Source organism: Aphelocoma coerulescens, chromosome 3 (genome assembly GCF_041296385.1).
Source record: "Aphelocoma coerulescens isolate FSJ_1873_10779 chromosome 3, UR_Acoe_1.0, whole genome shotgun sequence".
Lineage (NCBI taxonomy): Eukaryota > Metazoa > Chordata > Aves > Passeriformes > Corvidae > Aphelocoma > Aphelocoma coerulescens.
The window spans coordinates 93,043,765-93,165,660 of NC_091016.1; the positions used below are offsets into that span (position 1 = coordinate 93,043,765).

General features: G+C 37.1%; 1 protein-coding gene and 1 long non-coding RNA gene across 4 annotated transcripts; one reads left to right on the forward strand and one right to left on the reverse strand.

The window, feature by feature from the left end:
• Nucleotides 1-59,365: 59,365 nt before the first annotated feature.
• On the reverse strand, nt 59,366-86,192 carry LOC138107362 (uncharacterized). Of its 3 annotated transcripts, XR_011149444.1 has the most exons (5): nt 86,112-86,192; nt 65,162-65,279; nt 64,476-65,087; nt 62,778-62,837; nt 59,366-59,998 (listed from the first exon to the last, which is right to left on the reverse strand). It is a non-coding gene; the product is annotated as an uncharacterized lncRNA (long non-coding RNA). The 3 variants fall into 3 exon arrangements; XR_011149443.1 differs by having other exon boundaries at nt 64,476-65,279; XR_011149445.1 differs by lacking the exon at nt 59,366-59,998 and adding an exon at nt 60,872-60,922 and having other exon boundaries at nt 64,476-65,279.
• On the forward strand, nt 65,409-120,165 carry IMPG1 (interphotoreceptor matrix proteoglycan 1). Its single transcript, XM_069008608.1, has 19 exons — nt 65,409-65,475; nt 78,757-78,990; nt 81,838-82,004; nt 82,213-82,241; nt 84,604-84,671; nt 85,711-85,787; nt 86,836-86,982; nt 88,252-88,310; nt 90,046-90,066; nt 91,483-91,736; nt 93,195-93,271; nt 94,105-94,606; nt 110,378-110,943; nt 111,722-111,941; nt 115,080-115,290; nt 117,095-117,271; nt 117,371-117,552; nt 117,869-117,952; nt 120,084-120,165. The coding sequence occupies exons 1-18, from the start codon at nt 65,409-65,411 to the stop codon at nt 117,898-117,900; spliced, it is 3,090 nt and encodes a 1,029-aa protein (XP_068864709.1). The 3' UTR covers nt 117,901-117,952; nt 120,084-120,165.
• Nucleotides 120,166-121,896: the final 1,731 nt, after the last annotated feature.

Below are 121,896 nucleotides of genomic sequence, written 5' to 3' on the forward strand. Positions count from 1 at the left end.
TGGTAGTTTCAGCACTACTTCCCACTACATGAACAACTAAAAGCACTACACTGCTCCAAAAGACATGCTTAGATATCCTTTGTGAGGATATTAGAAGGCAAAATAAAAACCCAAACCAAGGAGCACACTGACACCTCATCTTTTTGGAGACTTTAAATATTTACCTTGTTGTCTTAATATAAACACGAGTAAAAATTCCCAACCAGCATTTGGTTTGCTGAATAGTCTGTATTTTTAATATTGTGGTCTCTTTTCTAATGCAAGAGCCAGCTTTCCTCCATCAGGCATCAGGTGAAGTTCTCAGCAGTTACTCCCCAAAGACACTTGTACTTTAAATGACAGGAGTAACTTGGGGTAATCAACAGTGGTCTGGATGCTTCAAGACATGTGTTTTTTGAAGCACAGCCTTGGTTTCAGGAAGCCTTTCCAAATGTATTACTCCCAAAGGAGTTCTCAGGAATAATTTCCAGAGCAAAAAAAGGGCAAGCAAAAATTTTCCACTATGACATGGCTCCTTCTCAAAGAGCATAATAAAAGTAACTACAAGAGTGCACATTGGTTACGATTTGTTAGCCGAATGTAGCAATGTCTAACACAACCTCTCCGTGCACAAACATGACACCACACAATATTGGCCCAGCAAAGGTCCTGCTAGATAGGTGTCTCTGTACCACTTTCCATTTCATGACGTAGATTTTCCCTGGAGGTGGCAACATTAGTAAGTTCTGCTTCCTTGTGGGCACTGGCAGAGGTACAGGGAGAAAAAAAGACCTCTTAAGTCATTGACATTTACAGTATTTTTCCACCTATGTAGAAGGCAATTTCAGCAATTGCTGATTGATTTTCAGGCAATTGCAGCAAGTAGCTTTGACCACTGAAATCAGGAGGGCAAGGACACAGGAGTAAGGACAAGCATTGCAGAGAAAGTGGAAAAAGACTTTGCATGGAAACGATAATGCAGTCCCCTGCTGGGTAAGCTTCTTTACTCCCTTATCTAAGTTCAACTGCAATGTGACTGAAAGCAGGCCTCTTCTCTGCAGGCAAGGTTTTAGCTCCAGCCTGCCTCTTGTGTGATCTGCACTGTATCTGTGAGACCACTTGATTCTCCAGCACTATCCATGCTTACCCATTTTGCCATAGATTCCTATTTTGAAAATCTTGCCAGTAGCATTGCCCTCCATGAAAAATCTCTAAGGAGTATTTTTGTCATTTACTAGTTTTAACAAATGCTTAAAGAACATTGTTTATACATGGTTTCCTGATAAAGCTGTTACAGGTTGGAGGAAACAGCTTCCAGTCTTTATATTCAAGCTATATAAAGAAAAATGAGAGTTAACTGTTACATGCTAGCATACATTTTATTGTGAAAAACAGCTATTCCACCTTTTTCACAAAGTCTGTCTTGTCTGTTTGAAAAGAAAACACAGAATGTGTTAGGTAACTTTCAGGTTTCTTATTTGCCTCTAACTCATCTCCAGTTCTCACACAGTTGGTGAGAAATTTTATCTTTGGAACTGCAGAAGTATCAGCTTAAGAGGTTTTGGTCTGTTTTTCCACTACTCTTCAGTAAGATATTCACAGAAGGAAACCAAATTTTTACTCTCATTTAATTCAACAGGCAGGATCCACGGTGAGCATTGATACAGTGTTAACAATGCTTTGAAACCAATTTTGGAAGTGCTTTTCCTTATTTTCTGATATCTGTAATAAAGATCTAAGATATTTTCTAGCAATTTGTCTCTCACCATTTAAGAAAAGGGATGCTATGGGGAGCAGACAAAAACTATGTCCTTTAAATATATATTGACCTGTTGTAGGCAAAATCCATTGCTATTTATTTGAGATATTTACTTTTCATTTATTTTGTTCTTTTCCACTCTCTCCACTTATCCTTCATGCTTCAGAGAATAATCTATGAAACAATACTTCGATGTTACCCGAAGGAATTCATATACAACTCTGCAGAAGTTGTTCAGCAAACATACCCCCTATATGTGAAAATTTTCAAACTGGAAGTCCTCCAAGAGAACATAATAAAACTGTTAAAGATTGCTAAGAAACAAAATAATTGTGAAATTCAGTTCAAAGCATGAGAAAATTTGCTAAAACTTGAAAAATGTGAATATACACTATTGTCCAATTAGACATTCCCAGGAAGTAAAAAACCCCACTGCTTTAGCCGTCTTCTACAACCTCTCATCATAGCCTGTAGGTTTCCTCCTAAAACTTCACAGTAAACTAAAAAAACAAATCTGTTCTACCAGAAAGAAACACGTTTGAGATGTATCTAAGAGTGCTTGACAATGGCATATTTACACTTTATTAGGATATGGATTTGGAGAAATTTAGTGTCTTCAGTAGATCATAATATTACAAGCATTCAAATTTATATTTAGTACAAGGTTAATAGCTAAATTAAAGTTGGTAGTACAAATTAAGCCATGTATTTACACGTTTTTGTGAGGCTGCTGCCTAAACTGCAGTCCATGGTGTTTATTATGTTATGATATAACCAATGAAGAGCTGCAACTCAGATGAAGACTTTAGGAAGGTAAAAGTAATACCAGCCTTCAAGAGAGATTGAAGAGAAAGCATCATATAATATACATATATTTCTCTTAATATAACAGTTTAGAGTATATTGAGTTGAATTATGAGTAAGCAAGCAAAAACTAATTGATTTGTGTTTCTTAAACTGTGCAAAATGATGACAGATAAATCCTTCCAGGCAACTATGATTAGTTCTTATGATAAAATTAAATATACACTTACTGCTATGTGGAGCATTTGTCTACTGATCAAAGTAGACAGTGATTAGGGAGCAAATATTGATAGAATAGATATAAGGGATTTGATTGTTAAGTAAAGTACTGATACTGGAGGAAAACATTTTTTCCCCCTATTAGATCATCTTAGCTGAAACTTTCATTTCAGTATTGCTTCAATAGTAAAAAAAGGTAAACTTCAAACTTGCAAAAGGCTAAGATTTATTGGAAAGTAGTTGTGGATCTGAGTAGTCACAATGTGCACAGAAATTTGCCGTAATCAGATGTTGAACCTATTGAAGATTTGTTTACTAATGATATAGCAACATGATGAAATTGTGCCTTCTTTTATGAAAACAAATGTAGAGTAGCTTGTCAACACAAACAAATGGTACATGGAGTTGAAATTATCTTGGTAGAAAATGCCCAAAAAAAGCTACAACAACTAATTTCTTTCCCATTTTTCTGTTTGAATTCTTTTTCCAAATCATTTGGCATATTGCTTTCTGCTCTGTGAAGTTTGACCTTTAAAGCTCCAAGCATGAACGTTGCTTGTTTGTAATTTTTTTAAAATACATTTAATCAAGTCTTGATCATTTGCACTTAAATAATCATTTATTATTAGTTCTGTGAAAATGAATGGTTTAATCTGAACAGAAATTGAGGGCAAAGGTCTTGTCTGTAGATCTTGTCTTTTAAATTTTTTTTTTAACTTTCTAGAAAACTCTGAATACTCACAACATAAAGCCTCCTGAATATTTTGGCCAGATTAATGTCCTCCCTAATACCAGATATTTTTCCCTGCTTCTTGTAGTTGGGTATTTAAATTATTAATCTTTCTGTTTTCCAGTCTGTGCTTAATATATTGATCTATGCACTTCTGAGATTATTTGCTTTAGAGTTGCCTGCAATTCTGAAAAAGACAATGCTGTTTTGTCATTAAGTGCCTTTCCGCTCTTCTCTCTTGCCTGTTTGTCTATGAATTCCTAGCCAGAAAAGTTTTAGAAATTTCAAGTAATATTCCAGCCATGTTCAAAGGTCTAGTGATAGTTAATAGGATCCATTTTATGCTAACACAATATGAACTCCGTCTCTGTTTAATGATTTTTTAATATTTGTAAGCAAGGAAATAGAAAATTTCTTAACTTCAGGACCATCAGAACCCTGACTTTCCTGTGACACCTTGATTTTATTCTTTATGACTCATAGGACATCGACAATAGCTCCATTAAATCCTCAACTTCATGTCATGTACCATTAAGCTACTTACTGGCAGAATCTTCTTTTTCCATACTCTTGCTCCTAACATAATGCAAGTACTAGAGTAAAGCTGTTTAGTTTTGTGGTAATAATTGTTTCTAACTGCTTATCCATAGGTTTAATTTTCCCCTTCACTAGATGGGTATATTCCAGTGAATGCACTAGTGTCAAACAAGAACCTGAGAAGAATAAAGTCATTTTTTTTTTAATCCTAAATGGAGACACGTTTGTATGCATATCATAGGCACAGACAGAAGCAGAGGTGAGCTAAATTTGATTAGAAAAAATCTAGTCTGTCATGATTGGGTCCAGGCAATGATAATATTCAAAACAAGAGTATAATGAAAATAATCAAATTTGTATTCCTTCTCTGCAGCAGTGTCACTGGTTTTGGATTCCAGAAGCGTAGTAAATCTGTGGTCTCCAAGGTGAACCACAATGCAGCTGCAGAGTCACCTGACAGACAGCTTGCATTGTAGCATCATCAGTTGCTAGTCTGTTAAATGAGATGTTGCTTTACAGTAATGAAAAGGGGCTCAAAGTAAAATAAAACAGCAGTACAGAGAAGAATAAAGACACTTTTTAAAGAGTTTCTTTGAATACACAATGGTTGTGGCCATCTCATAATAAACAAAAAAATCTTCCAACCACAAAATAGAAATTGGTGGGTTTTGGTAGAACACTGATTGGCAGAGAGGAAAAATCTTACCATTACAGCAACACATTTCCTAACACTGCATTACATATTAATTAAAACTAATATTGCTTGCATTAAGGACTTCAACTCATCACTAAGTTTCCTGGCAGAAAGTCTCTCTTGGTTTCAGAAAGGCATGTTCACATCTTTCCTGACAATGTGCAATAAACATAGGCTGAGGCTGATAAAGATCTTTTTGTTTTGTTTTTTCTCCACCATGCAGTCTATCCTTTTGCAAGACATAATTGCAAGACATAATTCAATTTATCTAGAGATCCAAAGATTGAAGCTTCATTTAAATGATACAAAGGCAGAATGTCTTTTGAATCCAGGTGCTTATGATGTGACCATCCTGGATCTGGGTTTCCCCTGCCTTGTCAGCAGCATTTCGAGGCAGGCTCACATTCAGCACCCTCTCTGGCTTCAGCAGGTTGTATCCTCTATATCCGGAAAGCCTGGCTCAGTTGGTAGACCTGTGGCTCTTCAGGAGAGGCTGCATTTTGTGGCTTGGCTCTACTCTTCTATAAACAGGGAAGCCATTAATAAGACAAACCAGCTTCTTGAGGAAAACAAATTGTGGCACCCAAGGTAAGAAAAGAAATTTAGACATATGATAGAAGAGGACAGGCAATAGGGAGGAAATCTCCCAGGAACAGCAAGTAGCAAGTAATGTTGAAAATAAGAGTGATCTACCATTTTTTATTATTATTTTTAAACTTCAATAAGAAGGTAATGCACAACTATCATGGACTGAGAAAGGGAGATCAGTAGTTATAGTAAGACACTATTTTTGAGAGTATCTTGGAGCTGAAAAGCAAAACAAGAGCAACAAAATGTTTATTGCCAGTAAAAATTTCTTGACTAAGGATTTTATGTCAGAAGAATTATCAGATTCTTTCATTACAGTCATCATATTCATTGCTTTCAAATATCAAATATTTTTTATAATGAACATTTGAAAAGCTTCTCACCTTTTGCTGATGATTTTTGCTGCTCATGAGTACTTCTGGATGTGTCCTTGCCCCTCAGACATCTTTTCTGTTTTTTATGACAGGCAGGTATCTGTCTTCCTTTTGATCTGACATAGCCTTTTTCTTCCACAATGTTACCCGATATTTATTATTTCCTATATCTATATTTAATATAATGATTTACTTTTCTGCTAGAATAAAGAATATTTTGTGAAGATCAATCAGGAAGATATAAATTTTGCTTCTAGTTTGCTCATTTATACTTTAATTTGGTAGTACAAGCTTGCTTTATGTAAGCAAGAAAGAACAAAGGCATAGAAAAGGAAGGTTCTTGTAGCACCTAGGAGTACCTGCTAATTGGTTTGCTTCTTAGGATCCTATTTCTTAATCAGAACATTTACACTCACTCTACCCATCCTATGTGTGTTGGGGGGGGGGGGTGTCTCTTTTATTTTTTAAGCAACATTTTTACTATGCAGAGAGAATGCCAAAATTGTCTCTCTTTGTCAAGCTTCCCATTGGCAAGTGATGTCTGGCTACTTCCCAGGAAGCAGGGCCTCAGCACGTGTAGCAGTTTCACCAGAAGGCAAACGCTGGGATTAATGAATGCTCCCCCTTCATCCTCCTTCCCTTATCTTTTATATTCGAGCTGATATTGTATGGTTTGGAATATCCCTTTGGTCAATTTTGGTCAGCTGGCCTGGTTGTGACCCCACCCAGAATCTTGCCCACCCCCAGCCCCTTGATGATGGAGAAGGTTGGAGAAAGAACATTGATGCTGTACCAGCACAGCTCAGCAGTAGCCAAAACACTGGTGGGTTATCAACACCTTTCCAGTTATCTATGCAGAGTACAGCCCAGGGAGGGCTGTTGTGGAAAAATGAACTTCAGCTTGCCCAGATCCGGTACAGTCAACTTTGAAGCCCTCTGGTGGACCCACACCAGGAGCTCCATGTCTCTCTTGTACTGAGGAGCATACAGTACGCTACGCTTGAAAAAAATTATAATACAAACTTTTGTATAATCACAGAATGCAAGATTCAAATATATTGTTTGTATGTAAAGCATTCAAACCCATTAAAAAAGGGTAGATTTTTTTTATTTGTGTTTATTTGATTTTGCAATCTGAACAGCACATTGCTATATGGTAATACAGAAATTTATCTACTAGGTTTGAAGAATAAGTGCAGTAACTACATGAGATAACTGTAGCAGTCACCTGACATATAACCATGGTAGTATTTGCATTTGCAATTAATACAAACTGAGCTTTTGCTTCCATCTGAATTCATTTTTTGAGCACAGAAGTATCTGAAAGCATGACTTGAATATTCTAAAAGTACAGTAAAATTGTATGTTAATTTTGAAGGATAATGGTAAATAGTTAAGCCATTGGGTAATCATTTGAGAAAATGTTCTAAATCATTTTGTCCATCCCAGCAGTGCAGCTTTTCAGTTCCTCCAACTCCTGCAATTAACCTGTCCCTGCTCACCTTCCACTGGTGAGTTTCTGGACACTGCAAGGTATCATAATCCAGCATGTGAAATTTCTTTTATTTATGAGTTTCATATACTCATCCAAAAAAGCACAAGTATGTAGTTTTCCCTCAGTACCTTTGCTGCCATTTGGAATGAAGAATGGCTGTGTATAGTTGTTAGCAGTTATTTCAGATAATTCAATTTGTGAAAATGAATATAATTTTCTTTCTGGCTCATGTTCTTTTTCACTGTGTCTCTTTCTTACAGGACTGTTCATTTCTCTAAAGGCAGTTCATTTCTATAACTGAGAGACTTTATAAACAGTCACAGACATAATTTTAATTATTTTAACAACATAAGAACAAGATCAATACATCACAGTAGGCAGAAATGCTATCTAACCTTTGAGCTTGTCTTGACAACATTTAATGTCAGCATGCAGCTGGAGAAGGACCAAGCTCTGGTGCTTTTATTCACTCTTGGCAAATGCTGGAAGAGTCTTAATGAAGGTGAAAGACGTATGTCCTCTAATGCACAGGGCTGAATGCACACCACGATGCCTCGCCTTCATAAGCAAACTTTGATGGTTTGTTACGTGATTAATGGTGGTTTTTTCTCAGAAAAACACTAGTCAAAGAATCCCAGTCACCAGCAACAACAGCACACCAGATCACAGACACTACTCTGCTGAAAAGACAAGATTGGTACTTACGGCAATACCTGCTTTTGTGAATCCAAAAGTCAATTCCAAGCCCTTCAGGTCAGGTGTATACTCCACAGATGAGAGCTGGCAGAGACTCAACCTATGCCTAGGAAGGAAATGGCACTCTCCTATCCCCATGGCTGGAAGATTAGCTACCAGAGTCCAAAACGACTGAAAAAGCTCTGTCCGCCCAGTCTTGCAGCTAAGCTGAGAGTTTGGAAGGAGGGAAAGGATAAGAACAAGCAGCACTTTGACAACAAGGAATTGGCCATCTGAACTGAGACAAGGTACAAAGAAAAGATAGCACAACTTCTTCTCTAGGAACCACAGGGATGCAGCATTTCATGGATATTTGGCCTAAGTCCACCACTCTTTTAGGGGAGCACATAACTCCCATATCCATTTCCATTTCTTAGCAGAAAAACAGTGCAATGAAACTCCTATTTGCAGATGAATATTTGCTTAAGTATTAAAAAAACCCCACACTCCAAGGTTCAGAATGATATAAAACTACAGGAGGCTTATTTTGTCCCTTTAACAAAATTAATATAATTTGCAGCTCTTGTTGCTCTATGCCAATTTCCAGTTTTTCTATTGCTCAAATAATTTTCCAAATCAAAACTAGGGCACACATTGTTACGATGCTAAACATGTCAACGTATTTCTGCAAAATTTACATTTCTAAGGCAAAATGAAGCCTCATAATATCTAAGTTTTTTGCAGAGCAAAAAATGCACTCCAAATCTTTGCAATTATGTACAATATTCCTGAAATACAAATTAATAATTTTTGCAGGTGAGATTTTCTTAAAATTAATTACCAAAATACTTAGAAAAAAGAAATATGGATACAGTTTTTACCAAGAGGATTTTAATTCCTAGGATTTTTTGAGTTCAGAAAGGATCCTTGCTAACTTGCAAGCCATTATGTGGAAACCTCAGAGGTACTCTGATGTGATGCTGTGCACACTCTCAACCACCTCCCAGATGAAAGAAAGGTCCGTATTTTCTTGTGTATATTCAACTGAGTAATTTGGTCCTGTAATTAGTCAGGGTTTATTTGAATGACAAAAGTAGCCAAAAGGACTGACATTTCCTTGATACTTTATTCTAGCCATTTGGTTTTCACCTCTAACCAGTGACACAGCATGACTCTGATTCCAGGAGAGAAGAGAAGAAAAAAAGCACTTGTCAGTCATTTTGTTAATAATAACCCTGAGCTTTTATACACATTTTTCTACATAAAATTTACCACAACATCTTTATTAGATTATGATTGCTTCCACTGCAGACACTTTTAGCTCTTTTGTGACACTACAGCAAGCTGTGCTGTGTTAGGCTCTTGTTTTAGCAGGGTCATCACCTGAAATCACTTCAGACAGAAATTATTCACTATCTGTTCTCAGTGATTCCAGGTTTTCAAATGTATTTTACTGGCATCATGTTTGTAGTATTCCGAGCAAGTCAAATATGGAAGTGTTTGTTTCTGCTTTTGTAATGCAGAAATATCAGGTTTCATTCACCCTTGCCCAATGCATGTTCAAAGTTTTATACAATTAACAGACAGAAAACTGGTTGTGTATTTGTCAAAAGCTTTGATGGTTAAAGGTAAAATATGTCTTGCAGTCATATAAATCTCCATGTACTCAGTTTTCACAAGTAATAATTATATACAAAATTACCTGCCACCTTCAACATCTGGCTGGAACAAGGATAAAATACTTTACTGAGTGATATCAATTACCCTTAGTTTCTTGCTTAACATGACTTAGCTCTTCCTTAACTCAATAGGGTGGAGACTTGATGCTTCCGTTAAATAATGTAAAATCCATTCAGGGAGACATTCTGGTTTGTTGACCCATCTTAAACCATATGCCTTCTTTGTTAGACCAGACTTTGAGTGCAGAACTTGGCAGCTTGGAAAACAAGACAGTGAAGAACCATGTCTACATTAGTTATTAAATACCCGATGTAGTGCAAAGAAGCATTTGCCCAGTGGCTTCAAGACAGGAACTGGGAGAGAAAAAACTACTTAAAAAACACCTACTGGAATGAGAGTTATTTGTCTTCTGCTTTTCATCAACATTTTGTTCTTTCAGGCAATTTTTTAAAAGATGCTGTAAGCTCAAGTGACCTATTGAAAAGTTCTAAACTGCCTTAAGTAGGAAGATTTATTAGGCTCATGATTGACAGATGGTTAACAAGTCTCAAAAGGATTTATGGAGCACAAGAGCCTTTGGTCTCCAAGAACTCCTTATATTAGATCTAACATGTCAAGGGTACAAACTGCAAAGAAGGAAAATCTTTGAAGATTTTAATAAAAAGAAAAAAAGGTCCTAAATTGGAGCACTGAAGGAATGAGTCTGGACAACACTGCAAAACAATGGGGAAAGAAAGACACAGTACACAAAAAGAACTTCTGTACATTGTGCAGTGTTCATTGCTCCAATGTCCAACATGCAACATTTTGCCTGTGGAGATGAATCTGGAGACGTGTTGAAGATACACTCCAAACTTTATCACAGGAAGAGAGATACAGAGACTTTAACATAAGAGGGTGTGTTCCTGGTGTTCCTGGCTCTCTCCAGGAAGTAAATACTTGAGGTTTCCCAGACCTGAAATAGGACATCTAAGTATCCTCTTCACAAAGCAAGTCAGGTCTTTAATTCAAAGACTTCTCCCTTTACCCACCTTTTTTTTTTTCATCTCCTGTGTATGAAAGCTTCCTAGTTTTCTAGTTATCTCAAGCAGATGTTTTCAAGCATTTCATCTTTATGGAGGATACAATAATTTCAGAGTATGGGGAATACCTATTTGTTGACTCATGGAAACTATTTCCACCCTCACAGTAAGGAAATTATTAAATGCTGCTACTCCACAATTCATGCATAAGGCTCTCTTCATGTCAGTAATTCTGGTAGAAATCAAACACATTGTAGGTGGACATCTCACCTAACTTCAGTGTTCTAGAAATTATGCTTTTATTTGAAAAAATCTTGAATATGACATGGTACAACTTAGCAGCAGTACAGTGTTCTGCAGTCCTCACTAAGTGATTCAAACAAGAAAGGCAAATTTCTTTGGTCTTCTATCAGCAACTGAATACCAAACATGACAATGTGAATCATCCTTTCTCTCTCTTCCTCCACTCTTATCAATGATATATCTTTAGCATTTTGATGCACTTTCACACAGCAATTTCCTATGGGCCACAAATGAGAGGTAGTAAGTGGTCATCAGCTGTTTGCATCTGCAGCCAATGGATCCTAGCCAACCTCCTGGTACAAAAACCATTAATTCTCAACAAAGAGTAAATTCTAAAATGCCTAGAGAATTACAGAGAGGTGTTACCACTACTACATTTTCTGCAAGCATTCCACTGATTTCTGTCTTTTTCCTAGCTCTCTCTAGCCAAGTAGCATGGAAACTCTTTGACCATGAGTAAACAAAATACATAAACTGAGAACAGGTGGGTTTTTTTAAATGAAAGAGGCAAAATCCCTGCAGATTTTATTTTTTTCTCTGTGTGCTGGTATCAAAGCATAAATATACAGGCAGAAAAGCTTAATTATGTATGACTGTTTCAATCCCCTTAAACGTCTTTGTTGCTTCCAAGGCAGTGATTTTTGTTAAAAGCTAGTGACTGAACTAGAAGCCAAAGGCCATGTAAACTGCTTATCTATTGATTAGTTAGTAGAAAGTGCACAATTGCAAAGACTGAATCGGTTTTGTAAGGAGGCACCTTGAGTTTAACAATAAATGTCAAGTGTAATTTGGGACTAAAAACAAAGAATTGAGTGGCTGCCTTTAGACACAATCTGACAGCTCAAACACATTTGTCAAACCAGAGGGAGCCTAATAAGTTATTCAGGCAAATGTGACATTATCCAGCACAGAAATATGCTGGAAATGGTTCACTTTGTTTTTACATACAAATGTTTTCTGTACTTCACTGATAGTCACTGGCAAATAATGTGGCAAACCTCTCTTTTATTCATATCTCTAATTTTTTTTATTCTTGAAATTACATTCCATGCTTGGTATGATGAAATCATTCTTTGCAATTGAAATATGCAGAATATTGCAGTACATCTTACTATACAGACAGTTATTGTGTAAAATTACAGCAGCCAAAAGTTAAGGCTTCAATGTGTATCTTACCATCTTTTTTCTTCTAAAGACTTCATTTTTCTTACATGTGTTTCAGTTTAATGGCTGATCAAAATAATGATGCTGGTAATTAATTTCAGAGTGCATCACCTCCTGCCACATACTGTTAATTCACGTGTCTTTCCAGTCACCCCTGTCAAAATAGACAAACATTTACTTCTATTGATAAGTATTATGATACCATATGTGCTATCCCTGTGGTGCTTCTATTCCACAAATCATGTTGGAGCTGTACAACGGGTCTTATCAACTCTAAGTTAATATGTCTGTTGCTGGGGGGGTATGGAAATTGTGACAGCTACAAGGCTAATACCACTTATTACTCAATAGAGTACATAATATGTGTTTTGATATGTCATTCTGCACCATTATGTTACAACAAAACCATTGAAAATTTAGGTGATCAGCTTTTGCTTGACCTTGTGCAAACCTCAAACATACATGCCTCGATTTTGTCTCATTAATAAGCACTGCTTATGGCAGTAATTTGGATGGAAATTATGGCTGTTGCATGGCTGCACTAATTCAGGTTTCTATTGTGAGAAAGAAATGCTTGGGTTTGTAAGATATTTTACAAATACAAAGCATCATTTTAGATACCTAGAAACCTCCTTGCGATTATTACATGCTCAAGTACCTAATTTTTAATTTCAGCTCTGTTCAGTCTTGCTGTATTTCCCTCCATTATGAACTGAGGGATAGCCAACTCAAACTTCCTATTTATCAGCCTGAGGCAAAGCAAGAGAACTTTCACTTCCACAGCAGAGATTCACGCCTCAAGTTACTTTCAGGTCCTGTGTAGTCCTTTGCTGTTTGCCCTGGTGACCCTTCACTTCTCCCTTCCTCCTACCAGGTGCATCTGGAACTGCCTGTTCTCCTACTGAAAGGTCCAGGCCTGCATCTGCTGGAGGAGATGGCTAATAGGGTGATGGGAAATAAAGGGACTGTGGTTGGGCCAAGGCAGTCAGAAGGCAAAGTGACAGTTTTCTTACATCTGCTACCAAAGCAGCATCCTGCTGCATTGCTTTACAGCTACAAGGTTGAAGTTGAGAAACTGGAACTATGGCCTCATCCTGCTCCCATGACCAGGACTGCAGAGTGCCTTACAGCTCCAGGCATTTTTCTCTTCTTGTGCTCAGGGGCCTGAAATTCCAGCATCCGTGAACGTGGTTTGGAAGACATCAAGCACCTCTAGTCCTACCACGTCATTAAGAGCTGTGACCATTGTCCTACCACTCCTCAGATGGCCTAGTTACTACAGATGGGCAAAATAAAAAGTTGGTCTTAAGAGCAAGCATGTTAGGAAGCAGGATTCAGTTCATGTGCTATGACTCCCCATCTCATGCCTCTTTTGCAAGGTAATACTCTCTTATTTCTTTCTGATCTTGAGGCTAAAGGCAGAGATTTCAGTAGCAGCAGTAGAAGAAAATGATCTCATGGAGGATTCCAGTTACTAGATTTGTGCAGGCTCAAATCAAGAATTGCTGTGGAAAGGCAATACAGCAGCAAGGATTGGTGTAATAAAAGACGTTTTCTAGGCTGATATTGATCAACATCATCATTCCTTCTTGCTTTTGTTTCTATTCAAATGAATTCTAGCCATTTCAAGCATATAGACTTGATTTCTCACTGGATTCGTTTTTTCTCCTTCCACTCAGATGGGTTTATTATGCAATACCAGTGCAATGAGTGCTAGGTGGGAAGTAATGATTCATTTAATTATTTGTTTGGCTTTGATAAAATAGCTTTCTAGAATTTGCTTTGGAACACAACATTTCTCAAGAGTCTTAGCAATTATTTTAAGAATGCAATCCAGTGGGTACTCAGATGGGCTGGACTAGTAAAATATGAACAAAAGCTCAGAAATAGTGAACAACCATTTGCTTGTTTAAATATTAAAAAAAGTAAGCAGCTCTTTTTGTCCTTCTCTCCCCATGGAAAAAGAAAAATAATGACCATTATTTATCTAAATTAAAAGCAAAAAAATTCCCAAGTACCTCACTCAGTACATACAATTTTAAAATCATAGAATCATAGAATAATTTGAGTTAGAAGTGACCTTTAAAGGTCATCTAGTTCAATCCCCCTGCAAGGAGCAGGGACAAAACAAAAAAGGTGCCTATTCATATGTTTCAATGATTGATTTCAATGTTAGGGCTGACTTTACATAGGAAGTTTCAATTGCAGTCTCTCTGAGGCAGCAGCAGAAAAGCAGTGTGCCACTCCTATGCAATTCTAACTAGAACTTCTAGCAGCCTCATAGAAAAGCTAGCAGAAAGGTGATAAAGCCCACTATGTTGGAATCATGAACAAAATGAAAAGCAGAATCTCTCTTACATGTATTTCTAGTCCTTCCAGCAAGAAGCAGACAACCTCTCAAAATACAAAATGACAGCACTGCTCCTTGCAGAGACAGCATTGCATCTTTATGGGGATTATCCCTGGTTACTGTACTCACTGGGGTGTGAGAAACCCACTTTGGACCCAACTTCTGATTGTTTGCCTGTTTGGCAAGGAGGTCCTGGTCCCACTGTGTCATATGTGAACACGTTAATATTCAGATGAATGGGTACAAAATGCCGAGACTGTTTTCAGAGACACTGACATATGGGGGGGGGGGGGGGTGTTGATAATTATTGTGACAGGAGAACATCACTCTAAAAATGCTCTTCTTAAAACATTTCACTTTGTTCATGATGATTAACACTTTATTTTCTCTGGAACAGGGGGAATGCCCTCAGATCTCCTCAGAAGGTCCTCACACTCTCTCTGCTCAAGACAGAAAGCATACCATGACCATATACAATAAGCATTATTCAAAATTTAATTGATAAAAAAAGATGAATGGGTGGGTTTAGAGACAAAGAAAACATTTTTTTTCCCCAATAAAATAGCATGGATGATGGAAGCTATAACAATTTAAAACTGGATTAAAAATCAATAAACTTGCAAAATTATGTGCCAGAGAATAGGTAATAAAAAATGGTAATTTTACTTGGTAATGTTTTTGTCCAAGTACTAAAGTTTTAGAGACATAAGTTTGAAATAGCTTAAAATGGCTTTTAATTTAGAATAAGTCAGAACTATATTCATTACATTTTCTTCAGTACAAGAGAACATTATTTTAAAAAGACTGCAATTGTTTTTCATTATGCGAAGAGAATAAGCTTCAGCAAGTGGAAAAGCTCTTGTGTAGCACAGGTAAAAGTCATGTCAGAAAATTTTTCATACAGGAACCATATAATTGGTATTTGAAAGTAATAAAATAAGAAAGTGAAATTGTAAGAGGGTAAAATCATTCCATTCTCATCTGAAGAAAATAAATGTGTATGGGAAAAACACATGCTGTATCTGTGAGGATAATCTACCGTATTATTCTAGGAGTCAGTTCTGTCAAGACCTTGTTATTCACAGTGTAGTACTTTTGTGAACATGAACATTTTTGCAGTTCCTGCTTGAAAATCAATGTGGACTTTTACTGCTTCAAGGACACTTCATGAAGCACTGGAAGCAGAGGATCAAATCGTTCCTGTTGTGAACAATTTAATGTCTGGCTTCAACAGCAGCAGAGATCCCCACACTGATTAATTTTTTTTTCTTTATTTAGTTTTGTTCCTTTCTGTGTGTAAACATATTCTGCCATGTAACACTTTTATATCTATGGTGATACCAGTTTAAGGTGATAGGAAAAACAAGGTTTGGAGATGGAAGTTGTTTTTTTTTACAACACCAACTGGCATATTTTTTAAATGTAAGGGTTTTTCAGCCTCACAGTCCCTCCCTAAGGTCTTCATCACATTACAGCTGTTGCTTGAGTATGTAGTTATTAGTAATTTTTAAAAAACCAAAACCCACAATACAGTCCTTTTAAAATTTCTTCACAGTTTACTAATAAAAAGTAAAATACAGAAGTTGGATAAGCAGTATTATCAATATATTGCTTTTTAATTAGTTCTTCTCCCAAAGGATCATCCACTAAAACAATTTTTAAAAGAAGAAAAAAATAGGTGAAGAAATTAAGTATAAACCTTCATAGTCCCTCTAGAGCATAAACTGTGATGTGAACTAAGCTGGACCTTCTCCATAACTATAACAACACATAAAAACTCCAAAATGAAAGTTGATGTAGTTGGTTCTCTTTGCATGATGATATATTTGTTAAAGATAAGGGTACCACTCAGATTTTTAAAGCTTTTTAAAAAAATCTTAATTCTAAATGATCAATTTTATTTTTCAAACCTCCTATAAAAATGTGTTAAAGAGAAACTGTTTTAATTAAATAATTTAAATTAAATTAATAATTTAATTTTCTCCAGGAAAAAAATTTAAATAAATGCCTAAACATTTTCATCAATAAAGAAACATATACTTAACATTTTAACAGTGATAAAATGGTTTCACAATGAAACAAATTACAAATTCCTGTCTGCACCTGTTCATTTAAATCATTTTCAGCTAGCAATAGTTTCAATAAGTTCCATGGATCGCACAAAGGCAATAACAGTGCTACATGAGACCTATAGACTTCACATGAATAAAACAGATAATATTGAAGAAAATCTGCAGTTGTTTTGCCTACACTTATTTACAAATTGTTCTAGAATTACTTTTAATATAAACAACCCCATTTCCAGACAGACTGAAATCACATCCATCCACAACTACTCTGGTGAGAGCAAAAGGCCACGAAAAGCCTTGGCCAGTCTCAGGCCAGAAACGACTTCTACTTTACACAGATTGGAATAGCATACAACATCTAGCACAGCACTTCTCACTGCAGAACTGCACAGAGCACTGCAACCTGCATGGCTGCCTCTTGAGATGTTACCTAATCAGCCTTCCTTTCTTTAGGCATGAATGTTAAATTATACTCTAGTTCTGAGAAGCAGCTCTGCAAGACACACACCACTTCCACTCTGGATCTCAAACCGAAAAAACTCCACAGTTAAATACATGCTTGAATGTCCTTATTTTAGGAAGATATTCTAGCAAGTATTTAAGTATGTGCTCAAGATGTTTACAGACAACTAAAGGTTTCAGTATTTTCAGTAGAACAGAGAATTCTTGGAGCTGTAATCAACAAGATCTAATCTGAAGTTAGAGGTCCTTCTCAGGACTAGTGGGTAAAATGATATGATAATGATATGACTTTGATATTGAAGACTACTCATCTTTCTTCATTAGACAGCAGGGTCTTCTCTTCCATGATATTCTGATTCAGGTGTGAAAAGTGGTGATGATGGAGTAAAACCATTCCATCCATTACCTACCTTTCCTCAGGCATAGGAGGTGCCTTGTCAAGAAGGGTCGATAAGACACTTAGCGTTCAGATGGCTAAACTAAGTGAAACTAATTTTTTCCTAAACAATGTGGGAATAATGTACTTTCTATTTTCAGGTTTATATGTTAAACTGTGAAAGCCAGAGTAGCCAATCAAAATTCAGAGATTATTCATTATAAACCTTAATTATGCAGCCATGGGGGAGTAAGTATACAAAAGACTTTAAAACACTAATTAACTCTCGGAAGTAAAAAATGAAATGTGACTGAATGCACATTATAATAAATGCAGGATAAATTATGCTGCAGTGACAGCTCAAACAAAGGACTCCTTTTTAAGTTAAAAAAAAAGGTGATTTCATATTTAAACTGAATTCTCACTTTTTGAATACTATGTTTGCAAAGGGAAATTAATATAGGATATGTAAGCTGCTCATGAAATGTCCCAAGCTTATCTATTATTTTCTCCAGTTCAACACCTGCAAAATATCATGAATCTTTCATCTGATGAAAGTTTACTCACCTCTCGTTATCAAGAGGGGAAATCTATCTGGAGAATTTCAGGGTTTTCAGCTGCAGTAGAATAGCTCACCCTTATTCCTATTTTCCCGTCTACCTACCCTGATTCCCACCCCCAACTGAACCCTAGTTTTCCTGGTACTGAAATAAAAGGCATTGCTCTGAACTCCACCTCCAACACTTTGAAAAATTTCCCTTTACAATACCTATCCCACCATTCATCATCTCCTACTTTCCTATCTCCTGGTTATGGAGGTTTAAGTTTTCATCGTAGCATTCCTGCTTCAATCCATGTACCTATGAACAGCATGCAGGGAAAGAAGCAAGATAAACTACAGCAATTTGGAAATGTTTGTGACTTGAATTGATTTTCAGCACAGGTTTTTAAAAATTCTTATGACTCACAGCAACATCTAAATTCACTGTAAAAAATTTAATTTAACCTACACCACCAAAATTCAAGTCCTAGGAACCACAAAGTGGGAGAAAAATTTAATAGAATGTAGTTTTTTGGATCACATCTTTCCCTATAAAATAGATATGTTCACTTTCTGGAGACCTGTCAATACAAATACTCATGAACACTCAGATTTTATATGATGAACTATAACGGCACTGGGAAAAAAGATTTTTTTTCATTTTACAGGAGAGTTTCATTAGCATACAGTAAATAATATATACATGCATTATCAATATGAAAATTCAAGCATATGGAAACGTGTCTCCAGTCATCATTTAGTCCCGAAAGCATTAAAAATACTTGTACTACAGTATTTTACATGTTTTGGTGGGGAGGTGAGGTAAACCTGTGCTCAAATGCTGGAATATTTTGGAGACAAAATGATTTATGAAAATTGTTAGGCTTTTCTAACTGGAAAGAGGTTTGAGGAAAAGAAAATTACAGACAATGTAGTTCTGATGTTTCTTACAAAAAAAAAAAAAAGGCATTCAACTGGTATTTTCCTATCAAAAACAATGCTGCTTATTTTTCCATCTTTCAGACAGTTAAAGAATAAGAAGCTGAGTTGTGTGGCCCTGCTGGATATCCAGGACATTATATTTTCAAGAGATATGAAGTCCACATATTTTGCCCTGCAGAGTTAGTAAATAGGTTTTAAACCATTCCCTGTGCATGACTGGACAATGTCCCCCTGTACTCAGACCAGCTTGTTTTAGAGGTAAAATTCCTTAGCAGAAGAACAATCTAGTTTCATTTTTGAAAGATAAGGCAGCTATTTAAAGCTGCTTAGAGGCTTGGAGCATTAAATTTTTTCTAACCAAGATAGGTTCATAGACAGAAGAATGATGAAGTAGATAGCATATTAGAGGCAAAAAAATTGCAGTTAATGATCTGATCCTGCAATTCATGATATATTTATTACTTTGCCAATAGTCACTGTCTCTGTGATAGACAGAAGTAGTCGATCAGGCCAGAATCATAACAAGCTGTTAATCTGCATTTAGGGATTATTTTAATGACCAGTCTTAAGATAAAAACACCAAAAATGTGGTTGAACCACGATGTAACAAACATAGTCTGACAAGTCTAAAAAGAACTAATGAGCTGATCTGTTAGCACAGGAAAAGTCAGTCTGGATATCTGATATTCCTATTTGTAGTTTTTAAAAAAACACGTATTAACCCTTGCTGGACACCAGGTGCCCAGCGGAGCAGCACTATGCCTCCCATCCTCAGCTGGTCAGAGGAGAGAAAATACAACAAAAGGCTTGTGGGTTGAAATAAGGACAGAGAGATCACTCCAGTTACTGTCACAGGTAAAACAGACTGGATTTGGGGAAAAATTAATTTATTGCCATTAAAATCAGAGTAGGATAATGAGAAATAAAACCAAACCTCAAAACACCATCTCCCCACCTCTCCCTTCTTCCCAGGCTCAACTTCACTCCTGATTTTTCTACCTCTTCCCCATCAGCAGCACAGGAAGTATGGGGAATGGGTGCTGTGGTCAGTTTATCAGATGGTCTCTTCCACTCCTCACACTCTTCTCCTGCTCCACTGTGGATCCCTTCCACAGGGTGCAGTCCTTGAGGAACAAACTGCTCCGGTGTGGGTCCCCCGTGGGCTCACAAGTCCTGCTAGCAAACCTGCTCCAGTTTGGGCTCCTCTCTCCATGAGTCCACAGGTCCTGCCAGGACCCTGCTCCAGTGCAGGCTTCCCACGTAGTCACAGCATTTTTGGGCATCCAGCTGCTCTAGGGTGAGACCCTCCAGGGGCTGCAGGTCAATCTCTGCTCCACTGTGGATGTCCATGGGCAGCAGGGGCACAGCTGCCTCACCATTATCTTCCTCATGGGCTGCCAAGGAATCTCTGCTCTGACACCTGAAGCATCTCCTTCCCTTCCTTCTTCACTGACTTGGGTGTCTGCAGGGCTGTTCCTCTCACATGGTCTCATTCCTCTGTCTTCTCCTTCTTAAATCTGTTATACCAGAGGCTCTACCACCTTGGCCAGCAGCTTGTCTTAGAGACAGCTGGCACTGGCTCTATCAAGCATGGGGGAAGCTTCTGGCAGGTTCTTCTCTACAGAGGAGCCATCCCTGTAGTGCCCCACTACCAAAAACATGCCACACAAACCCAATACACACACTGAGACTCATTTCTCCTGCTGAAATAAAGACCAGGAAAACCCTACAGTCTTAGTTGGTAACATATTCATTATTGGAAATCCTGATCAGGAAACTAAAAAGGGAATGAAGTCAGCATGTGAAAGAGAAGATAAGATATGGCAAATCATAAATAAAAGAGAAAAAAAAAAAAGAAAAACAAAACCATGTTGACAGGCTTTTTAAAATTTCCTTCAAACCTTCCTCCATCTTCTTTTGTATTGTTAATTTAAAATACAGTAAGCTTAATCCTATAATTCTGAAGTACTCCAAAAATCTCTTCCCATATATCTATGCCCATTTTTGCTTCATAAAAGATCAGTAAAGAAGAAAAACATGGGGGCCTTGGGAAAAGAAAAGCACAAGAGATGCCTCTCACAGTGCTAAAAAAGCTGCTAGGAATAAGGCAGTGAAGAGAGTAGACAGGAGTCAGCGGGGGAAAATAAAGGCCAGCTACAACCTGTAAGAGCAGAAAATAGAGGCTACAGACTTAGGGCAGATGCCATCTAAAAACATTGAAAATAAGCATTCTGTTGGCAAGAATTGAGCTTGAATTTCAGTTCCTTTCTGAGAGCTCCATTTTCCTTCCCTGACCCCTATTGTGGTACTGCAGGAACTATAAAAAAATGCTAATGTCTTTTGAGTAGTACGGCAAAATTCAAGCTTAAGTTTGTTCCGATGATTTTGTTTTATTTGCTTTATGTCTATATGCATGGTTTCTGCTGATGCACAACATCAATTGATATTTACCATGCATGTCTCTAAACAGATTTATATTTAACATTTCTTATTTAACAGAAACACAGGCAGTAACACAGTTCAGTTACAATACAGTAACACAGTTCACTTGAAATATGCCCCTGCTACAGAAATGATGTTATTTATGGGCCAACAACTTTTGCCAGCGTGTGTTCTGCACAAGGCAACCCTCCCTGTCTCATGCCATGCAGGAATGGAATGAAGCTGTTAGCATCCTGACAGCAAAACACAAGGCTGTCACACTACTTTAGGAGGTATTTGTCTGGGCGAACAGCAATCAACAAATTTCCATAAAGGCCTTCTTAAAGTTAAACATTATGTTAAGAACAATAACTTTTAATTTAAAAAAAAATTCAAAGAATATGCAGTCTATATGCATTTTTTAATTCCTTGAGGCTTACCAGCTCCTGCAGCACTTACCATCATTACCAACTGCATCAAGTCTCTGCAAGGGTGTATGAGAAACTTCCCTTTTTCTTCTTCTACAGAGAGTTTTCAACTATTTAGCTTTCTCAACCTCCAGACTCACAGATCAGTTTGGAAATATGCCACCTTCTGTTATTTGGCCTCTCACATATTGTTGCTTCTCTTTTCTCTTTCACTTCATAAAAGAAAATGTTATACCATGTTCAATAATTTCAGTTCATAGCCAATGCCATATGAAGTATTCATAAACCCAGTACAAAATTTTTTGCATTGCATGGCACATCACACCTTCATGACCTTCATGCTTCTCTCCTCTTGCAGAGCATAGTCATCTTTCCCACATAAGGAGGATGGTGGGTCAAAGCCTTGTATTCATTCAGTATGAAAATTTTTATTTGTCACCACAACTGCTGCAGTTTTAAACAAAGGGCACCACAAGACAAACATTCTCCAGAGGAAGAACTCTCAGCTTAGCTCTTTCCACTACTGAGCCACTGAGATATGCAATAATCAGCATGAAAATATCTGGCAAATGGGATTGTAAATAGGAGAATAAAGTACTACATGAAAAGCCCAACATAAATTTATCCTTGAAAGCTCAAGTGTGCTAGTACAGGAAGGGTATTGTTTTCCATTTAGTTTGAGATAGGTCATTTACAGAATGAATGGGTTTTAAAAGCTCATTCCTAAATAAGGGAATGTGAAAGTTTTTCCTCTGGGAAGAATGTGTATATGTCAGCGTTCTACCTGATCCATTTTAATACTCAGGGGAAAAAACTGTATCAGTGGGTAAGGCAAGTAGATGCTATAGCAGATAACAGCAGTTCAGTGAAAAATGATTTTTCCTGAAAGTTGATGCAACACATCACTAAGAGATGGAAGACCCATAAAAGTCTACATTGCTAGAATGTCTCATTAAAACAACCAACAAACCAACAAAACATTTCCCTAGCATCTTTTTAGCATCTTCTTTTATTTAGCTTTTATTATTGCAATTACTTTTTTCATAAATAACTTGTTTAATTGTTTACATTTTATTACTGAAAAGCAAATGGGATTGAAAAAAAAAAAATACCTCAGCCTGTTTACCAAGAATCCCCAGACAAGACTGTGATAATTTATTTACCAGTGCAAACAAAAATATTTTACTTTAAACTCAGATCTTATAAAAACAGTCATAAATAAACTGCCACATCAGATAGGTATTGCATTAAAAAGAACCTTTAAAATGTTTTGCAAATTAAATAGTGTCCTCTAAATTATAATAATGTTAGACATTATTTGGTCATTGTTGTTTTTTAAAGGGATATCTTTATCATGTCATGAAATCATAATGTACATGGCTATATGAATAATTTATTCTGAATTCACTGAAGACCTCCAGTTTTATATGCCACATTTCTTCTAATTCTAATATTTTTATCTATATATTTGCAATCAGTTATCACCACAGTTAGTTACCCGGGTTCTAAATTGGACTTTATCTGGCTGCACACTTTCAAAATATTATTTGTGAGCGGAAAACCTTCACTTTCTTATTTCGAAGTTCACTATTTAATATTCCAAATGCTGGTGCATAGAGGATCAAAAAATGCAGCCTATAGGTCACATGGGCTGTGGGAAGCATTTGCATGCAGACACACATTATCACGTAGCTTTTCTGGCCAGCCTTCCAAAGCCATGATTTTCTCATGCAACTCCATGTTACATCCTAGCAATTAAACAGTCTTTAATGAACAAAAACTTGAGGCCCACTCCATTAGCACCTGAATGACAACACATTCAAGCAGCAAAATCCTATATTTGCACCTGGTAGATAATGCATTATTTTTCAGGCACGCACACTCTTTGCCTCAAATGAAACAGAAAAAAGTCTTTTTGTATGCAGAGAGCATTCAAAGCCAGGTGCATTGACAGTAACACATTATTTTCAGCAACAGAGCTCAAACACAATCCCATGCCCTTAGCTCTTGTTCTATCACTGTACACCAGCTATCTCCTCACAGAAAGAGTTTTCTTTTCTGCAGCACAACTCAACAGCAAAATCCAGAACAAAAGCATATGAAACACTATTACTCTTCTGCAAATTTTCCAGATAGAGGGAGCATTTGTAGCAAAGGATGCACCTTAGATTATCATTCCTAAAATATGGTAACTACATTACCATATTTTGCAGGTTTGACTTGTGGATGTTGGTGTATTCAACTTAGTGGCTAAAGATGCTCCTGCCACAAGATATTCACCCATCTATGGTCCCTGATTGCTGTTGCTAGACAGGGAGGTAGAATAGCACCAAACCCACTGCAGCACTATGTACCCTGATAGTCATTTTCAGTTACTTTACTGTGCTTGACTGTAAATGCTTCAGCTCAGGAACTGGTTCATGTTTGCTTCAATTCAGCCTGCCATTTATTGCAGCAAGATCTGCTACAGAACAAACAAAGAAAGCCCCAGCTGCCTCAGCCATGCAACTTTAATCCATCTGATTTTGTCTGCATTTCATTGATATCTCAATAATTGTCTACAAATTCTCCCTTACTGCTGTAAACAGTGAAGATATCTAATAGATGAACAAATGGTAAATGCTATAAATATGCAGTCTGAAATAACATGAAAATCAGTGGAGTGCAAAGTTATAGTGTATAGAGATGCTATGCACAGTAATCTGATCGCTCCAGATGTATTTGTTTTGAAAACTATGAAATTTGCAAAGACAGAAACAAGATCTAAGAGCAAAATGGGATGTAAGGGTCTAGTAGAAGATATCCCTTATGGAAGGGGAGTTTGAAACCCTTCTTTAAGGTTCCTTCCAATCCAAACTATGCTACAATTCTGTGAAAATGTAGACCACATTCTGAAACACATTTACACTGAGAAAGATCCTGGGGTCATAGTAAATGAGCTAATTAAGCATGAACATTCAGCACAGTGCTATAGATAAGAAAATGACTGTGATTCCTGGATGCTTAAGCCAGCAAATGCTAAGATTACTGAAGAGCTGCTATTTATCTGTGTAAAGAGCATTAGTGAGACCATTACTGAAATATTATGTCATGCTATGCAATATGCAATTTAAAAATGACTGAGTCACAAGTTAGAAGGGATTAAAAATGTTTTCAAAATAACTTGTAACCTGGAAAATCCATCTGTGAAAGTGTTAATAAGCTCTAATTAGTTTATTAATTAGAAGGCTAAGATATTAGTTGTTCAGCTTCTGCAAATACATGTAAGTAAAACATTTGTGGCTTTTAGCTCTGTATGATAGCAATTTTAAAAATGTATAATGAGATTCAGAAACTAGAAAACAACGAAAGATAAAGTTCAGGCTCAGGTTTACATTAAAGCTGTGAGCCTAAGGAATCACTGCGAAAATACTAGGACAGATGTGTATTCAAGCATTTTTTGTATTTCTGAGTTATACCCTTTATTCAACATCCACCACGTCTCATGCAGAAATAATGCATAGCTTAGGGACTGTAACTAAAAGAACACAACAGTCACCTTTTATTTTAAAATTCATAGAACTTTGAGTATTCCTCAAATTACATGGTTAAAATGTTTTTTTTTTTAAAGGAAGGGAGTCCCCAGGAAAAATATATTTATTTTCCCATACATTTCTGAAGCAGATGTCATCTAGAACAGTATCTGATTGAATTTCAAGGTTTTTCAGTCTTTTCAGAACCTGTCATATTCAGTATTCAAATATTAGTTCCTAAAGACATCATAAGAGGCAAAAAACTGAGCATCAGGACTCACCAAAGAAAAGTGCAGACAACAGCAAGACCTGAAGCACATGGTGTAAGGTACTCACGGGGAGAGAGAGTTCTAGCAGACTGTTTCTAATTAAACAGTCTCTTATAATGCTGTAAAAAATGTATCTGCTTTGACCATCCAAGAATAAAATCTTCTGCTACGGTGCACGGTTTGATTTTCAAAGCTTGTTCTTGTAAATTCTTCCCTGTACAGTGCAGCAGCTCTCGACAGCCACTCTGGTGCCTTCTTTCAAATTGCACCTGCATGTCTGGGATGCTTACAAAAAGCTTGAGAACATTTAGGCTGCTAATGCTCTGTAAAAAATTTCCTTTCTTGGTGAGCAGTTTTGTCTTAATATACCATACTCTCCAATTCTGATTCCACCATTTTTTTACCCAAATGGTTAAACCATCACTTTTGAGGACAAGGACTGCCTTTTTCCCAAGCTCTATACAGGCCTGGGCTGATAGAGACCTACAACATATCTACGTTCACTGGCAACAAGTAAGAATTTAATACAGTTAATTGATAAAAGCCCTGCAGTTAAAAATAATCTGATATCTCCAAAACACTGAACTGCAGATAGAAACTACAACTCATTAGTTCATATTTACCATTGCTGCTGTCCCCAGCTACAAAGTGTCTGTCCTTTCACTCCTGGTGCACAGAGATGAATGTTTCAGGACTGAGAAATCTCACTTCGGTTCTGGAAAGTGAGTTCAGCTAACAGCAGCTACAACCTCGGTTTGCTTCAAAAATTACTTTTTCCCAATATTCAATTATTGTACATTGTTTTCAAGTACTGATGTTTCCAGCAAGCTGAGGAGTCTTTTCTTACAAAGAATATCATCCACTAACTATTACATATAATAATTCTAAGCAAACTTACATAATTTCTACTATTATTCTTCAATTTTTGTCCTGTATAGCATTGCATATACACTCTGTATAGCTGTATTACTGCCCATATTGTGCACACAGTGGGCCTTGGTTGAATATCTTCCTTTTAAGTCTTGTATTCAATTCCTCATTTTTTTTTGTCCTTTGTTCATTCTTACCCAAGAAATTTAGCTACAAATGCTAAAACAAATATCAACACACCCATGCTTTGTTTTAACATTTGATTCGGACAGATCTGATATTGGTAAGCATCCTTTTGAAACTGCAGTCTGCATAGGAGAGGTGCATTAATGAAGCATGGTTAAAGAGTGCTTTAACATCAGTCTTCTTTTGCAAAAATAGGGGGCACTTTAGACTCCCTGTTAATTTGCTCACGAGGAACATTCAGCAAGATGGCCTTGATGCAATGAAGGAAGGTTCTTCTCAGATAAACTGAAAGGATGCAGAAGTTTTCAAGGAGAAACAACACTCTACTCTTCATTCTGTAGCAAATAACTGTAAATGTGGTTTGATTAACTTGATAGTGCTACAAAAGCACAACATACAGAATAACAGAGGAACTTATTTATCCATGGTCATCTAGGAAGAGTAGGCAAAAAGCAATCTTTTTAAGTTCAGTTAAAATAAAATAAAAAAACATATTACTCATACATTGGTGTACATTTCAAATAAATATTGAATGTATAATTAAAATTATATCTCATGAGGTCTTCATCTTACTAATTCAATTCTGGTACAAGTTTTAGGACCAAATTTTGGGAACCAAGACCATCCAGGCCTTAAGTTTATGTCCAGAAGGATAATTTATGGTATCAAATGTGCCAGACACCACGTGTCTTTATCCATCTTTTCCCAGTATATTAAAAGCCAAAATCCTGTTATTTATACCCACATCTGTTCATCAGTAGATGGTGGCACAAAGTCAAGACTACTCTTAAAACTTCCTCAAAACTACTTTACATAAACTATTCTATGAAAAGAGAAAAAAAAGAGGCAAAAAAACAAAAAGCAAAGCAATTCTGCTACTTAGCACAGTCTAGATGAAATTACTTTCATAAATAATTCATTAAATCTCCCATATTAAACAGGTTAAATCATTTTTATTTGATGGGTTTTGGTGCTATTTATCCTTCAGAATAAGAATTAGAAATTGAATAATCTCGCATTATTTGTAACTGTGGTAGAGATACATGTTTTGTTTAATGCAGTCATAAAGGAACTTTCTGAGCTGCAAATGTACTTTATAAAATTTCCAATTATTACAATAGATGGATGTGCTGGGAAAACTGATTTTGCCCAGGCCATCCTAAGGACAATGCAAATTTCAATGAAAGAAGCAGCATGGTTCTTTTCAAGCTTCGTCTCCATATTTTTCATCCTGCTAATCCTGAAATCAGGCATAATCTGGGCTATCTTCCATGTTATCTGTTCTTCCTATTGAGAAATTAATTTCCCATATAAACTTGGAAAGCTATGATTCTCTCTATTCAAGAGAACTATTTTTAGTTTTAATGACAATTAAAAATCAGGTGGAAAAATTGTATATTTAAATCAGAAATGTAAATTGTCATGTTTTTCAATAAAGCAAAAAAAAAGTAGGGTTTTTTTTATTTCAGGATTAATTACTGGTCTCTCTTCTCCCCTTTTTTTTTTTTTTTTTTTGAGCACCTAAATATTTACAATTAATGGGATAAACTGAGAAGAAAATTATAAAATTGATTGGGAAGGTGTGGCATCTTCTGGCTTTTTTCCAAGCAGCTTAAAAGTAGGGCCTTTCTGTAAGACCTGTAAGACTGTTGTTCAAACACACATCTGCTCTTTTTTGATGGTATTCAGACATTTATATCCCAGAAGAGCAACTTTACCAACAGATTTCAGTATATTTCTCAGTAAATTTTTCTCAATCCCTCTTCTTGACACCAATACTTTTCATAGAAAGTGTTTTATATATTGCATTAGAAAGGGAGTAGTAACTATTATATAGCTGATAGAAAAAAAATGGGGCTTGGTTTGGGCTTTTTCTAAAAACCTTGTTTTTAGTCAGTGCCTCACCTACAATGCATTTTCTGCAAGTGGAATCACAGGTCAGACCATGAGAAATGACATGTTCACAATTTTCCTATGGAAAATTTGGTCAAAAATAGGCTACAGAAGAAGTTCTGGATAGCACTGTTTGTTTCTCATTTTTCTGAAATATTTCTTCCTCTAAACAATCAGAAAAATCCAGTTCAAAACTCACATAGTTTTTCATTACAATAATTTTTAATATCTTAAATAAAAACAATAACCTTAAAATATTTATATCATGGATCAAAAGACCACCAGGTATTTCTGAAAATGTTATTGACAGTTGGAGGAAAACTTTTGCAGAGCTGGATTTTGAGAAACGTCTGTTTCATGGTCTTCAAATAGCAAGTTGGCTCAGTACTGGCTAAGATATCTGAAAATATCACTGGGTTTTAGTTAAATTTTGCACTTGAAAAAACTTGTAAAGGTTTGCAGATGTCTGTCTTATGTTCTGCTATAATTTTTTCTTGCTTGTTTTTCCTAGTAGGTCCATATTAAACAAAACAAAAACAAACAAGAAAAATTCCCAAATCTTGGTCTACATACCAAACTAGGAAAAGACTGCAATGCACCTCCATCTCAATTGTATAACCACACAGACTACCAAAAATAATCACTTCTATTTTCCTGGTGAAGTGTTGAAAGAGCTACTATTTTGACCAGCATGAATTAGCAGACAATATTTTAACTATCAAAGTGAACCCTAATTCAATCACATGATAAACCTCAGATGTCAGAGTGTTTTCAAACTGCCAACGCAGGCCTGTGAAGGCAGAATAACCCAAGGCAGTGAAATCCCTGAAATAGCCCTAAGCCTCCCTGTATGGCAAAATGGCACAGGGCAGACACAGTGCCATGGTTTCATCTAGTGGTCCCAAAGAAGTACAGGTTTATCCCAGTGACACTTGGTTAAATGAATCAACTGCATTTCATTAACAAATGAACAATGCTTAGCTCACTTCTGCTGCATTGCCTCCAACTCCAGTTTGGTGGAAGGAGTCAGGTGAGTACTAGTTCAGGGATGTCTCTACTGGACTCCTCTGTCTGACATGGGCATCCCCTGATGAGCTGAGGGACACAGCTCCCAGCAACCTTCAACGGAGTGCCAAAGCCCACCCTCGCTTTCTAGGTGGGTGTGACTTAAAGGTAAATATTTTTGCATTGGTACCACGTCAGGTGGAACACGTAAGACATGCATACACTTTGTAATAAAGAATGCTTCCCAAAGAACAGAAGCAAGTATTAGAAAGCAAAATTTAAAGCAGTACCTGTTGAAATTATTTTAGGGAATCATTCAAGAGTGCCCAAAAAACCCACAGCAACTCATCAAGACCCTAGCAAGACAGCCATCTGGCAAGCCCACAGCACTTCCAAAGCAACAGCCAGACTGTAGCAGCTGCCAGCTGATCAGATGTTGTAGCTGTTGAGATACTATTTTCCATAGAATCATATATTTATATCTAAGTCCATTACTATCTAAAACCCACTTTTTGTTCTCAAAAATAGAGATTATGATGGAAAACTTATCAAGAAGAAATTCAGAGGCAAAATTAGACATTCAATGTTTAAATGGCAAAGTTACGTTCCATATTCCAAGAATGAACAGGGATCGGAATCACAGCTGACTACCTCTGCCTCAAATACTTCAAGGGATATAGTATATGAATAAACTTGAACCTTTAAAAAAACAAAACCCTTTGCTCTACAGAAAGGCCTTGTACAGTATCCACACAGAGCTCTGCAGAAGTGTTCTCAGGAACTGGTCATGGAAGCCCACTGGAGCAGATCAGATTATAAATTGAAAAGGAAACACTGACAAGATCAGCTCTGGGGCTTGAAACAGCATTATGGGACAGCCTGAGAATGGATACTTGAAGGGGAAGAGTCAGGAGTCTTGTGAAAGAAGAAGGTTCTACCCTATGTCCCAAGCCAAAATCCAAATTATTCCTTGTTCTAACAAAGCCACCACCACTGCTTGAAGGAAAGAGCATGAATGAAAGGTGACAACTCATGTTCTAAGAATGTTGTTCTAAAATCAGATCCCTCAACTCAGCACTGAGTCATGGCCAATGAGCTGCATGAACTTTTACAAGGGTAAAAATGGCATATTTGCACATTGTTAATTATATACAGTAAACTAACCTCTTTATACCAGATGCTGTATGTCACTTCAGTGGCTCAACTGGGCATTTATTTCTAAGGTTTTAGGAGGCATACTAATGGAAAACAATAGAAATACTGTAAAATACTTATCCTGTCTCTTGAGGCTATGAAATTCAAATGGCCACAGATTTTTTGATGTTGATTCTGTTTCATGGGCTATGATCAGGTACCAAGGAAGTTCGCTAAAACCGTGATGTCTTCAAAAAAATCATTACGTGACATCTTGATTGAAACACTAGATGAGAACACCTCTTTTCCAAAGCTTTCATTAAAAATCTCAGTGTTCAAATAATAACAAATTAAAAATGTTCCTCAAAGTAATTAAGACAATTCAGAGGATGTGTACTTAAGCCTCCCAAGCACTTGAGTGTGCAGCACCAGACAGGATACAAACTCTTCAGCATAGGGATCCAAAGAGGTGAAGAATATGAAAGAAAAATTCCATTTAATTGGACCAAAAGATTATTAGAATTTCCTTGAATAGCTGTTGTCCCAGAGAGTACTGGCTTTATTAGGCCCTAAGTAAACTCTGTCATGGACCACTACTAAGACAATTCCCTCCCAGCTTCAGCATTCCGTGTAACTCTGGGTTTGCCATCTCCAGTACCTTTGGGAATGGCTTAATCTAGCAACCTATTGATTCATCATTGTCTGTGATATTTTCAGCTCTTCAAGATCTCCATGTGTACAAAATTTAAAAAGACATTTCTGAATTCAAGAGGATTTTCATTTTTTTCAAGATTGAGTGCAACCCAATCTCCTTTTTTCTTGCCTTTCCACATGCAAGGGATGCTACCTTAAGGAAAGAGAGCAAGTTACATAAGGAAGAAGAAAAGAATCTGAGATATTCCTACCTGTATTTCTTGCAAGCCTTTGATCAAGTTTTATAAAGATGAATATGTTATTTTGGCTATCTGTATTGTCAGGGCCTGCTGTGGAAGAGATAGGGTTTGGAGAAAAGGGGAATTAATCCTACAGGATTAATTCTCACATTACAATATCTAGAAAGATAACAATGTATTGGAATGGGTGCAGAGAGAGAAACAAAGAATTGGGGCAAATTATACTCCTCACTGAATGAAGAAGACAGAAGGCACCACATTAATCACAAGCAGGTTCCCATCCTCTTGATGCAAACTAAATAAATACATGTCAAATTACAACTAGACTGCAAAATTACAAATTAATGACACACAGAAGAATTATGTTAAAAGAGCATTATTAAATCTACCATGCATCTGCTGGAATTCAGACTTAGGAAATGACAGAACTGTCTGTACAGGCATTATCACTCACCTCTCATCCTCTCCAGAAATATATAAACTATGGCAACATTTGGTTGCATAATCACACTGCATGCAGACTGAAAAAATATCAGAGTAACAAGTACACAAGGGGCTCACATCCCATTCTCTCCCACTGGACCTCTACACTTCTCAGCACGACCTGGGATCTTGCTCTTGTCCTGTGACTTCACACCAGGTTCCCGGAGTACATGGATCTGAGTCATTCTGTGTGCTGCCCACAGACGAAGCACTGGGATAGGAGTTTTACCTCATTGGTAATGTATCACCTGTGGTGATTCACCACTGTTGTCCACCTCATGTCGGAGTGTCCAGATTTATTGGATTAAGAACACCAAGACGGAAAAAAAAATGAGGCACACATCATTCCTTCAACCTGTCTCATTTGATGTGCAGAATGGACTAGGCTCAATTAGGGGGCTTGTCTCTTTTCTTCACATTCTTAAAACATTTTTACACAGGCAGTATGTGATTATGAGTACTCTCTCACAATTCTTTCTTCAGAGGTCCTCAATAGAATTTTTGAAAACTTCATGGGCCATCTTCCCGAAACACATCTGTAAAGAAGGTCAATGGCATCAGCTGTGTATGGTTGAATCTGAGGCAGATGATAAAATCATAGTTTTTCTCACACCATTCCCAGGCCTAGGATTCTGCCTCACTCAAGAGATGCCTACCTAACCTGTTCTGTAAATAGGTTACTGATGACCAGCCCAGCTCATTCTTTAACTCTTCAATTCTAATTCCTGTTCTCATCATTCTGCTTTTGAACAGTTAACTTCCAATTTCCCATTTATTCCCCCTACTCCAATCCAAACAACGCTGTATCTGTTCCTCACCAAATTGTCACAGCAAAATCCAATATGTTTTCTTGTCCTAATTCATTACCAAATGCTTTCACCAGTTCCTTCTCCAGTTTTTTGACTCTCACCCAGTCTCTGTCTAATCACACTTTGAATTTATTCCATTTCCCCCTTCTGCTTTTACTCCACTCCCCACAGCAAGAACAGATTACTTGTTCTTCTTCAAGAGACTAGGCTCACCAGAAATCAATTAAATGAAAGCTTCTCAAGCTTCTGTAGCCCTGACCTCAAGCATACTCAAGTAATTTGAGCAGCAACAGTTATTCAGTATGGATATTTCTGAGCTATGAGAACCACGTTTAATTATTCTATAGGGATGGTACAGGTATACCTTTAGCATAATTTTGGGATCTGTCTGAGGAAAACCAGTTTGAAGAAAAATGACATTTGAATTTGTTTGGCCATTTTAACTATGGAAATTAAACAAGTCTCTACCAAGTACTTGCCCATTTCAGTTTTCACAGAATTGAAAAAGGTTGCCCATGACAAAAAAAACAACCTAACAAAAACCCCAAACAAACAAAAAAACCCTCACAAGTTTTCAAACATCTGTGAAGACTAGAGAATTTTAAAGATATAATCTCAGAACATTATAGCATGGGCAAAACAAAATATATTTCCTCTGAGGATACTACTGTTTGCGGGGAGCAAAGGAGAGAGAAAGATGAAAGGAAGCAACTAAAAAAAAATTACTATATCACTTTGGCTGAAATTTTCCAAAAAATTTCAAATATGCAAAGTAAAAGTTTGAAAAGCTGCATACCCATTAAGGCATCCTATTCAGAAATGTTTCCAATTGATATTTATTATAAGGAAATGCTGCAAAAGGATTTATATAACTCTTCTTATGTATCTTTTAACTCTTGTGCTTCGGTGGAAATTAAACTATTTATTAGGAAAAAATAACATTTTTCATACTGTGTTTACAATTTAGATTGTACAATAAGAAACTCTAGGTCCTTCTAGGGTCCACAAATGCTGCCCAGGAATGGTTTGCATGCAATCATTCTTGAAATGGGACAGGAGGATGGATTCAAGCTTTCCTAACTTTTCTTTCAAACCTATTTTCTCAGGTTAACATAAGCCTTTTTACAAGTCCTACACCTACACACTCTTAGAACTACAATTATGGGCATTCACATCATCGGGAGCCTAAAAAATCCGTTTTACATCAGCAACATATAAAGAGAAGTGGTAACTGCTTATGTTAACTGCAGCTAAATTTATCAAACTGAGTATTTTGCCTCTAGCCATTTTAGTTACAACAGCTCACACAAAGCACAGAAATTAAAAAATCTGAGGACTGTTAAGGCTACATTTCTATTAGCAAGAGGTAAAGATGGCAATAGAAGCAAATTTATAGGTAAAACAATTAGTTCTGAGGGCCCACTCTTGGTAACAATACACAAGTATATATATTTTGGGTGTTTTACTATAGGGTAGCCCTTCTCTGGTGCCATGGACAGCCAGTGAACTGTTTGACTAGAGCAGGTGACTTCCTGAGTACAGTTTCTGACTTAATTTTATCAGAAGGAAGTCAATTCATCTCTGGTCTCTCCAAGAGACTCACTCCAAAAGAGCACTCCTGGCCCAAACCCAGACCCTAATGTAGCACATCTTGTCAATAAGGTTTATGAAGCCATAGTAAAAACCAAGACTGACCCTACTGAAGTTAGTGTTGCAAAGGAAAGGCAGTAAGATCCAAATCAGGACCCTGGAACAATATTACTGAGCTCTAAAACTGAATTACAAATGCTTGCATAAAGGTTTATATTTGCCTACAAGGGAAAGGGAGGCAAGCAGGCAGTGTGAGGTCTCAGCAGGTGAATTAGAGATGATGCTCATCAACAATTTAAATTGCCAGGAATTGTTACATTAGCTGGATAAGCTAGGTAGCCTGTAAATTCATTACTATCTTAGCTGAACATATAGACTACAGGAAGAGAAAATTTGCTTTACTTTTTGTTGGGGTCAGGCAGAGCTAGATGCAGAGAATCTGTGTGGACTCTGTGACATGAGGAATTTGCAGACTCTTACAGGGTAGGCAGAAGTTTCCAATTTCTAGATTCCCAGAAGTCCCTATTATAACTGAATTCTAAAATTTAAGAGGAAACTGTGATGAAAACATATGTATTGTTGTAGTTATAATGCCTGCAGGCCAAGTAAGTCTTATCCAAATAAGACTTATAAATAATTCTTCTGATGAGCAAGGGAGATTCTTTGCTTATTTATCCAGTGTGGGTAAAAGGACTTGTGTGTGCATAAAATGGTTTGGGGAGTTGTTTGCTTGATTTACAGCATAATTTCTGTATGGAATTTTCTAGCATACATTAAATATCAAGCAGATCATTAATTCTATGCAGAACCTCATTGAAGTATGCCCTTACAGACCTTAACAAAGAAAAGCACACTGTATGGCTTCAGAGAGTTCTTGTTTTTGCTTTTCCATAGAACAAAATAAAATAAATTAAAAATCCCATAGCCAAACCTCCAATTTTATAAAACAGTATTCAGAAAACATTTAAAAAGTATGGAGAAGAATCAGGCTCTTTCTCCATTACCAGACTCTACCTTCCATATTCAGCAATTGACCTAATATCAGTTTAGCAAAAAGAAATTGATCATTCATCCAGATCTCAGGCTCAATCTTATTTCTTTGGCACATTTCTGTCTCTGCCACAAAGGTTTGAAAGATTTGGAAAGTGAGCCCATGTGAACCTCATGAAGGTAAACAAGGCCAAGTGCAAGATCCTGCACCTGGGTCCAGGCAATATCAAGCAGAAGTACAAGCTGGGTGGAGAATGGATTGAAAGCAGCCCTGAGAAGAAGGACTTGGTACTGTTGACAGATGAGAAACTCAACATGACCTAGCAAGGAGCATTTGCAGCCCAAAAGCCATCTGTACCCTGGGCTGCATCACAAGTGTGACCAGCAGGTTGAAAGAAGTGATCCTATTACTTCACTCTCATGAGACCCCCACCTGGAGTCCTGCATCCAGATATGGAGCCCCCAGATGGCAAACCTGTTTCTCTGCTAAACAGTGCCCAGCTTCTCAACTCATTTTTAAGTATGAGATCCAAAGCTAGGCTTTAAACCAGGAATTTAAATTAAAGATTTCAGAAATGTTGAACACAGGCAAAATATTTTTATGTGAAGGCTGATCATCTAAATTGTCAAAATAGAAAAGAAAATCTGTTGCCACTTAGTGAACATGTTTATGAGTCAGCCAAAGCCCAAGTGAAACAGAATGGTACAAATTGTATGGTTTAAAAGCTCTCTGACAAAGGGGGCTCAGAAGCACCTGGTATGGTTCTAGGTCAGCATGACTGTAGTCTGAAGGATTCTATGAGCAAAAGGAGATGTTTAATATTGGGACCACTTACAAATACTTTTCATGTACATTCCTAATGGGTTGTGGCTGGTTATCCCTCCTGAAAGCAATCATAAAGCACACTCCTGTGTGCAAACACAGACTGGAATTTACTGGTAACTTCATCATCGTAGTTACCATAACCATTCTTTCTCTTCTCATTTTAGGCAAAATAATTTTCTTTTGTCTTTGGAACAGCCTTTCAGTCAAAAAGCAACAGAAAATAATGGGATTGTTTTCTTTGTAAGGTACCATTTCTTGTTTCACACAGAAACCTCAATAACTTTGAAGAACTCATCCTTTCTAGGGGAGGGGAACTTGTCAGTGTCTTACATCTACTGCAACAACTGCGTGGTGCACAAAACAGGCAAGCAAATTGTTACACAACATGACACAATATAAACTTGTGTTACATAACCATGGTTTAAGTAACTTTAAGATAGTCAGAAAGTGATGACCTCATCCAATACAGCAAAGAGAAGATAAATGGATAACAGTATTGTCCAAACGGAGACTTCTACCTGGGAATTTATTCAATAAGCACAATAGTGCTTAATGCCTATTAATCTGCTGGATCTCATCCCCATCCCATGGTGGATCCCACAGCTCCATTTTTCATTTCATTTTGTTGTAACCTCTATATTCCCCACTTCATTCCAAAACCTATCTTCTCCTAAACCTGTTGACTGACAGCCAACCTTTGCTCCCTCTTCCCTCCATGTGTTTAAGCTCAGCCATGTGCTTTCAGATATGATGATTGCACAATTGCTTGTGATTTCAGCTTGTTTTGCAGGAGAGGTCAGCCACATGCTACAAGCTCTCAGCAGAACTTTGAACCACTGAATCCACTATTTCCAGTCAGCAGAGAGTGCTGCCAGGGTGCTTCAAGATGTGTCAGCAAGGGGTAATGGTCTTCACTGTATGGTATATAGGGGAAGAAAACTCCTCTTTTTTAGAAGACTCCTTTAGCCCAGATGACACCAGCACAGCTGACAAAGCAATGGGGACCAAGTTAAGGCATAGGAATGGGACTGAAGCAGGACAAAAGGCAAGAACAAAGCCTCCTCAGCTGTTTTTGCTGCCAGAGACAGATGGAAATACCCACCCGTCTAGCTTGCCTGGGTGTTGTTCTGGAGAGCAGAGCAGGCACATCAGGGATGGGGTAGTGGCTGAAGAGGGCCAGAGCCTGGGCCTCCATGCACCCAGAGATGCACCCTTAGCTTTGTGAAGGGATTCCCAGGAAGGATGTTTGTCTCTCACGGCTGTGTGCCTCCTGTTCCAGGGAAAGGGCCTCACAGACACATAAGCATTTGGAAGTTTATGGAAAAACCAGCCCTGAGGACTGCCAGTTTCTGACACTGTGCAGCCTTGCCTTTTTATATATCCGAAGAGAAAGTCCTGTCAGAAAGATTTGTTATAACAGGAGTTGTTTTGTGAGGAAGAACACGGAAGTCCCATTTGAAGCACTCTTCTTTCTTTTATCTTTGTCTCAAGTACACTGACATGAAATTAATCTCATCTGAGAGTTTAAAGGGCTTAATTCCATATTCTTTTGTGACTGTTAAAAGAAAGAAGCAGGAGGCAAATTTAACTACAATGTGAAGTTCAATTATTTCAATTACCACCTCCTGCCTAAATGAAGTCTGTTCCTTCAAAGACATCAGCAATTTTACACTCATTTGCTCTTAAAATAGCATTAATTATAATAGCTTAACTGGAAATTCCAAAAGAATACATGAACAAATTAAATAATTACTTGCATATATTAAAAAGTTACATACATATTTAATTTATAAATTAGTTATTTACCTTACATAATTAATCATGCAGCTAAGAACAAGCCTTAAGAAGTATCTCATGAGTGTAACATGAAATTTTGGTCCCTTTTAAAAGTCATATTAATATTGGATCCCACTCTGCAGGCCATTTCACAAAACAGAATAAAGATATCTTAAGTAGTTGATACTTACAAAAAGCACAATAAAGTGATGTAACTTACAGGGGAAACTATCATATTATCACTTTGATGCTTTTTCTGGAATGGGGATGATAGGTGTTGGCGGGACTGTTTCTCTGTGTGGGAACTTGCTAGAGCATGGATCAATAAAATGAAAGAACAAAGAACAAACAAAAAAGACAGAAAAACCAGAGGCGAAGATAAGACAAGGAAAGATTGTTGCACAGTAGGAAAAGGCGTGAAGTGACTGTGCAGCTGACAGTGGTGCTCTAGGCAGCGTCCCAGGATGTCCGCTGCAAAAAGCCTGCAAGGGAAAAGGACGCATGGATAAAGACCCACAACAGAAGAAAGCAGGATTTAATAACATTTTCTGTAGTATTTGTCAGTCTCTATGCAAGCATTTTATTTCAGTTATGCCAAATGGTATGAATAGACACGTTACATGAAGAAAACTTCAGTGTTGCAGGTACACAGGAGTGAAGTGTGTTTAATCTTCTGGTTAAAGACTACCCTGTGTATGGTTGTCACTGAATTTAATCAGAATAGAAGGTGAACTAACACAAATGGGTACATTTCTGAGAGATCCATTTTAAGTTGCAATCATATTTTGTACCTAATCCTGGAAAACTTTTTCTGCTCCCAGAAAAGGCAGGTGTTATAATTTTGCAGTGAATAAGCAATAAAGTAATTTAAATTCTGCTTAGATTTCCAGGTTCCATTCCTCCTAACCTATGGCAATCACCCTCTACATATCCAGAGAGAAATGGAATGAAGGATGTATAATCCCACGCATGAACAATCTTTATATCAAAAATTTTATTACCAGACTTCAGCCAGAAAAACTACAGAGGGCATTGACAACAAAACTGTGCAAGAAATTTTTATTTCTCTGCTCTTTTTACTGGGCTACACAGCACAGATTGATAACGCTGTTTTGCTGGGATCAAAGACACCCCTGCTTATTTTCAGAGTCCTTCTGTGCAACATACTTAGTGAATTCCCAAGCCATATGCAGACCTAAGGACATACTGATTCTGCATTATTACCTTGCAAGACTGAGTCAGAAAGACAGGAAGAATCTGCTTTTTTTTTTTTTTTTAACCATACTAATTGTCTTATTTAGATCTAAGGATGGAGTTTGTCCTGATTCTGCAGTGGTGAACATAAGTGGCAACAGACACTGAAATTCTCTGTCCAACATCGAAGAACCTGCTATGTTAACATTTTACTAAGCACAGTGGCGTCCTTCAGAAAATAGTATTGCATCAGATCCCAGCTGACTGCTTATCACTAAATCAAAAAGGTATACACTGATTTTATTCATCATGTGTAGAAAAAATATCACAAGATTTTTTTTCTGGAGGCACAATGTCTATGTTTAGTTACAACTCAGTAATTCTCTGTAGGACATGTGTAAGCAGAGACTGGACTTTAAAGAGTAAGCCCTGAGTATTGTCAGAGATACCATGGGCAAAGAAATTGTACTCACATAACTGTGTGTACCTGACTTAAAACAACGAGCATCTCTTCCCTGTTGTTTCAAGAAGTTAACTGGTAAAGGAGGAAGAAAATCTTAACCTTGGAGATTCACTAAATGCATATTTTCTTATCAGGAACTTGTTGAAAGAGGAGATGTAGTGTACCAGGGCCAGGGACAGGAGATTACCCTTTCTGACTGAGAAGTGATTAATGAATGATATAAAAATTGAGTAGAAGCACTGTTGAAATTTTTGTTCCTCAGAGAAGTTCTATCTGAATAATGAGATTACTAGATTATAAAAACTGCTGGCTACTTGTTCCTTTCCAGCTCAAATTATTCCAGAAGTAAATCTGATAAACAGTAGTTCCCAATATCTGACCTTTGATCCTTCAATTCTTCTCTATCTCTGCATTTAACTTTGTCATTCCTTGATGCTTCTCCTTAGGCATACATGTCACAGTTGTTAAAATTCTCCAAGGGGGTGTCAGAGACTGAAAATAATTCATGCCTCAAACATTGATATAAAGTTTTGCTCATTATAAAGAAGCTACAACCAAAGAAGACTCCCTGAAGAGTGGGACTTTGGACTGAAAGTCAAACTGTTGATTAGATAAAGGGAAATGCATTGTTCTATCACCTCAGGCTGAGGGAAAGTTATGCATCCACAAAAAGCCAAAGCCACCTGCTGTGCTGAGAGTCATCCCCAGCTGAGTTTGGGGTGGGGGGAGAGCACAGCTCACAGAAGCCAGGTTTACACAGACTCCCTCCTGCCAAGGAGGGGGAGGAGGTTTCGGGTGCACGGCGTAATCTCTGGTCAGAGGCAAAAAACACCCATCCTCCATTACACAAACTGGCCCAGCTGTGGAATCCCCAACCCCACAGGCCACATCCACGGGACTTCCACGTGAGAGGCAGCTGAGGGGGTGTCACAATCCATCAAAGACTCCCTAAAGTTCCCCCCAGAGTCATTCATGAGGCCTTGCACCACAGGATTGCACGTGATGCAACAGATCCAGAGTCTGCTGCAAGACACTGCCCTCCTCCCCCAGAGGGACATGCCTGGACATTGCCACCTGGCTTGAGGGTATATTAACTCATGGGATTCTATGCTTTTTGGGGGGACCTTCACCACCAAGAAGATCAGCTGGAGAGGATCAATGGAATATCCTTGGAATCCAGAGAGTGGTGATATTTCCTTATTCTGTCCCAGCCACTCTCTTTCTGTCCCCCCCACTCTATTTTCTATTTCTTTCTTTCTCTCTCTCTCTCTCTCATATTTACTATCAAGTAAAACCCATATTATTGTCACGGGCATATGGTCTCATTTGCACCTTAATTCGGGCACAGGAATTTCTAAAGCATCTTAATAATCAGATCCTGACAGGGTGGCATTAAAAAATAGTTAAACAGCTACAGTATACTTAAACTTCAAACACTGCTACACTAAAAACATAATTCTTTTGTTCACTGGATATTTTATCTCTCTGCTTAATCAGACATTGGCAGAAAAAGAGAATGATTCCCAGAAAAAGAAAGAAAAGAATACTTTATGCAAAAATATGTCCTTTTTTTACACATATAAGGTAAAATCTTGGGGGAAAAAAACCCTCAAATGCTTTTCCCAAATCACCTTCATTCATTCTCCACAGTAACAAAAATAATTCCCTGTATGCCCTCAGTCATAGAATATAGTTTAAATAGGTTTAATGTTAAATAGGTTTAAAGGGAACTTGCTCAAGTGGGGAAAAAAAAAAAAAAAGTGGTGATAGTTTTATTTTCTGTTTTACTTTAAAGTTACAACCAGGATAGCTCATGATATCCTCAAGAATGGTCAAGGGGCTAGATATTTTGCACAGTCTGGACACAGGCCTCATGATCAGTTCTGGAGTGCCTGTGACATGAATCACAAAATCTGGAGATAGAGTAACTAATCACTAGAGTAGTCTAATATTTTGAGCATGTTATTATCATTCATAATACAAATAGAAAATATTGATATCACTCAGCACAACCAAAATAACTTAATAAATTTTTTTAAATGATTAAAAAATTGAACAGTCCTGCAGATGGACCAGCCATAATTCTGCATATTGAATCCATGTTTCTAAGTCCCCATACAAATGCTAGGCCTTCCTCAAGAAAAGAGAGTACAGAGTCTCATTTCCAGTTGTCTGGAAAAGTCCAACCTTAGACAGGTCTATAATAGGATAGGTACCACATCTGTGCTGTTAAAGAGTATTGACATAGAGTATGGTTATCATATTCATTCAAGAAGCACAATGGTGGCCCTGGCTCTCAACCAGGATTCCTACTCACTTCTAAGCTTTTGAAGAAAATGCGACATGAGGTTCAGAGACAAAGAACTCAAATCCAGTATTTTTATATGCCATTTTTGCATATTTTATATGAAGTATTTGCATTCATCTAGCTCAATTTGTGGCTCTTTGAGGTTGACCTAAATAACCATAATTTCTCAATTGCTCAAGTAGGGAACCTAGCCAACTGTGGATGCTGCTGGGCTCAAAACTTAGCTCTTAGGCACTATAATATTTAGGAGTAGCTTTAGCAGGCAGAAAAAATTTTAGTCGTAGCTCTTTTTTTTCTAGGTACTTTATCAACAAAATATTGTATTAATTTCAAAGGTGATCACTAGATAAGGAACAATCAGGTACTAGGAAAATGAGGCCAAAAAACCACTTTAAATAAATATGTACATTTTTAATGAAAGCTACAGGGACATGCACGTTTAATTGACTTGGCCTCATCTTCACTATTTTATAACCCTGCATCATTCAAATGGGATTTCATGAAAGTATCCAGGTCCCTGAAAATATCTGTAATGATACTTTTCCTGATTACTTTTCTGTCAAGAGAGATGCTGACATCTTTAAAAGAAGCAGTTGCCCCTCAAAACAGCATCTCTTATTATGTCATTATAAAGCATGTCGATTTGTTCCTTCACTCAATTTCCATCTTAGTAAAAGAAAGTAATTAATGTCCTTAATATCTAAGTGAGAAGCCTGGGGAAACACAGAAATTTTTTTTAATAATTGCTACTGAATACTTTTTGCAACCTAATAGCAGACACCTGATGAATGATTTATCACGGCATGTTGCAGGAAAGAGCATTACTTCATACAGGTCTGTATGATGTACAGGCATTATTATCTAAATGCAAATAATACACATAAACCACTATCTTTTGACGTGGCTTCATGCCTCCTAACCTAGTCCAGAACAGGAGAACAGGACCTAAGAAGGAAAAGGCATGCAGTCAGACATGTCACCTGAATGCATTACAGAAAAGAAGACTCCCTATATGTCTGTCTACTGCTGGGTAAAACAAGATGGGAAGCTGAGTAAAATCAACTTTCTTGCAATTGCATTTTCTGTACGATTAGCTGTTTCTGTATTTCTCTCTGTAGGAAAAAAACCCTAATTGTAGTGTTTTTCATTGACCCCTTTTTTATATCCATCCAGTTTTATAATTTCTTCCAGCTTCTTTTTGTCTTTGCTATCACAGGTGTTCAGCATCTCCTCCAAGGCAAAGGAAAACTATATTAAATTCTAATTAAAGGACAATACTGAACTACTGTTGGTAGACAGATTAGGAAAAGAAGAAACCAAAAAATCTTTAAAATATTCTGCAGGTAATTTCTCTTTCCATATGAAATTTCTCAGCTAAATGCAATTGTAAATACACTTCTGCAGAGTATAAGAAAACAATGTTAATATTCTACACTGTAACTATTTATAGATATTCTGTCTTTCTACCAATATTTAATCTTAGCTTTGTGTTTACTGCAGTGAGCTCTTTGAAAGAAGCAGCTGTATGGAGAAATCGTGCCAGCCAGAAAAGCCAGACAGGTTCCTGGCTAGGTAAAAACCACATGGTTGAACCCAGAATTAAGTGGAAGGCTCCTTAGCCCAACATGCTCTATCTGCCCGTGGGACAGTGACTATGCTTAAGAAAAGAATAGAAGGTGACTAAAGGTTGATCCTTTCCCTAGAGGATTCTCCAGCTTCCTGAAAAGAGCATGTTGAGGGACTGCTTCACTCAGAAGTTGTAAATAAATGATCAGATTTTAGAGTTATTCCATAAATTCATCTGTTATTGGAACCAGTATAGTATTTGGCCTGCACACCACCCCAATGCAGTAGATACCAAAGTTTAATTAATTTTGAACAGCAGCTCTTCTGTTTGTTTTGAGCATGGTGTCCAATGGTTTCACTGGATATCTCTTCCCGCTTGTGTGAAACAAAAGTATTATTTTTACAGGCTATGATATCTCCATGTCGAGTGTTTTCTCATATAACAACAATCCTGTACCTCTGACTAGTTCTTTATCCCTCATTGTTCCTTTTCTTTTACATGTGGGGTGAGCTTCACTCAGCACCTGCAGATGGAGTACACCCTGTTATAACAAGCCCTAAACAGCAAAATTGATGTCTCAGCCATTTTTCTAAGCATTAATTTTCCTAATTCTAGCCTTCACCACAATTGGGCTTAAGTATGAATTTCAAACATAAAGTGCGTAAATAACTTATTTTAAGGCAGAGAAATACCTTCATAATTAAATAATAGACACTGAAATTTACTTCTTTCCCTACCTCCAAGTTGTAGAAACATACTTATGATTTTCAAGGTTCTTGTTTTAACTATTAATTTCAGAATAGGGCTTTTGTGTATGCTTATTTTTCAGTCAGCATCTTTTTCTAACTAATCCTGCAATGTCCCTAGCCAATCCAAGGTTATTTGAGAAGATACATTCTTTCCTAGTAGAAAAGTGTAATATCATAAAAATAAGAATTTTCCTTTCAAGCAGCAGCAAAAGGACAGCAAAAGTTGTATTAAGTTGTATCTAGGAGGAAAGATTCCTCATTCAAATGCACATTTCTTCAATAAGCCCAGGTGGAACACAACAAAAAGTAAATTTCTTTTTCTGACAGTTTTTTCTTGCAGTGAAAGTACTTTAATGTGTAAATCCACCAAAAGAAAGAAAGGGAGGCAGTTAATCGTCAATAGCATGTTAACACTTGACCTTCAATACAAATGTGTAAATTAACTGTTAATGTCTCTACCACATATACGAAATATCTTCACAGATGAATAAATTTAACAAAACTTCAAAAGCAAGCCAGTGATCTAAATGAAATGGAAGATGTCTGGTCTTTCATGAGATGAGAGGGGTATGTGCCTCTGTGTCTTCTGGAGAAAGTTAAACATATTCAAGAGAAAGCTCTCAAACATTGTTCTATTAAATACCATGTTGAGCTCCTATTACTTGCAAGCAGGTCCATTTAAGTCCAGAATGTATTTGTATCTAGCAGATAACAACATCACTGCTTCTACTGTGAACCCTGACACAGAGCAGTTTACACATGAAAGGCAGAAAATCCTCCAGGCTGATCCTTATTATCTAGAGTAATTTGTAAGTGATTCTGAGTGTAAGGACTTAAAAATATGACAAAATGCCAGCATAAGAAACCACTGAAAACCTCCTCCCCTCAACATTTTTAAAAATCTATGGATAAAAATAACTGTTGGAAAGAAATAAAACTATGCTTTTACCATCTTGAGAGGATAACAGTGGGAATCTGACAATTTTCAGGTTGTAACTAAGTGATCAATAAATTTATTACTCTTTTTCAAAGACCTTCTATGATTATGCAAATGCCTGACATGTGGCTTCTGTCATGTTAACACACAGAATTTCAATATGAATGTCTTCCAAGATGCCCATGATTGCTGCAAAGTGAAATATATTTTATAGTTGTGTCATTAAATAACCATTCAACAAATATTCCTTCACATCTAACACAGATTAATTATTATCAAATAATAAAACATGAGTCCTAATGATAAATAGGAATTCTATGTTATTGTTCTAGAACTGAAAAATTTCTAAGACAGAGCCTATCTCCTTTCTTTCTTTCTTTCTTTCTTTAGTTACACTCCAGAACTAATTCCTCAGCAAATAGCTTCTCTGATGGCTTGGAAAAAATGGCCACAGCAAGGCTCAATCAAAGGGCATATAATAATAAATTTGACATTACTGAGCGAAATGGGGCCTAGTCCTAACTGGAAGATGAAAGCAAATAGGGCTAAGTAAATATGAAATTAAGACTTAGGCTTATTCTATAAAGAGAAAGCCATAAAAGTTAACCTTTTATTGAAAAATGCAACCACCACTACTAAACAAGACAGCTACTCTGAATTTAGAAAATTTTCTTATTATTTTTTAGAGATTTGTTTATCTTCCTTAGGCAGTGGTTAAGTCCAGGCCATAGAAAAGCACTTTGCCACTATCACTTTGTGATACTGACTTCAGAAAAGGCCTTTCACTAGGCAGTGACTTGGCTTCTTTTTGTGCTAGCAAAGAGAAAGGGGAAAAATGATTATTAAAGTTAAGAATGTTTTCCAAAACTTCTAGAGATTGATATGATTACTGACCTAGGCTGGATGCTGATTAAGTATTTCAGCACCATGGGATGAGAAGTGTGACGTGCAGGAGCTCTTCACCTCTAGGCTGATGTACTCCCCTGTACAGGCAAATGTGAGCTCCATCTGCCACTGAATGCACTGGAATTTCTGTTTGTGTGCAGTGCTTGTGTGACCACATGCAGAACCCTGTTATGGGCTCCCAGGGCACAAGGAAAACATTAACACACTGGAGCAAGTTCAGTGAGAGCCAGCAGGGTGGTCAAGGGCCAGAGCACAAGATGCAGTGAAAAATGACTGAGAGAAATGGACTTGTACATGCCTAGGGAAGGAAGGCACAGAGGAGGTTTTTGAATGCTGGTCCTATCTATGCCCTGCAAAATAAAGGCTTTCCAATATCAGTCAAAGGAATCTTTTTATAAAATATCTAAATTTTACTTCTTTCATAAGAAAAGCTTTAACTGACTTTGCACTACAAATGACACCACTTTAAATTGCCAGCTGACAGGCCTACAAAAGCTAGTAATTTAAATTTTAAGAGGTGTGAGTCAGCATTCAAAAACACACCTCATATGTCTGAAAAAACATTGGACACTAGATTTTAGTTCTACAGGCCTATCATTCATTTTCCCAGTTTATCTATTAAGGGCTAAGGTGTGTCTCTGTGTGTTTAAAAATAATTTATATGCCATCCAAAACTGCAAACCTGCAATCAACTTCAAATGTGGCACAAAATAAGTAGGCATGAGGTTAAATTATTTCTTTTTCTGAGTCAATTGCATACTGCTAAAATCTTATCACATTTATGCATCACAGTCTCTATGTCCCTTCCATATATTTCATGAACTTAAGTTCAGAAAAAGGTCAATAATTTCCAAATCATCACCTAAACCAGTCTGGAATCTCATAGCAGTAGTCCTTGCTGCAACATAGACAAATGCCTCATCACCTCAGTCTTTCACAACACCCAAACATAAGAAATGCTGAACAGTGCTATTTCAGTGTTCAGTTACATATCTGAGGATTTTAAAGTGTTGTTCCTGAAAAGAAAATAAGAAAGACAGAAGACAAACATGAACTAGAGTTGACAAATTTCTTCTTTCACAACATAGAGATCTCATGTGAAACCCTCAACATAATGTTATCTTTCAAATTAAAAGGAACTTCCAATTGTGTTTCTTTTACTTATCATAGTGAGTTAGAATTTACTTTCTTGGTTAAACATTAACAAAACTATACTTTCCATATACGACTACGTAAAGAAACTTTACTCATAGAACTTCTGCTGTAAAATTATCAAAAAGATTTTTTTAAAATGCAGTTCTGAAGCCACAAAATGGGGATAAGTACTTCACCCAACCCCCAATTTTTCCAGAATGTACAAATATTTCCACTTACCTTGAATGTTTAAGAAAGGTAAAATGCAAGAAAATAAACAGCCTGAAGCCAAGAACTTTTCAAGGGCTTGAAACAATCTCAAAAATTTATTAAAATCACAGCTACCCATGCTAGAATAGAAACATTTGCCAAATGAATTTTCCTTCAATGGCATGAAAGTAGTAGCTAATGTATTTATATAACCTGTGTATATGTTATTGAGAATCTCTGATTGCAAGACAAATATGCAGACTTTTTATAGATCTAACAGATGAGAGGTTTACCATAACATACTCAGACAAATTACTTCCAAGCCATATTATTGCTTAAACATTCCAACAGTTCAGACTAAATCCTTCTTTAACAGGAACCAAGCAACCCAGTTGGACCAGTCTCTAAGCACTTCTTCAAAGCCTTAGTACTTCTAGTGCTACTCCCCTGCTACAGTAGACTGTAAAGCCAGTAATTTATTACAGGGATAGACATGATTCAGATGAAATGTAGCTCCAGAGTGCTACATCTCTGTGAGAAACTCAAGTGAAGCCAGAGTGCAGCAAAGTCTTAATTCCTCTCAGGATGTGGCCTGTGAAATGCTGGAAATGCAAGTAAATTTAATTAAATCAACTCTAATCCCCACAAAAACAGATGGAGCTGAGGCATTTATTTCCCAGATATTTTCAAGAGAGGTAATTAACCCACAAACCAACCTACAAGATAACTAGTGGAAGGGAGTTGGCACTGTTGGTGCTCTCTTGAGGAAAAGCAGTAAGCCAGGCCTTGGCTAAGACCTTGAAGATCTCCAGGGCAATCAGACTCAAGGAGATTTGTTTTAGAATAGCACCAACAGCATCAACGAAATCTACTGAACATATTTTACCCCAGCAAAGCTTCACACAGTCCCCAGAATTCTTCTGCCACACCATGTTTGAGATCTCAGGCGTGAAATGACACAGAATTATTTGTCTGGCCTCCACCTGGTGATTCAGGAGCTCACAGGTCTAGCAGAGGCACTGTGTCAGATCTACCAGGCAGCATCCTTTGCTGAAGTGTGAAAGTAGCCTTGGTTATTTGTTTAAAAAAAAAAAAAAAGTGGAAGCCCATAACTGTAATTTAGGAGGTTCAGAAAGTTCTGTGGACAATTACTACTACTACTACTACTACTACTACTACTACTTATTCTGTTTTTCTACTTTTCCCTTAAACATTTGCCACTGGCTACAGTGGTATGACAGACAAATCAAGAAAAATATTTCGCCTGATCCATTGTCAATGCCCACTGTAATAACAATGCTCTGCACCTATTATATCACTCTCCAGCTAAGGGTGTTAAGATACAGGCATCTATAAATTAAGCCCCAAAAACTCATTGTTACATCAGATTATTTTGCTGGGAAAAACCCAAACCAGGAAAATTCCTTGCTAAAATTATACAAGAAATGTTGTATAGGAAAGGTGATATAATCAAACACAATATTCCAATGAAATCTATCCCATTAAGTTACATTAAAAATTTACACAAGTTCAGGATAATTTCTTTTCTATTTGAGGTATTCTCTAAGTTTCTTAGTTTTCACTGAGGTACAAACAGGGATGGGCAGATCTTTGAATCTCTGTGGCTCTGTTTTCAGACCCCAGTGAGAGATAGGAGAAGTTCCACTTATTTTTTCTACTACAATTACATTGCGTACATCAGCCGTGAATTATATTTACCGTCTTACTGCTCAACCTAATTCCTTTAGGTGTTCCCCTAAAGGTTATTTATAGAATCATACACAGAACAGATGTTGAGTAAAAATGCTTTACAGTGGCCAATATACCCATATGTATTTTTATAAAAATACTTTGGGACAAATTCTGTCATAACCTAAGATGGTATGACTCCTTTGATGCAAAAGAGACTGAACTGTGTAGAAGTAAACATTTTAAATTTTTAATCAGGAAAGGAGCACAGCATTTCTGACATCAGTTCAACCTTTCATTGCAGAAAAGAATTATTATTAAGTTCTTGAATAATTTCCTTTTTCTTTTTTTTTAATTCTTTCTCATCTTTTAAAAATCAACAATGTAGAAAAACTGATAGTTATGAGTCAGGGCATAAATATTCTTCCATACTGTTTCTGCTGCCTCTATCTGCAGATCTGTGTTTGCAAGGTTCTAATAATTTAAGAGGGATAATTTTTTTTTTTAAAGCACAAATTGCATCACTGCAGGTAAATTCAAACAATCTCTTTGAATCTGAACATAAGATTCTTATTCTGTCTTATGCAAACAAACTTAAAACAGTCCTTATCTCTTCTACAAAAAAGTTATCACTTATGCTTCAGGAACTGTTGAAAAGATGATAAAGATGATTCCTGAAAATCCAGTTTACAAGAGAAAGATACAGAGAGACTGTTGAAAGGCAAGAATTTGCTTTCATTCCTCAGGAGAGAAATTTTCAAATAGATTTTATTAAGAGAAAAAGAAATTGTATGGAAAAACATTACATCAATGACTAAAAAAGCAAAGCAGAGAGGCCTATTCACTAAGAGAAGATGTCCCCAGAGCCCACTGACATTTCCAAGACAGAAAATATCTGTCATGGATTCCTTTTTTATTATTATTTTTGTGGCAAGTAGGAGTTCTTTAAATCCTAGAAAAACATTTAAGTTAAGCAGTCTTAATACATCAGAGTACCATGAAATTTTTTATAACAATTCACATTAACTGTAGAGTCATCTCATGATGAAAACAGAACCGACCAGCTAAAAGTTCCTTTGCTAGTGCTTTTATTCAGATCATTAACCCAGACTTGAAGTTGTCTGATACTTAGAAAAAAAACCTCCCTTGCAAGAAAGAAAATCTAAACCATTATGATTCAATTCAGCACCTGCATGCACTTTTTGAAGATAGAGATATGGTCAGCAACTACAATCAAGAACAGCGTGGTACTTCTCTTACTACCATAAAAGCACAGTTGTAACACGTTCATCCTCTCAGTACTGCCTTGAGAGAGGAAAGTTTTATGGAAACGAGTTACACTGATCAACAAAGCTCCAGATCATCAAAGGCTTTTAAGCCTCTAACTCCCCCTCACTGTAGCCTTGGCGATCTGACCCAAGGACTCTGCTGAAGGTCACGCAGTTGTCTGTAGACGAACACAGAATTCAATCCAGCTTTCTAAATTCCCAGAATACTAGTCTAATTACACTTCCCACAAATCCTTATGCCTTAAGTAGATTGCTGAGATGATTTTCCTGTATAAGCAGTACTCTGATTTTTTACATATAGATACATCCTGTCACTTTAAAACCACACACCGTTCAGTTGCAAAAATACAGGGGATGGGAGCTGGTTGGTTTCAGGTTGTTTCAATTAGCTTTAATGTTGCATTGGTCAGGATTATTTCCATTACAGCCTCATTCGGCATTCCTATTCAGTTAACAACTTTGTTTTATATAAAGTAATATTTGCATGTACGTGAGGTAATTTTCTGAACACCTGCATTGCCTGCACCCACCCCAGGCTCTCCTGTACACTTATTTTTTGTGTGCTCAGGTGGCCTAAGCGTGTTTAATTGCAGTCTCTGATTCGGTCATCAGATGTCCCTGCACACTTCGTAGGATACTGCACGAGATGTAGTCCCTGGTAAACAACATAAAGCTGAACTAGGTCAGTTCTGGGAAGTCTGCTTGTTGTATTCATGCTTGATACTATCCTGTTAACAGGTCTCCTCTTTAAGAAGGCCTGTTGTTTACCATTTTGAAGATGCAATCCAGGTGTTTACATATCCAGAAATATCAGCTAGCTAATCCCAGTTAAATAGCATCGTTCCTTCTAATCAGTAGGACAAGATGCTGTGGGCTGTCCTTTAAGTCAGCTCTTTCAGTTTGTCCAGTTTGACTAATAGCTTTACCAGTGACAATTAAAGATCCAATTGACTTTTTTTATGTGACATAAGGATATTTGTACTTTCCCTCTCTCCTTAAGTCTGTGCCTTTGTACAGCTCTGGCAGTTACTCCCTACTCATCCTCCTTACGCAATATGCAGTCTCCAGAATAATGAAGTAATTTCTGTGGGGATGAAAACCTTCTGCTTTTCCCATAAGTAGATTCTTTGGGGATGAAAGCCTGTTGATTTTCTCATAAGCTGTGGTTTTTCATTAGATCGGAATTCTGGACTCGGCAATTTTATAACCAATGTCCTCTCAAATTTAACTAAAAATTAGTTAAGCCTTAAAAACATAAACAATAAATCTTAAACTTCAAACTCAGGTGTAAAAAACTACACACTGATTCCCTTGAGACTATAAATAAATTCAACAGGAGCACTGACTGCACAATTAAAGTAGAACAGGCCCATTTGCATTATATCAAAAGAACTGATATTTTCTGTTCTATCAACAGAAGGAATGCATTTTTGTAATGCATTCAACAAACAGGAATTTTCAGAATTGACCATCAGTATCGAAGTATCCATTCTGCATTTGTGGACATGAAATAAGCCTTGCAAAAACAGGGGAGAAAAAGTGTTTTTCTGCTCTAGCAGGTGTCAAACTGAACAATATTTTTATATTCCCTAATGATTCAGTAGCTGTCATTTAATTTCACAAATTCCTTTTATAATATGAAGTGGAAATATATTTACAATCATCAGAATTTCCTGTTATTAAATGTTTTTCTCTGTAAAGAAATGTCTGTAAATGTAGCAAAAGCAACAACTGTAGAAACTATTCTAATTGCTTTCCTATAGCACTCAAAGAAATTATGGCTCTTTGATGGGAAGTTTATCTCTGCAATTTAACAAATATGTGTATTCTTATTATTTCCCTTATATTGTTTTTTTATGTATTGTGAACGTGTAGGACTGTGTTGGTTTCCTCACCCTCACCAAGCGCCTCAGCAAAAAGATTTTTAGTGAACCTTTTACTTGCTGCTCTTTTCACTGTTTTTGTATTCTGTATAATATGACATAAATAAGTAAATTATATATTATAACAGAGGTTCTGAGAGAGTGTCATGATAAATTCCAATCCTAAATTTGCACCAACCTTTGTAAAGGTCAGAGGCATTTGAATCCTTGTGCAAAAAATTTTAAGATGTCTCTGAAACTACAACCTACTTTTACAATCCAGTCAAAAACCAGAACAAATACAAATCCAGAATTCAAAACAATTAGCTAGTTTTTCTTAGTATCCTGTTTAAACCATGTCTTTGCCACTTATTTATCATTCTAAGATTTCTACCTCGTAAATCATAGCTGACAATCTAAACAATCTAATACATGTATTATGTTGAAGTGGAAAACTATGAACATGAGAAAGGAATGTACCCAGGGCTCCAGTCAGACAAACACATGCATCTAAGCTACACTCTGCTCAAAAGTTGATTCAGTAGATTTTATGAAACAGATCATGTACTTTAAGTCAATTATATACCATTTCGTAGAAATCAAGCCAAAACCATGATGGAATCAAGTCTTTTGTACACAAGTACACTTGGCAGACTTAGTTACAGGACCCTTCAGATTATAGCTCTCCATCTGTTGTGTGTTAATGGGAATTAGAATAAAGCTAATTTAAGAGCTGAAAGGCAATGCACTTTCACTAAAAAAGCACAAATCCAGTCTACTAAGACAGTTACAAGAAGACTCAGTAAAGCAAATATAAGATACTTATCTGCTCTTGCTGGATCTGTGCAATTTTCTGGAAGAAACTTTCTTCCCATTCAGCAGAAGCTCTGTCTTCAGTCTCTGCAAGTTTTCAGAAGAACAGTCTGCACTTATATCTGAGCTCTATAGAAGAAAATTATGAAGTCCCATGTGGGACTTTTCAGTTAGTTTTACAAAACACTTAAACTGACAACTATTCTACAGCACACTGTTCTTTGTGGAAAGTAATATAATTTAATGAATGCAATAAAATTAAGCATGTAACATAATTCATAGCAATTTAAATTTATGTGCCTGCTTTCCTGCAGAAAAGCAAAATATAATTTGAAAACATTTCTCCTCCATTGTGAATAAAGACCCAATTTTGAAGTAATGATGATGCATTACAGAAACACGTCTGTACCTTTTGGTAGGCTCTATAATATTAAATAAGGAGCTCTGTATCTTTGCTTTATGCTTCTCAATCATCCTGGTAGTGATAGACAATACTTTATCTTGCATAAACATGTTATTTTTGCCAGGTAAATCACTTATACCTAGGTCTAGGTATATGCAATCAGCATTCTTCCTCACAGTGAATTCCATTTTCATCCAGTCTGTTCCCATGAGGCATGCAGTGCACATGGCTTCAATACAGCTTCTACAAATTCAGTAGTGAAATGTTTTTATTCACCGGTTTTGCTTATTTATTTGTTTTGCTGTGAAATTTGCTGGCTGAGCAGTGTTTCCAAGGTACATAAGGAACCAATGTCAAAAGTCTTGCTAGGAGAATTCTAACGTATTTGAAATATTTTACCATGTTACTTAATCTATTTTACCTTCGTTATCAGGAATCTTGTCACATATGTGATAAGACTTTGTTACTGCATTGGAAAATTGAATACTAATAAGAGGCTATTACATATGATAAAGTTTTGATCAGACTGTCCTACTGTAGCAGAACAGAAGCCAGTTTCTAGATTTAAAGAATAACATTATGGAAGAACATGGAGTATACTCTTTCACAGCTGACGTAGGAATATTGACAGTGGTCCCATGAATGGATTTGTAAAGCATGTAAAGCATTAGAGATTGGAACTCAGTCCATCTCTCCCATCCTCTTGCCTGGTTTTGCAAAGTTCTAGGATATTTTAGGAAAAAAATGTGTCTTTTTCCTGAGTGCTTATATACAGCATTATATTCCTTTGCTTTCTATCATTTCTATTTTTCTCATTGTTGATATTAAGTGTTTCCTACTACTGGACCTCCTACTTCTTCTTTCTCTACTTCTCCCTTATGATCCATTTTATTTCATCAAAATAGCTGCATTCCAACCTCTTTTTATTTTGTAGGTTTTTTGGTGTTTTTACACTTGCTTTTATATTATGCTTCTGGATGAAAACCTGGTCATCATGAAGGATTTTTGCTAATCAGAGTGTGATTTTTTTTCTGATCATTTCCATAACACCAAGAACTCATTCTTTTAATCTATGTAAATTCACTTCTCTTTTCTGACCTTCATGAGTCCCAACTTGTTTGGAAATTTTACTGACAGATGAGTTATACTTTATAGCACAGAGTTTAAAAAAAAATATGTAATTTTCTCCAAAGTAGCCACTGATGTTTTCATATACAAACAGTGTTAGACTTTCTGTGAAAGCAAGTATCTCAACCTTAAATCCTTTCTCTGGCATAAAAAATGTCCCGTATTTGTGTTGCAGAAGTAGATGTGACAAATGTCGGAGTCCAAATACAGACAGCAAAAATCCTGAAACTACAGTTCTGTAAATACCAGTGGGAGAAACAGCCCCCCTTTTCAGTAAGAAAGGCTGATTATCAAAAATTTGTATTGCACCCTGACTTATATATCTGACCTGAAGCCCTGACCTGGAATTCAGATCATCCAGAGACATCCCACAAGCACATTCATGAAAGCTCCTAGTACACACCAAAAAAAGTTGCTTAATAAGTGCTCTTCTATTTTAAAATCAACTGTCTAGTTTGCATTACTACTAAGACGCAACAAAGCCAGTTCAGGAATTTTAGCTTAGTGAAGTATTCTCTTGGATTGTTCCTAAGAAGGTATTGGATTTCCCAAAATACTGAATTCATTCCAGCTGAGAACAGAGAGCCAACTTCAACACTAAGATATACAGACATGTTTTTCATGTATGAAAATGAGAAAATGGGAAAAATATATGGAAAGAAAAAAGGGAAAATATGAATTTGACAGTCAAGGTAGGACAGAATGTTGCTTTCACCTTGTTTATGTAAGTCTAGACAATCATATGCTTACCACTTTCCTAGGGCAAAGCCAACATCCTATCAACAGAATTCCTACAAAGCAAGACCATTTGACAGATGAATGCCTCAAAGGTATTTGAGCAAATGGGCCTAATGTAGAGCCCACAAATAATTTTCAGAGAAAACTCAGGTCCCAGGAAAGCAGGAAATTCTTCACATATCATGACCACACTTACGCATGTGGACACTCTAGGGCAAGACAAGACAGCTGCTAAAATCATGGGCTCCCTGTGAGAGTTGCTAACCTGGGATTTTGTGTGTTCTGTGCATTAAATAAGGATGACCATGCTTGTTTTAAATTAGATAATTAAGTCATTGATAAAATGTTAATATGGAGCTTTGCACTGCCTGGCTGCTTATTTTTTTCCTTGTCTCTCTTTTCTGAGCAATGCTGAGTGTATGCTGCTACAGCTTCAACACTAGCTACACATAAACACAGATGGACTTTTGGAACTGCTACACAAGTTACAGAAGTTCTCAAAAATGCACATTCAAACTGAATGGCATCTGTGGTAAATGGAGGAAACAAAGGGCATTGACATCCCTCCAAAGACAATGTTCTTTTTCTTTCACTCCAAGTTATTCAAGCTGTTTGAGGGGGTAAGTTGGAGCTAACGGCAAGTCCTCACATGGGAAGACAGGTTAAAGAGATCTGTTTATTTTAAAGTGCTTGTCTATAAAATTCTCCTGGAACATTTTCATGGAATCTAGCTTCCAGGAAAACATCTGAGCCCAAAAAAAGCTTCCAGCCTGATGAGAATGTGAGCAGTTTCACAAAAAACACCTTTTTGCAGAAGCAGAATCCCAAATATCTCATACAGACAGCAGTAAAACAGCTGCCACTAACACCTTTGAACATGGCAAGAGCAGCCTCTGATGACCTTTACATATAGTGTGATAGTAGCGTTTATTTGTTACCAGAATGTTTATGAAAGTGGGGCTTGTACAATACACACACACAGCATCCCTATTGCACAACAGCTTCTTATCCAAATAGATAGGCAGATAAAAGCTAGAGAGAGGATTAAGCACACAAACAAGAGCAAGAGGAGTAAGAGCCAACAAATTTCATGTCAGTTCTGCTACTTTTGTTTACTTGTCCTTTGGGCAGAGTTTAATTAGCAAGGGATTACTTGAAAAAAAAGACAGGACAGAGTATAGGTATTAAAGATAGCCAGAGGGAGGGAGGAGAGGCACACAGAAAGAGTCTGGAGTGAGGCTGAGCTCAGAGTCTGTAAGAAATGCTCAGGGAGTTGCAGAAGGTAGCTGCATGGCACAGGGCAGCGCTGGTCTGAACCGGAACTGTAAAAAGCAGTCAGATGTCTATGGTGTGACCTGTCTAGGGGCAGAGGCACTACCTTGTCTTGCCTCTAAGAAGTGCATAGCACAGAGGCAGCCCTGAATTGGTAATAAGGACATGCAGCCAGCCAGTGTGTCTCACACAGGTATGAGGCTACACAGAAAAGTTGCTGGTTTAAAGTTCTTCTGTGTCAGAATCAGGCTTTAACTGGCTCCTCCAAAACCATTTGTCTGGCTGATCATCAGCGTGATGCAAAAAGCTGCTGGAGGATCCTGGAGGGGGCCTGTTCTCTGCTGTCTCAGACCAGAATGGTGAGGAGTCCCAGTTCACTGCTCAGTTATCTCAGGGGTAAAGTGGGAGGAACCCATATAACATCCTCTTCCATCAGCATTGAGCAGAGCATCAAGCTTGGCTGACAACAGAGCCTGGTTTCTGAAGCCTGCATCCTCCAGGGAGGGCCCTCACTGCATTGCAGCATGAAGTGGGGCCACTGTGGGAACCTGAAGGTATGAAGAATGAGAAGTTGAGAAATGAAGAGATTGAGAAGTTGAAATTAAAAAGATGTCTGAAAAGGAGTTAAATAAACCCTCATGTTAAAACAGTCTGGTGGGAGGTAGAATAAAGGTACACTACACTTGCTTATTTTTTCCTAATAAAATATAAGCTATTTGGCCTTCTAAATTGTAAGTCTCTGGCAAATTTTGAAGACAGGAGCTATTTGTATATTGCTGTAGCCATCAGTGAAATGCAGGGGAAAGAAGGAGGAACTGCCAGAGGATGGTGGTATTGTATAACATAAGTAGCTTCTCACTTCTTACCTTGCAGTTCTCTGCCAGGGGTAGCTAATAAACACAACAATCCTTTACTCCACTCTCAGCTTTCAAAATAATATACTGTAGTGGGCTGGAAAGCAACTTCAGGCTGGGACATAGAGGAGATGAGAAAACAGAAGAAAGAAGCAGAATGACATTAGGAGATGGAATGAAATAGGAAGGTCAGAAAGCAGAGAAAGCAGATGGTAATATGGGAAAAAGGGACCAGACGAGAGGCCAGATGGTGACCAGGGGAAAGAATCAAAAAATGGTAGTTGGACAAATAATTGGTTGGAAAATGTGATTTTTAAAAATGAATACAAAATATCAATCAAAGACTGAGAATTTAGGGTTTATTCTGAGCTGAAAGGGAAAGAAAATGGGATTTGTGTACAACAGATTTTCTTCTCAGCTCCTCCCTTCCTGCCAACCATATGCCCCATCAGTGCATCTCAGGATGCAGGTTTTAAACTGGAAGTAACTTAACCACAGCTGATCCTATATTGTGAAAATATTTTTGAACTCCAATCCTATTACTTTGATCAATGCTGTGCATTAATTTCTGGGGAAGGGTAATTGAGTATTTGTACCATGTTTTTTGAAATTTTGAAGTCTTTTCTAGGAATCACAGAAAGAATGATGATAAAAAAATAAAAATCTGAACAGGTTATTAACAGCACTTCTAACAATACACAAAATTTTCCTCATCACAATTTTGTTCCAGAAATGAACACATTCTATAACTGTCTTCTTCCCATTCAGACTGAACTTCTCCTTCTTTGAAGTGTAATTCAGCTTCCTAGACTCCTAATTGTACATGGAATAGTACATGGAATAGTTCTTCCTGCTCTGTATTATACTCTGAAATCTTTGTGTGCAAATATATTTGCCACATCAAAGAATCCCTGTGAAAATCCTGTTTGGAGCTGAATGTGTCTTATGGAGGCCCTGCAGTAGTCTGAAGCGCTGCTCACTATGAGAGTGTCATAGAATGGCTGAGTGGGCAAGGGGCCTGTGCTGAGCACATTGTCCAGCCCCAAGGAAGACCAGGGTCAGCTAGAACAGGTGGCTCAGTTGGGTTTCACATGTTTCCAAGAATGTAGACTTTACAACCTCTCTGGAGACCACTGTCCCAGTGTTCAATCATTCTTATATTTTAAAAGTCAGCTCAAACAGAATTTTTTATAGTTCAGTTTGTACCCATTGCCTTATATCCTTTTACTGAGGAGCCTGGTTCTGCCTCTTTACTCCCTCTCATCAGGTATTTTTAAATGTTAAGATTCCCCCGTGAGTCATCTCTTCTGAAAGTTAAACAATCCCAGCTCTATTCAGCATGCAGAGTAATACATGTATAATACATTTGGCCTTGTAGAATAGTACACTGAAACTGCAAACACTTCCAGAAATACAAATCTGCAAGAAGGAAAAAAAAACCCTGGAATTGAGAGGTAACTGACATCTTCAGAGAAAAACAAGGTCACAACCTTACTAAATTATACATGACAACTTCTCAAGCTGCTTAATGAAAGTGAAGAGGCAATTTTCAAGTATGAGAACAATTTTACAATTACTACTTTTAGAAACAGTAAAAATTCACCCATCCTCACATAAAATACCCAAAAAGTATTCAATATTTTTCTCTTTGGAAGGGATACCAACTATGAACTCATCTAACTGATATTTCCCTGAAAGATTTTCAATACCAAAATATCAAAATGAGAAAGAGCAACTGAGCAATAAAACCAAGAACTAGAGCATGGTTTTAAAGAATTAGAGAAAATGTTTCTATACTCTTATTTTGCATCAGCTACATTCCAAAAATGCAGCAACGAGATGCAGATAAAGCCCACTTGGCTCAGAGCACTTCAGAAGTAATGGAAAATAATAACAATAATAATAATAATAATAATACTTCATTTAACAGTGGAAGACAAGGTAACGAGGGATACAAGGAACAAAGCATGAAATGAGTAATGACAGTGTCACACTGGTAATGTTATCATGCATAAACCCTAAGGGAGTTTATTGGTGGTAACAACATTCAAGTTGATTTTGTGAGATTCCATGGAGGGAGCCAGCAGCACCAATACTGGGAAAACCAGCTTCTGCACATACACAGAATCTATTATGTAAGGAATGATAAGCATGATACTGTCAGACATACAGAGATAGGATTCCATCAAAAGTGTAAAACAATCTTGTAAGATGAGAGGTCAATACTTGTACAGTTGACAGACAACCTGCTTCCCAAAGCGTCTTTGTCAGAAGACACTTTCACAGCATTCCCCTGAGTTCAAACACAGCAGATTACTGAAAGCAACCCAAGCAAAACCACCAATAATATAGATAATAGTAGTGCTTAAATTACTTAAAAATTCTGCAAGCCTTGCCAGGCCTAATTACAGGCAATCTCCACACTATTTCCAGTTTTCCTACATTTTGTTTAAAAAATGTTGAAATTAAATATTTATATTTACTTTTGCTGGACTATGAATTATGGCAGCCACTAACTTTGTTAGTGACAGTTATCAACACACATATAGATCAGGAAGTTTCAGGTCAGGTCCATAGAGTCGTGCTGACTGTCACCTGTCCCTTTCAGAAAGCAGTAGCAACACACACCCCCTCCTGAAAAAGAAGAGTAAGAAACTGTTAGGTAAAAAATATATCCTGTTTCCACAATAAAGATTAATTTCGAAAGATTTCCATATATTTTTATCTTCCTGGGTAGGTTTTTAATTTCTCTTCATTTAATCACACCTTCAGTGGCACACAACCCAGGTACACACATCAGGGTTTTTTTCAAGACCTTTCCAGAAACTCCTGCCTACCAGCTCAGTCCTGTGCTCAGGAAATAACAGCCATTTTATACTCCACTCTCACATGGTAAATGTAGAAAGTAAAATCCTGATGAACAAATGCAGACACTGTGGATGACAAGGAATAGCTACAAACTGTGAAAGAAAAATTGAACATTTCTAGGCTAAGAAAGAAAGAGTAACTATTATCTTACACTCAAAGAGGGAAAAACTAAGCTAGTCTAAAGATACAAGCACATGTAGTTCTTTAGACATCTCCCTTCTGGCCTTCTCTTTTACTGCTAAACATATCTCTCCCATTACCATTAAAAGAAACTCAGAAATCTGAGCTACCAGATTTCTGTTTCTGTTTAGAGAAAATATATGGCAAAAGACCCCATCTCTGCAGGCTTTCTTCATGTAAAGAGACATATTTGATAGCTTCAGTTTTTTAAAGCTGATAACTACAGGGTTCAACTTAATTTGCTACCCTGCTGAGGACAGTTTTGTGAACAGTAAAACAATCAGTTCCTCTATCAGCTAAATCTAGAAAGATCCTTTCCCAGCATCAAGAGAAAAACAATGTGTCAAGCTCATTATGGCTCCCCATGACAGAAGCTTAAGGCAGCTCCAGGAGTAACAGAAGGTTGTGTATTGGTATGCAAGCAAGTGACCGATAATCTCTTTGAGCAGATGTACTGCAGTCTTTATCTCCATTGACTGGAAGCCAGTGGTCAGCTTGCTGTTTTGCAGCCTAATAGGAAAAAGAAATCATTTCAGTCCCATTTAGATATTAGAAAATACCAAAGAAAATTAATCAACTGTCAACATGAGGATCATTTGTTTATCATTGATCATCCTAAAGCAGTAGTCTGAGGCTGAGGTATTTTCCTCATAATTATGCTGAATTACTCAGTTTTTTCCATACCCTTATCTCCCTTGTAACACTAAACAGCATCTAAGTACATTGATCCTTTTAAGAGTGTACAATCTAAAAAAAGTTTCAGAAGAAAGTAGAGGTGATGGGGTCAAGAAGTCATCAGAAATATATTGACTGGTAACTCATCGTATGCACATGATACTTCTTCCTGTTCTAAAGGATCAGGGGTTCTAGGACTTCACAACTGTGTTAGCAACAGCATAACAGCAATGATTCTAAAGGCCCCAGAGAAACCTGGAGATATTTTTTGACTGCAGAAGTAATCTAGGGTTATGTTAATGAAATAACATGAAGAACTGCATTCATGCATCACCTGCTTCAATTTTGTGTTCAGGCTAGAATTCCACCATGGTCTCTGCAGCTGCAGTACAGCAGAACATTGGGGTCCTTGTTTTGGAGGAGAGAGGTGTCACAGAAAACAGACAAATTTGCTTTCAGCCTGAGCAGTAAGCTTGACTTTAATGGAAAGTTAGTCTGAGTTAGGGACTACAGTTCAGTGCCTAGAGGTAGTCATGGATGAGATCAAAGACTCAGTTAATCTACTATCTTATTTGTGTCAATGGCAAATAAATGAATAAGAAAATAACATAAAAACCAGGAAAGCTGAAGTGACCCACTTCCTAGCTTGCTTTCGTTGCATTTGACTGATTTTGTGGAATCTGCTTTTGCTGCAACTGGAAGAGCTTGTGTATCCCATTCCCTGATGGTTTTACTATTCAAAAATGTCTTAAATTCCTTCTTATTCTTAAAGGAAGGAAATTTTTATAATATCATAATTAAATTGGAATTTTTAAATTTATTGGATAAATGTAAATCTTGTGTTAGGTCAGTAAGAAAAAAACCCAAACATGGTGGCTGGGCAGTGGTAGAGGGCAAAGTACAAATTACTGCTGAACTGGAAAAACTCAGAGAGCAAAAAGACATTTGTGGCAAAGTCTTTAATCCAGTGCAGGGCTACTGCTTATGCCCAACTTTCATATCTAAAATATGAAACCAGAATATCTAAAAAATACACTTTGAAAACTCAAAATAGTCATCTGTGAAATATTTTATCTACATTTTAGTGCATGAGAAAGGGGGAGAAAGGCCATTCTTTCTTACATGTATCATCTTGTTTGCTCCTACAGAATCTTTTCTATCTCCCCCAGGGTCATCTCTCCCTCCCATTTACAGATCAGGAGGCTGAGATGCAGCTTGATTTGGCCAAATTCAACAGCAGAGAAAGGATCTGAAGAACCCCAGTTTCCCCACTTTTAATCAGAAGCCTGAAGCTGTGCCCAGTGTATGTTGGTTGCTAAGTATCTATTTGGCTCTTATGGAAATAATGAATACCAGAGAAAGTCTTGAGGCTATTTAAAAAGTACTTCAAAATTTTGTATCTCCCCTTCCCCAGGGTGAGAAACACCTCTCAGGTAAATGCAGTGTGGAAATTTTAAGGAAAAGAGTTAGCTAGACCAATAGAGAAATTACTCAGGGAAACTACAACGTGAAGTTGAATGGAGATGGTATAGACTCTGGCTGATGGTATAAAATACAACTTCAATTTTCAGTAACATGAATTAGCTGGCACCCTGTATTACATACTCAGGTAGGGTACCTAAAATTCATCACCGTGCATAACAACCTCCAGGCCATCTTTATGTAACAGTGTCTAGAGCCCCAGACTTACCAATAATTTAAAACAAAGGTCTTCTAAATGGAGTCCTTGAAGGCCTCAATTGCCATTTTTCTGCAAACAAAGGAAACAGCTTTAGGTATATTTACACAGCATATCAGTGTGATTATTCTAGGTGCATGCAGCAATGCACTCAGATGACCAGTAACGAGTCTAATTTAACCCATTTGTAAGCACTTATCCTGGGTGAATGGATATTTTAGCATCCAGTTTTGCCCTTCCAATGTCTTGGTAGTATATTCGTAATGCACTATTGAATTTCAGTAGAATTTTTTTAATCACCTTTTTAACAATACATAATTATTGTTGACAGCAAACCAACTAGAAGAAACACTTCTAGATTAATTAACAGTGACCTATAATTAAACTCTGCAGTACTTAAAGATGGAGTGGTCCCTAGATAATATTGCTTTAGTTTTAATGAGTGTTTATCATTCTTGTTTGCTTCCCCTGTGGCAGTTATCAAGGTTAGTTACAAAATTTCTTAATTAAATGGAACTTCATAGAAGGCACTGCCTTAGCAGAAAACAGCTTGAAATATTAATGATTTAAGCATAATCTCAAAGTATGCAAACTCCTGCCCTACAAATTTTTAATCACAGTTTACCTATAGAGTTCAATCTTTTCCTTAAGTCATATCTTGACACTAAAAACAATGTCATATTTTAGGATTGTTCTTGTTCCTCTATCTCTGAAAGATAAGAATGTGTTATTAAATGTCTGCATTCTCCAACATGTAAACGGCTCAAAAATACATCTTTATATGAAAGCTTTGATATAGGATTTCTGATTCCTAGCCCAGGCTACACTAAACAGTTTCTAGAGTAATTAAGTAAATCTCTTTATTGCACATTTTCAAAATGTAGTCTGACAAATTAGATTCCTAATGAAATTAAAGGACCACACTCCTATCAAATTCCATATGGAGTTTGGTATCCAGAGTGCTCTGAGGAAATAATCTGACTTTCACCAATTCCACACTCTCAGATGACACCACAAATGGCAGGTTGCACCACCCTGAGAAAAATTCTCTTTGCTTCCAACTGTTGCAGATTAAAAGTTGAAGTAACTAAAAATAAGGTAACATATGGGGCGAGCTTCATCTTTCAAATACAAGTGTTTGTTAAAGCTTACCTGGTTCACACAGGTATGATTACACTATATACAATATGATTGTTATATGTAAAACATGTAAAGACAAATATTGGCACTGCTAAAGAATGATCCTTATATAATAAATTTTTCTTCAGTAGAAGTCCTAATCATCTCTACTGTTGCTTTGCATTGTGCTGCTGGCAAGGTATTCTTAATTTGTTTTTTTGGAACAATAAAACAATGTGCATGAAAGGTAATACAAAAAAAAAAAGCAGATCTTGTCTGGTCACAGCCCAGTCTCCACAGTAGCTGGTCTGAGTAGCTAAAATCAGGCAATCTTGGAAAGGGAGGGAGGTTACCATTGTTTAAATCCTAAGTAAAAATAGAATACTGATTGGGTTCAAATGAAGGTTGTTCTTAAAGTAACGTGCTTACAGATTCTTGCTGCCAGTCTAGATACTTCCTATGTTAAAGCACTTGGACAAACATTTTTAAGGGGGAGAGCCCAGTAGAAATGCCCACCTGCTAGCATTTTCAGGTGTAATGCAACAGTAAAAAAGGCATTGGAAAATAAAAGGATAAGTATGGAACACTTACCATTGCCAATATGTAACTGGAATAGTTATCTGGGAAACTGGAGCAGAGCTGTTTGAGCAGTGTATTCACTCACTGCCAATTCTTGGCCTAGTTAGAGCTGTGTGCTTGAAACAGCATTTCTCATCACTTTCTCTTTTCCTCCCACCATGCAGCACTTTCCCTGCCCCAGTCACAGTTTGGCATCAGATTGTGCCAGCCCTGAACACTGCTGCAATTCACTGCTGAGTCATCACTTCACAACTGTCAGAGAACATCACCATCACTGCTTTCACAGGAATATTGCAACAGCAACCTTGTGGTACAAGAAGGGAGAGAGGATTGCACGACATAGGCAGTGGAAGAGTTGAGCATTGTACGTTCTTTCAGGAAAAAGTTATCTTAAGGAAGTTCCCTGGGGTTTACGATCCCTGGTTTGGAATCAGCGCAATTAGCTTTCACTTGCCATACCTCCAGAATACCCAAAGGATCAATGTTCGAAGGCAATGGGAACTAGAAGCAACTTCTGTTGTTTATCATGGTATTGTTGAAGTCTTCTGGGGTTGACAGATGCTGCTCCAGAAGGTTAATAAGATGAAGAAAGCTCTTCCAGCTGGACCGTAAGAGGGATTATGTCTGAGCAGCAGATAAACAGATTATTCCAGAAACAGACACTGCTCTTTTTTAAAACTTCGTCACTCTTGTCTTACCACTCCAGTTCCCCAGGCTAGAAGTGTGGACATTGGAGGGGTTCACCCAGCTCTCGCCTTCTGGCACCTGTTGCACTCTGCCTAGTTGCAATTCAATGCAGTCCAAGGCTGGAGACACCTGAAAATTAATAACAAAAAAGACCTTTGGGGATTTTTGTTCTCTAAGAAAACAGAATTCTTCTACTTGACCAAAATATTCTCGTTTCCTGCATGACTGGTCTTGAAAACTGAATGATCAATAGACAGCATGCATTTGAAAACTGGATTAATATTTTTGATCATTTGCCTTGCTCTCCAAGTTCAGGGAAGCAGAGGTAAGTTCCTATATTAAAGATTTAGATGAATTTTATATTGCATATGTTGAGAAACAAAATATTTGCAAGATCAAGGGCTTTCATGTTACAGAATATTTTGTTTAGAATGTGGTGTTTTGACAATTGAACTAGACACACTATGGCTACTGATACTGCTATAAAGCTGAAAAAGAAAACATTGATTTTCTTTCTCATGTGTGTTTTGCAGGTTTTACAATATCTGTAAGAGATGCTATTTAGCTTCATTTTACCTGCATATATTCGGTTATGAAAAAATATTATTTCTAAAATGAATACATGGAAAGTGAAAAAAGGCTGAAAGATCATCTAAGTTTTAACATGGTTGGTCTTTTATCCCTGAAATGAAGAGAAAGTAGCAAAGTGTATCTCCGCATTTACCAGTGAAGACAGTTATTCTCATTATTAAAAACAACTTCAAAAACTTCTAGATAGACAGATTCTGGAGGAATACACTGTACCGTCAAATAGACAAGAAATGGCAATACTGGTAAGGATTACTGTAATAATAACTATAAAATTATTTGCAAGAAAATAGAAATACAGGCAACTGCTCTGTACTTAGTACATCAGCTAACTATTGTGCTATTTAAAAACATTTAAAAGTTCACAACAATTTTAAAGCTACTTCAACAACAAAAAAGAAAAGATGGTGATGTGATTTTCCCTGGTTATTCCCATATTCAATATATTTAGAGATTTGGGGAATGTATTTAATTTTGGAGGAGGTTTCTCATTAACTTTTCCATCTATGCTTTGATATTTGTATAATTGAATTAAAAGCTAACATTACAAGTGCTATGTGTGCCAAAGTCAACAACCTTCTATTTTATGTCAGACCTGTTAATTAAATGCAAAGAATGTAAAATGATAAAAGAGAAGTCTCCCCGATGTTATCTAAATATTTGTCAGGGAGACAGTATGAAATATAGTCTGCTGTCAATACTTTTTGGAAAGTTTTATTTACACTTTCGGGTTTTTTTAAGAAATTCCTGCTTTTCTTAAAGAAATACAGAAATACAGGACACAGCTCTTGTATTTCAGTTAAATTATGTAAATCTTCTCTAGTGGACAATTAAAGTACTGAAAAAATACTTGGGAAAGTATACTGTATTAGTTAACACTAGAATTATGTTTTGCGGCTCTTTAACTTTACTTTTTAATTCTATGCAAATAGTTTCATTTAATCACTAATGATATTTCAGAAATATTATTAGTGATTAAATGAAACTAAAAAAAAAAAAAAAGAATGAGAATGATGATACTTCATGTCTGACAAGAAAACAAGTTTTATCAAGATGCATTGCTCTTGCATTTAAGTTGCATATTCGGTGATGGAAAGAGACAGAATGAATTCCAGGCAATTCACGCATGCTCGATGGTGACATTGCAGCCCCTATTTATAATTACAACTTAGAAAGCAATAGTGGTGAAAGTGGTGTCACATAGCTTCACCTATTGCAAACTGTGATTGCATGTGACAATGCATTTTCCATAACAGACCAGCAAAATGATGGGGGGCTATCTTGACAGAGAGGAATACTGAATAACTAGAAATATTCCTTGCCACCAGTTCTATAAAGTACATGTTGTATGCATAAGTGTATAATACTAACTTTTTATTGACATTTAGTCATGCCATACATAATATTTTTAAACTATGTTATTTCAAATATATGCACACAGATCTCAAAACACTTAATGCTTGTGTTAAGAAACTTCTTTTTCAGAACAGAGATGCTTCCATGACTTAGCATTAGGGTCAGATACTTACAGAAAACATTTTTCAAAAGTATATGGGCTCTCCCAGTAGTCTGAATACTCACATGAATCACTTCTTAGTGCTCCTAGCATAGGTGTTTTGAGATCCCTATGGTCATTCAAATTTGCAGTACATGTAAACTGTGACAGACTAGGGAATAAGAGACTAAGATATAAAATAGCCCCATCTTTAACAAAAAAAATAGAGATAATTGCAAAATATTTACAGGGTTAGTCAGTTGATTTTTTCCTAATGAAAAAGAAAAACTAAAATTCAAATTCTTTATTTTCGCACATTTATATTTAACAAAAAGTAGGTTTAAAAATATGGAGCTTGCTTAGTAATGTTTTTTTTTTTTGGTCCTTCCTCCTTGTCCCTATTTAAGGACCAAAAGAGTCCTTCTCTCAGCCATTTGGAGGCTCTCCAGGAGCACCTCCAGTTCCACAGTAAACAAACAGGAAACTGTAGGGAGCAAAATAAACACTTTAGAGTTGCAGTGTTTCCCTTTGGCCATAATTTTGCCACTTTCCTGACAAAAACTGTCTCTAGCAATGGAAAGGGAAAGTTAGATTCTTTGCTTTGTGACAGCAAAGAATCTGTGCACAAAATCTGAATAGTAAACTACTGAACAGCCAGACTAAATACCAAAATGCAGAGGAACTTTGAACTCTCAAAACTATGCCGGGATGCTGGGTACACCCTAGCACTTGATACGGGGAACATAGGGGAGCCAGAGTGCGTTCAAGGCTGTTTTGTGGCATTTTTTATTCAGCAAGCAAATATCCGCTATTTACTCAGCCATTCCTCAGGACACAAAGGCTTTTTGTGTGCTCTGTGAAATCATTTTAATTCATTTTGACTCACCCCTTCCCACTAGGCTGTTCTAATTCAGCAATAAATGTTTCAGATCTTCATTACTATAATTGCCCTCAAAAAAAAAAAAAAAATTAAGCAAATTTGTGCCAAAGGAAAAGAAAAATCAAAGAATATGAAGTTCCAAACAGAGAAAGAAAACAAGAGATATCTGCTTTTTGCAGTGATATTATCTTCTACTGTCATCCATAAAATAAGAATTATAATGTTAAAGTTGGCTTTCCTGTTTGGGCTTATAAAATTATGAAAAGTAAGCCTTTTCCTTTTTCTCTCCCTTCTCAAACAAATGTAACACTGCACTACATATGGGGTTTGATCTTTTCTATTTTCTGGCTAAAAGCCAAACTTTAATATAAATACTAGACCATTGTCACTGAATCTTAAAGATTCATTCCAGAAATAGTCCCACCCGTGCCATAGGGATTAGTGAACTGCATGTGAATGAACAGCAAGATATGTGGGATTTTTCCTCAGAAAACACCTGTGGACAAGGTGATCACTATTAATAATCAACAGTTTTCTCCTTCTACAGGACATTAATTTACAGGCTACAGTAAAATAATTTGGAGTCTTAACCTACTAGAAATCCAGATTGTTCATGTTCATTTCTCAGCTAATTTTGGAAAATTTGTGGTTTGAGAAGTGCACTGACATGGCCAATGCCCATTAGATATTGTAAATATGGTGTTCTATTTCCAGAAGAAAGTTTTTCTTCCCCAAAGGAAAATTCTGTATGCATTCTACTGCATTTTGATGCTTTAAAATATTTTAAATATGTTTTCCTTCCTTTTTTACCTCAGTCTAATCCCTTTGGGATTAAAATTAGTCTTCTGATCATCCTCTGTCACATAATTCTTCCATGTTAATCAGGAATTAGGTGCACTATCCTGTACATTCCATGAGGTTTGTACTTTGTAAGCCCAACTGTGTTTCAATTTCTTCCCCTTTGGAATGTGTGATATTGAATAACCCACTTCTCAAAAAGAAAGAAATATCTATCTGCTTTCATATACATGTGTGCTGGCATTTAGTCACTGTCAGTTGCTATTTACTGAACAGAGACTTCAGAACAGTAACCTGTCCAGAAAACATAGATTAACAATCATCTGGGAGTACCCTGACACCTGCCACAGTATAGGGGTGTTCATATACCCTTATGTAATTGTAGCATGCCTTATCGTTGTATGCAAGCACACCACCAGTTTTACCTTTACCAAATACCTGCTCTGACACAGAACACTATCGTCCTCATTTCACAAAAGCATGAGGACCTGCGGTGTGACACAGAAACTGAAGTCCTGGCTTGTAAGAAGCATTGCAGTCATAAACCAGGACAGCAGCAGAGTTTTCTGGGCTGATTCTCAGAGCATCTGCCTGGTTACACAGACATTGGCAAATCAGAAGGGCACAGACTCACAGCTACATAACTAATTGTGCTTAGGTCATCATGCTTGTCTTTTCATTGATGAGGTTCTGGCTTTTAAATTTCTGCTTCAGTGCAGAGCCAAAATTTCCTTCTGACTGGCCACTCAAATGTTTCAATACCTCCCTCAGACTTTACCCAGTTTCGTGTTGACGATCTTGGTAACCCTGTTACCTGAAATACCAGTTTTAATGGCTGTGTTGCAGGTATACCTTTCATACATATGACTCAGCACAGATCATAGAAACCCCAGCAGTTTCAGGCAGGAAACAGTGATCACTCATCTTTAATTTTGTGATTTCATGACGATGGCACAAAATGAAGACATTTCTATTCAAGTTATTTTCCCTTTCCTCTTCTCCGTCAAAACTAAATGAATAAGTTGTCATGCTTAGATCAAGAATTGGATTAGGTGTCCTCCAAACCAAACTTGGTCTATGCAGCTTGATACATAACTAAGTTAAGTAAGGTTAAGTGCAAGTCACGCTGTGTCAAAATGTGTTTCAGCCAATTAGCCAGAGACTGTAGATTGTACTGCAGAATGAGTGACCCTAAACTGTGAGGAAAATCAACCAGTTCCACTTACACAAGCTGAAGTAAAGAGATGACACTGGGGCTTCTGGCAAGTTTTGATACACCAGACACTCTAGTTGCTATCATATGTGAATATAGTTACCTCAATAAACCCATTCTGCACTGCAACTCTGACTTATACCATCAAAACTGTTGAAATGTTGACATGTATGGCAAAGCATCACTGGAACTTGAACTTATGCTGTCTCATTGACTTTCTCAGGGAATGGCTGTACCTCTTGAGAATGACTAATCAGAAAATTAAGAGCAGAGGTGCTCAACTGAGTGTTTTATCACTTCAGACTGGATGCATATGTCTTGGGGTGACTTTATGATGTGTATCCCATATTGCTGCCCTATGCCAAGAAATTAGTTTTTGTGCCTTTCTATGCCTTTAAACTGAGCCTGAGAGGGGGAAAGAAAAACTGAGCAAAACTTTCCCAAAGCAGTTTGCAGCTTGTTCAAGGTCACACAGAGATAGAGACTTTTTTTCCAGCTTTGGCAGGGGAGGGAAGAAGCACCCGGCTTGCTGCTGCCCAGTCAGCTTTTGGCCAGTTGTTCAGTTTCCTTTTCTCCAGAGAGAGACTGAGAGTTGAACTTGTTTTTCCTTCCCTGGAATTTCAGATTTCTCTCTTTTCTACTGGACTGCTTCAATATCAGAACACATTGGGAGGACTTTCCACTGAGCACAGAGGGCCTGGCCCTGGGCCAAGCCCCAGCTCTGAGGAGACCAAAGGGAGGACTCTGACACTTTCCCAGGCTTTTTCCTCTACAGCGAGAGATTTTTTTTATTTTTAGCATTATTTTCCTTTTCCTGTGTGTTTGTTAAATAAATAGTTTTTATCTCCTTCAGTTTCCTTCCAGGAAAATTTATTCTTTCCCAAACCTGGTTGGGGGAGGGGTGGTTTGTAACCTGCCTTCTCTCAGAGGATATATTTCTAAATTTGGCCAAACCAGCACAGCATCCCTCCAAGAACTGCTCAAACATTTAAGGCATTTTCTTACATCTTTTGATATCATATCCATATCAATTAATAGAACAGCCTTTCAGGTCAAATGCTTCTAAGATGGCCAAAGAAATATAAATAGATACTTGCATCATACATGAGCATTAAAACCAGTCATTCTTCAGTGCTGTTTCTAGTCCAGGTTCTGGACTTTAAGCAGACTGTTACAAGATCCACAAATTAGCAACAAAACCATAGATGGCCTTTGATGTTTTTTATGAGTTCCAGCAGCAGAAGTTAGCAGAGTTGATGAATAACAATTTTCACCTTTCTGTCTGAAAGAGAATGTAAAAATTTCTACCTTTAATGGGACCTATTACATCTATGAAAACATGAGTTTCTTACTATGTTTTTTTCAGGTTGCAAGCCAATGTGTCAAAATCATGTTGACTCTAAGATTTCAGCATGTTCAATATTTGTGGTGTGTACAGACAGCATTTATTGTGAATGTGGCTTCATCATTAGTATATGACAATTATATTCACAAAAGCAGGAAAATCTTACCAGTTGCATGTTATGCTTTCTGTTCTCATTTATAATAGGTAGATAATTCACTACAATTATTTTCCCATGAATTGTATAATTATTATGATTCAAATAAGTTACTAAATTATCTCTTCTAGAGAGGGAGAAAAAACTATGTTTGTCTGTTATAAGGCCTACACATAAATTCCATAAAAATTGCTCCAAATTCACAGTAAACAAACAAGATTCTTCCTGAAGTTGGTTATCAATTGCATTTCTCCACTTTGCACAGAAAACCACACAGATATGTATGAGCAGAGGAGGAGGGGAACAGCTGAGGGATTCTGATATCTATTTTAGCTTCCCAGTGTTACCTACTTGCAGAAATTAAATTCTTCACACTTACTGAAATCCAAGAGCACATTGGTTGATGGCAGCCATGATCTTTGGCTAAATCAATGTTCTGAAAAAGAACCATTATCTAATGCCATCTCCTAGCTTTGAACATAAAACCATTAAAACAAAAGGGTTTGGACCTTTTATTAAAATTTGCACATTTACTAATGTCATTGTTATATATTTCAGAATTTATCACATTCTTCTTCAGATTTATTTCCATACATGTTCTGAGGTGTAGGTTGTTTCATTATAAGCAAACATTTAGTATTTTCAACATAAGGATTACAATAGGAATGTATCACAAAGATTCATGGGAGTCTTACCTTATTAGAGGACTGTGTTAACAGAAACCAGATTCTTCACCTTTCATAAACATTTAAACATCATCATGTGTTTCTGACAAGAAGCAGGATTTATGAAAACCCACCATTTTCCTGAATTCTCAAGAAGAAAAATCCCTTGCTATAGATCTAATTTTAAAAACTAACATAGTCTTTAAAAGGTTGAAAATTACAGAACTTACCTTTTAAGCAGAAGCCTGGAACTCCTCTCCTGTGTCATAGAGAGCTTGAATGCAGCTTGTGAATATGTGAAGGTGATGTTTTGTCATGCTGAATCCAAGCAAGAGATACAGGGATCACGCATATTTTGTCTTCAGTATAAAGTCTCCACTGCACAGGCAGAGCCTGGCACCTCCCTGACATGTAAATGTGATGCTGAATCTTGCATAATACAAGATATTAGTAGGTACAGGAAGGGATCTATAGGTCTGAGTGTTAGCCATCATCTTTGTGGCACTCATACAGGAAGTTCACGAATGAACTTTAGGCAGCTGGACACAGGATATTCCAAACTGGAGGCCTGGACTTGGCCCCCATAGATACACAATTGCCAGAATTAGAGATCCAGGCCTCATTCCACGGGCAATGTTATTGTTTAGTCACATTTAAGAATGGCATTCACAAAGCCAACATACCAAACAGGAATTACCAAGCTCATCATTGTCCATATTCATTCTGAGAAATTAAAATTACTTTTAATAAATATGTCTTAGCCCTCTTTCCTCTTTTGGAAACAGAAGCATTCTCCTCTGGCCACAATTCCTCTTCTACTGAAGCTAAGCATCAATGTCAGCTGCTTATCTTTCAGCAAAAATTCCCCACAGAAGTGGATACTGGCCTCTTACTCAGCAGTTCACTGGCTAAGTGCACTAAACCTGAAGAAGTGAGATCCCAAGTGAGTTCCCTGCTGTGTCTCAGCTACTCCAGTCAGAGCTCAGATAACGCCCACCAGGATGTAACAACCGTCATGGCTGAGCATTTCCTTTCAAAGTTCTTTCACTGTGTACATTGAAAACAGCTCAATAACATATCGGACGTGAACATAAGTTCAAGCAAGCCATACAACCTTGGGTTGAAGGGCATTGAGCTCTCAGACTAGACCTGAGTAGATTAAATATTAGTACTAATTTTTCTAGTATGGAATTCCACACTGAATTTTCGAAACTGTGAGCCTTTATAGTTGTGAAAACAAACTTGGAAATACAATGTAAACACAGTCAAAGTTGCAGTGTCTGACAAAGCACTGGCAAAGCAGCCCTGAACATCAGCAAGAGTACAAGGAAAGGGCCTCCACTTTCACATCTGCATGGGAAGATAGAGATTGCTGCACACAGGAAAGCATTTGGTGATAAAGCCATGCCATATTTTAGTCTGTCCCTGCTCATCTAAGCCCCTTCAAATCCAGCTAGATTCTTCCCTTGACACTGACCTGAGGAAATATGCCATGGAAAAAAAAGATTTTAAAATCTTTTTATATATAAGGAGAGGACATGTCATGGGCACCCTGTCACTGGCAAGCACCATTAGAATGTGGGATCCTCACTACTGCCATGAATGGAGGAGAGTGCCTCTAGGGAAAGAGCCCAGGCTATTACCTCTCTTTGTACTTTCTGTCCTCCATCTGGTGTTTCCATCGATCAGTCCGATAAGAGATTTCAGGATCAACTTTTCAGGACTAGTCAGCTGTGCTTTTGTTACTGGCTCAATTATCAACAAAAAGTTGCCCCACTATAAATTTAACTGCAACATGTTTACGGGATCTTTGCTGAATTAAACTTTTTGATAAGCTTTCCTCATTGTATTTCAGCATTTCCCCTTACATAAGCCTTGTCTTTTAATTATTATTTTATTCTGCAGGCAATATGTCTCATTTATCAATCAAGCATTCTTCTCTATCCTAAGAACATCCACTGGTTTTTCAGACTAATCTGCTTTTTTCACACATTTGAAACCTTTTGATGATTTTAATGATAGATTATTCAGACTTCAACAATTTTGTCACCTCGAATTTTGCTATCAAATCTTTAGTTACCGTATTTTAAATTCTTCTCTTTGTATTCAATAGCATCTAAATTTTCTCCGGTCAAATCAAAATAAACATTTACTGGTAAAATAATGCTGTAGATAAATGTTCATATCCAGAAATCATCTACATCGATGAAAAAAACCCAAACTACCAACTCCAAAATTTGAGGCCTTCCAAAACTAGTACTATTAACAGAGAGAAATTAATAAAGTTATATAGAGAAACATCCACTTCATTCACACAAAAAGGTATGAATAAGACCCTCTTGCTCCTATGTTTATAAAAGCAAATTTAAAAAAAAAAAAAAAAGCTGACCAATTATCAGAATAACTTTAAACTCTTTTTCTCTAGAATCCATTTCAATAGCGATGTACTTTTCCTTTTTCGACATGCAGATTATTAAGAACACATAGGAACTTTTGAAATTTGCTCCTCCTGCCTTGTAATTTTAGTTAGGGTATAAATGTGATAATGCAGGTCTCAAGAGACACAGAGGAGAGGCCTGGCCTAATTTCAAGAAATTCAGATTTTTAATATGTGAAACGAATGCCATTTATCTGCCTGAAACCAAAACCTGAAGAACAGTACTGTGCACTTGAGAGACTGGTATGGATACCAAAGCACTTTGTAGATCCTATATGAATTAGATTGTTGTATCATATTTTGAAAATTGCTTTATGGTGTTTTGAAAAAAATTTTGTTATATTTGTCCAAGTTCAGGACTAGAGGTCAGGATCTCCAGAATTTAATGACAGCTGACAGTGACTCTGTAGATAATTTTGGTTAAACTACCTCAATATTTTTCCTCAAGTATGTCACCTGGAAAATTTGGACATGGTATAGATTCTTTCATGTGAGAATAAAGGAGAGTTAGACATTTGTTTAAGGCATCTTGGAGATTAGCTGAAGTAGAGTAAAGCGTTATCAAACTTCTACAGTGATCTGCCCTGCCCTAGAGCTATCAAAAAACCCTAAAAAACTTAAACAAACCTTTTAAAAATAAAACTGAAACAGTCACATCTGTCAAACAGCAGGATTAAATAAGAAAAATTCAAATTGGGCAGGGTATATTTATGATAAACAGTAAATATTTTAATTGCATGCATTTGTATCAGAAAAAATAACTAGGAAAAAATTACAGGAATTACTTCTTTCAAGAAAAGTTAATCAGCCTAGTGTTATTGGGATTATTTACATGATCAAATTATGTACCTGTAGAATTTGCATCACTCCAGTTCATTCGATTACTATGTTGCATAATAAAAAGGGTCAGCTAATATATATGGATTCAATTCCGTAATAATGTGTATCTTTTTGATTTCTTTTTTCAACCCAGGATTCTGAAATCAAAGCAGCTGAAAAGGTGTAGGTGGAGGCATATTTTAGTAAAGTATATGGCTGAAACACCTGTGAGGCTTACTAAAAATTTCTCAGTTCAGAATTTCTATGATGCAGGGGAAAACAGAGACCTGAAGAATTATGAGGAAATGTTTATACCAGAAGGCAAGTTTTCTTCCATTCACAATCAGCAAATATTGGGAAATTAATATTGGACAATCATGTGGAGACAAAGGCTGATGCTTTCTCCAACTAAAATTTTCTTGAGTAAAAATATGATTTCAAAGAATTATGATAATAAAGGTTATTCTAGTAAGAGAAATTTACTAACCACAAGATACAAATTAAGTTTAACCTATCACAATAGATATACTTTAGAAACAGATCCCTCAAAAAAAAAAAAAAAAAAAAAAAAAAAAAAAAAAAAAAAAGGAATAAAAGAGCATTGAAGGGAAAGAATGAAAAGAAAAAGAATTTACACCCACCCTAAATAGGTGACAGAAGAGTGCAAACTGAAAGCAGAAAATAGCTGGTCACTTTCTCAGAATGAAAAGGCCAAATAGGGGCCCTAACACGGAGACTTTGAAATCATTACAACAATCATTTGAGAAGAATCTCCTTTGTTGGTTTTATGAATAGTATAATTCTTAATTCATGTTAAAGACTTAGAGGTAAATCCTGGAGAAGAAGAAAATCCTTCAAGAAAGGCCTCTGCTTCATACAAAAGCTATCAAAGAGCTTAGTGACAAAATCCTCTGCCCCAGTTGGTCAGGCTGCCTGTGCAGCTGGTCAAGCACAGTTAATACACCTTGTAAAAGGTAATAGACTTACAACTGGCTACTTTCCATGTGGATTTTTGATTCTCTCTTCGAGAGGATTTTATGAATCTGCTTTGAGATTTCAGTGGCATTGGATCTTCTTCTCTCATCCCATACAACATTCAAATAGCTCTGTGTCTCAACTGATTCAGTGTTTGGCCACTTGTGGTTTCTGTTGAACCCAACGCCATGTTTTCACAGGGGAAATTCCTTTTATGCAGTTTATGGTTTGTGACCTGACATTAATGTGGAAAAATTACTTCCATGTCATTTAATGTCAAACATCATATGACTGCATCATCATTTTAAATTACCTTGCAACAATTACGCAGTTATAGGTCTGCAGGTCACTGTCTCTGGAATATGTTAAAAAGTAATAATCACCTATTGCCTTTGTTTTATAACTTCCTTTCTCTCAGACAATATTCACCACAATCAAGCAGTCGACTTTTTTCCATATCAGAGTAGCACCTACCTCAAAATATAGATGTTACTGCTATGATTTCTACACAGTAAACATTGAATGTTTATTTGAAAATTAAATAAGAACTGAGACATATACAGATAGACGTGCATCTATGTGACTGCTGACACACATGGTAGAACATTCCCCATTCTTGATTTCACATGCTATTCTTTTTATAAAAGTATGTTTTTCAATTATTTTTCTCTTATCATTTATCTGCCCACTTTTCTTTAAAGATTTAATTAACACAGTTCCAAAGTGTCAAGACAAAGTGTTTTTAACCTTCCTTATTTTCTCTTGATTTGCCTAAGAATAGGATAATTAGTTTTTGTAGCATGAGATTTCTTCTTTCTCCAGCAAACTGATAATTTTTTACTTTTTTTTTTGATACTGCTACTCCTACTGAACTCTTTCCTTTTTAACCCTGTTATTCCCCTTTATTTTTCCATTAGAAGCTTTTAAACCATTTTTCAAAGTAATTTTTTTATTTGATTCATCAGGATTCAGGAACACACATACTTTGCTTAAAGTTTTTTAATTCTTTCAAATTGTCTTCTATTCTGCTTATAATTTTCTTTATTTTTCATCTATAATTACTGTATCAAATGTATGAAAAGGCAACCAAAATGGGTATTTCCAAATTTGCTTTAACATCTTTATTGACAAGTATACAAAATTTTGGAAGATAATCTAAAAGATACTCATTGCCCCTGTCACATGATCCTGCAAAAGGCTGTATTTCAGCTCATTTAAATGTGTTGTTTATATGCTATCTTTACCATTACGTTTTTTACATTAAATTTAGCTGCTATGTCATGTAATACTACAACAGAAATACTTAGGAAGTGGAACCAGATGGGTCCTGAATTTTTGTGATGGGTGTTCCTATGCTTGAGGTTATTTTGACAGCCTAGAAGCTTTTCCATTTTTCATAATTGAATAGCTTCATAAGTAAAATTAAATCCTATGTCTTCAATTCCTAGTCACTGATTTCACTTTTTTCTACTGTAGCTGTTCCACTTTGCCAGGAATATTTAAAGATTTATTGAAATAAGATGCCAGAGCATTCACAACACCTATCATCCAGTTGCAAGCAAACAATCATAGTCTGTTCTGGTTAATACTTCAGTTTATGTGAGGGAAGGATAGAGGAGTGCACTGTAGAGTAAAAGAGAGACTGAAACACAGGTCTTTCTTTTCCCAAAGGCAGTAAAACTCCTGCTCAACTTTTGAAAGTTTCAGGGTTTAGTTCTTGGTATAGCTTCAAGATTATGAACCTGATTTAAAGGGAGATGTCCCTTGAAGCCCAAAGGAGAGATAAGATTTTAAAAATTTAAGGTACAACTATTTCTCATTTTACTTATCTGCTAGTGTTCACATTACTTATCACTGTACTGTAAATTTCCCTACAGGGCAATATGCTCACAAATGAGATGCTGTAGCACAAAGTTCAAGCACTTAAGTGTCTTTTGTGGATCTAATCCAAAGTCACTTTTGAAAACAGGATTTAGAGCTTCTGAAACTTTTACCCTGTGTGTCCTGGGGTCACGTGTTGAAATACAAGGGAATTAGTTACCTAGTCACTTGAGCTTCAGTTCCCCCATGTGGTCACAGGCCACTTCTCCTCAGCCCAATAATTCACCCAGTGCATTGACACCACAACAAAAAGAATTCTCAAGGTCATCTCCATTTTCCAGACTTGAACTTGCATTGGATACTTACTGCATAGGCAAAGTGTGTTCATGTACATTCTTGTTTTTAATTTTTTACAGAAATTCCTAATAAAATAAACAGTGCTGAAGCCAAACATCTTGCAGTCACCTCAGGGTCAGACAAAACAGAAAAAACGACAAAGCGGTCCAGGATATCAACCATAAGGCGGATATTTGACATGGCAAAACACCGAACAAAGAGGTCATCCTTTTTCTCAACTGGTGTGAAAGTTTGCCCACAAGAATCAGTGAAGCAGATTTTAGCCAGTCACCAAGCTTACTATAGATTAAGAGGTAAGATGATTATTGTAGTATGTACTTCCTCCTTCAAAGTCTTTCCTTTAATTGAGGAAACACAGTAATTTTCCAGAATCTTGTTCTTCACCTTTAGGCAGTGTATATGCTATTGACTTTATGCCTTATTTTTACATAGATAATCAAATGTTACATGTGCATCAGCAGGGTTCAAGATAGACAGTGACCAGAAGAAAATAAAACAGTGCACTCAGAGGACTAATGAACTCAGAGTAATTGCACAGTGTTCTAGCATGGCTGAACATGAAGAACAAATTGTGCTTGCATTAGTGTTGAAAGAAGTACCACCTTTCTCAAAAGAGCAGGTACCATCATTGCTACTCAGAATTAATAGCATCAGTGTAAGACAAGTAATGGAATTATTAAATGGTCATTGCACAAATATGTTGGTATATCTGTAGTTATATTAAGTCTTTGGCAGTGTTTGTACATAATAAACACTGAGATAAGTGCCAGTAGGTCATGAAAAAAACTTAGGGCATAAGAAATATTTGAGACATTTTAAAAGTAAGACTTTCTCAACTAGGTCAGTCCCTTCCCAGCTCTTTTTTTTTTACTTCCCTTGCCTGTAGAAAGCCTATAGAGTTAGCATTCCAATTTTTGGTTCAATTTCCTCTCTTCCTTTCTCTACCCCTCCCAATCGTTCATTCTGGAGCGGTTCCATTTTATATTACAATAATGCATGTATTTGCACTGCAGCGAGACAGTCCAAAGCTAATTCTAAAACCTAGTCATCATTTCTGGGATGCAAGTATCTAAGGCAACATCTACTCCCTAAATCACCTTTGCTTCTCTATTTTTTCCTTTATCAGGCACCAACCATTCACATTCATCTGTGTAACCTGGCTGCTCCTAGCTCTCTTTCAGGGAACCAACTAGTTCCCTCTGAAATGAGACCTGGATGTAGAACTGCAAAAATTTTACTCCAGCAGCCACTTGCTATAGGCAGCATGGGAGAACTGCACTAATGTCTGTAGCTATTCCCATAGATATAAAAATATTTGGTATCCATTGCAACATCCAATGGGCATTAAACAGAAATCTGAAATGTGTCACAGAGGCTGACCCAAAAAGCATTTCTTAAATAGAAATTAATCCTGCAAGTCCCTGAAATGCCCTGGTTACATCCCAGATAGGGCTGAAAACAAGCTATCCTGAAACAGACAGGTATAATTAACCTGAACTCAAAGACCTGCAACTATGACCCTTTCATTAAAAAAAAAATGAATATGACAGTACTACCCAGCTTTTTGGAGAGCAGCACATCAGCTGGGATATTGGACACTATAAGTCTTGTAGTGCAAGAAGCTTTAAACTCATACTCCTTTTTCCCAGCAGTGTCCTATACTTGCAAAATTTTCTAAGCAGTTGTCATCCAGTTCTTCAACTGAAACTGGAGTACTTCCCAAAAAGGAAGCAACTAAACATGTCTCTGCATCTGAATAATTTGTACACTCATTAATACAAAGGTGTTTCTGCTCCCTTGAACAATTACATGTTTTCCATTTCAACGTTCTTCATCAAAACATCAAAAAAATTTCCTTCAAGGAAAGATCAGAATTTCTGATAAAGACTCCTGCCCTCCCAGTTGAGCATGTTAATTTATCTGATGAAATTGATAAATGAAAAAAAAATGGACACTTGAAAATGTGGTGATGCAAGCATCATCCTTGAATCTGTAACCACAGTAGCATCCTTCATGAAAAGGTAATCTGGTAGCCATTCTGGAGCCTTAGAGCCTGTACCCATCTGTGGGACAAATCTTACCTTCATTTTGTTTTGGAGATATACTTTCGGGTCTGTTCTTTTCTGTGTCTAAAGCCTTGGAGATGACCTCCCCAGCACGAAGTCCCATGACATATTTATAACTCTAATTGCACTGTGGATCATATCAGTCCTCTAGAGAATTTTTCTGTTAAGAAAATTTAGACAATTTTGTTCTTTTTTACATATATATATATTCTCTGCTTCCAGGGATGAGCACACAACACAAAAAAGCTCAGATAAAGGAGCTCAGACAGTTGCTGTTGGATACTTGAGCCTACCGTGACCCTATACCAACTCTGAACTAACACATCACAGCTTAGGTCACCATGAGGATAGTCCCCTATGCGGGGCAAACTGGGAGAACACACTACAATGCCTCCTCAACTGGTCATGTGTCACATTTATCTGGTAACTGGATTACTTATCATCAGATGGTGTATCTTTATTCAGCAGTTACTGCTCAGAAAAACAAATACCAGAGAGTTGCAAGAAAAAGGAGGTAGAAAGTAGCTTTAATTTCTAGTTCGTAATTAATTCATCTCTTCAAAAGACAGCCTGTTCCTTTTTAATAACCTGACCACATCTGCTCCACATGCAGCTGCTCTACTGGGAGGGCAGGTCGTTCCTGAGGTATTATTGAGGGGCCCTAACACAGCTAGGTGAGTACATCCCTACAGCAAGTTTAGAGTATACTTAGAGAAACTGACTGCACTAATTTCAGAGACGCCGATATTTTAGATAATGCAGATAATGAACTCACTCTAAGCCAAAGTAAGTATCAAGTACTGAAAATAAATGTCCCATCTCACAGTAATGAGCTTTGCACAGTAAAGTGCTAAAGGCAACAGCTTTTAAATTACTAGCAAGTTTTGGTTAAAATGGTTTTTCTACTAAGTTTGAAAATCCCCTGCTCTAAAAGCATTTTTTAACAACATTTTGAAGAAGTGTGTTCCTTCATCTTGACTGATGAATGTGTAAATGCCAAATCACTTTTAAAAGGCTTTCAAGTTTACTATTTGGTACAAAGCATCCATCCCCAACCCCTTTCTTCTTACTCAGTCTGCCAGGAAGCTGTGTGGGAAGCCTTTCGTATTTTTCTGGATCGGATTCCTGATACTTCTGAATATCAGAACTGGGTTACTGCCTGCCAGAGGGAAACCTTTTGCATATTTGACATTGGCAAAAACTTCAGCAATTCCCAAGAGCACCTGGAAATAATTCAACGGGTAAGGATTATTGACATCTGTTTAGAAACTGGGAGAGACTTCCGAGTCCCTCCCCACCTGCATATTTAAGGGCAAAGTATTGCTCAGGAAAAGGAGGGGGCATGTCTTAGAAGAAAAACATAAAATTATAGTGAACAAAAGAGCTAACAGGCTCAATGGTTGGATACACCCACTAGTAAAATGCTGTTTTTCTTAATCTTTTTTGCAGCGAGTAAAACATAGAACCTTCCAGGAAAGGTAAGTAGCACAAGTAGAACCTTGCCACTTGATGTTACTGCCTTCTTTGAAAAGATATGTGTAGATGTGTGTGGATGTGAGCAGATATTCAGATAGCTCTGTGGCGTATTTGGTGTGTGCTGTGAGAGATATGTATACTGGATGTATCATAGGACACAGTAATTGAATTACAAATAATAGATGCAGCCAAATGTCTGAGTTACCTGTTCATTTCAATACACCACTGAACGTTTTCTAAGATTAATGTGAGCATGAAACCCTGACAGAGACATGGCTTTGCATTAGACTGGTGTTGATTGGGTGTGTGACAAAAGTTGTTCTAATTCTCAAAAGGAAAGTCAGAGATCTTAACAAAAGTTTAGCTGAGAGGCTACATTAAACAATAATATGAAAACTCTATACCTTCACTTTAGATTTTTCCTGTATTTTTATACATCATGACGTGTTAACTAACGTGATACTTTATTCTATAAACTCTTTGGAAAAATATGCTCCTAGCAATGCTTGGAAGTCTGAGAATGGCAGGATTAAAGCTACCATACTTAATTCTGTTGTTCTGTATATAAATACTATAGTGCAGCCAGACAAATCGTAGTCCCCAAGTTCTGATTGATGTATTGTTTTTTTCCTTCAGTTTTCTCTGATTTCCAGATTTTCAGGCAAATGATCTTTTCCATTCATAAGTTACAGTGTCTCATGATCACAGAGGTCTTATGTATCTTAATTTATTCTGACATGGGAGATCTGACATATTTTTAATAATGTAGGCCCTAATTAAACTCCCCTGTAAGTTCAAAGGGAGGTCTTTTCATTCATCCTATTGCAAGCAGTGGCAGCAAGGCATTAAGTGAAGTGACTGATCTCAGAGTTCTTAGGTTCTTTGTGAACAGTACTGTTTTCCCTAGACACAATTCAGAAGTTGAAGTCAATTCTATGAAATTGATTGTATTTTAGCTGGAAATATAGACAGCATTGATTATGCATGGTTGGACTTCATCTTTACTACTGTGTGGCTTAGGAAATATTTTGTATCTTCTATAGCTGTCACATAGAGAAATCAGTCTCCAATGATAGATACAACACGTAACTAGTTAACATTGTGAAAACATTACAAATACATTAATTCTCATCACAAAAGATATCCAGAGGATGTGGTAAATCAGTTGTCATTCATGTTCTTCATTTGTGTTGTTAAACATCTAGGTTGTTCCTGTATAGAGAAGCAGCTCAGACACCTGTTCTGTCTATGATACAAGATTTATGCTGTCTCAGTGAACACCACACTGCACATTTGCAGTGCCCTTAGTTCTTTCACTCATACCAGTTTTCACAAATACTCCATCTGTATGCACTGTAGAAAATTTGAGGAATTATACTTCACTCCCCAAACTCATGACAGAAAACTCTCAAAATGTCTCTTAGAAGATTCTTTTCTAAGAACCTAAATTTTCCCAAAAGCTACAAATTAATAACAATTTGGTTTCAAGGCTATAGAATAATTTCCATTCTAAGTAGAAGAATCTTTAATATATCTATTTATTTTAAAATGTACTTATAGATAGATATTATTGCTGATTTTCAGGCAAGATAACAGTAGCTATTAAAAATGTATTCATCACCACATGATTGTAAAACTCAAAACAGAAAATAATTATCAACAAAACCAAATCCTGTGATACATCATACCCACCATATTCTTACTTGAGTTTTTAGCTGTCTTCCTTGGGGGGTCATGGTAGGCATTAATCCGTGAATATTACATCCAGAAGGAAACATTAACATTTCTGCATCTCAAAATAATCTGGATTCAGGAATCTGATTTGATACTATCATTATTTGGAGGCATCCTTATGGTATTATAATGCAGGCTGACAACTGAAAAATAACCCCACCCACTATTTTCTCATACCACACCATATGAAACACACCTAGAACCTGAAATGTCCATTGGCCCTAAAATTAGAAGAATCCCAAAGCTCTCACTTAAATACCTTGATAGGGTGAGAAATAGCAAAGGAGACAAAGGTTGAGTTAGATGATGTACAAGAAGTCTTGCTTCCATTTTACACAGGGGTCAACCCTTCATTGACTTCAAGGAGAAAAACAAAACCAGATGCAGTGCATTGATTTAATCTCTGTGATCCCACCCCTCTGGTGGCATCGATGCAATCTGTCACAAAACCTCATGAGCAGATTCCTGACTTTTCCTCAGGTCACAAAACATTCTATTAGCGATAACTTCTCTCATTTAAACTACACTTAATATAGGGGTCATTTCTATATGGTTTTGGTTTTTTACACTTTTGTCATTGCCAGTACAATATGCAGATAATTAAATCACTCATTTCTATTTGATTGATAGGAAAGACGAAATATCCGCAGAGAAAACAGGAGGCAAAAAGGTGGAAGAAATTCCCTCCATTTCTACAGGTAAAATCAAATCTGCTTGTTGTGTGTCTGCTTATTAAATAAAAAATTGCTAAGGCAAATGATTCTTATTTCTTATAAGGCTGTAATTTAGTGATTGTTGTAGAAGCATGACAAGTTCAGTGGAGTGAAAATGTTTTAGCAAAATAATCTTTGAGAAGAAATTTTTTATCTCTTTTCAACATATTTACTACTCAAATGTTGCATTCAAAGTTTGTCTTCAAATCTATATGCTTTCCTAGTTTCAAACTTAGATAATATAGGGTTAATTTTTCTTCAGTTATAAAGTACCATTTAGTATGTCAGCTGCTGCATTTTGTTAACCAAAACAAGCAAGCAAAGCAAATAAAGACTGACAAGCTAAAAAGTCAGAGTGATAATAGACAATAAATTGACAATAAATTGATCAGATTATTACAATTAGACCTACCAACCCCATTGTATACTACAGTTCTTTAAAATAATATTAGCAATTCACTCAGTCACAAAAATCTGTAAATATGATCATTTTGGTTCAAGGAGAAACCATCCTGAATATATATTCTTATGAGGGCCAAATATTACAGAATCTTATTGGTAAGGACTTCCAGCATGGCAATTTTGCCTCTAGGTGGAAAATAGTGTCTCTTGTTACTTTAAATTGACCCTAAAGAAAAGTGGCTGTCAGAGAGACAAAGATCTCAACCGGCAAAATTAAGCTTAGACACTTGGTGTTATGTGATGTGGTATGACAGGAAATGATCAAATATTATTAACTCACACAATTTCATTGATGCACAGTCAGTGCCATTTTTGCCTTCAGTCACACACATGCCACACCACTAATGTTTGGCCTGGAAGAAAGGCTGTCTATTGTATAAAACGCAGCAGATTTACCCACACCCTGAGTCATGGCCACCTTGCACTGGCACAGGCTTGTGCTCAAACACACCCTCCTGAAGGAAAGCTGCTCCAGTGAGCTGACACCTGACCAACACACCAAGGGGAGGCCTTTTGATGTGCAAACCTTTCTTTCCTGACTTTTCTTTCACCCCCCCCACAGGCTCTCCTCGCACACCCCTCTCACCTAATGGCACATCGCTCAACGAAATTTTCAATGACACGAAGACTCCTGTGAAGGTGAGGGCAGTCTGTGTTCCTACCCACTTTTTCACTCACCTTTTCCTTTTGAGCTCAGCTAGCAGGAGAGAGGGAGAAACCTTATAAACAGTGCATACAAGCCACGAGCGCTCCCCTCTGTTTCAGCTGGCAGGACTAAAGGGGTTTATAAGCATCTGTTACATACTGGAGTAGGGCATGATGCTTCTTGAGCATGTAGTAGAAAGTACAAAAGCATGGCAACCAGCTTTTAGGTAGTTTTCATTCCTTTAAGGAGGAGCCTGTTGCCCACTTTGCACCTTTTTGTAACATTGTTCTTCATTAAATAATGCCAAAAAAGCATACCTGCTGGGCTTTCCACAACACAGGAGATAGGACTGGGCCTTCCTTGCCTTCTTCTGACCAGCCAGCTGTCAGAGGGCTCTCCAGTGCTATCTGCTCAGTGCAGCCATGCAGTAGAGCATTGGAAGCTGTCCCTCTACACACTAACAGCACCTGCTGTGAGAGATACCTCTGAGAGAGGGGTGGGGTGCTGGGAGGGGCCATTGTTTTCCCTGTTCTGATTGCTAAGGTCTCAGCAGAGATGTATGGCCTCACAGTGGAGGGAAAAGCTGCAAGTATTGTAGGGAAACAGCAAACAAAAAAAAGAAAGCTTTTAATAGCAGTAACGTCAACTCCATAAGAAAGGTGTATCATGGGTAGGGATAATTCTATTGTGAGAAAAAAACAAATGCAAACCTCTGAACATGAAAGAGCTAAGTGACTTTATGACAATGGAACTAAGACTTGGTAACAGTCACTGTGCAAGGCTTGATTCTCTTCATTTTCATTTATGCATATCAAAGGCAACTCTCAAGTTACAGTAATAGAAACTTGTTTGCAAAGAAAGAAGAATTAAGCCAACAGATATATCTTTGAACTTTTAGCTTTTGTGGAATATAGTTCAGAACGTTATTTTGGGGATGAGCTTAAAAGGGAACATTTCTACCTATTAAATACTGAATTGTGGAGGGGAAAAAATCACTTAGTTTCATTTCTTCACTTTTTGTCCTTCCCATTTCTTTTCCAGGAGCTGGGAACAAATGCAGTCCCTGAACTGCCTGTGGAGCAAATGGTGGAATTCAGTGTCACTCTCACTGATCAGGAGTACACAGCTGAACTTAGCGATCCCAACTCCCCAGAGTACCAACAACTAGCTGCCAAATTTCAGCTACAGGTAGGAAGGCTTAGTGAATGCAAAAATGTTGACTTTGTACCTTGACTGAGGTTCATACTATGAAATTACCTTCACCACGAAATAGAATCTACTGCCCTCCCTTTAAACAGGTCATTCCTGTTTTCTCAGACCTTCACCTTTCCTCCATGTGTAGTATCAGTTTTCCCCTCATTTAAGCCATCTATTCAGCCACCAAGCTAACAAGCCAACATCTTTGACAGCAGTAGAAGCCTCAGATAACTGATGAACAGAATAACTTTAAGAATATTGTTCAGACTTAATCAGGAATTCATGGGCAGCACTTTGTCATAATTTAATTCTACAATAAACCTAATGAAAAATGTAATATAAATGTTAAAAATAATTAGCTACTGTTGTCTGAACTATTCTTCAAAGGACTTACATTCATTATGCATTACCATAGTTTACCTAAGAATGGGAACATCTGTGGTGTTTTCATATAATTAATAATATTAACTAAATGTTCAGCTATCAGTTTAACTGATAGCAGTTAATGCCTTGGGGCTCCCAAAAGGTTTTCTTAGCAAAATTAACTAAAGCCTCTCATCAGTTTCATGAGCATTCTTTAGTGGAAGCTATTTCACTTTCCTGGTTCAGTTCCAGATATGTGTTGAAAAATGGTGAAGGATGCATTGGCAGAGCTGACAAAAAATGGTTTCTCTGAAGATTTTCAGTATTACCCTCAAACAGAAGTGCCTGCAGACATGGTTTACTACACATATAATGCCTCTTCTATTCAAAACCATGTAATTGTACTATTGTTAACATTAGAATTAAAAATTTATTGTTCTTCTGTTTGTACAAGACAGTTAAAACTGTTTAATTTCTAAATGATTTGTCAAATAATCTAAACCCATCTGCAGTTGCTTAATATTTCTAAATAATTAACAATTTACAGGTGACTTGAATCACAAAATTATTCATGAACCTAAACTGCTGAAAATGAGAAAACTATTTGATTCATGTTGTTTTACTTGCTCTATTATGAAATAGATTATCATTTGTTTGCATTATTAATTACTAAGAAAAGCAATATTTTGTGCTTCATTTTGTTAACAGGTAATACAACAGGTATATGCAAAGCAAATATTGTGTTTAAGCTGAGCAATTATGATACCCAAAAGAGGGCAGTTGAGACTGTTTCCCTAAAGCTCTTTCTGAAATATGAAAAATATTGCCTAGGTAGCCAACTTGTGATTGATTTTAGTCATACATCTTATGCTGAATTATTTTTTAATGGTTTTCTAGATGAAAAAAATATTTGAGAAACTTCCAGGATTCAAAGAAATCCGTGTGTTAGGATTCAAGTAAGTAAGAAAATGGGGTTGTCTTCTTTGTTGGCTCCTAGGGTCCTCCTCTTCCCTCTAGTCCTCAAGAATGAAGAGACCTGTAGAAAAGTGGGGTGTGTATTGCTGTAAACAGAAAACAATTTTATGGGAATATCATAGAGACAATATGAAAAGTGCAAACACATCCCAAGCGAGACTATGAGGTTTTGAATTAGTAAAAGAAGCTTTGATTCCCTGAAGCTTGAAGGATTCAATAAATTCTTTGAATTGTTTGTTAAGAAACCTGTATTAAGGACTTTTTTAAATGACAAGATAAAGAGAGTTAGTAGCATGGTTATTTAGGTGACAACTTTTTTGTGTGTGGACCCTGTGCCCTTCATAAGTCACAGTGAAGGTGCCTTGGCAAGAGAGGGTTGCACGAGGACACATGTTCACACATATAAAACTTTTTCTGTAGTTGTTTCTCAGGTCTTTTAAAAAATTTTAAAAGTTTCACTTTTTCAGTGAACTTGTGTTCTGTCTTGCCATTTGTTTCGTTTTATCTTCCTTGTGTTTACTATTAATACAAGCTCTCGTGTGCTTTTTCAATGGAGAATCTGTAGGGGAGGGGTAGCACATTGCATAAAGAATCAAATGAAAAACAAATAAGTAATAGTAAGAAAATATGCCAAAAGAAATAAAGAGCAGAGGAAAAGACAAATTTATATGATCTTACAGCACAGCATCAGGAACATTCAGTACTTCTAGCAATGCTTAATACATGTTGAAGAACACTCATATTGCAATGTAATTTTAGACAAGAACATTCTTCTTCCTAGCCTTTCTCTCTGCAGAAATTGCTGGGGAAAAGAAGAGAGAAGAGCAAAATAGTCTGAAAATAAGTTGCTTATATATTTATATTGAAATTAATAAAACAAAAAAGCTGTTTACCACAGTACAAGCACAGAAAATCTGTAGTAGCATCTCATAGTTACTACTTGCAATAACTAACCTCTTTTAGCTGTGACTCCAGGAGGTCTGGGAGCCATTTCGGTTTTATATCTTGGGCTTAGCTGATATGGAAGAACATTCATCAGTGTAGAAGAATTGGATTGATTCCCCTTATCCAGTAATTTAGTCAGCTCTGGGAGTTACAGATCAGCAAAGATGGGTGTTGCTGTCCGTTCTCCCTTACCCATAGTACTACATATATTAGCAGCATTTCCCACAAGGTGGTGAAGAAGGAACACATCACAGGTATTCTGGAGACCTCACCAGGGAAAATAACAGGGCATTATATACAGAAGGTCAACATAGGCATGTCTTCCAGAGGTATTTAATGGTTCAGGTTACCACTGTGACTACAATCTGAGTAGGCATCAAGTTTGTAACCACGATCATAGAAAGTACTGCCACAAATGTCCACTGCCACCATAAAGATATAGATTAGCAATGACGAGGGCTCAAATTACACCACTGGATGAGGGAAATAAGAAAGCTGATATTTCAAACTGCCATGGTAAAAAGAATTCCTCTTTCCCCACACAAACCATGGTGATTTCCATTGTTTGGAAGGGACAAAGTGAACTGATGGAGAGTAAACTGTCATTTTTACGCAGAGATAAAAGTTATAGACGACACATAGAAGATAAGATAAATTGTCAAAAGATGGTTGTGATATGTGTGACCAAACAATTTACCAGTATACATGAATCTTTGTTTTTCTTTCTTTTGCAATCCTTTCTCACATTCTTTCTTCTGGGATGAAATGAAGACAGAAGAAGAAGAAAGATGGGTAATCTTTCTGTAATTCATAATTAATAGTTTCATAGACTGATGATAATCATTATTATTATTAATAATTTTATCATGTACATAGATAAATCAGTAAATGTCTTTTATCTTGATGTGACAAAGTAAATTGATTGTGTTCTGACTGAGTACAAAATCTGTGCTATAAAGTGTCAGGGACAGGTTTTACTTTAATATGAATAGTTCATGTAATCAAATTTTGTCAGGATGTCTCTGAAGGAAACAAAATGTTTGACCTAAGAAAATTCACATCTATATGACTAAAGATTTATATCAGCTATATCCTGGAAGTGAAAAATAAGTAGAGAAACTTTATATTCAAATTTTCACTTTTGATCTGATGTTTCCTAGCTCTATTCCCATGTACACAGTATTTCCAATAAGTATGTAGAATTTGATTTGTTATTTCCATTATCAAGTCAGATAGAATAGCAAAGAGACCACTTACCAGCTTGATAAAATGAAGGGAGCTTTTCACTGGTAATACAAACAGCTACAGAGTCAATTGCTGCTGCTGCTTGAAAGTGCTACTGGGGAATAATTTGTCTAGCAGTTTCCCAGAATTTCTCTTTTGCTCATGCTTTAAAAGGAAGAACTGTCTAATGTGTTTCCTGAATTCTTGCAATGTCATATAAATGCAAATACATAGCACATACTAGATAAAGTGAAAATCTTATCCCTACAGTTTTTCGATACTGTAAAAAAGCAATATGTAGTGGAGTAGCAATGTTTACAATGTACTCATTATTTTTCATTTAATTAGGTGAATTTAACATGTATGAAAATGATGTATTAAAAATGGTGAACATTTGAGACTTCTGTTGAACATGAACATCTAGTGAGAAGCCCTACCTACCCATTTGGACTTGGAAAAACTAAGTCCTATTGGGAAAAAGTGATTTGCTTGTCACATTAGCTTGCTGTACTTTAAAAAACAGCCAAAAACTGTCTCAGTTGTGATAAGATTTTTGCTTATCTGCAGTTTTATGAACTGCCTAATCCCTTTTCAAAAGTTCCTGAATAATTAATGTGTGATTATGGCTTCTAATAACCTCAGCACGCATTTATAGCTGTTTGAATCAGTAGTCAATGACTTCAGACTACATTACGGTTCTACAGGTTTCTGAGTAGTCAGATTAAATCAGATTATATTAGAAGATTTTTTTCAATTTTCTTCAATATGGAAATTTTTATCAAAAGTTATGCATAGACAAAAAAGGGGTTAGGTGTAGAAAAAGTAATTTGAAGGTGACAGTCTCATTAGAAAGAAGTAAACTGGCATTACTCTTACAGAAGATAGTATGTTATGGTTGCATATTTGTTTGTTTGTGTGTAGAATCAGTTCTCAGCCAGCGACTGATTTTGCTGCTCTGGGCATTTTCACCTTTCCCCCTTGCAGATCAAGCAGCACAGTAGCACGATACGTGGTGAACTTTGAGAGAGATGGCTCAGAAACCAAAGGCACAGCAGATGACATCTCGACTATTGGATCTAATAAGGTTGAAAGTGAAAAAATTCCAATTTCTCCAGTTGAAGAGGGGGAAATATCAGCAGCTAAACTCACAGTAACAGACCTTCAGCAGCTGGTTGCCACTGCACTCCATGAAGACCAGTCCCTGCCAGTGGACCTTGGAACACTTCAGTTTACTGATGGTCAGTAAAGCAGGTGGCAGGTGCCAGGCACGAGCCTGAATCTTGCCTTTCCAAACTGATGCAATTTCAGTAAGGTGTCCTTTGCTTCTCTAGCAGATTGTTTTCATCTGATACAGTCCATTCTCTTGGCATTGTATAGGATCCAAAGCATGTAGAGAAATAAGTTAAGTTTTATAGAAAAATGTGTCTTTATAATTATACAGCATAACTTGCAACCATATTAGAGGATTTTTTCTTGGTTTTTTTTAGAAAATCTGTGTATTTTTCACACTAAGATAATTAAGAGGAGAAAAATAAAAGAAATACTATGAATATTCACTGTATCGTTTTATCTTCTCAGTATGGACAGCCTCCTTTCTTTAACAAGAAAAAAAGTGAGGTCTGCCCCTAGCATAAATTAGCTTTCTGAAAGCTCTCTCTTGGTTGTAAGCAAGCCATCTAACCTCTCAGCAACATCAGAGAAAACAACACTTTAAACAGCATTTGATCCCAAGATAAAATCAGTGAAGATGTGTTTCACTCACACTCTGAAACACAGAGGGAGTGCAGAAAACAAGCTGGGTGTGAAAACCTCCAGCAGAAGTTGGAGGTCTGCTCCCTGTTCAGTAATCCAGCTAATAAATATCCCTTTCTAGTCCATCAATGATTTTTGCAAAGCTAGCAAACTAGTTTTGGAGACATGGGTTAAAAAGAGGGAAAATAATTTAAAATATTTTTTCATATGCATATTTACTGAGACAGCCTTAAAACAGATACCAAATTTTAGCTACAGTGTCTCCTTTGCAAACAGCAGCATTTTCTTGCAAAAAAAATGTATTCAGTTGAACTAATACTTTCTGTAAGAATAAAGTGTCATATTTTAATGTAGATTAAAATTCTCAAGAAAAAAATTTACATAGAACACTTCAATAATAAATATTTTAATCAACTGTCTCCCAGTAGTTAATTTTAATAACCAATTTATAAAAACAGTTTGCATGCAAGTACTTTAAAGATCTCCTCTGAGAGGTGAAAGAAGCAACTGAGCACTAAAGCCAAAACACTGACGTTAACAATGGTGTGGACTCAGGGTAAAACTGGAATGACTTTAGGCTCAATGAACACAATATAATGAGTCATCATAGCCCATGCAGATTTAACTGAGGGGTTCACACTTCAGATGATTTTAAGCATTCCTCCATGGTTCAGCTCTCTGCAGACCTATCCCATTTATGTTAAATAAAGCATAAGAGGAATACTGCCTATAAAATTTGGTTTTCTTCATAATTGTCTGTTTGAATGGGAATTGGTGCCTTTTGTCTTAACATGGATTTTTAAAAGCAATTTTTTGATGGAGAACATTTTAGTACTTTTTATTTTTTATTGAGTTTATGTGTTTTGATCAGTTGTCAATGTGCTGGTGGTGAAGTATTCTGCTCTCTGTCTCTCACTCTCTAATGTTTTTGATTTTTTTTGCAGAAACTATTATACCACCTAGTGATATTGATAATGATATCCAAGGCATGGTCACTGTTCCTCTGGCAGGCCCTGATTTGGTAAGTTAATAAGGTTTTTCATGTTTATTTATTTCTCCAAGGGAAATGAAATTAAACAGTGTTAAGAGGTACATAAACATACAAAAAGTTTCTTATGCTAAAATAACATATCTGCCTTTTGTACATACTGTGAGGATGAATGTTGTATTGTTATATTGCAACAGAGGTACTGTTTAGAGCATTTACAGGTGAGCATTACTGCTTGATTACCTTTTCCAGATTCAATTGCAAAGTGAACAGTGTCTCATCAGTTCAGTAGCATGTCTTAATGACAGAGAGAGAGCAGTTTACAGGGCTGGTTAAGGCCATCTTTCTTTGAACTTTTTTTAAATTACAGGCAATGTGGTTAGGATCACATGCACATGCCAAATATTTTACACATCCTATGACTTCACAGCAGACTTCCAGTATCTGAAGGGGACCTACAGGGAAGCTGGAGAGGGACTCTTCATCAGGAACAGTAGTGATAGGACAAGGATAATGGGTTCAAAGTGAAAGATGGGAAATTTAAGTTCAATATACAGAAGAAACTCTTTACTGTGAGGGTGGTGAGACACTGGTACAGGGTGCCTAGGGAGGTTAAGGATGCCCCAACCCTGGCAGTGTTCCAGGCCAGGCTGGATGTGACATTGAGCAACCTGGTCTAGTGGAAGATGTCACTTACCATGGCAGGAGGGATTGGAACAAGATAAGCTCTAAGACCCTTTCCAACCCAACCCATAATATGATCCATGTTGACTTAGCTATTTGCTAGCTCATGTGGCTAAAGATTATTGCCTTTTTAGCAATGAAACTCAAACATTACTGAAAGTGCTCTTTTAAAATTTTTTCAGGAGGAACTCCCACTAGGTTATCCCAGTCCAGCAACAGTGGATCAAAGAGGAGATGTATTTGGTGATGAATCTACAACTGAAAGCCCTGCTCTAAGTGAAGAGATCAGCATCCCTGAAGAATTTAATAATTTTATTACATCTGAACCTGATTTTCCTACCAAACCCTCCAGAGAACCATTTCAGGATAGATATCCGCACACCCAAATTATTGCTACCGACCACCCAAGTTTCACAGTGCCTTTCAGTGCTCTGGGTAGCACCAGCAGTCCTCCAAAATCAGAGGATTCCTATTTGCCTCCCCCAGCAGATGATTCTGCTGGCAAAGACTTACTCACCGATGGCTATGAGTCTCCAGTGGAGCTGGCTACCACAGGAAGCTTTACCACACCCGACCTCCTGCACGCCGGAGAGGCAGACAGTGAAGCTGAAGAGAAGCAAGAACTGACTGATTTAGCAGAACCTCCTTTTGAGGATGTTGACCAAGACAGTCCATCAGGACAAGGTAAGACACAAGATTTCTCTGTGAGAGAGAGTAGGAGAGGTGCAGCTGTTGTGACACATACAGTCACGTGTCAGAGCACTAAGCATTCCTTCCCATTGTGACAGAAAATTTTCTTTAACAAACAAAGGTGAAAAATGTACATTTCTGATGGCCTCTTCAGCAAAATCCTAATGAACCTTAGTTCAAGGTTGTCAAACCCAACAACAAATGCCTAAGGATACGGAGCACTTAGTGCAGAGTACTATGGTAAAATTTCAAAAAGGCAGAGCAAAAAGACATGTCAGGAAGAAAAAAAAAAAAAAAGAAGTTCTAGATTAACATTAAAAAAATTGGTACTTAAAACGTGGAAAGTATACTACTTTGGGCTCTACAGACATCTGTGGATGATAGCAGTGAGAGTAACATGATATAATTTCTTCCAAGCAGAGTACCGTGACTCAGAAAAGCTTACATATCTAAAGGTCTGATTAATGTGAAAAGCTTTAAAAAATTGCTGTTTTCTGTGTTTGTTTGTTCCATTTTATCCATGCAATAGGCATAGAGGCAGCTATCTATATGAGGAAAAATACATAATGAAGCAAAAAAGGATAGATATATATACATATGTGGAGAAAACTCTGGTTAATGCAGTATTTCAAATGAAAAACACATGACAGACATGTTTCCCACAGCTTACCCTGCAGACTAAAGAAAGTTCAGACAAAGATACTAGGGTCAGCTTTCGGGCACAGGCAAATTAGGCTTTCCCCCAGAACAGCAAAATATCTGTAAGGCTACTGCTTCCATCACCTCCACCAGCTGCTAGAAAGCCATACGAGCCACTGTGTGCAGGTAACAGAATGGTGTGGGACAAGAGCCTCCACAAGAGGAGCAAGAGCCATGATTTGGAGGAGCTGCCCCCCATCTGTCCCAGGTCTTGTCTGTTCCCTCTCCAATCCTGCTTCCTGGCCTGGCCTTACCACCTCAGTGTTAGGTCAGTAAACTTAAATTTTATTTACTCTTCAAAGCCTGTGCTTCCTGTGCAAGATGCAAGAGGTCACTACAGGGACATGGGATGAATTAGTTCTTGGATGGATATTCATATGTGCTATGTCTCAGATTTTTGACTGGTCGATAGAAAAGCAGAGGGCAGGTAAGCACATCATGGGAGTCAGCAGGATTCTTTGATGTCCCCATGTGGTCTCTAAGCAATGCTAAAACAATCTACAGAGAAAAACAAAAAAAAAGGCAAATTCAGGGCAAAATTCCAACAGTATGCATTAGCTCACAAAATGACACTTGGTGTTTCTGGATGTCCAAGAATGTCATGCTCAAAGCTTACAAGTTTGCTCCCTGCTGCAGGAAAGTTCCCTGTTCCCATAGGAGGCTCTGCTCTGTCCCAGTTCAACCAGCTCCCTCCTTGCTCAGGCTTTGGCCTTTCATGTCCCTCCTGTACTCCAGAAGTCTCTTGAAGTGAGAACAGTGAACCCTCCTCCCCCTTTCTACATGTTCTTCCTTATCCAGCATGTCCAAACTCAGCAGGAAGGGGCCTCCATCCCTGCTGCCTGGCCACATCCTGTAAGGCAAACAGGCAGTGTTTGCATAGCTGATTGGGAACACTCCCTGCACGGTGATAGCATCCTTCACCATGGGCCTGCACTGCACGAGTGTGGGAGTGGGAATGTCCATGCATCGTACAGCCTATAGGATTGTTTGGCTGGATCCAGCAAATAACTACATCAGCATTTTAGAGAGTAAAGGATGTAGAAGGTGACATATAAGAACATACATCCATCAGCTCTGGACTGGGGAGAACACATATTTCATGCTGTTGCATGGTAGTTTATAATAAATTGTGCTTATAGGGAATATAAACTTCCCATTCTATAATCTTGCCTTTATACACAGAGTTCTGAAATGTGAGAAAAGCAAATACTTTATGACTAGCAGAGTGACTTAAAGTTTATAAAAATCACTTCTTATGAGAATCAGTTGTCAAATGCTCCTGAAAATAATGTTTATGATGAAAAGTTTTACAGGCGACTATTTTCAAATTCATGCTGAGAAGTCTCGTAGTGTTACTGATAAAAGCACAGCATACCTTCAAATAACATTCATTATGACTGTGGAAAAGTGTTACGTTTGCAGGGCAAAGAAAGTAATGCATTTTTCATTCTATTCACTCATTGCACTAGGGACTTCATGTCATAAAAACTGCATAAAGTCACATATCCATTTCCCAATTTGTTAAATATCTGTTGCCTATCAGCTCCAAATGACTGACAAGGAGAAGCAGAGGGTCTTTAACTGACCTATCCTGACCCCTCAAGAAATTTGCTGCATATTTAGGTTAGAACCTGTCAAGCTGCAAAGCAGACCAAACTCTAAAGCTGTAAAAAAAGCCTCCCTGAAAATAAGTCATCCTATCTTGTTTCTCCTTGTTGAACACGAGTTATGTCTAAAACAAGCACCAAAGTATAAGAATTCCATCATTATTTCTGCAGCTGAGTAGCAGGAGAAAAAATAATTGTTCCCTGTCTAAAAAGTAGGGATGCTGTAAGGCATCCCTAGAAATGACTCAAAGCTCTACCTATTATAATTTCTTAAAAGCTTATAGTGCACAAAGCACACTGCATGCTTAACACTCACGAGAGCTGTTGAACACCTATTTATTTAGTTTTTAAAAAGTATACTCTTTAAAACTTTTTCCCTTTTATAAGCTTTTTCCAATTCTGGCAGTCCTGAGTGTACAGTATTTCCTGTAGTTTTCTATTTCCTTATATATTGTGTATTTCATAGGAACTTACAGAATTTGATCTGGAAATTCAGGTTTTATTAAAGTCAGCAGTGTTAGTACCGTTAATTTTAATATGGCAAGCAGAACCTTCCTGGTACAGAATATTTCACACTTTGTTCCTGGCTGCATTTCATAGATGCTTTTCTTAGCAATATTTCTTTTAAAAAGTCTTTAAACTGTTACTGGTGTGAAATGGCAGGAACTACTCAGACAGTGCTGTATAAGGTTGGGCAGAGGATTAGGGTCTAAACAGTTGTCTGAAATTCTACCGTACTAGTTTTCAGCCATTGCCCCACCCTACTGTCCAGAAGATGGAGCACATTTTCTTAATCATATGTTTAGAAATTTAAATTCACTCTTCTTTACCACAAAAGGAAAAACTGGCCACCAAAAATAACATAGTCTGAGGTTCTTTTAGGTATTAGCTCTGTTTCAGAGATGGACTTTATTGCATTGGTTGTCACACGTGTGCACTGCGGGCTGGACATCACCACAGACTCCTGAATATTGAACATCTACATCCTACACCAACTACCTTAACTGTGCCTACCTGAGGTCACAGAGAAAGTAATAAAAAAAATTTCTTTCACAGCTCCCAAAAAGATAATCAGACTCAGCCTCACACACAAAGTTCTGCATACAACACCTAGAGAAAGGAGAGAAAAAAACAGGTGAGGGATGAAGGGTCCACAAGAGGTGTCCTTTTAAGCCATGCAAGAATGGGATTTATCAGGTGTGAGCAGCCAGTGGGAGGGATGAGCCAGGAGCAGGTGTGAGGCCTCTTTCAGACAGTCCTGTGATAGTACAATTCTGCACAGTGAAGTTGTCCGTGGGCAGCAGAGAGCAGGGCAGTGAGGGTTGGAGTGCTGCTCTGGCCACATGGTGATGGCAGCTACTGCACCCCGGGCCAGAACCAGCAGGAAGATGCCAAGCTGTCCTTAAAGTAAGCCTACCGTTCTGAGATTTTACTATAGAATTAGGAGAAAAAGTGTGGCACAAATTTCCAGAGCTCTTACTGAAGAGTTCTGAAATGCCTGCACCAGATGTCACCATTCAATATCTGACTTCTCACAAAGGTTTTTTTTTTGCTGCAGCACCTTTAAAATCTTGTCTATTTCTATTTTCCATTTACTACCAGTGTAAAAAAAAATCTTTTTTCCCCCTACTGTCTGAGATGATACCTGATGACTTTTCTCTAGCATTCCTCTTTCTTCTTATTTTTCCCCTTCTGGAGTTTAAAGTCATTAATATTTCTACTGTATGGTTAAAATGACTCTCTTTGCAGTCTTCTCGTGTCTGTCTAAAACAGTATGACAATTCAAAAGGGAAGCAATTTAAGTAATAAACAGCTTGTTATTTCAAAAACCAACAAAATTTCAGCAGTAAAACAAATAATAATATTTGACTTCCTAAACAGTAAGAAGAAATTTAATTTGAATTTGTTTTAATTGTAGCTACAAACAAATTGTACAATCCAGGTAAATGTTTATCCCAAAATCCTGGCCATCATGGAGGAGGCATTATTTCTGGAGCAGTTATTGCAGAACAAAATAAAGCTAGCAGTAAAATCCGTCAGCTAGTCTGTTGTACTGCATCTCAGTATGACCAGCCTGGGTCCTCCTCAGGCTCTCAAGAATGACTCTGAGAGGCAAAGACTCTGCAGGGTTTATTGCAGGGATTTTTTCCTGTGAGAAAAAACATTGATAAGGAGTACATGATGATCACATCTCTGTATGTGTAACTGATAAAAGCCTTATTAATTATTGCCATAATTACTCTCATGTTCGCACAAACCTGCCATGAGTTGTCCCCTTTAATATTGTCCTGCTACTCAACAGTTAATTAGGTGGCACATTTTTCACTCAGTCTTATTTCCAAGTAATCTCTCCAGAAAAAAATCTCAGTTTTCTGCATGTTCAGGGATTCTTTCCGCCTCTGGTTCATCCTCAGCTGCCCAAGCACTGTCTTTGCTTAGCACAATTTTCTATTTGGCATAACCAGCATTGTCACAGAAAAGAAAATCCCGTTGTTTCTTGCAAGAACCTCTCTGGATGTTCCCAGGATTGGAATTCGCCCATTCTTTGTGCCAGGAATGCTCACCATTTTTTCACATCGATGGATATAGAGGGTAAGAACTCTTCTGTTCCCTTGCGTATTTTTATGTTTTCCTTATGTTTTCTTTGATGTTAAACTGATAGGATTTTCTCAACAGTTTTCCCCATCAGCTTCTCCCTGCACCCTTCCACTTGTCTCCTGCTGCTTGTGAGGGTTGTCTGACGTTTGGAGGAATGAACAGGTAGGACTAGCTATGCCATTTTTTCAAGCACTATATACAATATTCAGTACTCTGAGAGTTGTCCGTGAATTGAAGATGAGGCTGTATAGAAGAGTTTCAGCAGGCCCATATTAGGATATGTTGGATTGAAGGAAAAGTTTTGATCAGTTAGAACTGGCTGCTCAGACTGTTCCTGAAGAATCCTAAACATATTAGAATAAGTTATTAGTATCTGGTCAGAATTTAATGAGAGCATTCTGCCCAGCTATCTCCGTGCTGGGAACAGCAGGAGCAATTGAAATAGAACAAAATCTACATTATGTCTCCAAAATATACTTAAAAATGCTGAAATGAAATGACTAATCCAAGCAAAAAATTTGAGAGAAAGTGAGCACTATCTATTTTTCCAATTTAACACATGACTTGTTTAAATTATTAAGCTATCCAACCATTTCTGTTTTACTTTAAGGTTAAGCTTTAGTTCCCTCAAATATTATTTCTTATTCATGACCCCCCCAAATACACAATACAAACGCACCAAAACAAGTGATAGTTTTCTTTATACTCAATTGGTAATTCCAATGACTCGTTGAAATGACTGTGTGAAGTACTGAAAACAACTTATATTGCTGCTAACAAAATTTGCTTATCCAGACGCAAACCTCCTGAGCCACTTGTATAATGAAAAAATTTAACACCTTGTTCTGCACCTATGAAAATAGCAGGAAGGCAGACCTCAGTGCTGCACCACTTGTTCAGTCACACTTTGTAGTCAAGCCTACAACCCACCCATAATTCTTCTTCTTTGTACAGTGCATGAAGGAGCTCTCCCTCCAGGACGGATATATATTTGTTGCTGCATGTGGTCTAATTCCACTTTGTTCCAGAAAATTAATTTTCTTTAGAACTAAAGGGCTAAAAACTTATTTGAGGCAGTTTACAGTCTTTAGATATGACTGCAATAATTCTAATCATCTAATAAAAAAGGAATATAAAAGGCAGAAATAAGTTCAGCATTTGAAGAGCCAGTATCACAAATAATTTTAATATATTAACGTCCTGAATAAAATTAATTTAAAACCCCTGACCTTTGCAGTAATATAATCAGAAAGACATTTTAAAACAAATAATACAGACTTCAGTGCTGGGAGTGTAAGGTTAACCTTTGCCATGTCATAAATGAAAGAAACTAATGAAGTTTACATGTCATGTAGTCCATTTGGAACAAATATTAGGCAAAGTGGCACTGCTGAGACTAACATGCCCCAAATAATTCCCCCACTTATTAAAAATCCTTGGTCTTGCTAGAAATGCTGGCTTTGAGAAATAATGTGTTATGAGAAAACTGTACTAAAACTTTGATTTTCTAAATTGTTGCTCTTCTCTCTTTGGAGAATTCAATATCTCTCCAGCTTAGGAGAGTCCATTTGACCTCAGCCTGGAAATTTATTTAGTCTATTCCTTGACAGAGAAAAACTCATGCCACCGGCACGAGTTATAGACAAGTTGTAACCTGGGTGCTCTGAATCATCTCTGCTCCAACATCTGCTCCATATCTCAATGGAATTTTGTATCTCTGTCAACAGAGAGGGCTTGGCCTTCCAACTTTGATCTTCTCAGTCATCTTGAGATGCCTTACAAAGGTAGCACTGATGCTGATATCAATTTAAGCTGCTTGTTAGTCAGTTTGAAAAATGCTATAGTGTTAAAACTAACAAACAAAAATGTATAAAAATCTTAAATGGAGACATATTTTCAATAAAGTTTGTACTAAATTTAATGTGATTCATGTTTATGAATATTTAGAACCTAAGCTCCTGTCAGGGGTGTCACATACTTTTTCTTTTAATTGCAATATGCAAGTAATTTCTGACTTCTGGTTGAAGATAACATGCAATTTTTTTCCAGTAAGTCCTCTACATTTCTTTCTCAATTAAACTTTCTGTAAGTTCTGTAGCAGAAAGGAATAAACTCAATTTCAAGCAATGATATCCAGGTGTAGATCAAAAGGAGACAGAAGTTTCACTTTCATTCTGTAGAATGGTAAGATCATTACATGCATCAGTAAGAACATGATTAAACCAAGCCTGGATGCAAAAGATTTAATTTCTTCTCCATTTTACTGCATTTACATGTTTAGGCTTCTCTTTCATTTTTCCCCATTTGGTAGACTTATTAAAATTTAATTATTGTAGCATACAATATCTGTAGAATAGTGGTTCCAATAACAGTTTTATGGTCAGAATTTTATACAGGGTCAAACATGCCTTTAATAACCATCTTTATTGCCATGCAGTTTGGAATAATGGGCTTTCAAGCAGAGTTGGAGCAGGGAATTGTTGGCACAGGAAAGCCTGCTGGGGATTGACTGAGAAAACAAAAAGTATTACTCATGAATGGAATCTTCATAGCTGAGGATTTTGGTTCCTAAGGTCTATCTTTCAATAGCAATTACCATAGTTTTAATTTATCTTTCTAGAGATTGGAAGGAATAGAGTTGGAAAAATACTTTAATACATTTCAGTCCTTTCTCCTAAATGTATATGTAGCCTAGAGCTGTGGCCAAAGCCCTGGTTAAACTTGTCTTAAATAATTAAGATAAGCCCAATGTTCTATTCTCATCCCTATTCTATACCATCTGTATCTATATCTATATCTATACCTATCTATCCCTATATCTTATTCACCATTTCAGAAAAAGGCACTGACACTTCAAAGAGAAACAATAAAAATCAAAACTGTGCTGAATAAATCTTGAAGAACTTCACAATAGGCCTCCATGATACTACAAAACTTGAATAAAAAAAAAAAAAAAGTGGTATGGCTTGAGGAGAATGGAAGCCTGAAAGCATCAAGACAGATTATTTCAATGGTGATACATAGCAGGGTAGAAGAGAAGAACAGAATAGAGTCAGCATCAGCTGCATTTACAAAAATAATGATTGTTTTCCCCTGCTGGTTAAAAAGAGGTTTTTGCCCTCTTATTAACAATTCCTTTAAAAACTACTGCAAGAAGGTTAGTGTTAGTAATACTTAGTAGTTATTTCATGGGGAGTGAAGTGGGTATTTTATGGACAGTTAACTAGTTATTTTTTTCCTGTTTTTAGTTTCCCAATATATGTAAGTTCTATGAACAGTTAGAGTAACAAAGTTTCATCATTGTATTGTCACTGCTACTCAACAACAATTGGAAAATTAAATGAAACTCATGTATCTTAATCCAAAATTTTATGTGAGAACAATCTGAAATATTCATTTAACTGTCATTTTTTGAAAAACTAGCTTATGCCATAAGGCTTCTTCACCCCAGTGTTACATGAAGATCTCTTGAGGGATTTCAGCACAAACCTGCAGCTAGCAGCTGTATGGATCCATTTTACTGCACTGTGGGTTTGCCATTCCGCATTCTGCCGGCTCCCTGACAAGAGCACTCTGGCTGTTCTGGGCTGCTCCAGTCCACAATCCAAGCATGATGGGTGCAACAATCCAAGTCTGCACTAAGGCATCTGGCCCAAAGTCATGTTCAATATCAGTAAGACTGAAATGTATTCTTACAATGAAACACAAAGACAGAAGGATCTTCCCACTTAAATATCTCCTTCTATCTCTCTCTCACAGAGTCACTTCTTCCATTTCAAAACTTTGAGAAAAATCAGACTACCTACATCCAAGGCACAATTTAGAAGAACAAAATACTCCTCATTCTATGACTTTCATTCCATTATTGTTTTGTCATACAAGTGACTACATAGTACAAGGGGAAAAAAGGGTGTATGCAGTGTTTTCATTTTCTCTTGACAAGCCTTAAAGTGATGAGATTTTAAGAGAATCACTGGTTTTAACTTTCTAATTTCATGTTTGTCTTTTGTGTTTTAGGTCCTTGGCCAACACATTACTTGAATTTATACCATGTAACTTCTATTTTGGTTTTTGTTTTTATCATTTTGCAAACTAATAAACTTTGATACCACAAAACTGTCTGATGGTCCCATCATTTGCAAAATTTGCTCTGATTTTTTCCTATTGCACATTTGAGAAAAATAGAGAAAATGGGCAGGAATTTGGAGAGTACTTTAAGTTCTGAAGGGTATTATAACTTGTCAGATTTTGTTTTCAAACTTTCTAAAGTAAAATAAATCCAAAAAAGTATTCCAGGTTCTCCATTTGGGGTGCTCTGAAATTGTTACAGTGTCATGCAGCAGCGTTTGAAACATTTAGATGGATGTTTCTTTATGTTTCCAGGTGTTCCTAAAGACCCGGGCTGGTTTCACATAGATCTCATTATTTTAAATTCATGAAATAAATTTTTCAAATTTAATTGAGAACATTCAACTATGGGAATAAGAGATGTTAAATCCTCCTGAAACTATTGCTTTAAGAAAGAGGGGTTTTTGTTTGGCTTTGATTCTATTCCTTTGTAGAAGTGCATTCCTATTTGCAAATTCACTATTGCTTGGTTTTGCTTCCAAGATTAGCATGGTACCTTGCTTATTTAATATCTATTTTAATGTGATATTACTATGGTAGCAAATACTGCAGAGCTTCAATACAAAATATCTTACAATACATAATAGCCATGGTATCCCTGGCATTTTTAACATGTTTTCATGTAAATGTACTTACAAACCCCCTTACTTCACAAGAGCATTTTAATCTTGGTTGCATCATTTTTTAGCAAGGACTTTACACAGAAAACTAACTTTTAGGGTGCTTGAGCACTAGTATGTCATTTTATCTGGCAATCTCAGTAGCAGATGAGGTAAAGGTTCTGTAAATGGTAAAAGTGACTTGTCACATTACAGAAATAACCTACCACTGACCTACTGTCCATACAAGGTATTGATTATACACCTCACCTCTCTGTATAATATTCCTATATCCTACTCAGAATTTTGGGTATGCTTTAAACACCAGCTATTCCTGTATTGTTTAAATTATATTTGTGTTTCTGAAATGCTTAATCCTCTAAAGCTGCTGAAATATGAGAATGCCAAAGACAGTCATTAAGGTTCAACATCAGGTTTTTCAGCATATGAATTTGACACAGGTCTATAAAGTAAGATTTCTCAATTAATAGTTTACCTGTTGTATTTCCACCTGTTGTGCTTAACTTATTAACTTGAAGTTGAAAAAAATTTAAAAAAATATTAAATGTATTGATTTCATTGTTTCAAATCTTTACAGAAAGAGGCTTTTTCAGAAAACTTGTAATTGAAGTAATAGAAGTCCTTAATAAAACAGCAAATGGCAAGCTGAATTACCAACTTCAGCCATGCTATGGCCAATGCATGTGAAAACGATAATCAAAGAAAGAAAGAATGTTTAATCCCACAAGAAACTGATATTTCAGAGGGCTCTTATAGGTACAGTGACCAAATATGAAATTGCTAAAGCCAGATGTGACTCCCTTCTGCAACTGACTGACTTCCATAAAGTCTAAGGGAGCTTCCATTTCCCAAGGACAGATGGATCAATCAAAATACTGACCCTCAGGCACTACGTAAAGAGAATACATTCTCTGTACTGAAAACTTTTTGTGTGAGTTGAGTAAGACCAGCTAACTTGCTTCAGTGAAAAGTTTATGGACAGTCAGACTGTAGTGAACTGCATTATTCTGCTGCTCTCAGGCAGACTTGGCTACTATGAGGGAAAAGTTGCAGAGAGTAAAGGTAGTCAGGGCATGGCTTTATTCCCAATGGTTTGCTCTTAATCTTTATGCATCTTTGAGGAACAAGTGAAGAGTTCTTTGCTTTTTATTTCTTCAGTCATAACAGAAGCAAATAATACTACTGACCTCCCAAAAAGAAATCATGGTAAAGATATCAATGAGATGAGGACAATGTCATAACTCAGTTTGGGAGCAAATATCCCAAGTCAAACACACAATCTGTTGCCCTTGACAAATTGCTCAGCTAAGCAGGAAAGTCAGTAAAACAGGTTTGTCTGGCAGTGAACTGAAGTTTGGCCTTTATGCCAGTGTGGAGATAGCTAGAGAATCATCTTTCTTTCATTCATAATGAACATAGACAGGATTAGTAAGCTTTGGCTGCTCGGTGCCCTGAATTCTGTAGTGGTTTAGATTTTCAGGTCTTGATTTCACAAATTTTATCTTACCCTTTAAGTTTTCAGGGTGAGGTAGAAGTGAATAGTCCTGAGAATAATGAAAGAAGATCACCATTACTAAGCAGTATTTTATCAAGATAGAAAATACTCTTCTTGTGACATCATGTGAGAATGACGTTTATTTGCATCTTTGATGCTGAGGACATTGATAATGAAGCACAGCTGCAAGGTATGGAAATTTTCAAAATATGATGATGGTTTCTGTAAGTTACACAGAACACCACAGTAGAGGAGTGCATAGCAGAGCTAGAGCTGCACTCTCAGGCTGTCCTATGAAAAAAAATTAGACTACTCAAAAAGTTCCAGTGGGAATTCTAAGGAAAAAGATTAAGAGAGAAAAGAATTTTTAGGACTGGAGATGAAGGAGAGATGGGGTGCATTCCAAGTGAACCGAGGTTCTCTGGAGTCAGTGGAGAAAGAGTCCTGTGGGTTTATTGGACATTGAACCTACCTTCTGGAGGGCTCACACAGACAGACAGAATGACAGTCTTAGATCATTGTGGCTCTTTTGGCTTGCCTGTACAGTTAGAAAGATTAATGTAATCAGTAATTATGTGTTGGGAGACACTCATTGTGACACATTAGGTTAATGATCCTCTTCTTTTAATTCTTTTAATCCTCACATTGCTTGTGCCCTAGTTAAAAATTAAAGGCCTTGAACATAAATTCAGCACTTTGTACACAGCAGTCCTGCATCCAGGGATTTAGTGACATTTCAGGCACCAACAAAATATGTAAATTTGAATGCAGCTACTTTCTGTATCCATCTGATATTGGTATCAGCAGAGCTGCACACAAGGTGATTCTTACTCTTTATTATGAACCAATCTCTTAACTGCACACTTTTCCCTTCTTTGGTTATTTTCTTCAGCCAGCAAGTATGCAAATATATACATATACATTGTAACACTGTAACTTTCATATACAGAACATATACAGAATACCCACCAGGGGACTTGGAAAATTTGTCAGTGCTTATTATGCTCGTGAATGAAAGGAAATGCCAGGACCTCTTAATGTATAACATTCTGGGCCTGCTCATTAATGCAAGCCCTCTAGAAAAATGTCTCATGACAATTTGACCTTTCCCAAACAATTATGCCTTATTCATGGTCAATTAGCAGGGTTTTCCTCATTTAAAAAAAAAAAAAGAGGACCAACTAATTAGATACCTAAAATAAAGATGTTGAAATGGCAGTTGATTTTTTTCTGATAAGTCAGATCTATGTATTTCATTCCCTCAGCAGGGAATAAATGCTTGCGTGCAAAACGCCTTTTACAAAGATTTCATATAGCATGGGCACAGGAAATTGCCTCTTAATTTAATGTTTTCACATCTTTGCCAACAGGTGTTTAATTTTTGATTAACACTCTCAGTACACTACTGACCTGCCTTGGCTATTTAGTACATAAAAACATCTGGGGAGTTCAGTGAACAACTTTGTGGGAGGAGAAGAGGAGGCTGAAATTTGAGTTGCGGTTTTTATTGCGGACATCAGCTTTTAATTCCATGGTATTGTTTAACCTTCAATGTGTTTACTCTGGGGGTATATTTGATTTCAGTGTCTTATTTTGTGCCCTCTGTGAATTCCCTACACCTGAATGATAGTGCTGTAGACTATGCTAAAATTGTATATGCTGAGATTGAGTGTTTAAACTGTCAGAGTTTGTACTTGCAGAGGTTTCATAAAATAATTGTTTTCTGATGTGAAAATCCCATCTACAAAGCAAACTGCTGAAGTTTTAAAAGTAATTCCCGTATGATAAACGATGTAAATTTTATACATATTTTTATGTGCATATGGATTCACAGATTCATAGAATAATTTGGATTGGAAGGGACCTTTAAAGGCCATCTAGTTCAACCTTGTCACAATTAACAGGAGCACCTTCTACTAGATTAGGTTGCTCAGAGTCCCATTCAATCTCACCTTCAATATTTCCAGGGGTGCAGCATCCACCACTTCTCTGGGCAACATATTCCAGTGTTTCACCAATCTCATCATAAAAAAAGTGTCTTCTTTACATCTAGTCTGAAAATCAATAGATATTGATGTAATATATAAATCCAGCATTTTAAATGCAAAGGGTTGGATTTTTGTTTTTCATTTCACTGACTAGCAGGTCAAGGGAGGTAATTCTTTTCTGAATTCCACTCTTGTCACAACCAGCCTGGAGTACTCTATTCAGCTCTGGGTCCCCCCAACACGAAAAACATGGACTTGCTGGACAGAGTCCAGAAGAGGGCCATGAAGATAGTCAGAGGGCGGGAGCCCCTCTCCTATAGAGACAGGCTGGGAGAGCTGGGCTTGTTGAGCCTGGACAAAAGAAGGCTCCAGGGAGACTTTACAGCAGCATTTCAATACCTAAAGGGGGCCTACAGGAAAGCTGGAAAGGGATCTTTTACAAAGTCATGTAGTGACAGGACAAGGGAGAATGGCTTTAAACTGAAAGAGTGTAGATTTAGGTTAGATATTAGGAAGAAATTTTTTACTGTGAGGGTGGTGAGGCACTGGAACAGGTTATCCAGAGGATTTGTGAATGCCCTGTTCCTGGAAGTGTTCAAGACCAGGTTGGATGGAGCCCTGAGCAACCCGGTCTAGCAGAAACTGTCCCTCCCCATAGCAGGGGGCTTGGACTACATAATGTTTAGCATCCCTTCCAACCCAAACTATTCTGTGATTGTATGGAATGTCTGGGTCTTCTTTGTTTCACCTATAGTTCTTAACTTCTTGGGATTGAATTTTATTGAAGAGGAAAATCTTGGTAAATAGATCATTTTACCGCTGATTTCCATGTCACTTGTGTAGACAAGTCTTGCAGCAGTAACATGACACCCGGTGGACAAAGAAGAGATCAGTTATCCCTGGGTTTGGGACTGGTGCTGTGCCACAGTAGGGGCTCAGCAGCCTTTGATGTGACCCTGTTTACTAACAGGAACTAACACAAACTGTTGGGTCAGTTGCTGTCTGTCTCTTCCAGCTGGAGTCACAGTGACTTCTAAGAACTGGCAGCTTATGAAAACAGGTGATACAGGTTCAGTGATCATCTTGGTATGCCCTCAAGGCCTTTTAAGTTACTTTGCTTGTAATAAGAGGATGCCAGAAGACCTTTATAGTTTATGTATAGACCATATGAATATATATATATATACACAGCTATATGCCAAGTATGCAATATATATGTGCTTGTAAATATCTGCTTCAAATTTGCTGCAATTTTAAAGCCACTTCAGTACATCTTTCTCCTGTAGTCTTTCTAAAATATAATCTGCCTAACAAATGCCATCACCATTGTATGCTCGTGTGTGCCCTCATGCTGAGAGAGGTGTCTGTGGAGCTGCAGGCTCATCCCATCAGTAGATCATCCTGCATTATTACCTCAAGCACTAATGCTAGGAAAGCTGTTCTGAGTTCTCTTAACTGATAAGTGACTCTCACTCCTTAACAGCATAAGTAATAACAAAGCAAGAGCTTTGTAAACAGAGAACATCACTAGGCTTTGCTTTTCTAATCTGTCCGTATCCTTAATCACACAAGAAACATGAGGACGTGGCAAGAGAAGAACATCTGAAGCTTTTAATGAAATATTACGGTGTTCATTTAGAAACAAGGAAACAGAATGGGATACAAAGAATATCCATGCTCAACACCTGTGCCAAGGCCAGGACAGTTGCCAACTCATTCAGTCAAGGATATTCTCAATGCAAAAGTTTGCTTTCCTTTCATCTTTTCATTGGCCACTGGGAGGAAATTAGCATGTAGGGAGAGTTCATCAGCTGGAGAAAAATTTCTGTCCTTACAGCCGATAGGTGATTTTGCCTGCAGGGGGTCGGTAAAAGTTCCATGTGAAGAATGGTAGATCACTGGAAAAGGACAAAGTCACCAGTTTGGGCAGGTGGCTGTTGGTGGAGGCCATCATATATCCTGACGTCATTGTGGCCAGGTAGCTGCAAGCTGATTTCAAAGAGAAGCATTCCTGAGAATTTAGATTTGGATTTCAGCTACAGCTATCACATGTCCTAGATCCATGCCAAGCCCTGATGGGGACCCCATAAAAGCTCTGGTTCAGGTGCAGTAGATGGCTTCTTAAGGTTTGAATATTTTTTCATTGGTGCTGTTGTCTTTTGGGTAAATTGACACAGTTTGCATCTGGAGGGGCTGTATTGTTTTTTGTGATCACATTTTATGATTAGCTTTAACTTTTTGCAGAGGGGAACAGAATGACTCTGGCATACAAGTGTTCCAAGCAGAGAGCTCAAAGCTCCAATTTCCTCTTTGAGACAATATATACTGACAGTGTGATTATGTACCTTCAGAACAAGAATGTGCTTTAGAGGCTCAGGAAATACTTGCCAAGCATAACTACTAACTACAGAACCCACAGAAATCTCATCACTCAAACATGTGTATGAGGTATTTTATTCCAGTAGTTCTTCCCTGGTGATGGAGTTAACATTTTCGTATTTAAATACTGTTAAACTTGTTGTTAAAAATGTTTCCATGGAAATCCCATATACATGTTTTTTTCCATGCTCAGTGTTTTTTATGCTTAATTTTCAACATGGCTAATTTGATTTTACCCTGTTTTCCTGCAGCAGTTAAGATCATGGAAGAACTAGAATCATCAGGCGATGACATTTTTGTTACAGCCAGCACTTATGACACATTGCCTGTCTTTACTGGTCCAAGTCATGTCTCTACCGTGCAGCCTGGAGCTGTCATTACAGATGTGCTGCCATCAATAGCACCTCTGCCTGCAGCCACCAGCCCACCCTACAGCCCCTCTGAGATCATCGAGCAGTCCCTTGAATTACCAGATTCCTCGGTGCCAGCCCCTGAGGGCGTTCCTGAAGATGGCATGGGCGTAGGAGTGCAGGACATCACTGCCGAGCTGGATCTCGTCGGTGCCACGAGCACAGCAGGGCTGTATGAAGGGGAACAGGGCAGTGGTTTTATCTCAGTGCTGACCACTGAACCTGCAGAAACCACCCCAGCACCAGTGCTGAAGTACGTCACTACCAGCTCCATGACAACTGCAGCCAAAGGCAAAGAGCTTGTGGTTTTCTTCAGCCTGAGGGTAACCAACATGCACTTCTCCGATGACCTCTTCAACAGGAGCTCGACAGAATACAAAGCACTAGAACAACAGTTCATGCAATTGGTGGGTGAAAATCAACTTGAACAAATTCAACAAGTGTGGTAATCAGGTGCAGTTTGAAGGAATACACTGAAGTGCACAGTTTTTAACAATAATCAACCCTACTATGATTCAATCTGATAAGCTGTATTTTAAAGGATACATAAGCCTGGGATGCCCTTAGAGTATGAAGACAGAGTTTATGAAGTCAGTGATGAAAGTTTTTACTTGCTCAAAAAACCCAGATATATGCCAGCATGTAATTTATTTGGCTTTTTCTTAGATCCACACCAACAGTATAGCAGTGCTGATTATATCTAAGGCTTGTATCTGCCTGCTGCATTTAAAAATAGGCCTTTAAAAATATATCATAGCATAGACTGTGATTAGATATGGATTTTCTCTGTGGGTACAATAGGGCACAGGTCAGATCAGTAACATGCCTATTATACTATGCCCTAACCTGCCTGGATTGAATGTTTGAAAATAAGTAAGTTGGCTTTTGAGTGAGGTAATTTTTTTCTCTTCCAGATGAATAAACTCCCCAGCTGCTATGCATTTCATTACAGGGGAAATTGCTGCCCATCCATCTCAATATATTATTGAGAAAAGTGCAGAAATCCAGAAGAAGATACTGCTAAACAGAAAAGTTAATTTGCTAGTGGAGCTTAACAATTGTATTAAACTTAGGGAAATAAATCTGTGATGTGTGTATTTGATAATGAAAATTGACTATAAGAGAAATTAATAGCAGGTAGACCCTGACAGTAAGTTAAAATAAAGGCAAGTCTCTGTTTTGCAGCTACTTCCATACCTTCAGTCCAACCTTACCGGTTTTAAGCACTTGGAAATTCTCAACTTCAGGAACGGAAGTGTGATTGTGAACAGCAAAATGAAATTTGCCAGGACAGTGCCATACAATATCACAGAAGCAGTACATTGTGTTTTGGAAGATTTCTGTGATGCTGCAGCCCAACACCTCAATTTGGAGATTGACAGCTATTCCCTGGATATTGAGCCAGGTAAGTTTGCATTACAAATGTAAGTGCAAAATCAAATCCAAGCAGACCATCTTCTTTCAGGCTGTTACAGTTTCAGAAGTATGACTGTCTTGGAAATAACCATATTAGCAACAGCCTCCCAGTGACAGGGAGTAATAAGACAAAAAAGATGTTGCAAATTCTCTGCAGATGTATTTTCATACTGTAATGAAAAGCTGGGTGGGGCTGTTGGGCTGTGCATGTTCACCTACTGCTTTTCAGAGACAAATAGATTGTTGTCTAGAACAAGGGTTGGGTGAAGACAGGTATAAGAAATGCTCATGTGCAGTTTTCAGGTGTGACATGAAATCCTTGCACCTGAGTATGTAAACATAATTTCTGATGATTATTGCAGTGTTGTAAGCAAACCATGGGCTAGAGCATCATTAAATCTTTTTTAAAGGGATACAGCATTCAAAACAAAAGGAGACAATTTTTATGAATAATTGGATTCTACAGATACTAGCTGGAGCATGACTTCATGTAGTACTCCATAGATTTGTAATTCTAGAATCCCTCTGGATTTATCTCTTTTAAATGAGTTTTTAGTCTTTGTTAAACAGTAGAAAGTCAGTAACTACATGTCTAGACACTATTCTTATGTCAAAAGCTTAGTGTTTTCAAAAACTATACTGTTTTATAAAATTGAAGCCTTAATCTATTTTCAGACTCTGGTCATTATTTCAGGGTTGAATTTAATTTCATTGTCGTGGAGAAGAATAGCAAAGGTGTGAAGATATCTTTAGGAGTTTTGGTTAAGCTGCCTTTCTATGTACAGATCTCTGACAATTTTAGAACAAAAATCCATTTACAATTCAGGCAGGCAGTTTCTAACCAGTTTTCATTTTACATACGTCTTTGTGGCCACTAAAAGCATAGGTACCTTGTGGTAAAGAAAGTTAACAAAATCACAGTATTCTACCCTTCAAATACTGCCATGATAAACTGATGTTTGATGAATAAAGTATTATTCATTAATTCATTATAAAAATAAAAAAATTAATGAATATACAATTCATTAATTCATTATATAAAGAGTGAACTTTGGGCTGCCACATGTTCCTTGATTTAGTAATAAATTTTCATTAAATAAAAATTCAGAAATGCAAATTCAGAAAAATTTTTAAGTCTTTCATCTTCATCTGATATGCTTTGCTGATGTGGTATTTCAACATTAATTCAAGAAAACATTATTACAGAGAGTTTGTTGAAGGAGCTGTTCTTTCAAGTCTTACAAGCAGTAGTATACAGTCAAAATAGAAGAAATTGTGTTTACAAAACCAGTATATTCCAACACAGATGTTTCAAAGCCTGATGTGTTTTAATTTCAGAAAATGAACAAATAAATAAACCCCAACCTGTGTAGCAAATTAAGGAAATACAAGCAAATTCCTCTTTATTGTGAAACTGAGAGCCATCTAGTGGTAATGATGTTCTACCAAAGTTAAACATGGATGGGATCTTACAGTCCAAAATACATATCAAGAGTCAGCAGCTGCAAAGGGCTGAATGCACTGGTCATAAAAAACACCATAAAGAAGGACTTTTAAAAATACCTGCATGCAGTATTTCTGTAATCTAAATGAAGTGAAATCAGAAAATATAACAAAGTATGCAGTTATGCATTAACGAAGATGAAACATTATCACAAAAACTCGACCCAGCCAAATGCTCATGCCAAGCTCTCCTTGTTGTTGGAGTTTACATGTGCACACACTCACAGTCCAGGAGCAAAGGACATATTAAACCAACATGCACATTGCATACAGCAGAGGGAAATGGTGCATGCTAAAACCCACTAGTCAAAAATTCAAAGCAGGAAATAGCCATAGAATTACCGAGGGGTTATAAGTGAACTGCTCTGATGGATTCATTTCTACCACCGAAGCATATCCCAGTGTGTGTCTGAGATTTTCAGCACTCCTATAACAAATGCAATCCTCATTTTTCATTGAAATTAGTATTACTGAGCATCTAGTATAGAGCATGAAGTGGCTGCAGAAGAAAACTTTAGGCCCAGTTAGTTGCTGCAGGTAACAAGCTGCAATATCCAGTACAAATCTTCCTTTTAACCTACATAAAGGATCACATAGCCCAGCTCATACATGTATATCTCCTCTCATTTCCTTTGCTGCTCTCTTTTCCTAGTTTTGTCCACTTTTTTTTTTCTTTTCCTTTTTGGATTCATACATCTTACTGGGACTGTTTGCTGGCAAGAACAGGATTTGTATCCCCTGGTCTGCTTCTCATCTTTTGCCTTTTAAGGTTTGTGCCCCATGGTACACAGGAAACAGGCTCCATGAGCAAGACTGGTGGATGCAGCCCTCCTCCTCATCACCCCATCAGCACAAGCTGGGTTGAGGGGTTGAGCACTGGGTTAAAATCAACTCTTTCTGGGTCTTTTTTTTCCTTTCATTTCTAGTAAGAAGCAGAGAATGGGAAAGGAGAAGCAGACTTGTGTAACAGCTGTCTCTGATTTGGGCCTTCCCATGAACATCAGCAGGGTCCTTTTCCCTTAATCTCACAGAGGTATCCCTTACTAATATTTAAAAAACAAAACAAAAACCCCAGCAAGCCTTCCCAATGTTAACATACCACAAAACAAAGAAACTTAAGCAACAAAAGCCCACTACAAAGCCTGTAAGCATATCTTTTCTTTTGGAATACGACAGTATCTCTATTTAGCAGGTCTTAATATTGTGCAATATTCAATAACCCCATCCCTCTGTCTTGTCCTAAATTATGTGTTTAAGATCATTACAGTTGAAATTATTTCTCACTCGTAAGGCTGTAGCATGGGATCCATGAGTATGATGCTAACACTCACGGCAAAAACAGGATAAAAATATCCAAATGTGAAAATCCTTGTCAGTGAGATGAAAATAAAATCACAGCTTAACAGGGATGGGGTAAATAAGTGCAGAAGTCAGCATGAACTTGCATGCTTGCTGTGTCCTGTACAGGAAGAAGGCTGTGTGTCCTTCCATGCTGGACACATCCTCCTATTAGCACACCCAAGTGACAGGCCAGTAAATGTGAGCTGTTTTCTCTGGCTGCCACAAGCCCTGCCAAGGCCCTTTAGGGTAATGTTTCAGTAAATTATTTACCCCTCCTTTGCAGCTGATCGGGCAGACCCCTGCAAATTCATGGCATGTGACAAGTTTTCTGAATGCGTAATGAACGAGTGGACAAAAGAGGCCGACTGCCTTTGCAAGCCTGGCTACGCCAGCCAGGACGGGTTGCCCTGCCGGAGCCTGTGCGAGCTGGAGCCCCATCTCTGTGTCAATGGTGGGAAATGTGAGCTGGTTCCAGGAAGAGGAGCTGTCTGCAGGTAAATAGATGGTGATTGATGTGAATTCAGCCCCCTGGTAATGTGCATTCCATGAAAAAGAAGAGCTGAGCTTATACTTTCCAACAGCATAAACTACACTAATAAGCCAAAACCTCAACATTCAGATGCTGTCACGTTGCAAATACCCTTCTAAGGTGTTAATAGTCTCACCGTGGATAAATCCATTTCTGCCTGTTAGCATACACAGAACATCATGATCTAGTTATTTTTAAAGATGCTTCAGAAATTTAGTAGAAATTCAGCATCATTGGCAGAGATGACATACACAAAAGCGTTCATTCCTTTCAGATTTCCAAATACACTTTGGAAAAATGAAATAACACATTCACAGTTTTGCTATCAATTAGCAAAACTGGTAGCATTTTAAGAAATTTTAAGAAATTACCCTTTTCTAAGATGTATTAAAAAGGAAATCTTTATTCATATAGACACAGCTATGAAGACTACTGTGATAGATAATAAATAAATAAAGCACATGGAGGCTGAGGCTGCTTTCAGGCCTTTCTGGGAAGGACTTGAAGATTAACAGCTCTTCCTCACCGCAAATATATTCCCTAAGGACTTTTAAATGGAATTATCTTAAGTCAATATCAAGAAGCACACAGTACCTGAACACATTAACTCTTTACAAAGTATCAAATGTCTTCTCATTGTAAGACTAGACAATTCAGAGCATTATGTTAAACTGTACACTCGACTGTCACGCAGTAGCTGACCAGCCATGTACATAAGCAAGAATCAAGGTACAATTCTTGCATTTGTTTATTCTCTCCTAATACTTTGGCTAGGTAAATGATACATCTTTTACCTTACTTAGGATTAACATCAAAAAATAAGACCACTGGACAAATTATTCAAATTATATACACTGTAACAACCCAATTGCCAAAATTAATTTTTTTCAATGGGTATCACAGAAGTTATATTGAATTTGCCACAGTTACTGCCAAATTCCTTACTTGCAGAGCCACAGTAGTGCAGCTGCAACATTTAGTACTAGAAATCAGCCTGTGAATGAGAAAGGTCCTCTTCAAAGCTTTGCTGAGGTAGCAAGGGGTCCAACCTACTACTCCAAGACTGATGCACTGAGGAAAATAACATTTTTCCCATTCAGAAAAGCCCTGACTTGATGTACAGGTATAACCAAACCATCACATGGAACTATAAAAGTATTAAAAATAATAAATTAAAAGTTTTGTGAATTACAGCAAGTTACAAATTACCACCAGTGTCAAACTGACAGCTTGTGCAAATGTGTACAGTCAGAGAGAAAATTATTGCCTATTATTTGCACTTGAGTTCCATGTAAGTTCCCTTTTCCCTTGTCCTGTAAAGAGGAGTAGAGCCCTGCTATTTGTAATAGAACTCTTATTTCAGACCTTGCTACCCAGAGTGAAATCACCAGAAAACAGAATATAGGCTTCAAAGATGTATTCAGACATTACCTTAAAACACACCTGAGCTTCTAAGGTTATAAAACACAAATGTTAGCTCTGTAGTTAGAAATTTGTCAGAGATATTTAAAATTCATAACTTCTTTAAAATTTGTAGGTCAGCAAGGAATATATTAGTGGCTTATTATTAACTCACTCTCATGAATGTAAAAGTATTATCTTTCCCTATCATCAATCACATTATTTTCATGCAGACACGTAGCGATTATTTGTAGTGGAAATAATGTGGTCATATTAAATTGAAGAATTTCCTTTGTTCTCATTTAAGGTACTCAGTATTTTTTGCCTTGAAGTTCTGTACATTTTTTCTCTTCCTTTCCTTATTTTAGATGCCCTGTACGTAGACACCAGCTTTACCAAGGACAGCGCTGTGCAAAATTTGTTCCAGAACCCATACAACCCTTCAGTTTTAAACCTCTCATTCTTGGCTTAGGAAGCCTTGGTTTTCTTTTCATCATTTTAATTATTAAGATAAGAAGAAAATGCAAAAGAAACTCTAATTTGCAGTAAGCTGCTCACAGTCTTCTTCTTCACCTTTCGAAATATTCCTTTTGTTTCTTTTGCAATTTAAAATCTTATCTAAACAAAAATGTTCTGCATTGTAGAGGTCCTACTCTCAGCAGCTGCAATTCAGAAAGTGCTGTAAGGATTAATCCTGCTTTTGAACACGATGAACCCCTATCTAGCTTTTGTCACACAGCCTGCAGTGTAAGTGCTTGTCTCAGTTCCTCAGAGATCCTTGATCACGAAGCATTACGTGACCTTGAAAACACAATTCAGCCTGGAGGTAAACTGCAATGGAAATCCCTTTCTTATCCCTCAACAAACAGCCCCACCTGAAATAACAGGTCCACCTCCATGTATTAACTCCACAACTAAGTCAAACTCGAAGCTACTGTCTTGCTTGGCAATTTCAGAACTGAAAATACTAATGCATTCATTGCTTTCCACACTTAACTGCAGTGTAGATTTCATACCAGGACTGTAGAACTGCTTTTCTTACAGCTCTCTGGCATGGCTCTGGCAGTCTATCCTATCTGAGTGCTTTTTGTCATTTAGTGAAATAATTAGTAGTTTGAGGATTGTTTTTTTAACTCTTGTAGGTCACCAGATGAGTTTACGAAACCAAGACTGACAAGTTAGTCTCTGGAATTCTCCATTTCCTGCATCAGCCAGACAAAACCAAGGTTTGTGGCTATTTTCAAGAACTAAAAATCTGTTGTGTCCCATTTGCTAATGTTACCAGGGAGCCTCTTTGTAGTAATTCCATAAATAGAAAAGCTCGGATTTTTTGGATGCTTGATATGACAACTACAATTTCTTCTTAAATGTTGTTCTGTAACAAAGTTCTATTTTGTATAACCATGTGGTAATGTGGCAGTCACTGGAACAAGTGAAGGAAGAAATACCTGAAATGACAAATTAACACAAAATGCAAACCAAAGAGGAGGTTTAAATAGCAGTACTAGATCACTTAAAATCTCAGATCACTCAGTCTGGTTAAGCTACATAGAGTTTGAACAAGTAGGAATTCTAATTTGAGTAGAATACTGCTCATATATCAAGTATTATTTCAAGTTTTACAACTTAAAACTCCTTGTATCTTTGTGGGGGAAAAAAGACAGGAAAAGAGTTGAGTCAAAAATTCCTATAAAATTGGTTTCTGATGTATCCGAGTATGTCCTCTTGATTGGTAAAAAGCTTTACTTTGCCATTTTCATTTTTCTGAATTACAACCCTATCAGAAACCAAAAGGTTTTGCTTGTAGCTGTTAGCATCCATTCTTTTCGCGGGGAGTATCAGTACAGGAGTGCCCTTGGCACTAGCTGGACACTGTGGAAGACAGGATACCAACTACGTGATTCTTTGGCTCCTTACAGGTTTAGTGTTATGTAAATAAAGGAACAAGCAATGACACCATATAGAAAGATTTATTTTCACTGATCTTCATCATACCCAGGTCTGGTCTCTTCCGGTACTCCGGCCACATTTACAGACTGAGCTGAAAATGAGGGGACCGGAATGCAAACATAGAGATGGACAAAGCAGCAGGGAGCAGCAGTTTGGAAAAGCTCAAGAATGAACTTGCTTCACTGCTCATAAAAGCAACAGCGCAGATGTTTGCAATTAGTATTTTACACCCATCTTAAAAGAAATGTGCCCATGGGAAATTGTAGACCAATAAACTTTCATACTAGCTAAACTACTTAAAATTACTACATAGAAAAGCATTAAATATTTTATTAAAGTAATAAAATGGCACATCTGTGAAAGAAAACTAGGTCTGTGACATCTAGACCATATTTTAATTGTCAAAGGTACATTGACCAAACTCTTCTCAAGATCTAGTTAAATAAATTAATGTAGTGAGGAATCCAGCAACCACAAAATTGAAACGGGTTTGAAAAAGGTGGCTATTTATCACTGTTATTTAAGTTCACAGTGAATGTTTACACCACCCTTACATTCAAAATGTTTTTAATGATTTGAAAAAAATCCATGGAGGAATAAAATGAATGTAGAACAGCTTTCATTAGCTGAAAATAAGAGCAGCACTTTGATGTCACAATCTAGAAAACTCCTTTGTGGCCAAAATTTTGAAAACTGAATATGGCACTTTAACTGAATTTTCAGGAGGATGTGACTATCTAGAGCTTGTAGGCCAAACTGAAAATTCAGTATTTAAATTCTGGTTTGCAATATGTAATGACAGCAGTGACAGCTTTCTAGGATGTATTATCTACAGTAAGTACAGCTCTGTATTTATAAAGGCATATATGAAAATAGGCACAAAGCTAAAATAACCTTCTAATCCTTCCCAAATATGAAAAGATCTCTCCAGTTTAGTTATAGAATCACTGCATGGAAAGTTATTGCAAAGCTTAGTAATCAGAGGGGGTTTTGACTGGGTGGGATTTTACCCAATTAAAAACTAACAATCTTTAACATATCAAGGGATGGCACACCCACAACTTCTCTGGGCAATCTCTACCAGTGCCTCACCACCCTCACAGTTAAGAATTTCTTCCTTACATCTAATCTAAATCTCTTTCAGTTTAAAGCTATTCCCTCTTGTCCTATCACTCCCTGCCCTTGCAAAAAGTCTCTCTCCCTCCTTCTTGGGTGCCCTTTAGGTACTGAAAGGCCACTAGAAGGTCCCCCTGAAGCCTTCTCTTCTCAAGGCTCAATTCTCCTTACAATGAACTACAATTATCTCTACAGATTTTAGTGTGACCTTGCCTATTAGCTATTAGATAAACAGTACATTTTCAAATTCAACAATGCTTTTCAAACGTCTTATGAGACTTTCTCTTATAGGTACTCAAGAAAGAAGGCCTGCATTATTTAAGACTGGACTTCAGGATGAGTATGAAAAAAAATCAAGGATTCCTGAAGATACAAAATTTTGGCTCTAAAATCAGTGCACATTAAAAAAAATAGTTTTGCTGAAGGAAAGCAAATGACCAAGTTGAGCAGCTATTTGTTCATGTCTAAAATGCCTGGTAGGAAGTCCCCACCATTAAGATGCACACATTAAGCTTCTGGTGCTTACACATCTTAACTTATTTAAGAGCTAAATGCTAGAAACAGATTTTACTGAGCTGTGACATTTTTCAATATTGTAAGTCACAGTTGTTCTGGTAAAAATGTCAGTGAACTTCAACCAAAGGCCACATGAAAAGCATTTGGGAACTTCTTCATTCTCTCCCTGCAATGCTCACATTGCAAATCACACAGAAGTTGGATTTAATTTTTCAAGGGTTTCTGTGAACATCAGATACCTATTTTTCTGTTAATAAACACTTCTTTTTACATATGTACATATACACTTAGCTGTTTAATTTCTGGTGATAGTGACACTGTCGGGTTATCCTAAGACTTCAAACTTTTTGCTGAGGCACAATATGTGGAGTTTCAACTTTTCAGATCATGAGATTTAAATTCACAAGCACCCTCCTGGTAGTGAGTAGATTAGAATTGCACACGAGCACCTATGCTTTAGACTCAGTATACACACAAATAATTTTGAGAGGTTACTGTTAGTTTTTGTAGAAGAAATATAAGCAAACAATGGGTGGCCATTAAGTATTTTGTAGGCTTATTAATTTATGCACTATGAATCCACAATCCTGATTCAAGTATGAGCATTATTTTATCTTGAGTATCTTTTCCTTGAGAATATATCTCTATTTATATTCTGTACCAGTGTTGTGTTCAGGCACTGGTTTGCTGCTTGGTGCACACCAGAAGTCGTACTTACAGCTCAAACTGAGCTTCTACAAAGTTCATGACTATCCTGGATGACAACATCCCCATTCAGATGTGAAACTTTTGTGTATTCAGGACAGCAGCTGATTTTAGTGACAATTCTTACTTCGCACTGTGCAGTTACCACAGCAAAGACTGAACTTTAGTTTACCTTCCCAAGTCCACTCAAAAGAACTGTTTACAAATTCCAAACAACTGCATGGATTTGCCTGCAAAACCACCAGAACTGGTGACTGTGTACGAATGAAGGCAATGCACCAAGAATACAAGGTTGAGTTTTTACAGCTGAAATAGTATTTTTACTTACTTTATTTAAGTAGGAAAGAAAAATAAGAAGAAACCTAAAATGTGGTTTTTACACAGTAACACTTCAGAAGAAAATTACTTTAAAAATACTTTTTGCAGGGCACTGGAAGTCATCCTTGCCTACAAATGCTAGCTTTTCACTATTGCTCATGTAAGCTAAGAATGCATTAAGAATGCTGATAGCATTCCATTTTTTTCCATTACAAATGTATTTTTGTATGTGTTTAGTGTATTTCAACTTACACTAGTTATCATTAGCCAGATTAAAAAATAAGTAATTTTAAAATGTGTACTATAACAATGATTATTCATGATTGTATTTATCACTCTCAACTATTAATTACCAAATATATTTGCTGGACGTAAACCTTTTGTATTTCAATAAAACACAATAAAACTATTTACTTGAAAATTTCACAGAGAATTGAATTGGTACTTAATCTTACACTAAAACACAACATGTTACTTTAAAACTGATGTAAAGTTATATCAAAGATAAAAGCCATATGGAAGCAAACAAAATTACATTTTCTAGATAAAGTGTGAATTACTTGAA

What these genes read in the sequence shown, in the direction of transcription:
- IMPG1 (XM_069008608.1), top strand. Translation starts at nt 65,409, where the DNA reads ATGCATTTGAAAACTGGATTAATATTTTTGATCATTTGCCTTGCTCTC. An exon ending in CTCTGGCAGGCCCTGATTTG is followed by an intron (nt 93,272 to 94,104) that starts GTAAGTTAATAA and finishes AAATTTTTTCAG; the next exon opens with GAGGAACTCCCACTAGGTTA. An exon ending in AACAACAGTTCATGCAATTG is followed by an intron (nt 110,944 to 111,721) that starts GTGGGTGAAAAT and finishes TCTGTTTTGCAG; the next exon opens with CTACTTCCATACCTTCAGTC.